At 39.5% G+C, this 124162-nt stretch overlaps 2 protein-coding genes across 26 annotated transcripts; both read right to left on the bottom strand.

The window, feature by feature from the left end:
• Positions 1-7031: 7031 nt before the first annotated feature.
• Positions 7032-115029, bottom strand: nfasc (neurofascin). 25 transcript variants are annotated; one of them, XM_023325338.1, is made up of 37 exons: positions 114737-115029; positions 80521-80665; positions 71332-71468; positions 60817-60865; positions 59705-59865; positions 56684-56701; positions 53465-53573; positions 50444-50640; positions 48833-48955; positions 47429-47599; positions 46481-46528; positions 44642-44753; positions 43424-43608; positions 43209-43340; positions 42099-42251; positions 41295-41406; positions 40896-41062; positions 40025-40172; positions 38653-38777; positions 38055-38099; positions 36612-36713; positions 35327-35524; positions 34880-34950; positions 33920-34142; positions 33680-33795; positions 33363-33573; positions 32316-32438; positions 31831-32004; positions 29115-29141; positions 26721-26945; positions 25316-25435; positions 21389-21535; positions 16716-16844; positions 15996-16031; positions 14419-14488; positions 12816-12857; positions 7032-9978 (listed from the first exon to the last, which is right to left on the bottom strand). In XM_023325338.1, the coding sequence occupies exons 5-37, from the start codon at positions 59817-59819 to the stop codon at positions 9750-9752; spliced, it is 4203 nt and encodes a 1400-aa protein (XP_023181106.1). In that variant the 5' UTR covers positions 59820-59865; positions 60817-60865; positions 71332-71468; positions 80521-80665; positions 114737-115029; the 3' UTR covers positions 7032-9749. The 25 variants fall into 25 exon arrangements, 21 of the variants coding, with proteins under 21 accessions (XP_023181106.1, XP_023181118.1, XP_023181107.1 ...); XM_023325350.1 differs by lacking the exon at positions 114737-115029 and having other exon boundaries at positions 16716-16740; positions 16831-16844; positions 80521-80879; XR_002751877.1 differs by lacking the exon at positions 114737-115029 and adding an exon at positions 13190-13498 and having other exon boundaries at positions 9908-9978; positions 12816-12833; positions 80521-80879.
• Positions 115030-117478: 2449 nt separating this feature from the next.
• LOC111605804 (zinc finger protein 234-like) lies at positions 117479-121945 on the bottom strand. Its single transcript, XM_023324587.1, has 2 exons — positions 121570-121945; positions 117479-118610 (listed from the first exon to the last, which is right to left on the bottom strand). The coding sequence occupies exons 1-2, from the start codon at positions 121775-121777 to the stop codon at positions 117832-117834; spliced, it is 987 nt and encodes a 328-aa protein (XP_023180355.1). The 5' UTR covers positions 121778-121945; the 3' UTR covers positions 117479-117831.
• Between the last annotated feature and the right edge of the window lie 2217 nt (positions 121946-124162).

Raw genomic sequence — 124162 nt, 5'->3', positions numbered from 1 at the left:
TCAAACTCTAATCCATTGATCAGTGTGCCGCTGTTCAACAGTAGATTTGTGTTTTTTGTAGAACAGCCATCAATATCCCGGCTTTGAGACTGTGAACATAGTCGTTGCTTGTGGGAGTAACAGTTTCCTAGATGTAAAGCTTGCACTTTGCATCGGTCATCACCAACTAGAAAGACTCACACTTCCCATGTACAGGCTATCATATTTCCGAGTTGTTAAGGACAGCAAGGCAGGTCCAGCTGTGTCCTGAGACTGAATCCATCTGTTGGCCACAGCAGCACAATCAATACTGCTGATATTAATGATGGTTAAAAGCCTACGGAGAAACCGGAGAGATGTTCTTTAGCCTAAAGCATGGGGTGTTACCCCAGGGGATGCTGAATGCCCTGCTTGTCCAATAGTCAGGTCCAGCTAACTTCCCTAAGGTTATGAGTAGATTTTTGATGGGAAATACATTATATGTCTGCCTTCATTTGAATGTTGTAATAAATTGTAAATGTAGCCTGCACATGTGATTTCTTGATGACTTCACACAATCAAAAAACGTCTCAGCTTAACAATAATAATCTATAAATGTACAGGCTGCTCCAGGTTGTTCTACAACTAAATATTTAATATGCTGCAAAAATATGATTCCCCATTGTAATTGTAATATCAATGTGTGCATTACAGTGGATCCCGTGGTATTGGTTGGGATTAGGCACCACAGCCATCCCCAAACAGCTAAAATCTGCAAACCCTTGAGACGGCTTTTAAAAATGCTTAACGCTGCCTATTTTAAATGTTCAAACATTAAACATACTTTAATATGCGTTAATATTTTCAATGGAAACAACATAAGCTAACATCTACGGTTTTTCATACTTACACTCTTAGGGGTGCAGCCAATCAGAGCCCAGAAGAATGAATGGTGCTCCCAGATTGACTGCTTTGCAGACGCCAACCAATGGGATTTCAAGTAGCATTATTTCTTGGTATTCTAGCTTCCTAATTGGCTGTACCCACAAGAGCAGAGATAAAGAAGACTGCTTACTTCTGCAGTAGTGCCAAGACAATTTCCACTGTACATGTTATTGCATATTAAGGTGTTTGAACTATTAAAATAGGTAGCTATATGTGTTTTAAGAGGGAGTCTCAAGTAACCCCGTTCCACGGTAACTCCATGGATTAGATCTGATGTGATTGTATTTGAATGAGGAAGTGTGTCTTTTTATGCACAAACTTTTCACAGTCAGTCAATCAAGCTTGTTTGTGTCGCACATTTCACTAACAAGGCAGATCAAAGTGCTTCACATCATAAAAACACAAAAACACAAAGTCACAGAACACGCAGTCAACAACTGAAACATTACATTTTGCCGAGTCAAAAATCATTACACATCAAAATGTTGGTCAGTGTTTCATTTATTATGATTTAAAGGGAACAAAGTAGGTGGGTGTTTAGTCTAGATTTAAAGGAACTCAGTGTTTCAGCTGTTTTGCGGCTTTCTGGAAGTTTGTTCCAGATTTGTGGTGCATAGAAGCTGAAAGCTGCTTCATTAAGTTCTATAGACTTCCTTGTACGGCTGGCTGTAAGCTTCAGGGAGAACTCCTGACGGAAGGATCCTCCTGTTTCACCACCAAACTCTTCCATCTCCTGCTACATGAAGCGCAGCTAATGTGTGCCGTCATCACAGTGTGACACATTAACGCCCACCACCTTCCTCTGCCCTCCATCTGTCTCTCTCTTGGGGCTTGCAGAGTGACTACGTAATGAGGTGACCCGAGCACAGCCAGATAATAGCAGGCGACCATTAGATCTATTACACCCGGGGAAACACCATCCACAGCAACAAATAGCACTCCTATTGTTTTCCTGCCCCGCCTCTTCCACTTTGCCTAATCAGAACATTTTTGGGACTCGAGCCATAAACAGGTGGATCAATAATAAAAATGTAACAGCACTATTTTCATGTCTATGAGTGAAAAGGCCGCGTCAGCTTCACCTCTGATGTCAACGGAAGCTCTTCCTGTTGCTAGCAGACTACACCGAATGAAGGAAAGCACACTCCTACTTTAATTGGTCAGATTGTGTTGCTATAGTAACAAACACTGAAGTTTAATCCGACTACTGGAAAGTGGACCGCTACCTGCTGCAAGGATTTTCCTGTAGTACGTAACTACAAAAATTTTTTAAAAATCTACTTTATCTGTAAAATAGATTTTTTTTTTTAATCTAATTGATGGATTTTTTTTGTTAAATATTTTAAATGAAGTACTGCTTAGAATACTGAGATACCCAATATTTAAACCTAGGCTAAATGCTGCCTGATTCACCATCAGCTGGATTCGCAAAGCAGCCAATCCTGGAGCTGCATTCATTTTCCTTGGCTCTGATTGGCTGAACCCTGATGAACAGAGAAACTGTAGACCTTAGCTGTTGCGGTAGTGTTAAGGTGTTTCGTCTGTGTGTATTGATGCATATTGAGGAATATTAGGTATTTAAGATATTTGTAAAAGGACCTTTTAAGCACTTTGCTTAAAAATAGTGGTCCCTATTCTCAGCGAATGGGGGTCCACTGTACACACTGTAATCCTTCATAGTGTTTACACACTGCAGGAAATAAGCTGCTCCCTCAACCCTCCCTCTAAAAACCCAGACTTATTTATTTTTTTCTGCTGCCATATAAAAGGTTTAACAGTTGTCTGACATGTCAGCTAGTGTAAACAATGTTTCCTCTGACTTCTTGTTGCCCTTCTGTTGATCAAAGTTGACAGTGTTATGATTTACTGCTTCTGATTCAATTTCATCTAACTGAAAGAGACGAGTTATAGAAAGGATAAATGATGGGCCTAGTAGTCCAGGCTTGACGGAACAAATACATGAACTAGTTTTTCTCTCTGAATGATATTTTTAATTATGGGAATATTGCAGAGGTGAAACAAGTAAGTCATTTTAATGCTGCTATGCCACTATTCCCTTGATCCCGGCAACGTATTACTTTTCAATATAAAGCCACGCAGGCTGAGATAGCTTCAGAAATTATATCACTATTTTACATCTGCATTCTGCTAATACTCTGTTACCTTTTATATCAAACAAAGCTATAAAAATGTGTCCAAATCCAAATTTGACCTGCAATAGGTTTTGATTGTAAAGTCTAAATGAGCCAAACGGTTCTAATTATCGTAATTCTGTTATCTTGCAGCAAATCTCAGCACTGTGAAAAGCACCTTTTTAGCTCAATCATAACCAAATATAAAAGCATGCTAATAACCATAAACTCTTACATGTTTGCATAAGCTTTTAAAGCAGCAAAGTGTGAGAACATGTGGGTGTTTATACATGAACATTTGTTAACTTGCGATGCCCTCGTTCTTCTCTGACACCCAAACCCTCAGTGGCACCTTAGATAATAAATCACTGAATTTAAATGATTCATAAAGATTGCTTTGTGTCTCCACTAAATAATTTATGATGCACTTGTTTTGACCTCGGCTCTCCCCGCCCAGCCCATTCACCTTCACCCATCCACCATGCTTGTCTAGACATCCTGTGCAGTAATTCCCAATTGGGGCTGGATGTGTGGGTAAGTTGTCTGCTTAGTGAAGCACTGCTAGCCATGCGGCACCACCCGCCCCGATGGAGGAGTGGAAGACACGGACGGAGCTCGCATGGGAGGAGGGGAAGTGAGAGACAGAAGTTTATGCAAGGCCTTCTCGCTACATGCTCTCCGTTTGACGTGATCTCTGTCTCAGGGTCTGCAGTCTCTGTGGGCTGGTCTGAGCGATGTTTTCGGGTGGAATGTCTTTTGACTCTTTATAAGATTGATTGATTTGACCCTTCCACCAGTAACCAGTCTCTGACGTTGCTATGTTATGCTAGTCGTCAGTGGAAGAGTTCCCATTTGTCTTGTAGTGGTTGCGTTGTGTCGGGTGAATCACTTATTTCGGTCTAAAGCTGTCACTAGCATCTTTAGCGGAGGTCGACGGGTTCCTTTTTCATTTAGGTCCATCATTGTAAGCCAGAAAACAAACAGAAAGCTTAGCTGATTCTGTCAGACGTTCCTTTACGCTCATCATTTGTGTATCTGACAGGATACATAACTCTGCGCTTGTGGATTTGTTCTTCCAAATCTGGATTTTTAATTTTGTTGACCTTCTTGGGAGTGAATTGGAAAGACATACAGCATTTTTTAAGTAACCCCAAACACTTCGTTTAAACTTAGGGTTTAGAGTTGCCTAGGCTGCTCACGTACCGGATTGGCTTCTTCCTCTGCTGCTCATTAGCACAACCAGACTGTCGCTAGCCTCGAATAAGCTAACAACCAGCAAGCTAAAACTTTCTCAAGAAATATGGTTGGGATACAATATCTGTAAGCTGTAATGGCTAATGACATTAGCATGCTCTAGCTTAAAAACAATACTCAAATTCCTCAAACATGGACTATATAACATACTATTTAAAACCTGGTTAGTGATTTGTGAAACCTTTAGCTGATGAAAGTTGAATGAAGGGCCATAGTTGTGCATTCATTATTGCACCAACTCATTTTAATTAGTTTAGGGCTAATTAAACCTAATTTCCAAAACTATTCAATTCAAACCACTTTCACATTTATCCAGTTATGTTAAGGTGAACCATAATCTTGACTCATTCTCATGTAAGCAGAAACAGTTGTGCTGCTATTTGCTTGGTTTATTAAACCATAAGTTTGATTAGCGCAAAGGGACAAAACAAGTTCTACAAATTACATGACAGAAATCACGGATTGGTCTGAAGCACTCCTCCAGTAAAACTCTGCCACTCCCACCATCCCCACAAAGGAGGAGAGTCAATAAAACAACAAAATCCCAGAGGACCAAAGAAATCAGAAGACAGACATAGAGAAAAGGAGATAGCTTTACTATAAAGAAGTTGTTGCTAGCAGAAGTTGCAACATCTCATACACGCATATATGGTGAGTATACTTTTTTTTCTTGAGTACTTTACAAACGCTTTACTTTGCATGTTGAAGCAAGACTTTAACAAGCTGCTGTGATGCACATGGTAGGTAAAAAAAAGAGAGATGCAAATATGACAGTTCATAAAAAGCCATACATCATGTGTTCAGTCATGTACAAAACCCAGAATCAAAGGTGTATTCTAAAGTTTGTAGCATTTGGAAAGGAAGGGGGAAAAAAAGAAATTGACATTTTCTTTTAGAATGTGTGACAAATCGGGGGATGGAGGGTGGAGGGAGAGAACCAAACTAAGAATCGAGGAGTGTGCAGATTGTTGCTCGGTTTTGAAGCCGGTTTACTTTTTTGCCCCTGGGGTCGACTCAGGAAGGAACATGTAAGCAGACGCAGCAAGATGAGCGTTTCCAGACTACATCTTGAAGAGGAGGGGAAAAAAAGGACGAAAGTTCCAAGCTGGATCCTTCACTGCTTTCCCTTTCCTTGCTTTCTGCTGCCGCTCCAGTTTCAAGCTTGTCAACATGTCAGTTTAAAGCAACACTACACTACAGAACAATGGCATCCAAGACTTCATCCAACTCATCAAAATTTCACAAAGACAGAGGGGGGAAAAAATGGATTTCAGAATGGAATAATGTGGATTTTATTTTGTTTTGAAGTGAGGGTGAATGAGGAAGGCAGCCTGTTAGAGCAATGTGTTTTAGTCTAACGATCACCTCCTCACAGTTCTGCACATGCACGGATCGTTTTTACAGGAAACCTTCTCAAAGGTTTCTGGAAGAACTTCCTGATTGTGTGATTGGCTAGAGAACACAAACAGTGAAATTATGTGCAAAAATTCTCATTGGTGGCTGTTACGCAATTTGCCAGCAGGCCCTGTTCTATTCTTGGTCTTATTAACAACTCTGAACAAGCATTGGAGCCGGAACATGTTCTGTTGTAGCAATTCAGATCATGAGATATGCTGATGGATCGGGTAGGTAACCAACTAAATAACACTGATTAGCATAACAGTGAAAAAAAAGACATTTAATTTTAGAACCTTTAGTATGTAGTTGAAGGAAAGATTTGCAAACAGTGGCCGTTTTTCCATCAACGATTTTTATACACATTTTGAAGCATCGCATTAGAAAATTTGAAAAAATAAATTCCTCAATTTTGCAAACATTTTTTAGCTGTTGGCTTTTCTGGGGAGGGGGAATAAAAGGCCAATGCGCTAAAGTAGAGATGCTGAATGTGCATGAAGACATTTGCTGAATAAGTTCTGACGTAGCGAACCTTTCCTCCTGGGATGGAGGGTCTGTGCCTTAAAGAGGCACAAAACCTGGAAAAATGTCTAAGTCCAACATTACCTTTGCATAATCTGGTTGCTTCGTTCCACACTTGTAGAAGGAGATGTGCCTCATTCGCATTTTCTTTTTAATTTCTTTTTTGCAAATTTAAAAGTTTGTTCAAAATTCTCGTGACAATTGGATGGAAACGAAATAAATTGTCCGAAAAGGTACCAACTGACCCGCACGAACGGTAAGAATGTGCGCTACCAACATTTATAGAGTAAAGAGACGACAACATGGCTGCGCATACAAACATTGATCCTGGAAGAAAATGAAGGGCTTTCCCCAAGTAAAACCAGTCTGAGGTCATTCAGGACTGCTGATGAACGCAAATCTTTGTGCTAATTCCAAATAGATATTTGATTGAATCAAAGGCCAGGGAGATGCCTTGCTGCTTTGCCTGACAGTGCCGGATGGCCCTGTAAAGGCAGCGACGCAGAGAGAAAGTTCGCATCAGGTGCCTCACAGATCTCAAACACAACAGAGTCGAAGTAATCTGTCACAGGCTAGAGATGCTTTGGGGATACCAACATGTGACTTTGTCTTTCTAGATAAGAACATATAAGGGGAAGAAACAATAATTATTTACAAAATGGTCGGAGATCTTCTTCCAGGACCTGCATGTACAGAATAACTGCCAAACAGTAAATAAGAATAGAGATTTTCTGTACAGTGGGTGGAGTTATATTACATAAACACACAGCAAAAAAAAACATGATGGTGACAACAGGAGCAGAACAACAGACAGAAATGTGGCTGTTTTGATTTATTAAAAACGACATTTTGTTTATTTATTGTTTTGTGTGTGTGTGTGTGTGTGTGTGTGTGTATGTCTGTTTCTGAAAGGCCAAAATGTTTCTAAAGTTGTTTTTAAGTTTTGGTGTGATTCTATTTCTGACAATGAAATGCAGCCACCATAAAAGGTAAAAATGTGTGTTTTATTTTTAAATTAAATATGAATATAATGTAGAATTAATATTAATACTATTTCTGTAATAGACATATAAATTAAATTAAATATTTACATGGAGTTCCAAGCTAACTAAAAAAAGAAAAAATCTGTTATTCATTGAAGAGCTAGACTATGTTCACACAGCAGGTCTAGATACTCAAATCCATTTATTTATTCTGTTTTAATTCATATTACTAACTCAATCTGACCACAATCGACTTCTACTTGAACGGTTTACAATCCCAACGCGACTCACAGGAGAAGAAGAACGCAGACGTCACAGAGCAGCGCTCTGTTTACGGCAGTAACAATGGACGGAGCGGTCTGTGGATCAATCTGAACGTTTATCCAGCAGTGGGAGCCGACAGCATCGTCACAAGATCAAGACAAGACGAGAACTTTCAGGATTACAATGCCCAGACATTGTTTACATCCAGAGCTGCTGCTTCTTTTGGTGCAGCGTTACGACGCACGTCTCGAATCAATGACGTAAAAGTCAGAGAAAATGCGACGGTTCACACCGCCGATGCTTCTTGAAAACTTTTGGATACGTACGTGATTCAGTACCACATATGGAAGTGGAACAGATCAGATTTTTTCGGGGTCGGTCTGAAAATGTTGGATATGGGTCATATATAGAAAAAGGGAGAAAGTCGAATTTGAGTCGCCTTTGCCTGCTGTGTGAACGTAACCTCAGATAATGCCGTTGAGTGGAAGGAGCAACACTCTTGAGGGCTAAAATAAAGTAATGCACTGAATAAATAATTTGGTAAGTAATCAATATAGGAACCAAAACTATTCCTACTGGGGATTTTTTTGTTTTTTTTTCTTACTGTACACTGAATCGACCAATCAGCTTGGAAAAATGTAAAATACTGAGCCTTCCTCTTCAAAAACATCATATTAGCATATGTCATTTTAAAGCGATTCAGTTAATTATGACCGTACTGTAAAACTTCTACTTTAATAATAGCATGAGAACAAATGACTTATCATAAAGGCTCTGCAAAGAGGCGCAAATGGCAGAAAAACGCAAAGGTGTAGATTTGTTCATCAGAATATGAACAATTTTACAGGTCATGTGAAGGCAAATAAATGCACAATTTTTATCTGCTTTTAAATGTCGTGGTGATGTGACGATATCTCATTCATTGACGTTTGCTTGGTTTATAGTGGAGACAAACATCTGACTGTTGGCTGTAAGGCGAAACCAAAGGATGTAAGCAGCATAAACCCACTTTAAATCTGGACACACCTTGGTTTTTCGTCCACAGGGAGAATTTAAAGTCTGCTTTCACCATCTAAAATGTCCAATGTGAGTGTGTGTGGGTGTGTGTGGGTGTGTGTGATGCAGATTTTTATTCCCTTTTCTGTCATGAACCCAAATGTTGTTGCTACAGATTTTGATGTTTTATTAATAGTGTGCAACAACTTTGAACTCAAAATAAATAAATAAAAAAGTGAGGCGCCATGGCAACAAAGAAACAGAGCGGTGGTGGCTTGCTTGCTTATGAGGGAATTAAGTGGGTTTGATATTTTGGTGTTTCTTGCTAAAACTACCATTTCTGTTTAGTGCACATGTCTTACTATCATGCTCCAAAATATTAGTTTTTTTCTCATTATTATTCAAAAGATGGACTTTTTTTACAGTAGAATGCAAGAGGGGCTGAAGCCTGTGCAGGTGCTGGATTCTCTCTCTCTCTTTTTTTTATAACAAGACATTAAAAGATTGGATTGAACATTGGAGATGAACATGTCAATAAAAACACGTGGTTTCAGATTTAAGATGGCTAACAGAAACCTAATGTTATGTTTTCATATACCAGATTAAACTCAAAATGTTATGGAGGTTGTGCATAGTTTCAAGGGGCACTAAAATGTGTGCCAGGACTGTGTACAGCATTTATTAGGATTCAATACATCATCTACCAGCTGTGGAAAACAAAAAAAAAGAAGAAAAGAAAATCGTTCACTGCGCAGTAAGTATCAATATGATAAACATATCTGCCAGCATCTTGTTCAGATTAACGGTGAGAGGCTGATATGTCACAGGATGGGGTCGGAGTGGACTCGGGGATTCAGATTCAGAGGAGCATCTCGGGCAGAGCAGCGGCAAAATGACAGGGTGGGAGGGGGCGACAGAAAACCCAACAAAAGAAACCAAGACTGCTTGCTGATGCATCCAAAGCCGCCACTGAAGGCACACTTCAAAGTTTTGCATGGGTGAAGAGCAGACGAGCAGGCGCTCCGGAGACGACTTCTCCTCTCCGTCCAACTATCGCCTCCGACAGATCATGTAATCAGAGCCAAGAAACGGAAAATTAAAGGCTTGTGATCTAAGCTTACCCACCCTCCCACCCCCGTGTTCGTCTTTATTTCTACGGAGGACAGCCTGTTTAGTCTCCAGACAGAGCCTCCTGCGTTTCTGCGTGTACCGTGTTTAGATACTCGTATAATCAAGTGTGTGTCTTGTGTACGGTGAGGTGTGGAAGGGCGTTGGGGAGTCCTGCAGCGGCTCCGCTCCACTACGCCAGCGAGTAGATGGCGTTGACAGGAGAGGTGGCCTCGGAGCTCTCGTTTCCCTCCGTCTCGTCCTTGTCCTTCTTCACCGTGTACTGGCCGATGAAGGAGCCGTCCTCGTTGAACTGGCCGTCGCCGCCTTCGCCGTAGTCCACGAGGCTGTCGTCGCTCTCCTTCACGTTGCCGTCCAGCGAAGTCTGGCTGCCCTGCAGAGGCTTGTTGTCCTCGTCGCTGCTGCAATGACCAGCAGAAAGGTTAGAGCTTCAGAGACCAGTGTGTCCTCTTGACATGCCAGTGGGACATAGAGAACTTGTCACCAGTTAGAGCTCCAGTATGCAGTTTTCATAAAACCATGTTTTTTACATATTTGTTAAAGCTGTCGCCGTGTCGTGCCGTCTGAAGAAACACACTGCTCCCAACCAAAAGGAACCAATCATAGGCAGGAGGAGGGGCTTAGCGCTGTCAATCAACCTCATGTATTCATTGCTAAATGTGCTGATGCCAGAGAAACAACATATGGTTGATATCGGTGGCCATGCTAATTAGTTTAGTGTAGCAAAGAGCAAAAAAGGGAAGGGGGCGGGGGGTGAGCTGTACACACATGGGGATGATTGACAGCACTAAGACCCTCCTCCAGGCTCTGATTGGTTGTTTTTAGTTAGCCCTGGGAACTCTGGGAGAAAGCAGAGGAGTTACATTTTTTTTCACAGATTATTTGTTACTATCACAACATAGTGACCGTTTAAACAAATATGTAAAAAAAATTACTATTTTTATACAAGTTAAACACTGAGGCTTCAAAGGCATACGATGTAATGATTGCTGGAGAAGAAGAATTTTTCTGGTTCACTTTGTCCCACATTTTTTTGAAAACTGGTTCTGGATAATCCACGCGACCCAAATGCTTCTCTAATTGTCACCACTGCCTCAACAGATTAATTATGTACTGAATACATCTTTGTGTGCTGCTGTTCTCCAACTCCTTCACAATTTAATTCACGCACAAATTTTCTTTCAACTACCATGATTTAATAAGATATTCTAAACAATTGCTCCTCCCTCTGGTCTATTTACAAATCAATTTTCATTTCAATAAACCATAAAACAAAGATGGAGCAGAGCAAGCAAGGTTGTGTTGCAGCACAATAAATGTGAAGTTTATGAAAGTGCAGCTCTGTTATAAGAAAATATTTCACAATTAAAAAAAAGACAATCAACCTCTTTGTATTTTTATATTTTTAATCAACTGTTCAGTCATTGGAAATATTTCACAGGTTTGTGTTTTTATTGCTATTTTCCTGTGACAATCACAAGGTTTTTTTCTGAGAGTTAAATGAGGGCAAAGTGTCGACATGCTGCCACCTGCTGAACCAGAAACAAAAGAACTGTCCTGAAAATATGCAAATAGCATCTCCATCCATCCATCCATTTTTCTAACACCCTTGTCCCTAGTGGGGTCAGGAGGGGTGCTGCTGCTTATCTCCAGCTAACGTTCCGGGCGAGAGGCGGGGTCACCCTGGACAGGTCGCCAGTCTGTCGCAGGGCACAAATAGCATCTTTCTAGGAACAAATTTAAATGAGAAATTATGTTTCTGTTTGCCCATATTTATTTATACTTTTAGGCAAACTACAGCCAGAGAAAATTGCTTGGCTTTCTCATTGTTTGCAAATTGTGCAGAAAAAAATACCATCTGCTGAAACCTAGACTTTTGGTGCATGGGTAAAAAAAAAAAAAAAAAAGAAAAGGGGGAAACAGTGACCTCTAGTGTTGATTGGTTACAAATAAAATGTGTCCCAGAAGTTCATCCTCTCTTCCTCTGAAGTCTAGCAGATACCATTTTCCTCATCTCTTCTCAAAACAAATAAGTTGTCGCAATTATTTAAAAATCATGTTTTCCCTTTTTAAATACAAAAATTCAAACCTGACGAGCGTGGGACATTCCAAGAGATGCGTCGCATGCAGAGATCGATGAGCATAACAGAATGAAACCGAAGCAAATCCACTGTTACTGGGAAAGCAGTGGGATGGAGGGCTCAGCAGCGCGCCGCCATCGAGACTTAATAGCGCACAAGAGCTTTTATTATTCCCGTGACATTACAAGTTAGAAAAGAAATATAAATATAGAAGACATGACAATTTGTGATACGTTCAATAGTTTTTCCTCTCCAAACAAACTAGTTGCAGGGACGTTTTATTCTGCTGTCATTTACCGTCCGCAGCATCTGTTGTTCATATAAAATTGACTTTCTGATGTGATTCCTATAATCAGATGTTTTGAAAAAGGACAAGTAATCTCTCTGTGGCGACTTCGACTCCAGACCTCGGTTCCTTTGTCACAAGTCTTTGTACCCTTCCTGTCTGATTATTGTTAAATAAGAAAACCCAGATTTTTTTTATTTTTTAAAAAAGCTAAAGTTTCAAGCTTGTATTGAAGCTTTTACTTTGGGATTTTTGTTTTACTGCCAAATTGTAACAAACAATTCAAACAGAAAACTAATATTGGTGGTCATACTAAAAGTAACTTAAGTAATATCAAATGTCTGAACTGAATAAGAAAAAAAAAGGTAAAAACTTGCATCAACCTTTTGGAGTCCTTTTTAAGCGCAACAGATTTAAAAAGACTATTAATGCAAATTAAGCTGGAATAGAATTAAGAGCGTGTTTAAGTATTTAGAAATATGGTAATTTTTTTTTTACCTTAGGACAAAGAAAATATGAATTTTTAAAAACGGAAGCAAAATCCATGCAAACTGTCACCTCTTTAATTTCACCTGAGCTAAAGAGAGAACTTACCTTCTCCGTCCGTCTACAAACAGCTACGTTGTTCACCAACATTTTCGTATCGTTATGCTAAATACTACATAGCAAAGAATCCATCTAAAGTCATCCAGCTGACATAAACACAGATTCCTCTTTGCAATCTGACTGAAGATCCAACATTGCAAGCTCTTTGGTCTTCCAGATCAAGCTCCGGCTGATCAAGCTTTCATCCCCATCCCCTGAATGCAACCACCCAAAAAAAAAGCGTCCAGCCCCACAACATGCACAAGTCGTGCCGGCACCAATGTACCTGTTTTCATTTTCGTTCCTGTCGCGGACAGATGAACCATTTCCGCATTTGGAAGAGAAAGGGATGAAGTATGAGGAATCGTGGGAGGGGGAACAGTGAGGGCAGAAGAGGTGCAGAGAAAAAGATAGAAATGACAAAAACACGAGCTCCGCTCTGTGCATGCGCGGGAAACCTTCCACACACACCGACACACACACACACACCGGGTTAAATGGAGGGACTTCAACCAAAATTAACGTCTGGGATCAAAAGAAGCAAAAATCTTAGCAGTAATGGTGTGTAACGTACAGAGTTGATTAATAAACTAAACTTGATTAATCGGAACAGATTAATTGTGTTAACACAAAAGAGCAAATCCTCAGATCATTTATTACCTTTAGATTTACTTCGGTCTCCCTTGGAAACAGATTTTCTGAGGTTTTTACAACATGAATTATTCCACAAAACCAAAGCTACTTAATAATAACAATAATAATAATAAAAACAATATGAGAGGCAAAACCAGGAAGGTTTGTGGAAGCTCCAATGCACACAGTTAAGGGTAAATGTTATGGTGCCACTCTTCAAAACGAGCTGGAGTTTATTAACCACAGATTACGCACGTTTAATAAAAGCCATATTAGGTTAAAGAAGATGCTAGATGATACAAAACAAAAGGACAAGACCACAGAGATCAGTGGAACCTGAAAGAACCAAAAGACACATCACTTACAAAAACGGCTACAACACACAGTTCACACAGCAGGCCTGATGTGTGCCAGCTACTGTTTCCTCATCTACTGCTGTAAAGGTTTTCTGAACAGCGATAGTTTATTGCTGCTTGGATCATGACGGAGGAGACAGCAGGAACTGCTCTGTATGAACGCGGTCTGCTGTCATTGTAGGACTCTAGTTTTATTCTAAAGCCGCATATTATTGAATTTTTTAGAACGGTGTTCAGTTGTAACTCAGAACTAGTGAGAGATCATCACTGACTGGCTGGCTGGTTTCCATGGTCTAGGCACCATGAAGGACAATATGTAGCAATTTCATACGCAAAGCAGACATGATTTATCGACGTTTTGGAGCATTTTCAGATGTTTTCAGATTTTCATGATTCTTCCTAATAAAGTTCTGATAGCCACTTGTAATTATTTGGTCATTTCTAATATATTCTGATAGTTAATTATGTTCTTTTTGTTGTTAGTTTTTTATTTAGCTGAGCAATTTTGAGAGCCAATTTAAGGAAGATGTGGAGCCTGCAGCTGTAGCGCTCACAACTGCTGTTGCTATGGTTACGGCTTCTGAAGAAGGAGTTTGTTTGATTTCAGAAAATGTTGAGATTATTTCCATTTGCTTCCCAACTTTAAAATAGAGGAGCCGTTGCTTCACTGATCACTGATCAGGTGCCTTGGCATGTATACATAAAGTAATGTAAATAGTCATATGGTATTTATCAGATATAGTCAGTAAAATGACTGTCAGATTTCCTTTTCCCACAAAGTGAAACAGTGTTTCTGCTTGTTTAATGTGATCCATGATGCTACTTTGAAAAGACTTTTATACAAATGACTAACTTTATGTGATACACAGTGAAAGCAATGAGCTCGTTGTTTATACTTACTGGTAATCAAAGGATCCATCCTGATCTTTCTGATCCACTGGATCCAGGGGAAGATCCTTTTTGTCACGAACTGATAAAAAAAAAATAAAAGAAAGAAAGGTTTACTCAAAGTTCCACAGTTGGTAAAGTTCATGTATTGGTAGCGTTTTGGGGTCAGTATAAAAACCCAAATGTTTTTTTTTTTTCTTTTCTGTTTTTTGGTCACACTTAAATGACTTACATCGTCAAATAAACCTTAATATCAGACAATAAGTGGAGTTTATACAAAAAAAGCCATTTTCAGTTAATGGATTGTTATTAAGGGAAAACCAATGAGAGAAAGGACTAGTTTTTCTTATTGGTTAGATTAGCCCTTTGTGAGTTAGCGTTAGCCTCAACGCTTTGAGTCACAGAAAGAAGGTGAAAATGTCTGAGTGCGACTCAAACTTTAGCCTGACAAAAAATTTCACCGAGAAAGAAAAAAAAACAATACATAGAATACAAAAGATTAAATAATCCTGTCAATACAAATTTAAGACCTGCGATTAAGGTATTTAAAGCCAACTTACAGTTTTTAATTCATTCAAGACATTTTAAGGCCATAATTTTAGATAGACTAATTTAATACTTTCTAAGGATGCATGCCAGGCAGCGTCTCCAGGTTTAGGGGACAATTATTTTCCCACATAGGATAGCCTTTTTTATTTTTATGAATATTATCATCATGTGAAGAATATATTTGATATTTACCGAGGTTACATTTGCCTGAAATTGAACATTGTTTGATGATCTGAAAAAACAAATACGAGAAAAATCAGTTTGGGGCCGAATACCTTCTGAAATTCCTGACCAAGCACTATTTCACATCAGGTAATCTGATGAAGTTAACAAATGAAGAGAACACCTGGTAACACTTTATTTGACAGGTTGTGCATTAGACTGACATAACACTGTCATAAACATGAAGGAGTCTTTATGAATGTCTATGACTGTTGTCATGAAGTGTTGTTCGGTAAATAATGACACTTTTAATGCAAAGTTGTTCTAAAAGTTGCATTAAAAGTCAGTTAAAAGTGTCAACTTTGAATTATTTTGTAAATATTGACACTTTAATGCAAAGTTGGGACTTTTAATGGACTTTAAATGCAACTTTTAAGGCAACTTTGCATCAAAGATGTCATTATTTACCGAACGACACTTCATGGCAACAGTCATAGACATTCATAAAGACTCCTTCATGTTCATGACAGTGTCATGTCGGTCTCATGCACACCCCGTCAAATAAAATGTTAACGAACACTTTACTGTGATTCTCTTTCAGTGTAAATCATAAAAGTGTAGATTAAAGATGGGTTATTTAGTTACTGCTGATTAAAAAGAGAAAATATGCGTTGTTAATTTGCAATTGCTCCCTGTCAGACTGACCACATCAGTAACTCGGGGGGCAGCTGGAGTTTGTATTAGAGGCACGGCGTTTTGTAAGATCATCTGTCATTAATTCTTCACTCACAAAAAAGAAGAAGACCTGGTGTTACTCTGTCTGCATCATGTTAAGCCCCTTTCTGTTAGTTTCATGTCTGATCCGTCACGGCACCTACCGAGGTATTTTGTGAAACCAGTCAAGAAGCCGGGACCTAGACATTACAGAAACTGCAAAACATTATTACAACTCTGCATTCTCTTCTTCCAAGGGTTCAGGCCATCACACGCCCATTTCCTGATCTATGTGTTTGTGATTGTGTCAACAAAGAGATATTCTTTTAGTTTGATCTAAAAAGGAAAGTACTGTATTTCAAAATCAATTTGACAACATCTGCCAATCTAGAATAGAGTAGGATAGTTTTGGAGTCCAAGCTGGAGACCTAAATGTTTCACCATCATACTGTATATAGACAGACGTCTATTAATTACTTTAATAGAATTCCAGTTAGATGTAAAATACATATAAAACACAGAGAAATGCAATTGCATGACTGTTGACCAGCATGAGTCTAGAAAAAAGAAAACAACCACAAAAAAACAATGTAAGGCAAAATAATACAGTCTGAACCAAAAATAATTACACCTATGAATGAAATTACTTTTATTACCTCAGATTTAATGTAATGTTACCCGTTACGTGATCCAGTAAGTCTGGCTTTTGTGTACATAATCAAACATGTTTATTAGTCAGAAAACCGTTCAGTATTTCTTGTTTGAGATAAACAGCAAAAGGATTTTTCTCTACAAATCAAATATTCAGAGGTCTCCAGAGATTATCCAACAAAAACATATGAATGATTGAAAACACTTTGAATAGAGTGAATTTATAGCCTTACTTGGGTATTTGCCTCCACGACTCCTCTTGATGAAGCAGACAATGAGGAGGATCAGTATAATGAGGGCAATGGCACACATCAAGCCAATGAACCAGCCCTGAGTGGCTATGTCTACCTGGTCTATGTGAGCTGGACACACACGCCCACACACCCACACACACACGCACACGCACACACACACACACACACACAGAGAGAGAGAGAGAGAGAGTTTTCAGCATCAGTTGTAGTTTTCTCATATCTTGTCACATTGCTCAATTACTTAAGAATTACATTCATCCACAGCAGCAGAAATCTTCTTTCTCTACAAGATTTAACGTACACTCAAACAATTTTATGAATTTTGTCATTTAAATTACCCATAAGCCTCCCTAATGCTCCCTTAGACATAACAAAATTATAAAGCCTGTTTTTATTTTTATTTTTTTTTACTGAAGTACTATATGAGCGGTCTTTGCAACATGAAGCTGCAGCAGAGCTCAGGTTGGGATGATTTATCATCGGTTGTTTGCTTATAAATATCAAATATATTTCATCATTTATAACAGCTGCGTTTCCATGACAAACATGTGCAAAACTGTCAGTACCCTGCTAATGTCAGAAAAGCACAATTTCACAATTGTCTCCATTAAATAAAAAACGTAATTAAAAACCCATGCTAATGATCTTGCTCACGCTCATTAAAAAAACACGCTGCTCCAGGATCCCACACCTACTTCCTGTCTTCTTCTTGTTGATTTCCGACAGAGGCAACATCTGCGACATGTTGATCATGTGAGGGGAAAAAAGTGTTTCCGTTGCAGTTTTGCGAGATAAACCACTTCTGATACCCCCCCCCCCCCCAAAAAAAAACACTAAATAATTTTTTTTGAAATTGCAGTGTTTCCGTGAAACAACTTTATTTTCAAAATGTCAAATTGTGCGACTATGTGGTCAATGGAAGCGCAGCTGGTGATCTCTCAACCTACATGACCAGAAGCAGTGCAAAACTGAACCTTGATAACTCCAAACAGTAGGTGTAGGTGGTGATTAAACCAAGTCAGAGGTTGCATTATGTACTGATACCGTTACAGTTGGTTAATCACCGCTCGATAAATCTGGGTTGTGTTTCAAGAGGGCAGCCATTGTTGAAAGAAGAAAACTGGCATCTGCCAGGAGACACAGCAAAGCTGGAACAAGGTGCTCTGGTCCGATCAGTGTTGTTTCTTTGTTTACCGAAATGTAAAAACTAATTTTAACTAACACTGAACATCACCCAGAACACACCATGCCCACCGAGAAACATGGTGGTGGCAGACCACTAAACCATTGACTCAATAGAAGTGAATACAATGGCGTCCTTCAGTTGATTTTTATTTGCCGTTTTATTTTTTAACAATTTTCCTTTCATTTCATAACTACACACTACTTTTTGTTGGGTTACCTCATAAAATGCAGCTTATCAATAGTTTGATCCATATTCTGTTGAGTTTGGAAGGCAGAGAGTTAAACAGCACAAATCACATTGCTTATGCCCGAGTCCAAACAGATACTGTAATATCACTATGTTCATTTTTTCATGTTGTTTCAATGAACTGTTCTTCTTATATGAATGATAACGATTAGCAACAGATGTTGCCGTCAGTGTGGCGGCTGATCAAATATACTTCCATCATCAGCGCAAGTCTTTAAAAACTCTGTTTTAGGTCAGTTTTGTTCATTCTCATTTTCACATACAAACACACACACACACGCATCCACACACACCCAACAAACAAAAGTCATTTACTCGTAAACAATAAAGCAGTTAGGCAGTAGTTATGTTTGTTACATCTTAACCAACAGATATGCATGCCTAGCTAATTCAAACTACAGTTGAAGTTCAACTAGATATCTGTCCTGGTCCCAAGTAGGCAGCCATTGTTGAAGCTGAAAGAGAGTCTCTTTCAGCTTCAGGTAGCACTGGGCCTTTTTCCAGCTGACCTTTTATACCACGACAGAAAAAGGCAGAACATACAGTGGAGCCCCCGCTATGCGGTTCAGTATTCATGGGTTTTTCTGTGGAATGTAACTTCAAATTATTTTTCCTGTAGAGGATTTCTAAAATATCTGAACAAAAATGCAACTTGGGAAGATGAACTACCTCAGTGCGATGCTGCTTGACGCTGCTATTTGCTGGTGTTTGGTAGGAAACGCCTTTCATTATTCTTGGCACTCACTTCCCAACAACCAAGATAAGTAAGACCGTAACTATAAGGTGGTTCCCACTGTGTGTAACAATGCATGTTTGAACTGTTCAAATGGGCAGTTTTAAGTGATTTTAGAAAGGGTCTGAGTTATATTCCTTAGCATTTAGCTAAAATCCTCAAATGCTGAGGTCCTATTCCAAACACTAGGCTGTGCAGCCATGTTATTACAAGATGTGTTTGAAGCAATAATGTATGCATATAAATGCTCTACATAATTGAATTTATCAATAGTTTTAAAACATTTACATTGTCAATGCATCACAGTTGTAAAATTAATTATATATAAACAGTTTTTTTTTTCTTTTGAAATCTTGTCGGACAAAATCAGAGTCTATGGAGACAAATTCCTCGTAGGCACAGTAGGAAAAGAATGACCTCAAACAGCTATTTTTACTGTGATGCAGAAATCTTACTTTGCAACCTGATATTAATAAACAATATTGCAAACTATCAATAATAGTAAATCCTCTCTCCCTTGCACTGTCGATGGTGTTTCTTAGGTGAATATGATTTTTGGCAACACCACTACAGCAAGTTATTTACCTGTGTACAGAGTGAACAAGGTTAGTACTGTGGAAACTATCAAAACACACGAGGTCTATCAAGCAATTAAAGAACTGTCTGTAAATAAATCTATAGGAATGGATATTATTTCAGCTGAACATCTCCAATTTGCAAGTTGAAGGGTTGTCCCTCTTCTTGCCTTTCACTGGTTTTAGTATGCATGGTTTTATTCCTGAAACCTTGATGAATGTTCTTCTACTTCCTGTGAATAAAAACAAAGCTGGTAAAATTGGCAGCTCTGATAACTATAGACCTATAGCCCTAGCTAGTACACTGTCTAAAGTCTTTGATCTAATTCTTTTGCCAAACTTTGCAAAGATAGTTTTATCTACAGACAATCAATTTGGGTTCAAGTCCAAACATGGCACTGATATGTGTATATATGGCCTAAAAGAATTACTGAATAATTATAACAGCAAAAATTCTACAGGGTTTTTCTGTTTTTTAGATGCCACTAAGGCTTTTGATCGTGTAAATCATAGAAAACTATTTTTAAAATTGTTCCAAGCTGGTGTGCCCAAATATATAGTGAGATGTCTGTCCTACTGGTATGCTAATCAAACTATGCAGGTCAAATGGGACAACTGTGTGTCTGCATCCTTTTGTGTCGGTAATGGAGTCAGACAAGGAAACATTTTATCTCCTATATTGTTTAACTTTTATATGAATGACCTCTCTAAGCAGCTAAACCTGTGTAGAACTGGCAGTATGGTTGGTGATACTATTATTAATCATTTAATGTATGCTGATGACCGAGTGGTGTTTAGTCCAAGTTCAGCTGGTCTTCAGAAGCTGCTTAATGTTCAGCATATGGTGAATTACTTGATGTTAAATTCAATCCATCAAAAAGTATCATCTTGATTTGTCGCACTAAGGAGGACAAAAATAGAGTATTTCCAAATTTCAAACTGTCTGGGACTTTATTGAATGTCTCAAATGAAGTACAATATCTTGGCCATGTGTTGACAGACCGTCTGTCAGATGATGAGGACATTTACCGTCAGGTTCGAATGTTATACACTCAAGCAAATATCCTTGCCCCTAAGTTTGGATTCTGTTGATGAAGTGAAACTGAACTTGTTTAGCTCATATTGTACATCACTGTGTACTGCACATTTGTGGTGCAACTTTGAAAAAGCCAGTCTTCAAAGATTGAAGGTGACCTATAATGATGCATTAAGACTTTTGTTAAATAAACCCAGATGGACCAGTGCCAGTGAACTGTTTGTTCACGTCAGCACATTGATGGCTGTTTTAACAAAGCTTATGTATAAATTTATTTGTCGTTCAAACGAGTCTAATAATAGAATTATGCTACTGTTGACTAATGTTAAATATAGTGCAGTAAAATACTCATCTGTACTCTGGAGACATTGGTATGATTGCCTTCTGACTGGTTAGGAGTCGTTTTTTATTGTACTTTTTATTCTTTTATAGTTTTTGTTTTCTTTTTTATGTAATTTGGACTTTGAGTCTGTAATAAAATCTATCTGTTTGTCTGTCTATCTATCTAACATGTCCATTTTAAGTTTTTACAAGCTGAACAGGCTGTTTGTGCGTTTGTCGATGTCCACCCCTATGCTGGATTGGGCTGTTTTAAGTTTCCTTAAATTTCATTAGGCCAAAATCATCTGCAGACGTTTGTTGTCGACAATCAGCTGGTTACGCTTTCAGCTGGGTAAAAGTGTCACAAAACCAAACAACGTAAAATCAGTCGGCATTGTCAGGCTGCTTAAACCTTCTTCTCCCAGAGAGAAATTTACCATGTGAGAAAGACAAGCCATGCTAACTCACCCAGCTTCCACTGAGCTACCTTTGACACTACAGAGACAGAAAGGCATCTGGATCAGCCCACCGGTCTGAAAGCAGCTCTTCTCTCACCTGCTTTAGTTTTAAAGGTGACAGATTTGCTGCTGACACTGTTGAGCTCTTGGGAGTAAACCCTCAGATGGTACTTCTCACCAGCGATCAGAGCCTTCAGATTAACGGGCGGCTGTTTCACCTCTTCAACTGTCACTGTCTTGTTGCCTTGGAGACACAAGAAAGGTGCCAGTCACACTCCGGAGGTGTCACTATGACTGAACAGCGATGGCTGTCATGTGCAGCTGAGATCACGGCGTCACAAAGTGCTTCAACAGAGAGACCAGGTTTGCAAAGCGCAGTGTGAGTAAACGGTTGGCTGATGAGAACAATGCATTGCCATCACAGATAATAAAAAAAGATGCATTCATGTACCTTTGGCATGTTTACTTTAGCGAAAATAAATTACACTACTTGTAAAAAGTAAATCGTTTCCAAAGGGCCCAATTCTCAAGAAAGATTCTAATAAAAACGGGGAATAATACAGAAGCACAAGGCTACTTCAAAGAAACAGCCTTGTGTCAAATTAAACTGCAGCTATGGGTCTGGTTTTCGTCCAGCTTTATTAGACAAAAGTGAAGGTTTTGGGTGGCAACGCATTGTTGATGTGAAGTTATTCTCACAGTCACACTTTAATATTCTGAAAGTCCAATCAGAACAGAGCAGCACCATCATTTGCATCTTTGTGGCAGAACGGCATGCCAGTCATGACTGGGGACGAGCGACATGTCATGACTCGGAAGTGGCAGCAAACAGAAGGGAGTATTAGCTGATGACATCAGGCGCCACGTGGTCAACCATTTCAAAGGCGTGATGTCATCTGACAACATCAGCTCAAAGCCATTCTACGCGGGAGACATGCAGTTCACATGCACAGACACACAATACTGAAATGCATCGGTGCGCCTCTATCGAGGTTGTGGAAAAATAAACTCAGATTCTAAATTGACCTTGTGGAAGTGAAGGACACCACAGGAAGTTTCTGGTTATCCACAATCTCTCAGCTGATCTCATCTCCAAGACCTGAACTCAGTCCGCATTCCCATCCAGAAAATACTCAGGGGAGCATAAATGGATGATGATGATGATAATTATGATGGGATGAAGGACGTTGCCAGCTAGGCTTTCTAAGAGTCAAAGCTTTTAGACTTGACCCTGGAAAGCACATGGGATTAAAGGAGCAGCAAATCAATCCCATCATTCCCCTTTTGTTCATTTCTTCCTTCCCGATCTGTTTAGGGGCCGGGGTGCATTCAGGGCTCAAACTGGCCAAGAAACAGAAAACCTTCATTCTCCTATTCATACAGTCATAGTCTGAGGAGTAGACTCATTGCAGTGTGATGAAAGAAAGCGTACAAAATTTTTTAAGAATAATACTTCAGTCCCTTTGTAGTTAGAACTTGGAAATTTCAACTTCCCAGTCGTAAAAATCCACCGGAACGTTCCCCGAAGTCGGACTCAGACTACCTCCAGTTAGGAATTTTAAGGCCTACTTCACATTTCAATATGGCCGCTCCTAAATCCGTTCATTTTACAAAATGCATTTTGAAAAATGCTACATGCGCCTGCATCTATAAACTGAACAACTTAAAGTGGTGTTTGCTTATGGAAAGAAATATTCCATTACCACCAGCCCTGTTTAAGAGACAGGGTCATTTAGACCACACAAGTTTTTTTATTCTGTGCACACTCTCACTGACCCTGTATGCACTTTTACAGGGTCTTTTTTTTGTGTGGTTTTGGAAACTGACGGTCTGACGGGACAAATTCTCCCGCTCCCCTGACATTTTCCACGCTCAGCGTGAAAGGCTTAATCCAACTCCAGCTCCGTTTGCCTAGAAAGTCAGGTTCGTTTGGAAAGGGGTTAATCCGTAATCGAACACTGGATGCAGACCAAAAAAAAGCAAACTGTAGTCCACCTAAAAACTTAGGTCTTGATTGTAGTGAAGTCGGGGCAGTGAAAGTTCCTCTAAGTGCCCAAAAGTATTATTGCAGCGCAATAATCTACCAGCTACCAGTAACCTAGCTGAACCTACTAACTAGGTTACTGGTATACTCTTCAGCTCTAGAATATGGCAGGTTTTGCTCCGGGTTATTTAGTTCCTTCATCAAGTTGATTTCAGAAATTATCGCTTTGTCCTGGACAATCATACTCAATAAAACAAATTATGTGTTTCAATGAGATTAAAAATACAAGGAAGGTATGAAACATACTTTTTATTAATTCTACATTTCTGTCTTAAAGTTTTTTGTGACGTCTGGCTTATGTTATCGCATAACTTGACTTTCTGATTTTGTACTGTGCGGAGCTGACAGATCATTACAGGAAATGTATTTCAACACCTTCAAATATCAATTTTGTTTAGCCATAAACATAGCGAAAATGCTTTCTGCCTGCCACGCAAAAATATTCACCAAAATAAAATCATGCAATGGGTCTCAATAAGGTCTCTGTAAATCCAAAACAATTCAACCTTAACCAGTTCTAGACCTTAAAAACAAAGGGGATGGATGTGCTTCAGAAAGGAAAGATTCTAGAGCATCTAACACCGGTTCCACAAAGAAAACAGATTACTATGACAACATGGGCGGTCAGAGCAGTGGCATACTCAAATAAAAATCCATGTAAAGCAGTCAGAGTGGCCCATGTAAAGTGAAAGTCCAACTGGAGGCATTCCAAGCCAGGCAGCAGCATGAAGAGAGATGGCACAGAGAGCTAGAGACGACATGGTGAGGGACTTTTTATAAGAAACCCAAACAGTCCCCTCACATCTACACAATATTAGAAATTAAATTATCAAGTTATTTCTTTGTGTTCAGGACTTATTTAGTTCAAATAAATGCCATAGACATGTACCATATGATTTATAAATGTGTACAAGAAGTTGCAGGAAACCTCATTTCATACAAATATGTAATCAGAAAACATTTTTAAAAAATCCCAAATGCACACATTACAAACTGATGTGGATTTAATAGTTTGTATGTTAAATAGAGTAGTGATTGGAACATTTTTCAAGTCTGGTGTATTTGCTTCCTGATCATCTGCGCAAACAGGTTTTATATTTTCCGGTTTCTTAATGAATGTTTTTAGATTCAACAAAATCTAAAAACATTTTAGATTTTGCAATTGTACTTGGAAGCGAATGCCTAATCTTGAGATGTGTGCTCATGAAATTAGAACCGACCAGTATGGTCATAATGTCCATTGTTACTGTGGCGGCCACATCGTGTTTGGATGGTTTTCTGCAGAATGAACTGGAGCACTTCATAAAATATTAATAATAATGACATCAGCCAGGAAGTTAAAGCTCAGGGGCAAATGGGTTTTCCAAATGGACAATGGCCCCAAGAGCCTTCTTGACTCTTGAGCCAAAATGATAAAGTGGCTTAAGGACAACAAAGTCAATGTAGCTGAGTGGTCATCATAAAGCCCTGATCTTAGTCCCATAGGAAATGACTGGGAGACTAGAACTGGTACATGTGAGCAAAGCAGCTTATGAACCTCAAATCCCCACAAAAATATTGTGAGAAGCTTGTTGGAAGATAAAGTTTAAAAGGGAATTCAAATACTGAGGAAACACGTTCAAAATGTTGAACTTCACAAAGGTTTTCAAAAATAATTTACATCTTCTCTTAGTTATTCTGGCATTTAGCAAACAGGCAACTCTAATTGACCTCAACAAGGAAAGTTTAGTCTGATTTATTGTCAGTCAGAAAATAGGTACCTCTGATTTCCTACAGTTCAGCAAACATTTAGTACACATTTGTAAATTATGTTTAGCACAATCACAGCAACACTAAGATCATGTTCTGGTAACAAAGGCGTCCGAATTTTACTCTTCAAACTTTGTGTGCCATCCCTGTGAGGGATTCACTCTCAGACGAGCAAACATATGTTTGATGTTTTGATGTTTTCGGAAGTTCGGCACAGGCTTTGTGTCTTACTGTCCAGAGTGACCTCTAGAACAAACTTGCTGTCAGCTGGGAAGTTGTGACTCCAGTTGACGTTAGCGTAGTAACTGTTGGGGACCACCGTCAGATTCCAGATCTCCCGCCGAGGGATTACTACACAGATGGGTGGTTGGGGGATAGGATCAGAGGCAAAGGGTTAAAGGTCGGAAGAAAAATGTAACACTTTATTTGACGGTGTGTGCAAAAGACTGACATGGCACTGTCATGCATAATGACACTTTATTGCAAAATTGCGTTAAAAGTCTATTAAAATGGTCAACTTTGCATTAAAAGTGTCCTAACCCTACCCTAATGACCGGCTGGTTTTGATTGTGTAAAATGACTCTAGTCAGCCCCTTTCAGAACAATGAAACTTCCCTTTCATGTCGTACCTCTCATTCTCCGGACAGATAACGGTTTGTGTGTGCTTTCAGAGCACGCAGCTAGGAGAAAGAATCAAATAGGTGTGGCCTACAACTTTAAGAATTGAGCTGGGCAGTATGCTAAGTGTTCAGGGTTCTAACTTGCTAACTTGTGTATCTTACCTCTCATTTAAGTAAATAACGTATATAGATCTTTTCACAAATAGGATCTTAAGTTGTTTTGCAAAAAAAAAAAATCATGAAATTAAAAAAATTTAAACATGAAAAAGATTTATAGATTAAAGTAAATCTGTCGTTTTCAATACTGAATCAAGACAATGAACGTGTACTCCACAGGTCAGGAGGTAACGCTTGACCGGATGGATCGCCGCAGGTTTCAGAACACATCTAAGGAGCCAATCGTGTTCTCAAGGTAGGGTCTGAGTCTGAAGGTCTACAACAGCTCAGAGATGTCTGTACGCTTCAGGTTGCAAAGCCATAAAAGTTAACAGCAGGAGTGGAAACGTAACCAGAGAGGAGACATTGGGACAAGATCCAGGTGTGAAAACAATCAAGCACCTGTCTCCTGTTTGTCCAAAAGAACTTAACTGTAAGAAAGTTCAAGAAACATTAATGTGCGCCATAGCATAGCATATTCTTATTTGCACAAATTTGCTCATCAATTTACTTTATGTCATCTTAGGAGGACACTGGGCAGCTCTCTGATCTTTATGGACCTGTGGACTTGCTGGAGTCTTTGCTTTGCATCGTATCGTTACATCACACCCTTAAGAGCTGACTCTTGCAGCTCAAGTCTCTGACTACCTACCAAGTAGATTAGAGATGTAATATTGTTACGTTGACTTTACATTATCCTCCCATATTCCATGTCTGTTTTTAGTGCAACAGGTACAGCACAGCCTATCAGGATGCATTCCTGACATACCTTCCTGTTTTTTGTCAGGTGGGAGAAGGCAACCACATTCCTTAAAACTACAAAGTGAGATTCAGTGAAAAGCAGTAAGAAATACATGTACCCAAGACATTCTGGTCAACTCGTTTGGTTGTGACCAGCACAGGAACTGTGGAGGGTGTAGTTGCCTCAGTGGTAGTAGTAGTGGTAGTAGTAGGAGGGGTTGTTGGAGGAGGGGTAGGAGTTGTGATACTAATTGTTGTGGGAGGAATGGTAGTAGGAGGAAGGGGAGGAAGAGGAGTGGGAGTAGGAGAGAAAACAGAAGACAGGGTGCCGTCCGTAAGCTCAACTACAGGGAAGGAAGAAGGAGAGAGCAGAGGGTTAAACACAAGGCAAAAGGAGCATCATAAAACTGTGACACACTGACACTCTGGACAATGGAGCATAGAACTGAACGCCATCATGTTCCCATCATTGGAGCAATCACAAAATCACCCACAAACCACAGATGTTTTCATTTCGTCACTGTTGTCATTCAGTCAGATGCTAGAACAGAAGACAGCCAGGACAACCTTTCGTTTTCCACTTCCCTTCTCTTGCGTGTGTTTGCGTGCGTGTGTGTGGTGTCTTTTATTTTCTGGTCCTCAGAACCTGCAGTCCTTTAGATGTTTTCCTCCTTGAAAACTCCACATTCAAATGACCTTTCCTGAATGTCCTCAAGGGCAGCACAGACACGTTCATGTGTGCCGAAGCTGAGAAACACCTGAAGCATGCAGGGCTGAGAAAGCCAAAACACTAACACAGCTCAGCAATGCTGCCACCAGGTGGTGAAATATTGGTAATACAAGTGGCTCTTCTTGGCAATTAACACAGCAGCTATGTTTAAAATACCATAGTCATTAATTTTTCTAATTTCACTATAAGACGACAAATTACTTCAACTATGAAGTCAAAAACAAAACTAAAACTTATGGGTTCAGTCTGGATCCAATAACTTAAATGCTTGACATTAGAACAAATCTAACCAATCTGAATGAAGCTCTCTGCACAGATTTTCATAAATGACATTGAGTAATAACAATATGTGTATGACCTTTAGTGTGTCTTCTGATACTCAGGTAGTTTCCAGAAGAACATGCATTAATGTGGAACCTTTTCAAGAAAACAGTTTGAGTTGCATTAGTTCTTTTAACCTGAACACAATGATGTAGCGGCCAGACTCATGTGAGGAACACCCCAAACAACAACACCCCAAACCTCAAACAGCATGCTATTGTCATGCATTTCGTGCATACCCTTAACCAGCGCGTCACTAAATAACCAGCGTTTCTAAGCCATGACAGTTCAGTGGCATCATTGGTCACTTCAGGGAATGGCTTCGTGCTACGTTACTTGTCACAGTGGGAAGTTGCCAATGATCCACTGAACAGTGGTGATCCATAAAGACGACATCATGACAGATGTGCAGAAGCTCAAAACCAAAAAAAAAAAAAAATGAAGCCACTGGATGACTAAGCAATCCAAGTGTTGTGTACCTCAGCATTCCCCACAACTTGCACACTTAAATAAATAAATAAATAAAACATCATGTTGAGAGGCAGCAGCATTAATTTCCTTTTGTAGCAACAAAAGCAGTGCCAAAAATAAAAAAAATAAAGACCTTTAGCTGCTACACAAAGTTCCCTTGCATCGCACAGCAAAACTGTGATGCAGTCAGGCTGCATTACACAGACGCACCAGCAGGTGCCAGTGTTTCAGGAACGGAAGTTTATAGTAAGCAGAGGCATAAATAGATTTAAAAGCAGTTATGGAGTAGAAGTAATGATAAAAGAGAACATTATCAAATGCAGCCAAACTGGTAAAACGCACACCATGCCTGTTGGACCCCTGGGAACACACAGCAGCAGCAGCGGCCCAACAGCGGCTTCAAACAAAGTGGAAGGATGATCAGACGGCGACAGGAAGCCACATTATTCCTCATCCAATATATCGCAAGTGTGTTTCAAACTCCTTATTAGTGTGCTTTCAATGAGTTTACATAAGTATGATGTGCAGATGGACCCCTAGATTGTATTGCTCTTATTCTTGGCAGAGTTAGCCTGCTTAGATTTTTATCAATATTATTATATTGTTATTATTATTATTTCTTTCTTTATTCTTTATCTTGTCTAAATTTGATTTAGACATACATACAAGCTCCAAACCTTCAGTGTATGCATGTTAATGTCTTGTACACCAATTTTCTTGTGTTTTCTTTCTTTTTCTTGTATAGAAAAAAAACCTGCCAGCCTGACATAAAGCTTCCTCCTTCCATAACAGAGCCAATTCGTTCACATGCTGCTGTGAGCAGCACTGAAAATCCTGTCTGCATGAAGCCACAGTGGGGTAGCAACAGAAACGTCGCTAAGGGCTGTAACAGTGACTGCACTGCTGCTGTTGTTAGATGGACAGATAAAAACAAAATGTCAGTGTTGGACAGCAATGGTCAATGAGACTGTGCTTTTTGTTCCCCCATTACCTACATCTGTAGCATCAGTAAAGTTTTCTGCCGGTGGAAAGAGCAGAGACACAGAAGACAGGAGAAGAGTGGGTGAGACAGGAAGGAACAAGAAAATAGAGTCACTGAGTCACTGGTATAAACTAGAGAGGCACAGAGAAATGGGCTGGTGGACATCTTACCAGCCTAAACACTCGTTGAGCGAGAGTGAGAACAAGACTCTCAGCAGGTAACAGGAAGGCTGACAAGAGTCATTCTGTTTCGTTAACTGGAGCTTTCGACTTCTCTCAAGCTGTGTTTCTATTACAAATGTACGCAAAACTTTGTTGATATCCTGCTATTGTCAAAAGAACATAATTTCACAATTGAATGAATAAATCTGTTTACGCGTTACAAACCACGGAGGCAACAGATGTAATCTCTGGTATGAGATATATTCATATTTCAGCCATGGCATTATGGCACATTGTCAGCCATCAGAGGAGGCGTCTGCGTCCTATTCAGGCATTGGAGTGAGAAGTTCTTTATACGTGTGAGCGGCTACGTACGTGGCGTCTTTGGGAAATTTTAATCTGTGATTTCACAGAAGAGTTATGGATTCAACACTTTAAAATGACAAACTCAACTTTTGACAAACTGTTTGATGCTATGAGAGCTCTGGTGGAGCCAGCTGCCAACAAAAAAATTATGTTCGTGCTGTATAGAAACAGTCATGACTCGTGATGAGAAAGCGCATTTATTTTGCTAATTCAAATTTGCACAATTTCATCATCCGTCGAAACTCAGCTGTTGCTAAGGAATGTGTTTGAGTTTGACAAATTGGTATCATTTTTAAACTCTTTAAGTTAAAGGACAACATTCTTTAGGAAGCACACACAGAGACTGTTGTTTCAGCAATGCTCCCGTTGCTAACAACCCTAACCCATATTATAAGTTACTGATGCCAGTTTAAAGCTTTAACTGAATGGACATTTTTTCTTTGTTTTAAAATATTAGTAAAGCAACTGGTCTCTCTCGCACAAGGCGCACCATTGTCTCTGTTCGCAATGTAGTTAATGACAGAAAAAGGTATTGCCAACATTGTTCTTATATATTCCTATGCAATAGTTTTTAAACACCAGGTCAAAGTTCACAAAACATACAATATAAACAGATGGAAATTTAGATGAGTGAATCACTACTATCTAGACTTTCCAGATTTAACACATTCCCAATAAGGTCAGTCATATAGCATCTGTCCAACAGTACAAAAAATTACAACTCTATTTTACTCCTAAGCTTCTATGCATCAGGACTTTTAAAAAATAATCTCATCAGTAACCGGCTCTTGAAATAAAGACTTTTAACATGTTGCAGCAAGTCATTATTTATTAATAACAGCAATAGCTGCACTTAAAAGCAAGCAATATGTAAAAATAGTGACAGTTCAAGAATCTACAGCTTGCAGAACGAGGTTTGGAGCCCAGAACATTAAGTGTTCAGGTGCTGTATGACCTTTTCTGTCTTTGACGTTGTTGTGCCAGTGTTTTATCTAAAGGTGCACCAGGTCATTGTAGCTTGCAGACATCTTTTATGCGCAGCTTCCTTCAGCTTGCTACGGGTTGAGGACTGGGCCAACATCTTCAGTCATTCTGCTGTAAGTTAGCTGTTGTACTGAGGATCATTACAACTCGGATCAACCTGCATTTGTCACTTTGATGTCCACATTATGAACTCAATGATATTTGGGTCTATAGAAGACTTATAAACAACAAATATTAGCTTAGTGGTTGTAAAACAAACCCAAATCACTGGTTAGATGGGTTTGTGCAGATACAGACTGAATACTTTGCACCCATAATGTCACTGTGTACAAGAGCAAAACATGCACTGTACACTTTTAACTTTCCGCTGCACTTTTGACTGCAGACAACTGGAGCTATGAAACAAAGTTCTTTTGGCGACAGTAAGCTTTCTCCTGGTTATCAATGCAAAAAGAAAAACAGAAGCTTTCAAATCATTCCCTTTTTACCATCTATCCTCTCATATCATTTAATTTTCCTTTAAATTTAGCTGCGCTTTCTTTGTACAAAGACAAAAAAGGAAATCTGACTCTGACTCTGTCTTGAACTCTCCTGTTAAATGATTAATGAGAATTCAAAACTCCAGTATTTATTAGCTGAATTCAGTTATTTAACCGTCCCGCAGCTTCCTGTGTGTCCAGGTGAGTGGAACATCCGGACCCAGTAGCATGAGTTTAAGTAGTGATATTCTTTGGGTCAACACTGCCGTTTTTTCAGTCACAGTTCTGTTGGTTCTGTATTCATGATACATCCAGTTAAGAACAAAGATTTTCACACCTATTGACAGTTAAAGATTAGGGTGATGGCAAGGAGAGTTTCCAAACTGATAGACTTGGATCTCCTGACCATAGGTAATTTGTCAGAATATTAGAGAAAACATGCAGAAAGCTGCTCAGTTATTATAAGAAAGACTTAGTGGCTGTGACACCAATGAAGATTTTTATATTGATTATTAAGAAGATTATCCTGCTTTTAATTAAATATAAAGAGACATTGAAGTCATTTTGGCTTTATCTGTTATTATGAATATACTTTATAAATGGAGCTTAAATTATATTCTCAGACTGATGAACAGCTGATCTGAACTCTTTCACCTTTCCTTTTGGCAAAACTTCATCTTTCTTAAAAATTAATTTTTTTTTTTTTTTTTGAATGACAGAGTCAGCAATGCTCACCTTCATTGGTAAAGTGCGGCGACTCCTCGGCATAGACCTCTCCCGTTCCCACCTGGGTGAGCGCTGACAGGTTGAACTTGTAGCGAGCGGACCGGTCCGGCAGGCGCAGGATGAAGTGTGTCACGTTGGGACGGAACGTCTCAATATGCTGGGGACCCAGTCTGGACCCGTTCACTGCACACAAACACAGAGCATGGTCGTGATTTACTGTGGCATCAGAACTTCTCAATGTTAGTGGGCTATAATGGCTCCACAGAGATGATGATTGGATTTCATGAATTCTTTTACTATCCCACAACCAGTCTTAGTTTTGTTTTTGTTTTTTTTCTTTGTAGTGAAAATTGTGGGTAAAACAGGAAACGTCACACCACCAGTTTGTAGGTAATTCAGATATTTAAAACAAAGAACTGAACCTAATCAATAATATGTTTTTCAGCCATATTGTCCAGCCCTAGTTGGAAGAGTCACAAAGTAGATGAAGTCACCTCTCTGGTATACGAGTTGGTATCCAATTAGAATGCCGTTGGGTTCTAATGGTTTGTCCCATTCCAAGTAGAGTGTGTCCAGACTTCTGCGGTTAATCCTGAAGAACCTGGGAGCATCCGGAACTGCAAATATTTCAAGTCACAAGAGAAAAACATGAAAAGAACATGACAAAAGAAACAAAGAAACACGGTTAGACCAAATACTGGACATAAAATTCTGCAACTAATTACTAATGACTTGTCACTACAACAAATCTCTCAACTTTATACCAGTGCTGTCCAGTCAAAGCCTTTAGGGGGCACTGTGGTTAGTCTGACTCACAGGATGGTTTGTTTAAAGGAAATAATTATGTGAGCAGTTCTGCAAATATTAAACATATCCATCGTATACACACCATATCAATTTTAATTAGATATTTGAATGAGCAAAACATATGAAACATACAGGACAGCGTATGCTTTAAATGTCTTTTTCCAGTTTTACCAAAATTCATCTAAAACTAAAGACTGTCATGGTTTTTAAAGTAACTCCGTTCAAAAATGTGTTCAAGTTCATATTGAGGATGTTTTATTTTCTGAAAGTAATGTTGTTGTTTTTTTTATAAAACACAAATATACAATAAAATCATCAAGTCCAAATGTTGTTGACAGGTTAGCCTGATTGAGAGTCCACAGGTGGTGACATCTTCTCCCATCACCTTGAGCAAAGGCATAAACCACAGGGGTGTACGCTGAGTCGCAATTACTAGTTTGACGAAGACGAAGAAGACAACAGGAAGTGGTAGCAGGATGATGGTTTGTTTTTGGGGGGCCTTTTTTTAGACAATGTGCAGCTGGCGCCACCAGAGCTCTCGCAGGATCACACAATTCATAAAAAGTTGCGTGTCAATCCAACATGTTGAATCCATAGCTCTAATGTAAAATCTCAAACACAACTAGTGTGAATGACAGAGACACTTATATAACCTGAACATACCAATTAAAGGGTTGCATAACTCTCATACGACATGGATGTTTATGATAAAGTGTGGTTCGTTGGGTCCTCACCGCCCTCCGCAGTGGTGAATTCCACATTGTTGCTGGGTAAACTCTCAAAGCGACTATTGGCCACAACCATGAACATCTTATATTTAGAGTAGGGCACCAAGTCTTTGAGAATCCCAGACGGCTCTGGCACAGTCGTGTAGAACCCAGTGGTCTTCTTCTCCTTGCTCACCACCAGCCCTGGGACCAGACTGGACTCGCGCCAGTAGTACAACTGGGAATTACGAAAGAGAGGACGCATGGGTAGGATGAAAAGTCAGAAAGTAGGGGAGGGTCTACAGTGGAGTCAGTTCTCAATTCAAAATGTTCCTCGTTCTCACTCTGTACTCTTTGAACTCCCCCTGGACAGAACTCAGATCTACAGGCGTCCAGTGGATGTTTGCTCTGGTGCTGCCAACCTTCAACACCCGCAGCTCAGAGGGTGAATCAGCGGGCTCTGAAAACAGAACCATCAGCCCGATATGTTTATTCAGGAGTTTGTTTTTGGAAACACGAAAGGTTTTCACAAAAATTATTATAATTTTTTTAATATATTTGTTGCATTTCTTATTTATACTCACTGTCCTCTCCAGAATATCCAATGACAATGTTAGACTCGGGTCCTGATCCCAACTCATTCCTGGCCTGGATTTTTATCTCGTAAGGCACATATGTTTCAGTGTAACGAACAACGTATTTGGTCTCAGACGTGGTCACGTTGGTCCAGTCGTCCCCGGAGTCTTTCCGTCTCCACCACACGTTGTACTGCAGGTTTGGGCCGTTTTTCTCCAGATCACGCAGCGGCTAGAGAAACAAATCAAGCTTCAAGTTCAAGCTGCCGGTTTGACGATTTGAAACGTTTTAATGTGACGTAAAACAGAAAATAAAGAAAAATCAGAAGGAATCTGTAAGGAGCTCAATAATAATAACAAGGCGAAGAGTTTAAAAGGTTGTGCCAAAAGATTAAGAATTTAGATATTAATAAAATTAACATAAAATATAAAACTAGACTTACAATCAGACTTTAACTACTGTGTAAAGTTATTTCGAACTGCAAGTGGAGATCGTAATGTTTATGTTTTGGTGCTTCATTAGTCTTGAATCATGTAATGGTTTAGAATTTACTCTGTATTATTGTAGATTTATTTTGATAACCAGTGCTTCCGATGCCGACACCTAAATGTTACCATAAGGATTTTCAGGCAAGCATGTAGTTCTCATAGGTCAACAGCAGGGGGTCACTGGAGCAATCTAACTTCAGGAATGCGTTGAATTTTTTAATGTATTTTTCGGCTCTGGTGGACTGTATTTCACACTAGACTGACAGGGAAGACGGGTTATGAGAGAGTGGAGAAGACATGCAGCAAAGGTCAACAGGCCGGGACTCGAACCCGTGGAGGTCTACCACCCGTGCCACCGACAAGGCTGATTTCCGTTTTTAAAACTAGTTATGATCTTCTTCTTCAAATATTTTTTACTACCAGTCACTCTGAATGATGAGCGATTTGCTTCCCTGATTCTGTTATTGCGTGGCGCCTTACCTCCCAGGTGATCTCCATGTTGTCCTTATCGGATCCCCAACCACGTAAATCTCTGGGAATGGCATCTGGGGCTGAATTTCAAAAAGATGAATAGATTTATATCAAATATGAGCAAGTAGATGTTTTCTTGCAATAATTTTTCTAACCTATGTTAATAAACACGATGGAGTGTGCTCTTGTGTTTCCCATGTTACGGACTGGCTAAGATAAAATGGGGCCGCTGAGTTTCATCCCAGGCAAACACGATGTGCCTTATTACTAGGTAACTTTGATCAAATTACCAGTTTTTACAAATTTTCACCAGGGGTGCCACATGGTACTGTTTGTTGAGATCTTTGCTAAATAAAGAGCTGTTCCTGTACAGCAAATGAAACATTTGACCAAATTATCGTCTGGCTCAAGCCAGAGGCACACACAGAATGTGATTTTAGATTTGATGCTACTTACGTGCTGCGGTGGTTTTGTACCGAGGTGAGGGCTGACTAGGTTGACTCCGACCCACTGAGTTAATGGCAATGACCCTGAACTGATAATTGACATTGGGGGCAAGCTGCAGGATGACAGAGTTGAGGTCTCCGGGGAAAGAGGACAGGTCCTGCCATCTGCCCGGCTCCCAGCGGTTCTCCTCGAACTGGACCAAGAACTCTGCAGAAAGCACAACGGACTTCAGAATGAAACTATGTAAGGATGACACAGTAATAATCCGGAGTCCTTTGAGGATGTTACACTTCCTGTCTGACAGTAAGCCAACTACAGCTTGTCCTGAAAATATGGCTTTCATCCTTGCCAGAGTTCAAGCGGGCCAGCCTCTTACCTCCAGTGGTCATTGTACGAGAGACAGGGGTAACAAGTGCTAGTTCACCATGGTAACATAAGCTGCATTTACATTAAGCATACAATTGAGCAACATGAAACTACAACATTAAATTTGCTTAATGGAAACAGAAATTTAAAAAAAGTTGGCTTTTTCAATAAAGTGTTTAGGAGCTAGGGATGAGTTAGCTTTTCAGCCGTATCGAGATAGATGCATTTTGCAAAACTGCACTGTAAGCACTTTTTTCGCACCACACTAGTCACGTGATCAACAGCCGGATGTTGCCACTGCCAGAAACAACAAACAAGACGACAGGAAGTAGTAGGAGAATGATGGCTTGGTTTTGTTTTTATCTGACAATGTGCAACTGGCAGATCTCTCAGCTTCACATAGTTCATATAAAAGTTGTGTGTCATTCCAAGGTTTTGAATCCATAGCTCTTCTTTAAAATCATAGACTATAGTTTCCCCAAAACACTGCATACTTAGCCGATCCAGAGTAGGCAGAGCTTGCCACTCCAATGACTAAATAAAACTCTGACATCTTCTCTGATGTCTGATAGATGACGAGCGCTAACGCCATGACTGAGTTATGAATATGTCTCGTGTTTACATTTGTCGCCAAGATTCTAATCACTTATCACGAGAACAACCATGTGATTTTCATTTCCTTTCTTATTTAATGGAAACACCTCGATTGCAAAGTTGTGTTTTTTCGACATTAGCAAAATATAGACCAAGATCTGCACCAGTTTGTAATGGAAATGCTGTTATTGAGACACAAAAACGAACACATTCGGACTTTCCGCCACAGGCAACTTTTCTACGAAAAGGCAGTTGACCTAATGTGAAAGCTTTTTAGCTGAGAGAGGAAGAATACGCCTCAAAGAAAGCACAGGTTCCAGCGGCCAGAACGTACCTGTGACAGGGCTTCTGCGGTCGTTCCCAGGAATCCAAGTGAGGCGAACACTACGGGCTGATGGGTCTGACAGATCCAGATCTATTGGTGGGTCTGGACGGTCTGCAGAGGAACACAGAATAATACCGCTCAGAAGCAGACACACAACAACCGTCATTCATGGCATACTGTACACTAGGACTGCCTATATTTGGTTAGACAATCAAAACCTTTAGAAAATAAATAAAACGGAACAAAAACAAAAACCATAAAAGTAATAAAAGATCATAAAATTTGTCTTGTACTCTTTTCAACCAAAGGGGAAAAAAAACTAACTTTCACTGATATTTAATTAATTCTGTTATTCCAACAATTGAACATTTTATTTTGTTCATCACAACTACAAACATCTGCACATGTTATTGGGATTTTATGTGATAGGCCAAAACAAACCAAAGTGCATACTTGTGAAGAAAATTTGTTAGAGGCACCAAAGGACACATAGCCTTAGCAGAAATGGAATTAACTTTTTTTTTTGCCAGGAAGTCTCTTGAGGCAACATCTCTTTTTCAAGGAAGACCTGGAAATTGTGCATATCAAAGCACAAATTCATCTGTAGCAAGACTCATTTCCACAGACAATCTTAATCCATTCTGACTGAGTGGAGACTTTTGTAAAGACGAATGAGCAACAAGGTGAGTCCCAAAACACATCGTTAGCTTGTAGCTTTTCCCACTAAAATCTGATTTTTAGCTGGCACACAGGCTCCGACTCGACTGTCCATCTGTCAACGCACCACCAGACTATGAACCAGAAATCCTGCCAGAGTAAACACAAACCGGTCCGCCAGTAAACCCAAGAGCTGCTTGAACAAGATCACACTTTCGCTCTTTCATTTTTTCTGTACTTTTGAGCTCCCATTGTGGATAAGTAGTACAGTACTATTTTCTTTTTTTTTTACAAGTAAAAGATTTGAGTTAGTATTTTTTTTCCCCCAAAACAGATGCATTTTATTTTGCCAACGGATCTCACGTCCTGTCTGACTCGTGACAGTCTCAGGGAATTGCTGGCAGCCTGCCAGGGTCCGTTGACTTTAAGGCGTTGTAACTGCTGCCAACATCATCCGACCTTATTTTCCGTCGGATCGCATGCCAAAACAGATCCGTTTTTTGGGCCTAAGTCTTTAGATGTAGAGATACGTATGTTACATTCTTTTCGTATTTGTACAATGCCGTGCCTCATTTGACTTCTGCGTCACAATTCTGTTCTGCTGTGGACAGACACATAAAAATCCCAATAAGAAAATAAATAAAAAATTGTGATTGTAATGTGACAAAACATAAAAAAGGAGGGAAATTTCAAATGCTGCAGATATAGAGACAGAAGCAAGAACATAAAGTAGACAATAAGGCATCAGGACATGAAAAAAATAACAGAAGAGCTTCCAGCTGAGCCACATGTTACCTGGAGGCAAGGCACTAAAGACTGAGGGGTTGAGGAAGGCGTCCTCTGTGGGTCAGGAGGTGGGGATAAAGGTTAGATTAGTTAGGTTAGTCTACAAGCCAAGAAACAGCAAAGGAGAACAACAGTTAAAATATAACTTGAGTATCATTACAATTGAATTGTATGTACAGTAGCTTCTGATAAAGACATTCATTTCATGTAGAGCTTAGAAGATGATTAAATAGATTACCTTCTTTAATTTACTACATCTCAATACATGTGCTGTTTTCTTGAAGCAAATTGCTATCTGGCTAAATGGAAGATTTAGTGTTTTCTACAAGTTATTCAAACTAGCTGGCTTCACTACAAACGACACGTTATTATTCTATCATTGACTTCTTCTTGTATGAAATACACACTGTTGTACTGTACGGTTATGCGGATTTTCTTCAGACAATACATTCCATCACTATGCACAGTGATCTATTCTACATCTATGAGTCTATCTGAAGACACCGAGTTAGCTATATTTTACTTAATGAACATCACTGGTACAGGGAGTTGTGTTTCTGTCAGATCACATCAATGCTTTGCAGCACCATTCTATACACTAGTGTACCTAAGACAGTGAGGCGGGCTGAGGCTGAGTCCTGGTCTATCTCAGATTTAACAGTGCAGGTGTAAATTCCCTCATCGTTCTCACTGACAGACGGGATGGTCAGGGACTCTTCATCCTTCTTCAGCCTGGAGGACAGAAAATGGATCAGTTGTTAAGTAACATCCAGCAGCGTGTTTACTGAAAATTACGGTAGAGTGGCGCAAGACTAAATTGTAGGCCCTCTGTTTTTTTTCCTGCATATGATAGGATTGATTAGTGACAATCTGGGTTACAGTTGCCACTTGGATCAATCGTAGCCCAGCAGTGAACATTTACGTGCTGCTCCGTGTACAAAATACAGACCCTGGGGTAATCAAGCTTTTTCTGTAGCCACACCTCAACTGTGGAACCAGCTTCCACTAGATCTCCAATCTGTAACTGAACGGGATCTTTTTAAATCAACGCTAACAATGTTTTTCTATTCAGACCTTTACAAAATTAAAAATGTGACGCCACTTCTGGTTGTTTGTACTTGGGATTTCTACTTTCTGCCTTGTTTTTATTTCTTTTTCTTGTATATGTTGATTTTGTCAAGCATGTTGCCATCAATATTGTGGATGCTTAAAGGATTATATAAATGCCTGATTGATGGATCAATCGATTGCTTGGTTGGTTGGTTGGTAGAATTTGATGCAATCTCCACAATCTGGCAGTTGGAAGGACGGAAAGCCTGCCTACATTAATGACCTTGACCCCACTGAACACTAGAAAGGTAAACTTTGGTCTGCTGTTTGTTGGTCGCAGTGACCAACACAACCACACTGCTAGTGTTAACTTGCTACAAATGCTGGTTGAGGATTGAGATGTCATCCCACAGGAGTGTGTGACCAAGCTGGTGGCCAGGATGAGGAGGTGTTTCAGGTTGTTGTGGTTTTGCATATGACTGAGCAACATCCCTATTTGTTAAATAACTAAGTTGTTACATTGCCAAAGTATCTTGCTTCGTCAGACTTTAATCATCCAATTCAGTAAACGACACCCAACGGCAGGATGAGCTGTTTAGCCGAGAGGGTTTGCCAAGTTTTTTATGGTCGCAATCCATATACTGAACTCTACTTTTCTTTACTAATGATTGACCATTTAAAGAGAAATAAACAATCTTTCAGATTTATTGACAAACTGGAGACATTATATTACAACAAGCTCAAAATTAACCAAACACTTATTGGGCTGAGCATGTGATGACTACATTCAAAAAGTGAAAGTAGGAAAAGTGGACTGACATGCAGCAAAAATCCCATCCAGAAAACAAATTTAAATCCAAAATGTTCTGACTCAGATATCAACTTTAAAAAAGAAGGCTTAATTGGTAAAAAACAATCAGGTGTCATACCTCCATCCCAGATCCAGGCGCTCTCCGTCCTTGGTCCACGTCACCTTGGTGGGCAGGCTGGGGTCCGACACCACCTTACAGTGGAAGCTAGCTTTAGAGCCCCTCAAAACTGACTGGTGCGTGGGAGCTTGAATTATACGAGTAGGCTCTAAATCAGAGTTAAAATGACAGAACAAACAGTAGAAATAGGCACGCTGACAGTCACATAGTATGACATCTAAACAACATCTTTGAGCGACTTCATCACCACATCTCTATATCGAATTCTGTTTTACTAAAGGCCTTTCTCCCACTCGCCCTCCTCTGGCTCTTTCTCGTTCAGGGATCACAGACTAGTTAAAGTGGTTCACTCCCCTTAACACCTTCACCTCCAACAGAAAAGGAATAACACATCTGAAGAGGAGAGGCATGATCAACAAAGTTCTGAGGAAATAAAATAAAACAATTAATTACAGACATTCCTTCTTATGGCCAACTATTCCTGGATCAGTAATTACCATGTACAGAACTCAGATATTGTAAATGTACTTCCATAAAACATATTCACTCAGTCAGTTTTAATCACTGTAGATGATTTTCGCTGATGAGTTTAAACTACCAGTTCGTCCAAAACTCTTTTCCGTATCTGTTTTTCATTTGAGTTTTGAAAGGTGAAGCCATTTTTGGCTGATGGTGTCAAGCTTTTCTTCTATTTAACAAAAAAAAATCTTTCCTGATGTCTTCTAATTGAATTAAACTTGGAATGCAAATGGACACACAAGGTACGTCAAGAAAAGGCATCAAAGAGCTTGACTTGCAGGCTATTTGGCACAGGGAAGGAAAATGTTCAAACGATCATGACAGTTAGTGTTTAAGCAATGCAATGTCTGACCTTTGACCTCCAGCTGGACCTGGTTCTCAGCATTGCCCAACATGTTGTTAGCCACACAGGTGTAGATGCCCTCATCCTCCTTTCGAGCGCGTTTTATCTCCAGGGTGCCGTTGACGTAGACCCGGTACTGACCCCCATCCAGCCCACTGCCCTGGCCATTCTTAAACCTTCAGAGTAAAGGTGAAGGTTAGCTTTGGTTAACAAAAAAATTCCCTAAAACACATTAATACTAACCAATCCGATATAGCTTTAAATTTAAAATAAGAAACACTGACAATAAAAAGCATTGCAAAGACACAGGACTTACATACAGCTAAATTGTGCGACCTGTCAGTGACTTGGTAAGTCATTCTACATCGCAGGAGCTGTGTTGGTTTGAAAATACTATGAGATGCTCACCAGCGAAGCTCGGGTAAAGGAGAGCCAAAGAAAGGGCAGTTGAGGAAGGTTCGGTTGTTCATGATGACTTTGATTAACTGATTTTTGGGTCCCAGCATCCGTGGAGCCATGTCTGTAACATGGAAGCTAAAGGTAACAATACTGAAGCAATGGCAGAGAGCTGCAAAGTCATTGGGACACTTTTTAACGTTTCTAAGAAATGATATCTCGGTGTGCTTAGGAGGTTGAACAAACAAGCTGGTCCTGATATAAAGCTTTATCGATTTACAGTTTTGTCCCCGATCCTGGCAGTTTGTGGACATTATGCAGGGGCAGCTGCAGCTTTTGGTCATGTCCACTCAATTCATAGAATAAAAGAACAATGTTCATTTTGCTCAAACATATACTTAAAATCAGAGAAACTGATCATTTTAATTATATATACACACACGCCAACACGTCCACACACACACACACACACCCACACACCCACACACATATACTGTATATATGGTATATACAGTATATGTATATATGGTATATACAGTATATGTCAGTTCACATTCAGTTCACTGAATGTGAACTGTTTGAAAACAATATAAAAATGTAGGTCAAAAACAGAATATGTTAAAGGAATTAGTTTAGTAGTTTGTAAAGCCATATATATATATATATATATATATATGTATATATATATATATATATATATATATATATATATATATATATATATATATATATATATATATATATATACAGTATATACTGTATATATGCCATGTTTAGGGCAGACTAAACATGGCTGCCCTCATTCCCACATCTCACCCAGAACACTGACGAAGGCGTTGGCCAGCAGGTAGCCGTGCTGGTTGGAGGCGTTGCACTGGTAAACTGCACTGCTTCCAATCTGCACCCCACGGAACAGAATGGTGTCACCGAGAACTTCTCTGTTTGCGCTTGTTGGAGTTTCTGTGATCTCTGGAAAAAGAGAAACATAAGGAGAAAATGAAGAGAACAAAGTATAAAGATAGCTAAAAGGCCAAAGAAAGGGGAGCATTTTTACAGCTTAAGACTTTCTCTAGAGCAGATTTTATTCATCCGTTCATCCATTTTCTGACCTCAGTTAATCTCTGAGTTGGAACTCATTTTGACTTTCCAATCATGTTGAACAAGAAAGGAGAGCGTTCCAGGTGTGGCCACCTGTGTATTGCTTACACAGGTGGGCAAGTAATGCTAAAATGGCAGTCGACCTATCAGAAGCATCTGAAGCCATGACATCATCAAGTAGGAAATGATGTCATCTCCTACGTCATCCACTGTCCATTGCTTAGACAGATAGCTATCATTATGTATGTGAACTCCTGATTTCGAAGACATTAACAAATAAATAAATAAATATCTTTCTCTCATTATTGTGGAATTTTACAAATAAAAATAATTTTGATCATTCTAAGTGATTTAAAATGCGGGACGTTTGGTCTGATTTAACTTCAGAGGATGAGGACCAAAAAAGTCTTTTCATTGGTTGTATATCGATTTTTGCTTATGTAGCACAAACCTTACTTCAAGAGCTACAACTTCTCAGTAAGAAATCTTTTTTGTTATATTTTTAAGATGAGAGGTCACTGAGAACCACGTTATAACTGCAACATTGCAACATGTCTGCCAGACGTTAAATTTCCCCTGTTGATTGGGATACAGAAGCCAAAGAGCTAACAACATGGGACGCTTTGCTGTATCTCTTTAAACGTCTAAAATAGTGATCAGATTTGTCATGGCACTTGGAGACATCACATAAAAATGATCCCGTATAGTTAAATGTGGCTCTTCTCAAGACGGATTAAACTAATCGCTGAAAGTGCATTTGCCCCAAATTTAACAAAAACAACAAAGAGCTAAGGGTAAAAAAAAAACGAGTCAAAAAAGAAGCCGTACTGTTTATTGGCTCGCCGTTCATAAGCCACTGGATGTTGGGCTTAGGGTTGCCGTTGGCTCGACACACCAGGCGGCCATTTTCCTCTGGGGCCAGCACCAGGTTTGTGGGTTTGTCTAACCAGTAAGGAGCAGCTGTGGGGGCACAAAAGGAGCCAGTTTAGCCTAATAACACAGGTTCCTTCATTTTGTTACAACAAGCACTGTCTCATCCTCACCTTTAACTTGGACATCAATGGAATGGCGTATACTGCCCAGACGGTTGTCTGCCATGCAGACATACTCCCCAGCATCCTCCTCTGACACACTGAGAATTTTCAGGGTCTTATTGAAGTTCTCAAACTTCACCTTTTGTGCTGGCAGGTCTCCCCCTCTCTTAAACCACTTTATGGAGGGAGTCGGACTGAGAGGAAAACGGGCGGAGAGAGACACGTGTAAAACTTTTACGTAATAACTCTGTTTGCTGGATTACATCTAATATAGCAAGAAGAAACAAAGTATCTCTAATCCTAATCCTAACAGACGGGTTTAAACTCTGTTTAGCTCTATTTCCCAAATAATCTCTATACTTCAAACATTGTCTGGACTTTGTTTATGCATTAAATCTTCAGTATGTAAATTTTCTATATTTTACAATTGACACTATGTCGTGACATTTTTTATCACAGTTTTGCTATGATAATTCGTAAAAAAAATGGAGCTCCTCTGCTTTCTCCCAGTGATAACTAGAAACGACCAATCAGAGCCAGGAGGAGGAGGTCTTAGTGCTGTCAATCACCACTCTGTGTGGTGCTGCTCGTCTCCTCCTTCCCCTCCATGCTCTCTGCTATGCTGCAGCTAGCATACCCTTCAACAAATGCTGAGGCCAGTTATCATGGCCACCTTATGACAGCGGATAAATGGTTTTCCTGTAACGGTAAGTAGTTTCACCACCATTGAGCAGCGAGTACGTGAGGTTAATTTACAGCGCCAAGACCCACCTCCTGGCTCTGATTGGCTGTTTTTGGTTAGGTGAATTTCTTCAGACAGAAATAGTAGTGGAGGGAGGAGATAGCTCTTTTCACATGGCGAAGGTTTTACAGTAGTAAAAAAAGCATCTTTTTTAAAAGAAAGTTACATATTGCAGCTTTAATAGCATTGGGATTGTAGAAGTTTTTTCTTTTTTTTTGTTACAAAAAGCAATAATTATCAAATGTATGTATGGGGGCGTGGGTGTGTGTGTGTTGGCGTGGGGTGTTGAGGTGTGTGTGTGTGTGTGTGTATGTATGTATGTATGTATGTATGTATGTATGTATGTATGTATGTATGTATGTATGTATGTATGTATGTATGTATGTATGTATGTATGTATGTATGTATGTATGTATGTATATTTTTTAATTTCCTCTCACTTGTACTGTATTTATATGCATATGTATGCGTGTGTTTGTGCTCACAGTCCAGCAGCGATACACTCCAGCAGCAATCGCTCATCTCGTAGCACCATTTTGGAGCTCCCACTCCCTTCAGGAGACAGGAAGGACGGCGGCGTTTCTGCTACTTTGCGGCCTGAAAATGAGAGACGATGGCAGGTTGATATGGGGACAAACACATTGATTGTCCCTGCAGAGTGAGTCGCGTCCGACCAGCAGCTGGCCATCCTCCCTCTCACGTCATCTAACAATATTATTCCGATCATTTCCTCGTGGCTGAGTTTTGCCTGAGGAAGAAGCTAACATCCTCGATCTTGTCTGACAGGAAGACATTAGAAAAGACAGATACAGCACAGGGCTCATTCATCCTCACTCTCATTGGGTTAGAAAAGCAGCACATCAAATTAGCCAAGCATTTGGAAACATATTTAAGTTAATTACTAATTGGCCATTAGTGCACTGATGAAAAATGATAGTAATAATTTCCAAAAGAAAAAAGAAAAAACAACCTTGATGTTTTTGTGTTCTTTTGAATTCTAAAGTTAAAAGAAGGCATTTCTTTTTTATTCTACTTTATGGTGATTGCTAAAGTCTGTTCTCCAGATGAAACCTGAGTTATTCTTGCTACTCTGTTCCCCCAACATCTGAAACAAACCTGGTTAATCCAGGTGACATCTGAGCATCTGATTTGGTAATAGAAATATGTCTCTATTACCTTAGGTCACAGGAAGTTTTCCTGTGTAAGACTTGAACTCGTAATGCCCAAGTTCAACACCACAACTACATCTAATTATTGTAAGGAATTTGCACTTAAGAAGCGAGGTGGGTAGGTTTGTAGAAAAACACATTATTCACCTGGAGGAGGAAACGTTTCTATTACAAAGAATAGAAAGTGGCCATTTACTTTACCACTCAAAGGCCATAAATTACACAGTCGATCAACAATAAAGACTGTTTTAACCTAACAGAAGCTGCATTTCCATTAACCATACAATTGCTCAATTTGAAATGAGGAAAATAAATTTGCTTAAAGGAAAGACAGACGCCAATTTTGAAAAAACCTCAGGTTTTTCTACAAAACGTTTTAGAGCTAGTATGTGGTGGTTTTTCAGTCATGTCAAAATATATACATTTCGCAAAACTGCAAAAGAAAAACACTTTTCTCACATCACACAAGTCACATGTTACTACTGGCGAAAACAACAAAGAAGATGACAGGAAGTAGTAGGAGGATGATCCGGAAAATATGCAGCTGGCTCCACCAGAGCTCTCACAGCATCACACAGTTCATAAAAAGTTGTGTGTCATTCCAACGTGTTGAATCCATAGCTCTTCTGTAAAATCTACAATCTGCTGGCCAACAAAATCTACATCTACAATTTCCCCAAAACGCCACATAACGCCACATACGTAGCCGCTCCCAAGTAGAGAGGGCTTGTTGCTCCAATACCTGAATGAGACACCAACATCTCCTCTAATGGTTGATATATGATGAGCGCTAGCGCCACGGTAACTGTTTACATCTGTCGCTACCATGATTTTTAACGACTAACAAGCTTATTGACATGGGATTTTAATTTCATTTCTTTTTAGAGGAAATGCCACAATTGCATAATTGTGGGGTGGGGGATGGGGTTCTACATCAGCAGAATGCAGACAGAGATTTGGGCACATTTGTAATGGAAACACAGACACAACAACCTATAGCAACAGAGCAATGGAAAGTTTAAAGAGCCTGTAGATTAAGCAGTTAGTTTAGGATAGATTCAGCTTCGCTAAGCATAGATTAGTGCGTAGACCATGTTATTGTGTAAACCGACTAGCGGGTTATTAGGAAGTAGACCACTATGACGTAAGACTCACCACCGAAGGGATCAGAGGCATTGTAAGATGTGTCATTATATGGCTCCGCTGGAAATAGCAGGCACAAACAAATGGCTGATCAGTGCAAAAACTAGTTGAACCAGGCAGTGGTACTGAAAAAACCTGGAAGATTTATTGAATTTGTTGAATGCCATACACATAGTACTTTGTCAGTTTAAATAAGTAATATTGGTTGGTTTTTTTGCAAACCAGTTGTCTTTTATTAAAATGGCATAAATATTACTCATATCTGGAGGAACACACAAACATATGTGTTCTTATTAGATTCATGGGAAGAACATTGAAAAACACAGATTTTTTTTTTCTTTTGGCAAGTAGATTTTATTTTTTTTTAAATCAACAGAAAAGCACTACCACAGTGGATTTAAACTTAGGGAGATTTTAGAAGATGATACAGGAGAATTATATCTCTTCAAAACACTTGTAGGAAATAAAATAAATAAACACAGCATTAAGCTGCTAGCTTAATGCTAGCAGCTTAATGCTGACACTATCAGATCACTTCCATAGTGTCAATTTTCAAACTTACTTTATAATGAATATATAAATTTCTTATCGTGTTAAGAATTTTGAGTTATTATTGTTATGATAATTTCCAACAAATGATGTTTAAAACCCGCTAAAACTGTCTATACTTTCAGGATTGACAACCTTTCTTTTTTCTCCACTGTTTTTTCATTAAGCAAAAAAAACAATAAATTTGAAAATACAGTTACCAAGTGAAGTATACTCGTTAGAAATAGGAATGTTTTTCAAGAGCAGTATTTGTGTTTGTGGGGCTGTAATTGCTGTGACACACAGTTGTACAGCTGCCTACAAAAGATGTCACAAATACTTCTTATTGTCACTTTTATCATTATCACAATAATGCCGCGAAACATCGTGATAAAACTTTACGTCCACTGGTGTTCGCATGACGTCACTTACTGGTCTGAACTTTGAGGTTGAAGGGGTTCTTCTGCTGGATGGTGTATGTGAAGTTGAAGCGAGCGTTGCAGCTGTAGTCATTTTGAGCGTCTTGGACCAAAACATTGGAGAAGTACAGGTCTCCATTCAGACCCATGGAAACCCTCCTATCCTGATGGATGGGGGTCATGTCTGTGTGACCAAAGAAAGGAAAACATTAGCACTATAGGAAAGTACAAACAAAATAACTCAGCCTTGCTTTCATTTCTATCTTATTCAGTTTTCATGATTCCATAGATGTGCTATATTAAATTGATGTGGGAGCTTTTAATTAAGATGTTTGTGTCATATCTTTCAATCAAACATTGGAAAGGTTATTGTATCCTAAAGATTTTCCTGAGTGGAAAATAAAATCAGTACAATAAATAGAAATAGATATAAATATAGATATAAACATGCACATGCCAGAGATCCACACAAAAAAATACGTTGGTTTTGAGTCAGGGGTAGATTATTGTAACCCCAATCGGGTGAGCAACTGATTGAAAGCTCAAAAACCTGATCCGATTAGAGAATGTACTTTCTACAAGAGCTGGCAAGTCACAACACTCTTCTGTACAGATGCTGTCACTGCAGAAAGAAGATTCAAAGTTAGCTAGTTTCAATGTCAGTGAGGTCTTTGAGAGTAAAATCTGAATCTGTTTGTTTTTTGGGGGCAGGGTAAAGATAAGGGTACAGAGACAACTGATTTTTTGTTAGTAATATGTTAATTATGCTGGTTTGATCTGTGGATTTAAATGGGGATAAACAGACTTTCCAGTGAGATGTTTTACTTAGTTTTCTTTTTGTCAAGAGACATTATTAGAAAGAAAAAATAATCTACCAAAACATATATATATATATATATATATATATATATATATATATATATATATATATATATATATATATATATATATATATATATATATATATATATATATATATATATATCTTTTCTATTTTGCTTCATTTCTTTGGTGGTGACTGGCCACTTAGTCATAATGAGGATGTTAAGTTTTAAATAACTGAATTCTCTCTTTTCACTGTTTGGCATAAGCAAATCTGTCTTTATTGTTCCACACATCCAGTATATGTTAAGAAATATCACAGCATCAGCTGCTTGGAAAAGTGAACAACAAAAACAAAGAAAGATAAAAAGTGTCAATAAAAATAAATCACTTTCAAGACTCTCAGCGTTTTCCTCTTGCTTTCCTGATCGGGCTAAAACAAGCCTAAATATGCTGATGCCTGCACACATTTCTCTTTGTGTGATGAGAGTGAAGAGGAAAAACAACAGATACTTCATTTCTTTAAAAAAAAACCAAACAAGTATGCTCTTCTTCTAATGAGGAAATAGCCAGTCTATGAGGAAGGTTTGCTCACTGCTGTCCATCCAGAATATCAATGGAGGAGGCAGGCCAGGTGGTGGGTTGCAGGGTAGGACCAGAGGGGAGCCTTCAGTCACCGGCACCGGGGCCAGCACTTCCTTAGGCCATAACGGGGCCTCTGAAAGACAAAGGGCGACAGACTCAGAATTCATTTTATTGTCATTGTGAACAAAAGAAAGCACAATGGAATTTAAAAAAGAACTCTCGAAGGTACGTCAAATAATTTAAAATAATAATGCATAAGTATGTCTCAATAACTACAAATATAGAGTAGAAACACACAGAAACAACTGGAATGTTAAAGAAAAATAAATAAATAGGAAATGTCCCCCTGTGTAGTCTCGCTCGCCCCTGTACCATTTTCTCTCTCTCTCTCCTCCGCAGCTAGCCTTCTGCTCTCTCCCCTCAAACCTGCAGCCTGTTTCTAATCATCCATCTGTCTCTGTGGTCCCTGGTTCCTGTAATTTTTTTTGTTCTCCTCTGGCTCCCTGTGCTCCTTTTGATTTTTGGAAGTTTGTTCCTGTCTTCTTTTTTTTTTTTCACTTCATGTCATTTTTCACTATGATCCCTGCTCCCAGCTCCAGTGTGCATTTTGGTCCAGCCATAAACTCACAAGTCATTACAGATATAGATTCATTTATTACGCAGAGTGGAATATTTTGAGCTTTTGCTTTTTTGTCATTTGGATGATTCTGGCATAGAGATCATGAAAACCGAGAGTCTCCAAAAATTCGAATATCACAAGGGATCAACAAAAAAGGACATTTTCAATAGAAATGTCATTTTTCCTGTTCATTTCTATGCCCTCAGTAATTGGTTGGGCTCCTTTTGCATGAATCACTGCATCAGTGTGCACCAGTTTGGTCGCTCTTCTTCCTCCTTACAATGCCCCACAGATTCTCTGTGGGGTTCGGGTCAGGACAGTTCGCTGGCCAGTCAATCACAGTGTCGCCACGGTTACTCAAGCAGCTATTTTAGGCCGCTACCGAGTCCTGCTGGAAAATGAAATCAGCATCTCCATAATTTCCATAAAACCTGTCAGCAGAAGAAGCTATGACGTGCTCGAAAAACATCCTAGCAAATGGCTGCATTGACCGACAGCACTCCAAATCTGGGTTCTTTCTTGTGGTGGCGTTGAAAAATGCACAGAATTATGTTAAAAATTATGAGCGTTTACATGTTTAAACTATACAAAAAACACTCAAAGTGTCACTAAATAATCTTGATGTGGACTGAAGAGAAGATGCTCTCTGGATGCCATCAGGGGCCAAATTCAAGGCTGTCAGTAGAAGAGAATCATACTTTCATGGCGCTAACAGGAAGTCCCCGAGGCAGATCACAATCAGAGATTCAAACGAAATTCAAAACAATTTTGTTATCGTAAATATGATATATGATGAAGGTCCTGGAATGACATATAGCAAGCAGTGTAATGACAAGATCTGGTCAGTTTGAAAAGCACAGGCATAGTCTACATCGACACTGACGTTGAAAAATAAAACAAACTTTAAATCGTTTAGATGTTGCTTAGATGTATTTTATAGGTTTTTTCAACAAAATGCTCTCTGTAAACACGTACTTAAAACAATAAAAAAAACTTTCTTACTGGAGACGCGGAGCAGTATTTTGTTGGACAGGGCCACACCGAGCTCATTTGTGGCGAAACACTGGTACTCTCCCTCGTAGTCCTCTGGTCGTCCTCCACTACGGAATCCTACCTCCAGGGTTCCTGAGCGTTTTCTCATAGTCACTCTGGGGTCTTTGCCAATGTTGAACAACCTCCCACTCCTCCTCCATGAGAACCTGAGGAACATTCGGGGAATTAAATGTTACATTTCCAACATTTAAACTGCATAAGAAGAAACAACGTATGCCGAGCAAACAACAGACAATGTCTTCTACACAGCAACAGAACGGAGCATCACACAACTTAAACCAAATTCTTAATCTAGGAATGATGAGTTCTAGTTGTACTCCAGTGTCATAGCTGTTAACTAAAACTGGAAATATTTGTAAAACTTGAAACGCTCTTTGCCTTTCCTCACAGTGTTTGACACAAGAACTGGAACAAGAAGTGATGGGAAGATAGAGGCTATAAAGGATTCTCCAGTCAGAAGTTAAATTATACTTTTATAAGACGTTAGGCCTGTTAAAATAATCAAAGACTTCTCTAATTTCCAAGGTAAAAAACAAAAAAAACAAAAAAAACTGTTAAAGTTATGGTGGTTAATGTAGTTTAGCTGCAGGGAATTACATGATGAGTGGCCATATATTCAAATGCAAAATCTTTCACCTGGATTTTGCATCCAGGTGTTCTGGAAGTTCCAAATTATTTTTATATTTCTAAAGAACAGTGGATTTTTTTATCAGAAATAACTTCAGTAATCAATCATTCAATCAATCAATCAGGTTTATTTGTATAGAATAGTTCAGCAACAAAGCAGTTGATAAAACCAGTAAATATTACATTTTGCCAAGTCGCTTCCTTTCACATCAAATGTTGGTCAGTGTTTCATTCATAATGGCTCAAAAGCAACTCTGAACAGGTGGGTTTTCAGTCTTGATGTAAAGGAACTCAGTGTTTCAGCTGTTTTGCAGTTTTCTGGAAGTTTGTTCCAGATTTGTGGTGCATTGAAGCTGAATGCTGCTTCTCCATGTTTGGTTCTGATTCTGCTGGATGCAGAGCAGAACCAGAACCAGAAGACCTGAGAGATCTGGAAGGTTGATACAGCAACAGCAGATCTTTAATGTATTGTGGTGCTGAGCCGTTCAGTGATTTATAAACTAACAACAGTATTTTAGAGTTTATTCTCTGAGCTACAGGGAACCAGTGGAAGGACTGTAGAACTGGTGTGATGTGCTCTAATTTTTGGTTTTAGTCAGAACAGCAGCAGCAGCATTCTAGATAATCTGCAGCTGGAAGATTGATGTTTTAAGCAGACCTGTGAAGACGCTGTTGCAGTAATCGATGTGACTAAAGATAAACATATGGATGAGTTTCTCTAGATCTGGGATATTAGACCTTTAATCCTGGAAATGTTCTTCAGGTGATAGAAGGTCGACTTTGTAACTGTCTTTATGTGGCTCTGGAGGTTCAGGTCAGAGTCCATCACCACACCCAGATTTCAGGTCTAATGATTGAAGCTGTGTGCTCACTCTAGATCCTTCCTCTTTAGGTCCAAAGATAATAACTTGAGTTTCGTAAAAACACAGGTTAAGATTAAATGGGCCATGAGAAAAGAGCCAACATCTAGATTAAAGACACCCCTTTAAACCAGTGGAACCAAGCTTTCTGTGCTGTGTGTTTTCAGTGACAGAGTGGTGACAACTGAGTGAGTCAGTAAGGTCTTTTGGTGACAATTTTATAAGCATGAATGGTCAACTGAGTGCATTATGGGAGTACAATGCTCTTCCTGTGAAAAGAAGAGCCAGTTTGTGAACAGAGCAGCGAACAGTGTCTGTGTGCGTGTGGGCATGTGTCAATGGAAAGTCCCCACAAAGACAGCCACGCAAACCATGTGGAATGTGTGTCTTACGTAAAGCTGAACTGTATCCAAACAAACAATGTCCCACTGTCCTGAGTGGTCCTTGCCATGATGATGTAACGGAGTGTGTGTCCAACGCTCTGACAGGCTGGACGTTTCAGTGTGTATGTTGAGTGGCACTAAGACTAGATATGGAAACTGGACTAACAACAACTAAAACTCTACATTGCTCTAATGGTTCCTCTGGCTCATGTTAATATAATTATTGCTAGATAATTGCTCCTGAGGTCCACTGATGGGGATCGCTTCATGAAAATGTATCTCAAAATATTATTTGCAGAAAATATATCTAAACACAACTATGGACTTTTTCAGAATGGACTATAGTTATTAAATTATCTGCATGCAAAAAAATTAAATAATAACAAAACCCGAACTGCAATAACTTCAGTCAGAGATGATTGTGTTGGTTGTGGATGATTTTTCATTTGAACTTTAACCATTTCTGGAAAAACATAAGAAGGAAAGAAACAAAGCAAACAAACAAACAAACTGCAGTTTTGCAGTTTGTGCTAGTGTGTGAGAGTTAGGGACCACAACCACGTGTTGCCAGCTAAAATCTGTGAATACCTGAGATCCCCCATAAATACCATTATTACTATCCGTTTTAATAACTCAAACACTGAATATCCCTGAAGATGGAGCAATAAACACAGTGTAAACTGTCTTAGCACGACCACAGGAGCTAGCATCCATCATCTCCGCTTTTAGGGGAACAGCCAATCAGTAACAAGAAAAAAGAAAGGTTCTCCTGGATTGGCTGCCTTGCAAATGCCAGCAAATAGAATATCAGGTTGCATTGTGCCCATTTATTTCAGCTTCCAAAGCTTAAATAAAGCTTAAGACAGAAAACTCTTTCAGCAGGTGAAGCCATTTCTATGCAGGCTAGCAAAATAAGCATAAATTATTCACTTCTATACCAACTGAACAAGTACCCTGCTGGACTCTCTGTGTCGTTTGGAAAGTGAAGTTTAATTTCCCTGTTTGATCTCCAATGAGGGAGCCGAATCAGAGTGTGTGTGAGCGTGTGTGTGCGTGTACGTGTGTGTATTGCGAGGGCTCTGTGAGTGTTCACTGCTTACGTTGGCACTGGGTTGCCCTTGGCTTCACACTCTATGATGATGGTGTTATCTCTGGGGTCGACGATGTAGTCCTTCACTGACTGTTTGATTATGGTGGGGGGCTGCTTCACTGTGGGACGTCCAGACACAAAGCAACAGCTTATACACACACCATACAGGTAGACACACTCAGGTACACACACCGCTCTAATATCTACATTAACCCCAAACCACAAACAGCATTAAATCCATTATTATTAAGTATTACAAAGTCATTAAATGAGCTATGCTGGAGAAGGAGGAGGAGATATTTTTCCCCACAATAGAAATAGATTTAGAAAACATAAAGATGGCATCATTTTGGACCAGTTTGTAGGCTTTTATACTCTGAAGCAGCAACCTTTACACCCCAGAGCCATTTTTTACCTTTAATCCATCTGCAAATAATCAGTTTAGATCCACAAAAGCTACATGAAACAAAGTAGATTATTTTAACTATATCTGCTACATGAAGTGTGCCTTGATTTTTAAATGAGAAGGGGAAAAAATATATATATTTTTTTGATTTTAAAGTAAAATAAAATAAAAAAAATCATCAACTTTTACATAAAGGTAATGAATTTCTTCAACAAAATGTAAAATTTATCAAAATTACATCAAAGTAGCAACCAAAAGACAAAAAAATTACATTATAGAAAATAATATTCCTTAGACCAATAAATATGCTCCATGAAGAAAATGCTAAAGCTAGCAATGTTTACTAGCGTCGTATTTTAAAACACTAATTCTTTAGCGTTTTTTGACCAAAGTTATTGAGACCAACACGAGGCTCCAGAGCCGCAGGTTGAGAAACCTCAACTTCAGAGCAAAAACAGGAAGAGAGGACAAAATAACTAAAAGGATAAGAGAATATCCTGAATCAGGTTACACCAGATGTTAAAGAGAATTTCACATCTGGCCCACCATATTTGCTTCCCAGCTGTACACCAGTCTTTTCTTTTTTTCTTCTTTCCGCATCTCCATTACGTTAGAAGCATTTGAAAGAAAATAGCATGCATGACTTCAGCCAGCATTTAAAATGTTTAAGCCTGAAACCCCCACAAAAGCCCTAAAACATTAAAGCTGATGAACATCTATAATTCACTGAAAACCTGCGATCCACTCCAACGGTATAGTCAAAGCCAGGCCTTCAAACATGGCGGTAAACATACTCTGATCGTGGGGACGAGGAGTCGACTTCAATTGTTTTCCAGCTCTTTTATTCTTCCTTGCCATTTTTCTACTGAAATGTAACGTCCACATGAATCAGTTCATAGTAGGGGTGCACTGAAACATGAGTGGTGTCGTTTTTTATAAAAGGAGCAGCAACTCCTTCAATCCTAAAAAGTCTGCAAATGTCGATAGTTCTGATATGATCCTTTGGATTTTATATTGTCTATTGATTAGACAGACATTATATGCTTCTTGGTTAATGTTACGACTGGAGACGTTAAATGTTATTATGTAAATGAGTGTGCAGGTACTTGTTTTTGATTGGTGCCTGGAGGACGACGGGGGACGTCCGATTGGTGGCTTCCCGGATGTGAGGAGTATAAAAGCGGCTGACGTGGACTTCCTGGAAGATCCCTCCTCTGCTCATCTCAACCGGCCACATTGTTTGTTTTGTTTGTTCAACATCTTGGTTTGGAGTTTGTAGGAGTGAGCTGCCATTTATGTTGCCTTAGTTCTTTCCTGTTTTTTTTAGTTAGGGAGGTAAGTTTTTGTCATTTGGTTTATTTATTTTCGGTTAGGTAAGTTGATTATTATTTAGATAGTTCCTTTTGTTTGTTGTTTTTGCACTAGCTCATTCTGAAGTTATATGCTCCATTTTTGTTATATTTAAATCAAACATATATTTTTTAATAAATATCATTGTAAAATGTTTAACTTTGTATGTGTTGGCTGTTTGGGATGGGACGAGGAGGGACCTTTCATGTTATGATCTGGCCACCCTTAGACGGGTCGTAACAGTTAAACAGATATTAACTTGTTTCACTGAAGTTAGCATCTGATTCAAAGCTTTCAGTTTTGCCAGAAAGTAAGAAAAATAGCTCTTTATTCCACTGGTGAATCTGAACGCCATCTTCAGTGCTCTAAAAACATGGTCTATTTGTACAATTCAAAGTTAAAGAACGGTAATAAAAAGTAACAGCAGACATTGGATAATGTCATCAGTGAATGAATGTAACACAGTGATCCGAGCTCTGACTTCAAAGACTAATGGAAACAACCATTGAAGTAAAGGCTGGTTCAGACTACAGGGGTGGGCAATCCTGGTCCTCGAGGGCCGGTCTCCTGCAACTTTTAGATGTATCTCTACTTCAACACACCTGAGTCAAATAATGAGGTCATTAGCAGGACTCTGGAGAACTTGACTGCACTTAGGAGGTGATTCAACTATTGGATTCAAGTGTGTTGGACCAGGGAGACATCTAAGAGTTGCAGGACACTGGCCCTCGAGGACCAGGATTGCCCACCCCTGGACTAGACCATCATGGAGCAGCTTGGGGGGAAAATATAAATCCTGGAACCAGATTCTGCCACACTTAGTCACAACAGATTAAATGTGATTGTATGAATGCCAGAACAATGGAGGATGTAAATAGTTTCCCCCTTTTTCTTTGTGGGGTTCCAACCTTAACTGGGAGAGTTATTCAAAGTGCTTCACATTTACAGACTGCCTGCTGTGGTTCATGCAGGAGCCCTAATCAGCTGAGCAGCAAAAGGTTACAGTTGGACCTCACTGGCTCGACAGTATAAGGCGCTCAGTAGCTATGGCTACATATGATTGCCATGCAAATTTAGAGCAAACTCTATAAATTTCGCAAAAACAGAAAAAAAGAAAAACGAATTAGGCATGTTTCCATCTACTGGTGTGGAGTGGATCAACCAGGCTACATAAAGCATCATTACGACCGATGTCGATGTTACGCACGGCTGTAATAAAGTTAAGTGCTCGCTACGTCAGAACTTATTCTGAAAATATGGCTCCACCTCCCCTTTAGCGCTTTAACGCATTAATGACTTAGCAGCTGAGTTGATCTGGAAAAATCCACTCAGCCGAGTCTACAACTTTTATTGTCATTTGTTAGTTTTGCAGTTTTCATCAACCTTTCCAGATGTGCCATCATGGCAGATGTGAGCTATGCTAACTGAAGGGGGAAGAGGTGCAGAAGGAACGACATGCTAAGAAACACTTACAGTCTTGCTGGATCTTTGCTGTTAGTCCGGTGTGAAACAGAAGCAGAAAGAGAGAAGAGAGAGAGATGGGGAGGTTAATATTAATAAAGACATTAATTGTGCCATGTTAAAACTGGAGGATACAGGTTTTGGAGAGCTCCCAGCTCATCCATGCTATCTGTTTCTGGCAGGTCGCAAGCTGCTTGTTAGACTGAGTTAATGTTATTCATTAATATGTTCAGTCAGGAGTTAAACTGAAAGTTATTAGTATACTAATAACTAGTAATAACTATACTATTTATATGCTTTAGCATAATGCAGGCAATAATCAATGACAATATCAAGCAATTCAAATATGTACGCTTCATCTCCTTCTGCTCATCTCTTTAAAAGTATCTACGTGAAATATGGCTGATATTCCGACTTAATCGGAGGAAGCGACACAAATCAAGAAAATGTGGCAAGTTGGAGCTGAGAGAGGATTCAACCACCTGAAAGCCACTATTATAACATATTAGGTTATATAGTATATGATCTATGTGACAGAAGAAATGTGACATTTGGACTGCAAAAGAAGCCGAGGACACTCACCTGGAAGAGGATTCCATACCAGTGGAGTTTCAAACCACAAGCAGTTTCAAACAGAGAAAACACACACACACACACACACACACACACACACACACACACACGCACTTTGTTAGAGCATTCAGAAAAAGAAATTTACTAACACAATGTCTCTGTCTGTTGAACTGAAAGAAAAGAATATGAAACTGAGGGAGAGAACAACAGATTTAAAAGATCCACATAAAAAGGCCTTTATGTATGCACAACCATAACTACACAATGTACAGTCTTAGCGCACTTCTACCTAAAGTAGGACAAAATGACAGAGCACCAAATAATGATTTAGTGATGTGTGATGATTTAGTGATATTGGTTTGGTGTTAATTCTTTGTTTTAATAACTTCTATTTTCATCAGTGTTTCTGTTTTACTCTGCAATAACGGCTGCTAATGATGACGCGACTGCTTATTGTTAGTCATCAGTGTGAGTAATGTGTCCCTGTTGATAGAGAGGTGTTTATCTCTGCTGTCGCCGCATGCTTGGTTAGATGCGGCTCGTTTCGTTATGCGGTGTGGTACAGGTCAGCGCGGTTTGGTCAGATGTTTTATGGTGACTTCAGGAGAGCGTTTCCTCCGTCAGTTGGAGGAAACCCAACCCTAACGTTCCATCATACGACGAATGTGATGCATTATCATTAGCACATTTCGTGCTTGCTAGCAGTTTTCCTGTCCTTCAATCAATGGACTGTGATGTGTGACTCCAGTATCTCCACCCTTACTGTACCCGTGTCATTGTCCTTCACAGATCGACAACTGAAGGGGTCCAGGAGCAGCGAGGTTCGAGTCTGACGCATGGGTCGCTTTTACATTAGAAAGAGACAAAATAGCGCACCAAAACACACCCACCTGGTCCTTACTGCTCTGTGGAAATGAGGTATTACAGGCATTGAGGGAAAGTCAGTGACTGTGCAGTTTGCTGTGTTTCCTTTATTTGATCATTTCTTAATTTAATCCGTCTTAATTTAATCAATGGAACTGGACTGGTCCACGTAACAATCTGGATTGAGTTGGACTGTACTTAACTCGTTTAGAATGCCACTCATCTAGTTTTCCTCTAAGGGGTGGACGTGCCAGTATGTCGACAGAACCTAATAGCCTAGGGTTCAAAGGTCAGGCACAAAAGAATATCAGAGTGAGATGAGAAGAGGGATGGAGCAGTTCACAGCTGACAGAGGTTAGAGGTCAATGCAAGTCTGCCCATGTGTGTCCATGTGTGTAAAGATGCATAAGCCAGGTGTGTTTAAGGCCCTGACAGAACCAGATACAGAAACAAAAAGAAGGCAGTCTTGTTTTTCCCCCTTGGCCTTTTTTATTTACTGCTCTGGGTTTCACAGAGGTAGACGGGTGTTGCAGCCAGTGTATCTGTAGTTTCAGGCAGTATGTTTAATTATGATAAAATGAATTATGAATGTTGGACTCATGTGAAGACTGATAATGTTTTAATTTAAAACAAAAGAGTCCTTACACTATTTTCCACAGATATGAGGTGATCTGTTCTGATCACAATCTGAATGAATGAGATTCTATCTACAGCGGGGGTCTCAAACTTCAGTCCTCAAGGCCCGCAGTCCTGCAACTTTTAGATGTGCCTCTGCTGAACCACACCTGAATAGAATAATTAGGTCATTAAGGCTCTGGAGAACTGATCTACACAAGGAGGAAGTCATTAAGCCATTTCATTCCAGCGTTTTGTACCTGTGGCACATCTAAAAACTGTAGGACAGCGGACCTTGAGGACTGGAGTTTGACACTTGTGGTCAACAACATCACAAGTTTTCCTGTCATATGGTATTTGTAATACCATATGACAGTATGGTTTTACAATATAGTAATACCATACTGTAATACTAATATAATATATTTACTTATTGGGTCATATCATGTATTTTATAATGACATATAGACGCATCATTATTGAAGGGGTTTTGCAGAAACCATGATGGGTTCAGGAACCCACAGTCTGGCTGCGTAAAGAGAAAACACTGCTTTCTGTTCTCTGCCTCTCTGTTCCGGCTCTAGTTGTCTCTTGTGAAATGTGATTCACTTCTAAAAACAAAAAAACATCTGGCTTGTTTTCGTGTCAGAGTTGATAAAAAAAATACGAATCGGGCGTGCCGTGGTGGCGTAGGGGTTAGCGCGACCCACATTTGGAGGCCTCAAGTCCTCGACGCGGCTGTCGCGGGTTCGACTCCCGGACCCGGCGACATTTACCGCATGTCTTCCCCCCTCTCCCTTCCCCTTTCCTGTCAGCCTACTTCATGAAAAGGGACACTAGAGCCCACAGAAAGACCCCCTGGAGGGGTTACAAAAAAAAAAAAAAAAGAAATAAAAAAAATACGAATCAGTATGTTTTCATGTAAATAATTTTTTTGTAATTGGGCTGTGTTTACGCTTTTCTGTCTGTTGAGTGACTTACGATCTAGAGGAACTTCGATGGCTGCCGCTTCTTGCCACAGCAGCAGTAATGACAGCAACGTCAGGGCTGCATGCCCAACCTTTCCCAACATTTCTCTCCCTCCAACTGGGCGCATGCAATCCTGCCTTCTGCTGATTGGTCAGACGGTTCCTCTGACAGCTCTGGAGTGGGGACACAAATGCAAATTTTTTAAGAAAGATTAAGATAGCACAGCAGAGCAAACTACAGTATTATATATAGGTCATGGAGAGGTGAGCGTGCAACTGTCTTTCAGGTCTGGCCTACATTCGCAGCTCAGTTGCTCTGTGGCTCTCCAGAGAAAAGTGCTTAGAAAACAGGAGAGGAGAGGATGAGCTGCTACGAACGGGATCAAGCCGCATTCCCAGGAAGAGACAAGGCAGGATGAACATGTTTATGTATCCAAATATATATCAGCAGGGCTGTCAAAGGTATTGTGGATTCTTAAAAAGTCATATTTGGCAACAATATAATTCCTCATAAGGTTGAGCAAGTATCATGTTTGCGTTTTAGTTTAGTATAACAGTAGTAGTAATTTTTCTCCATTTTTCTTAGATGTTGATTAGCAGTACTCATTCAGTCATGAGAATATTGTAGAAAACTCATTTCACCAAGTTAAACAAATATAGATTCATTTCACAAGTCTTTATTTCTGTTTTTTAGTGATTGTTATTAATTGTTAATTAAGTATTAATTGCAATATTACATCAGACAAACCACAATTTTATACAGCAATATGAAATGCTAAGTAAACAAATTGTGGTTTAAATCATTTCAGGGCACGCATATTTGTCTATTTATGTTTTATCTCAATTATTTTTGGATTTTCAATCAAATAAAAATAAAATAAAACCACATTTTTGACTTGGCGAATCTGGCTACGGTGGTAAAATGTTTGGACTCGGCTGTGTTTTAGTCCCTCCTGTTAAACTGACCATGAGCGACAGACGGATCCAGGAGCGTTCTGGTGTAAAGTGTTTCCTAGACTGCCCCTGTCAAACAAACACATCCTTCAGACAGCAGGTGTGTGTCCCAGGCTAATCATGACGGACTCTGTCTTTCTAAATGCTGTGCGCGCTGCTGCACTGACTCACGTTGGCTGCTGTTATATTTCCTTCCACTCTGGCAACTCTCCTCACAGACCTGTAGAGAAATAAAGAAAATATAAAGAAAATTCATATGAATTAACAATACATCCATTCTTTTGGATGTAAAAAACACAACCAGGAAATTGTTAGATTACATTAGATCATCCTTACAGAAGAAATCTGAACGCAAATTATATTTAAATCAAGAAGGGCACGGCATGGATTACACTAAATCGGACATTTAGTGACTTAAACAGGCTCAGCAAGAACTGAACTCTGTGGGAGAAACACGCATCAGAAACTGCTTAAGATGGTCAGTATGGAAAGAAGCAGAAAAATACAGTACGGCAAACAATGAAAGCAGCAGACACGCTAAAGCGTTCACGCCTCAGGACTTTTCTGCAGTAGAGGGGAAACTTCATCTGAACAGTGAGGCTGCACCATAAAGAGCCGGTCTGTGCAGCAGCAGCTGCTGCTCCCCCCAGGATCAGCCTCGCCTCTTTCTGGGTCCTTATTTACTCACTCCTCCGAAAATACACACAAAACACCCGACGCGAGGACTACCCGCGGGGAGACCCCTCTGTGGAAATGTAGGGAAAGAAGAAAAATTAAGGAGTTTCTTTCTCCATAAACTGAAGCAATTGAATGTATTTTTCTGGGAGGTTCCTTCATTGTTCGCTCCACATCTGCAGCAGCGGCAATGAATAGAAGACAAGCTGTGTGTCTGAGCACACGCAACCAACACACTCTACTCCATAAATGCCAAAAAATACTTTTAAAATACCTGTTTTTGTTTTGATTTTTTTCAGTAGAATAGAAAATACTGTATTGATCGACCCCCAAGTGAAAATTGCTTATTAGTTGACAAGCTACTCCATCTAAGGTAAAAATAATAAAAATACTATTTTATAAGCGCTAAAATTTATAGTCACTTATATATATATATATATATATATATATATATATATATATATGTAATAAGTAAGTAATAAGTTATATATATAAGTGACTCATTTGAGTCACTTATATTACTTATGTTTTTCTTATATTACAACTCAAGACAATATATATATATATATATGTATATATATATATATATATTTGTGTGTGTGTGTGTAGAAAATAACAAGCATACATGTGCAAATATGTTAATCCATAGATAATCTATAAATGAGTAAAGAGAAAATTTTGGTTTTAATTTACTTTAGGAAGTAAGCTTCCTAATGTAATTAGGCCTTAAATTATCTGCTCTAGTTTATTCTGACTCTAACCTCAGATATGGGTCATTTACGGCAAAGCTAAAAGATGAATCACAACTTATTTGCATTAATTGAAAACAGAGCAGAGAAGAGATAGCGATGCTGCGAGATACTATCAGGTCGTTTGAAGGAAAACAAATTGTGCAGCAGAAAGGAAGAGGTCGTCAGGGGCAACCCGAGACTGGCTTCTGGGGGGGGGGTTAGGACTGGAGGGACGCAAACTGTACTTTGGCCCAATTCTCATCTTCCAGGCTGCTGGTGCTCTGCCTGTCTGATCTCAACTCAGACATAATGTAAATGTACCTACTGGACTTTTAGAACTTAGTAATGATGGCAGCTGACTCATTAATAGGCATTATTGGGAGATGAAAATGACTTAGCAACATCATCTAAGAGAAGTTCACGAAGGTGAAATGATGTTGCCTTTGACTCCAGGAGGACATGTACGGAACATCTGGGGTAAAAAATGTTAAATGGGTTAAGTGTGTTGCCAGAGGCCACAGCAGCGGTCTGTCCTACTTGAGGAGAGCGGCTGCCATGGTCACAGGCTGCAGGCTGGCAGCTCACCCAGCAGCACTTCCATAGTGTTTGAACAGAACCCAACCTGAACCCAGCAGCGGAGTCACAGAAAAAAAAAATTGAAGAAGATCTGAATAACAATGTTTGGTTTCCTAAAAAAAGCCTGCGACATGGAAACTAGGGGTTGAACCAATTAGTCGACTAGTCGACTAGTCGACTCTAGGACGTCTCGCGAGTTTTTACATTTCATGTCGACTAGTCGCAGTCATGTGATTGCCGGTGGTGACAGCCTGTGCTGATCTGACAGCACAGTATACGTCACAAGACAGAAGAAAAATAAGTTAATACATTAGTTTAAATGATATGTAGATGGATGCATAATTGTGGTTTTACAGTGTTTTTAAAAGGAGATGGAGTTGCAGCTGCAGTCCACTACAAAACACGAGCCGTCTAAAACTCGCCCCCTTCCCGCTAAGGATGTCACTTAGCCGGCTCGCGAGTGTCTTTGTCACGACGATCTAACTAATACATTATGATGTTATGTTGCTGATTAAATAAAGATCTGTGGTAATGACAGCTGCTGATTAAATAAAAGCCTGTAGTTGGTAATGACAGTGTATACTTGTCTGACATATATTTAGCCGTGAGTTCGTGCTAAGAATGACACTTCGTGCTTAGAAGTGTCATCAGATCTGCTGTCAGAGTGTATGACACTCTGACAGCAGATCTGACAGAACACTGGCTACAAAATGGCGTCTTCAAAACAGATCGAGGACAAAACCCACATCTTGTCAAACAGGTAGAAATTACTGGGTCCTTGTATGACAATGTGCTCTTAGCGAACTCTTAGCGAAGAGAATATTGACAGCGAGTGAACTTTATTTACCCCCCCGCCCCCGTGCCACCTCTTTTTATTGTTTTTACATGCCATCTAAAAGATGTGCGTTTCCTTTTGAATGTTGGTTTCCCAGCAACTTATTATTTATCATAAACTATCCCGATGTTTTGTTGTTTCACTTGTTGTTGTTCTGTGTAAATGCCGTATTTTTCCGTGAAAACGGGTAATAAAGCCTCTACGTTACTCCAAAGCTTTGCGTCTTGCGTTGCTATGACGTCACAACGACTAGTCAACTCGACATCGACTCGACTTTTATCATGTTGACGTTGACTAGAAAATATCTTAAATCGTTCAATCTGCTGAGTCAGCAGAGCTTCCTGCCGCGCATCGGGCGGAGGAGAAGCAGGTGGTTTCGTTGAATTCAGCTGTAACCAAACGGGATCCGTTCATAACAAGTTTGGCTTGTGATGTTCCAAAAGCTCCATGTAGTCAGTGTGATAATTTGACTCCTATAGTAACTATCCAGAGATCATCAGCATCAGCCGGTGTTTAGAAAAAAAAAGTCAGACCCGACTTTGTGCAACAAACTTTTCCCCGCTGCTCACAAAGAATCTCCATAATAGACTTAGTAAAAGCAGGAGAAGGGGAGAGTGTGTGTGTGTGTGTGTGTGTGTGTGTGGTGGTGGGGGGGGGGGGGGGGGGGGTGTCAATATTTGCCGTGAAAATAGCTAATAAAGCCTCCAAGTAGTTGTGAAGGGTTTTTGCGCTTACGTCACTATGACGTCACCGCGACTAGTCGACATCGACTCGACTATTATCATGATGTAGTCGACCTTAAAAAATATGTAGTCGTTCAACCCCTAATGGAAACGCACATGGATTAACTCTCCATTTTCTGCAAAACCTCCATTTTCCTGTTTTTCAGAAACCTGAAACCTTAAAGCCAACAATTTGTTTCAGATATTTGTCAGTAAAACTAAGAATTTTGTCACATTTTACATTTTAATCTTGTACTTATCATCAGTATAAATAATCAGTTCGGTTCATCAATTTATTCATACGGGCCAAATGACGGCTTCAGTCTGGTCAAATTCACAGCAAAATGAGCATTTCCAAAGCAACATCAATTCAGTTCAATTTCAAAGATATATTAATGATCCATAAGGCAATTAAATGATGTCGTAACTCCTGTCTTTCAAGTGTCTACAAAGAGTCACAGGATCACTTCACACTGTAACTCCGACCTTACAAGGCCAGGAGTTCTACTATTGGACCTCGACCAACAGTTGCATCTAGTATTTAGACCTGCTAGATGCAATGAAGGGCACTGACATTTCTTTGTGCTCGTTCAAAAATTTAAAAAATCAAATTCTGGCACACTGTCTCAGGGTGGATCAAAAATCTGCTGTGCAATTCCTCATCCAGAGCAAGCAACCGTCAAAAGAAACAACTCAAGACAAAATCTCATTTAATGAGCCAGCAGAACCAGGCTCATTAAAAGAGAGACTGGGAGGCCGGACCCCGACACAAGAAAGAGTAGAATTCTACTGGGCCAATCAGCGAACAGACAGAGAAGTCGTAAAGGATGACGTCGATTTTCTGCGCTGTTTTAGAATTTCAGTCTCCCTGTAGTTTGAACAATGGCAGTGGAGGAAGTGAATGAAGTCGTCCAGTCCGTGTCGGCCACCTTTCCAAGCATTGATTTCACATTAACAGCCGCCTCGGCTCTTCTCTCTTTATAGAGGAGAGTGGTTGCTTCCAGCGCAGGCAATTTCCAGTAAGCTTCATAGCATCGATCTGGCGCATTATATATGTCACAAATAAATGTAAAAACAAACGTTGGGTAAAATTTAAAACATAAACACAGTTCATGCCTCCAGAAAGCAACCGTTTCTCAGTAGCCAAGAGTCCAGGCCCTATGGACGAAGCAAAGCGTAGAACAAGCAGCTGGTTCTTATCTAGGAACATATTTCCTTCAAAATTTACCTTCAAGGTGTGACATGTGTTTTTCTTTCCACCACACATCATAGTACTCCACACTAAAATGTAGAGTGTAAGGTAGACGTGTGTGTGTTTATTGTGTGAGCACATCATCCTTCAAAAGGTATTGAGATGATTTTAAAAAGAAAACCAGCAGACGAAGTAGAGCCGACGTCCAAACATCAGGACAAATGGCAGTGAAAATAGAAAGGAACAGGAGTAAATGTTACTGAGCAAACCATGAGGAACCGAAGAAAACAGTTTTATTTCAGAACAGCAGAAAAAAATAGAGGAACACAAAGAGACACAATTCTGGTCTGGGGATAGGTCAATGAAAAAGGCTCCTACTGGTGGAACAAAACCCTGACGTTTACAGTATGTGGCGTGATGAGATAAAGGACCAAATGTTTCATCACTCATTAATAACTGAATTCGTTTTCACTACATTTGAAAGTCTTTGCTTTTAAGTCAAACAAATTCTTGTGATTAATCTTATTCAAGTATGTGGATGAAGCCCTTCTACAGCAGCCACTTCAATATGTGGACAAAGTTGGCTTTGTAGAGTCACTATAATAAAGCACCTTTCCATCTTGAGATTCTACCTTAATAAGGTCTTATGACAGCATTTTAAATTCACTCTAAGTTATAGAAATCAGCATCTATGTAAATCATTGCATTCAAGACAAAGTCTTAATGCTACAAAATGTGGGTTAAACGTTTCAGGAAGTATTACTAATCCATTTTTGCGTTACATTATCGGACATACCTTAAATAATTAACCTCCCATGTGTGTCATTACCTCCACTTTCCCCTAAAAGATCCATGTCAACTCCCATGTCCACTACACAGGAGAGGAACAAAACAAAGTGGCGTCGTATTTCAGCCTAACCCTCGGCACCCCGCGCAACCTCCAGAGACAGTCAGATGGAGGACATGAAGAGAAGAAGAACCAGTGGGTGCGGGGTGAATGCACGGTTGCCAGGCGATAAATGTGTGTATCTGGATGTCATGCTTGGGAAGAGCCGTAGCTCACTGTTGCAGAATGACCTAGTTTTGATCAAAAGCAAGAGCAAGTGTGAGCAGAAAATTAGGGAACATGAGGGAAACATGGAGATGCAGCTGAGAGGCGAACCGTTTCAGTCGACGTATTCTCCAGAAACAGCAGGAAAGAAAGAGCAGGAAACACAAACAAACATAGAAAAAAATATCATCCTACAGATCATTTAAGGAACATGAAGGAGCCGTTCATCTGCCCCCCCACTTGTCAATCAACTTCAGATGATTACAAGGGCATATTTCCCCCTAAAAGTCTGATTTTTTGTAGAAAAACTGGGGGATATTTGTAGAAGAAATCAAAGACAGCTGACAGGCGCCACGCTTCAAACTCCACTCTGATTGCACTGCATGTACCAGAGGAAAACTGATGAACTCGGCTAGACATACAGTAACCAGGCTGGTAGGAGGGACGTTCTTTTACTGTCCTGGTTTTACAGGATGGCACTTTATTAAGGAGAGAGGATGATCTACATGAAATAGGATTCAGTCATCCTAATGTAATCACCTCTGTGTCATATTGGGTAGTTAAGGAAGACCAAAGTGCAGAAAGTATGACTTCATTTTTTTTAAAAAAGAACAAAAGGAAACTGACATTGAGAACATGGAGGTAAAACACAGGGAACAATAGAGACAAACAGATCGCAACAAAAACAGTCAGGGGAGAATGATGAAAACCAAAATACTGTATATGCACTGAGGAAGGAGCTAATCGGAAGAGGACAGGGGACAGCCGAGGAAAATTAGGAGATGGAAAACATCTGGGCCGGGAAGCAGGCTGACGGGCTGAGGAAGGGAGAAAGAAACCAAGCGGAAACACGGGGACACCATAGATAATAAGATAAGATAAGATAAGATAAGATAAGATAAGATAAGATAAGATAAGATAACTCATATCAGTAGTCATGTTTCCATCAATGTTTTTTTCCATGTACATTTTGAAGTATTTCATTGGAAAAGGTTGATGGAAATAGCCACATTCAAAATAACTTCCTCAATTTCACATAAACGTGTTCACGTTCGCATCAGGTGGCTTTCAGCATTTCCAAAAAATAAAAAAACAAAATTAATGTGCTAAAGTCTAAACCTCCCGTTCGCAGAAGGACTCTGAGATGTGTGGTCCATGCTAGTTTTTAACTTCTACTTCCTGTTTTTTACCCCCATGTGACATTATGCTTCATGTAGCCTGGCTGATTCGCTTTAAATCAGTAAAACACCTAACTCGCATTTTCCTTTCCTTTTTTTCTGACATTTTGAAAGTTTCCTTGGAAGTCTTAAGACAGTTGGATGGGAACATAGCGAGTGTGTGGCCACTTCACGTTCCAAATTAAGAAAAATAAAAACAACACCAATTGACAGAATAAACCTATTAAAAGATCTTGAGCTGGGATGCAATTGACTCAATTCAACTCTCTTTCATATGCCTATTCGGTCTACAGAGTGCGACATACTGAACCATCTACGTTTACAATTATCCAGGATCTTCTTTGCCTCTCCTAGGCACTGACTGCTCATATGAATACTGATATGTACACCAAACAACCTTCACTGCAGCGTATACCAAACATCTTAGCCTTGATCTTATAACTAATGTTTCACTGGCCTGATATTGCAGTGTCTGCTCCATTTTGCTGCCCGATCTCTCCACGGTGTGGGTGGGAGGCAATGACTGAGTTTGACTATTATGTCTGCAAACAATAGAAGAAGTCTATTGCTCCTTTACAACTCAAGGTTAATAGAGTCACAGTCAATGGACGATTTATAGAGATTGTTGTTCACCTCTCAGTTTTATTATTTTTCAATAGACACTTTTGTGATGGAGTACTGAGGAGGAGCAACTCCTTCAGTGTCAGTGGACATGATTTAGTTGAACAGCACCACTGTCTCCATGCACAAAACAAACAGCCCACAGTACGCTGAGGGTTTTGGGCAGGTGGGTTATGGGGATATAGGTGTCAGGTTGTCATGTTTTGTTGATTTACTTTTATGACCCAAATATGTGACTAGTGATCAATGCAGCGGCTGGGGAAAGGAGAATTAGAGGAGAATCTAATGGTGTTTAATGGCTTCAGATGGGCAAGTAAAGAGAGGTTTATTTTTCTTACTTTGTAGCAGAGAGGCAGCCAGCATGAAAGGGAGGCTGAGGATCTTGAGATGTCACAAAAGACACATGTCAAGACAAGTGGAATATGGGACAGAGCTGCATGACAGGAGGAAGCCTCAAACAGATGACTGGTTAGGTTGATGGAGACATGGGTCAGTAGGTCCATTGGACAACTCTGGTGGGGGTTAACTTGTATTCCGGTTGAGTGTTGAGAATGTTGTCTGACTAGGAACCAACTTGTGGGTCTGAGGAACGTTAAGGTGGGGGGTCGAGTTGGGTTGCAGGTTTTAGAATCAAAGGCACAAGAAGACAGGGTGTACTTTCCTAAGAAGATAACATTACGTGGGCCAGACTCCAGAATGTAGGAGAGTATCGGTGGTCTATTTGTTCTGTGGTGTTGATGAAAGTATGAACTGGAGGTCAGCAAGAGGTTGGAAATAGAGATGGAACTAGACACACGTGTTAACCACACGATTACCTCATGTAAAGCATCCTTAAAGACACGGGACAGAATGAGATTCCGATTCCAGGCCAGTTCATAAAAAAAGCTACAACCTGTTGTTTGCTAACTGGTCTTTCTCTATTCTCTGCTAGATTTATTTCACTGCTCCATCTTTTATGCAATTCATTTTATCCTCTTTGGTCCCGGCTTCCTTAACCTTGTTTTCTCTGCCACTCATTTTTTTCTCCTCTCACCCATCCACCCTGCAGGCCTCCATCATCCACTGTTGACAACGAAAGTGTACCACGAGCCCCGATAGCACATCTGGGTTTCACTTTGTGTTTCTCCTCCAACCATTCATCCTTATCACACCCCCCATCCACACCCCCGTATCTTCATCCCTCTTCTTTTTGCAGCTGTCTTTTTTCACCTCTCCCTCTTGCCCAGACAACCCTGTGGTTGCCAGGGCTCCTTAGCAACAGCCCCACGAGGCAAAGGATGGATGAAGAAGGTAGGCGAGGGAACAAAGGCGTAGGAAGGGAGGGGTAAGAAGGGGTGAAGATGAGGATGAGGAGAAGGTGGTAAGGGGGAGACCAAGCATAGCAGCAGAACGAGGCTAGAGATATGGATTAGCGATACAAAATTCATGGCATGTGAGATGTGATGTGTCTCACTCTTCAGTCAGGTCAAGAACTGCATAAAGTGTTTTTGATCATGCATGTGCTTACATTATGTACAGGATTTAGGAATTAATTCTATGGCGTACAACCTCCTCTCGTTTATTTGAAACGCGTGTTTCTATTTCGCATTCAGACTCCAGATTAAAAAAACGCCTGATTGTAAAGTCAAACACAGGGTATGAAATTCAATCAGAATGCCATGTAAGCTCCCAAGTGACTTATTTTAAAGGGTGAATGAATAAACATGAATCTTGCATCCAAAAGAGACTTGGTATAAAATTGGCCCTTTTGTGCTGAAACACCAGGGGGAAAAAAACATATTTTCAAGCTGTGCCCTTCATTCAGACTAGAGAAGTTTATGGTAAGAAAAGTAGAGACAAAGAAGTGAGGTCTATGAAAGAAAAGAAACCAGCGGTACCCAGCTCCTGTTCTTAAATTTGAGAAATTTCTTACAAAAGTTCAGTTCAAGCAAATTTCATCATGTGATCTCTAGTGCCAATATCACAAAATAAAAACACTGACAAGGGGTTTCTGCAGGCTTTTAAAACTCAGATTTAAGATATTTTCAGACCACTTTGGATGAAATTTAAGACCTGTTTCATGACAGGGATACAGAAAAATAAATCCAATGTTATGTATATATTTGTAAGCATGGAAAATTATTGAGGAAGAAATGCCATTACTTGTGAGATTCGTATTTACTTAGTTATTTATTTAACGTCCTTTTGCCAAAAACTCCAGATCTCACTTCTGTGTGGGCAAAAAAATAATTACATATTATCACATTCTTACTTTTGTATTAGATATTAGTCATAATTTTGATCTATTTTCCTATTCATCACAGCTGTTGTGGCTCTATTCTCTTTTGGTTCCATGTTCTACTCCTTTTCCTCTCTTCCTCCTCCTTTAGATGCATTTCCCTTCTTAGTAACAACTTTGTTGAAATAAAATTCATCAAAAAGTCAGACTGGTGCTTGATCACCATGTTTAGAATCCACTAAGCCTCTGCCGGTCGGAGTTTGTGTCTCACCAAATGCTGCTCCTAGGTCAGTTCTAGTAGACCTAGGAGCTAAAGCTAAAGCTGGGGAGCGTTAGCCACTCCAGCAGATTAAAGCTGTGACATTTCCGTGGCTACTGACAGCAGCTTTGGGCTGCATATGGCTCTCTACAACCTTAACCCCTACAATGCCAAGCTTCTTAGCACAGAATGAATGTAGAATCTCATGGAATGGCAATAGAAGTGAGCCAGTGGTTGAAGACGAGCGCCGGCCAGCCAACCGGCAATAAATCACTTAAACTAGCTTGAACTAGCAAGCCGGTGGTTAGTGGTAGCCTCAACCAGTCGTAGAATACAGTGAAGATATCTGCGCGTGATTCAAACTTTTGCCTGACAGCAATCTCCCACAAGAAAAAACTAAACTACATCAAATATAAGAGATTAAATAGTCCTGTCACATCAAAATTTAATGTATTTAAGGCAAACATAAGACACCTTAAAGAGTCAAACTCAAGATGACTGAGATAAAACCTGTCTTTGCTGGTATTGTTTAGGCTTATGTGGCAGGTGTTACGCCTTCAGGGTAATGTTGTAATGACTCAACCAAAGTGTCTCACAAAAGCGTAAGTTTGTGGAAGCACCCAGTTACCTTAGCTTTTCATTCCCAGGGCTTTAAATCCTGCTGTTGTGACTTGGAGGTGGGAACTCTTCAGAACTGTATCTTGAGCATTTGGAGAAGCTCTCTGCTATTCTTGTTGTTGCTTCTTGCACCTCGGTGGCATCTCACTGCAGAAAAATATCCAACACAAATACACAACAATGGGGTTATGAAATATGCTGTAGTAAGGTAGTACGAAAACTCTTGGGCCTGATTACATCCACTAATCCACTGGAATGAAGTAATTGCAAATATTCACTGTTTTTTATATTCAAGGAAATTCCAATCATAGTCATTATAGTAAAATCACAGGTTAAAAAGAAAAACCTTCTATAAGACGCAAATACACATTAACATACAATATGTTTGTTGCTGCTTTAAAATTATTAGGTGTGTCAGAAGATCGCCTAATGATTAGTCAAATACATGCCTGGGAAACAGAAGTAGCCATAAATTAGCTTAAAGCTGCCTGCAGGAGAAACAGCTCAACTGCGTCTAAAGAGCTACGAGGAAATCTATTGCCAGGGTACCACAAGATTTTTTTCCACAGATAGATTGTTCTTAATACTGCTGTTTGGAAACATATCAGCAGGTTATGTTTCCATAACATAACCTGTTATGGAAACAGGTGTGTGTGTACCGTATGAAGTTTAAGCTGACAGAGCAGCTAACAGGCAGCTATCCACTGGAGGCCCGGATTGGTATCTTCTTATTTGTTGTCATTCTGAATATTAATTTGGTTGATAAGATAAACTTTCAGCAGAAAAACTTGTGTTCTGTAAATCTTTCTGTTCGCAGACTTTATTATTATATGAACATTTTTTGTAACCAACACAGGCTTTCAAAACCAACAATGTTCCCCAGAGCGGAGGCAGTGTTTACAGCACGCTTCTGAACTCTGTCCTTTATGACGACAAATCTAACAGGGATCATCATCCTTGGTCGTTTATTATAATAGTGCTTATTGTAATAAGACTGACTGAAGTAACTGTAAACCGATTTGCAGGATAGCAGCAACTAGCCAGCCACTTTGCTCAACGTGGATTTATGGCACAAAACTGAAACCAGTTTCAACATAGAAAACAGACGGTCCTGTTTCAGCATCCTGAGGTGTGTCAGATATTGATCGGTACACTCACACTGTTCTCTTGTGCTCTCGTGACATTTGGCAGCACAATTTTTGAGGGATTTCCAGCAAAACAAAACATGCGAGCAAGCTGGAAAACATTTTTGTTTATGGCTAGTAATAAGAAAATTCACAATCTTTGTTCATTTTTATTTTGGGGAGGGCAAAAAATAGCTGGGACAAGACCTGTCAGGGTAGAGGTAGAGTTTAACTCAGAGCTGTGATATTTGTGATATTTATCAAAACTAACATTAGAAGAAAAGGGAGGAGCTTAAGTTCACTGACAAAAAAAAAAACCTCTGACTTTAATCTCAGGATTCCGGGTTTTTTTTCTGTGAATTTTTTCAGTGGCCCTAATCCTCTTTTTTAAAAGGGGGGCCCTATTTGCAAATGAGAGCAATATTACAGAAATGTCTTGTTTTAGCTTCTTTTTGTTTACTTGTGTGCGGTTCTAAAAGCATGTCAACTGGGCCTCAGTTGGCAGCTCTGGATCGTCTCCCTGGAGGCCAAAACAATAAAAGCCATTCTGTGATTTCCTGGGCTGTCCTAAAGAGACACACACACACACACACACACACACAAACACATGCTTGTCATTCCCAATTTGTCTGCCATAATTACACCATTACCAAATTTCATTTTCTACCTTCTTCTCTCAAAATAACATTATGTGCATTAACACATGTCTGCTCACCAATGGGGACACAGTTAATGGAAAACACTCTCTCTGTTCATTCATTATGAACAATGATACGACACATCTCTTATCTCATCTTCCCTTTACGCTCAAAATCTCAGACGGCCTCAAATCAATGTCAGATATTGAGTTTTTCATTCCCTCGAAAAGCAAGTTTCCTCTGAGGAAGACGGTGAACCTTTAAAAAGTTGCATTGTTCACTTTTTTCCCCAATGAACTTAGCTGTGGATAGAAACTGTGGCTCGGTGGGTAGAGAGGTTCTCTTGGAATCTGACGGTTATGAGTTTGATCACATATTTCTCTGTTGCCACATGAAGATATCTGGCTGGGAAAGGCATTGTGTGCATTTGTTAATAAAAACCAGTAAATAACTAGACAAGTAATAAACTTTCTTTAGAAAGGGACAATGTACAAATGTCACCATTTGATGCGCTGCAACAGATTATCTGCTGCAGCGCATCCTTGGCAGGTTACAAAGATGGATATACTGTAGAATACAATAATAAAATAAAACAGGAAATATAATGCTGCGTGTTGCTTTTTAATCACATTGCACAGACAAACACACGCCTACAGGTGCTGAAATTAGTGAAATTAGTGAAACAATGACTGACAATAACAGGAAGATTTTACTGGCAATCCACTGGTGTCATAATAAATATGGATGTGATCAAATTTTAAAGTTTAAAATTTAGATGCCGATTCCTAAATCTATTTAAAAAATGTAGATGAAGTCAGATAGATTAAAAAAAAAAATTCCTTTGAAAGAATTACATATTTTGGGTACATTATTAATAAATGATTTAACTTGGTTATCAATTTCTTGTTGACTTTACATGTAAATAAGCAGAGACCCAGCAGTCAGCAGCGTGGGGCAGGGCTGGTCAGTAGTTTAAGGAATCCTTTTACGAGTGAGTGACACAACAGCCAATGGCGAGCTGAGCCTGGAGCCGAAACAGTCACTCAGTGGAAGAAACTGCTGGAGCAAGTAACCGCTTAAATAGCTCATTTAGACTGGGGTCAGGGGGAAATTATGACACATACTGAGAAGAGCCACAAGCATGTGCTTGTAGAGCTGGTCTTTTATCATGTACAGTAGGATCTCAGCCCTTCTGTTAGGATCTTAGGTTTATGGTTTGATTTGATTCTAATGTTCATTGTTTTGTGTTAGTTTTTTATTTTGATCAGATCAGTTTTGTTGCTGTTTTTCTTTAGCTCAGTTCTTTCTTAGTGATTCTAGTTTATGATGTTTATCTCTTGTAGCTAGCTATTTTTACTTACTCTCTCTCTCTCCTCCCCTCTCTTTTTCTTTCTCTCTCTCTGTTCAGTCTACCTTCTGCTCTCTCCCCTCACACCTGCAACACATTAGCTAATCAGCCCAGGTCCATTGTTTCAGCATTCAACCTCCCAGTACTTAAGCACCTCTTTCTCGGTCACTCCTCGCTGGTTCCTCCTGTTACTTCCCCGCTTTAACCCATGTACCCTCTGTGTCTCCTCGATGGATTTTTTTGTTGTGGTTTACTTTTTGTTCTATTCTGGCTCCCCTGTGGTTTTTGAAAGTGAACGTTTGCATTTTCATCATTTTCATTAAATCTTCCTGACGCCTATGGATCCACTATAACCGCCACACATCATGACACCTACTTCTGCACAACAAACGCCACATATCAGAATGTTAAATTGTCCAACTTAATTTAGCTTCACTACTTGCAGCAAAATCAATATTATGACACTGCCAACATGCTTTGTTTTATTTTAAAAGAAAGTGTTAAAAAAAATAAGAATAAAAAGTGTTGTTTGATGCTTAAAATATTCACACCTCTGGCAGATTTAGTGTATAATCTTTTCATTTGACCAACATGTTTCTTCTAACTGAAGGTAACACAAATATTCTGGAGCGGTTCAATCCTGTCTTGACTTGAATGTGAGAGCAAATCTGTGGGTGTAGCTAACGATCATAGGGTTATGAAGACTTTATAAAGACATTTTCTTATTTCTTAAGTGAAAACTAGCAAAAAGTCACTCAGCAGTTAGGAAGTGAATACTGTGGCTACGCAAACATCTGTTATTCAGACATCCTTTAATTTAAATGTTGATATAAATGTATTGATTTTTTAAATAAAGCCAACTAAACCAGAGGATCAATTTTGGGGGCGGGGGAAATCAATGATCTTTTATTTCCACTGTGATTAAATGATGGCATTTCAGAAATTATTTACACCTTTCTCAATAATCAGTGGGATAATCTCCATATGGATCAAATTATTCAAAACCTTCACTGTTAATTATATCCCCAGAAGATCCTCATAACTGACGCTTGGTTCCTGCTGCATGCACGCTTTCTGTCGTTTAAATATTCTGCCGATGAGGCTAATCCTCTGCTGGTTGGACACACGCACACACACGCCTACACACACACGTCTATCTTTGCAGGGGCTTTCCATCAATCTGACCCTACCCATAACCATTACCAGTATGACTAACCCTAAATGAGGGTCGTACATACATTTCAATCGATCCTAGTTACCAAATGCAGCTTTCACTCCTCCTGGACGAACACGTGGGAACAATCACTTTTGTTGTGTCCCTCATCCCAAGCATATGCATGTAGTGACAGTGGAGAGGAAAAACTCCCCTTTAACAGGAGGAAACCTCCAGCAGAACCAGAACCAGAACTAGCAGCCATCTGCCACAACTGAATGGAGGTTTGAGAAAAGAAGCCTGTTCCTCACACAGATGATGTGAAAGCAGACCTGGTACATCAGGTGTTCCACTAGTGCTTGTTCTAACAGTGCCGGCGCATCAACAAAGCTGAGGTTTATGACTGTGATTAATGCTTTGTCACCATACCAGGGTTCCAATAAACTTTAGTTTGGGAATAAATGTAAAGATTTGTGATTATCAGAAGAGTCGGGAGGTTTTAGGCTAAGATAGGATCTCTCTTTCATGTTCAAAATCAAACCCATTAGACTGCTTCAGAGGATTTGAAACAGCTGCATGACAGAGGGGCTACTTATTGTCCTAAAATGCCACAGTACTACAACTTTGTATTTGTCGAAATTATTTACCCGAAGAAAGACTTCAACGTGTTTCCTGTCCTACCAATCAAAACGTGACAAACCTCAGAGGCATCGATTTGAGTGCAGTTCATTTGTGGGCTGATCACAGATGGATAATTTGTTCTGATCTTTTCCCTTTGGCCATGGAGAAAGGGGGTGGATGGAGGCAGAGGAAGGGGGATGGGACTCTCATGTCTGAGACCTCTCGCTATCAAATATTTGCTGTGAAAGCGTCGTCACTGTCCATTAGCGTTTCCCCCTCTCTCTCTTTCAGTTTTCTGGGTGCATTAACCTCCTCTCCACAATGCTCCCAAACAAAAGAAGGACTGTATTTTGCAATGAGAATGTTGGTGTGTGTGTGTATGTGTGTATTCAGTTTTCTGCCATTTCCACAGAATATCCACTGTGTTAAAACACTTAGCAAACACCTGTCTACATCACAACACTACCGCATACACCTGACCCAGTGACACAAAACACACCATGTGCATTCATGCCGTAATCCTCCCACAGACGGATGAAGCCTCTCAGAATACACACACTCACACACTTCCTAACGTGCCTTTTTAAGCACAGGGTTCCTAATAACTTCAGCTCTCATTTGAACACCAAACATTTCTGGCCTCAAATTGAACCACAGTGTAGAATCAGCTCTAGAAAAGACCTGAATGGTCCGATATGGATCATGACACAACTTCAGTGTCAGTGTTAAAAGAACAACATGCAGCCACTGATAGTGCTGCTGACTAAGCTATTATACCACACGCACTCAGACAGACTGCACTCTCTTGAACTGTTTAAGTGCTTCAGCTCATTTCTCACAGAAACGTCTTTGTACATTTAGGAAACTGGTCCTTGAAATCTTTTACCTTAAACTCCAAAGTACCAAAAAAAGTTCAATTTTAGGTCTCAAACATTTCAGGCAACCTCCACATGGTGACCAAAAGGAGAGAAAGTATTTAGTTTTCCAGCTATGCTGATGACGCACCTCTCTGTACTGCTGACAAAAGGCCACTAATGCACAAATTACCTGTATTTCAGGTAATTACATTTCCTGAAATACAGGACAAACTACAGAACTACAAAATACAGAACAAACTAAGGTTCTAGTTATTGGCACAAACCCCCAGAGAGAGAAACGCATCTTCAAACATTGGTGAGGAATCAAAAACAGAAAAGACTTTATTTAGTCTTCAAGAGAACATTGCAAGAGGTTGGCCTGTTCTCTCTCAGTCGAGTGACATTAGCTTATGCTGTTACAATCTCGGAAATAATTACTTTAATGCTGCATGCCCTTCGGTCTTCCTGAGAAGAACACGTCTTTAAAATGTAGCTGCAAGGATTCTGACGCAGACCAGGAAGCGAGCTGACATCACAGCGGAGCGTGAGTCTTTGCAGGGCCGGCTGTGGCTTTTCGAATGGTTTTTTTGGAACGCTTATTGGTTTTTAAAACTGTTAAAGCTATTAGTTCACCCTATTCATCGGATTTGCTTCTCTCCTGCAGGCCACCTGACCCCTCGGGCCTTCTGGTAGTCATTTTCATTTTCTCATTACGCCTTCCTGACGGCCGGCTGCTGACCGAGGTGATCGTTTGAAAAACTTCTCGGTTCAGTCTGGGTTTTAGTTGGATTTCAATACATAGTCTTTTTTATTCATTTAGGTTTATTATTTCCATTTAATTTCATATTTGAATTATTACTATCACTATCCATTTGATTAGATTACACTTTATTATTGTAGATGTTATCTTAGAGGGATTATTTTTCATTTGTTTTTATGCTATTTATAAAAAAGTTTTTAGAATTATTTGTTTTATTTAGCGTTTTCATGTCATACAATTCAATGTCTTTAATTAAACTGTTCTGTCTTTTATTCTTAATTTCATCATTGCTTGTGTGAAAATAAACTTTCTGTTGCCATTTGTATGAAAAGCAAATAACATTTAACTGAACACTAATACATATATGTTTTTTTTCATTCTTTACATGTTCTGTCAGGCACTGTAAAGAGAGAGAGCTAATAAGAGCTGATAAATGTGTCCAGCTGTCCAGGGGGAAATGTCACACACACGCACACACACACACAAATGCCCAACTGACCCCTCAAACACACACGGAGTTACATAAATTGTTTGAGATATATTAATATTCTGTCTGATCAGGAAAGAGTCACACAGGATGTCTCTTAATGACCTCAAATCGGTCAAAGGTCAAAGTAAAGCACTCAAGGTTTCCCTGCTGGAGCCCAGTGGGGGGAACAGATGTAGTTCTCAGAGTGATAAACAGCTGATCACTGAAAAGCAGTCAGGCCTGAACGCTGAGAGGCCGGTGATAAACATAGGAAGTGAAAAGAGAAAAGACGTCTACCACCACCAACAACAACAACAGCACACGATCATAGAGAGAAATGAGACTTTTGATTCCTGTTTTAAACACACGCTGAAAGATCTGAATGAATCTTTACACCTGGGCTCAGACATGATTCAGTTTTATCAGAACATGAACAGAGCAGAGCATCACATTAGCTAATGAGCTGAGCTGTGTCCTATGGGGTGCTGTTTGCAAAAGTTAACAGCAATAATTTGGGTATTTTAGCCTCACATAAGAGGAAAAGATATGGGAGTTAATTTTTCAAAGTCATGTATATATATATATTTTTTATAAATGTCACAGTTTCAAACTAAGTATTCAGCAAGCAAGCTAAATGTAGAGCTTACAAACTAAATGTTCACCTCTAAACTAAATACTCAATAACTAAATATTTAGTTAGAAAGATAAATATTTAGTCTACAAAGAAAATATTTATCGCGTTCAGAGCTAACTTAATATTAAGCTAGCTAAAGCTAACCTAACTAAACATTTAGATTGGAGTCAAATATTTTGTTAAAAAACTGGATATTTAGCTTACTAATTAGCTATTTGGATTGAAACTGTGGCATTCATCAATAAATCAATAACATGAAGAAAATATGCCTTCAAACATGAACCTCCATTTTTGTTTCCCCTTATAAATATAAATTATTGCTGTTAAGTTCTGACTGTTGTAGTTTTACAAAAAGCACCCAGTGGTGTTGACATGATGCTCAACCCTCGAAACTACAAAGGCCTGTTTGAAACACGGCAACTTTGTGTTGTTTGAACCAACTGGCCAACAAACAGGCTTAGCGCAGCAGCTAGTTATCACACCTTAGCAGCGCTGCACATCCGGCATCTCCGCTGAGAGGATGGGGAGAGGATGGGGAGTATCAAAATATGCAGGCGAAGCAGATCTGAACTGGATGCATCCGTTTGACGACCGGGCATTCAATGACATGCAGCATAGTAACTTCAAGAGCCACCAAGCTAACCACAGTAAGTAACACACCAAGTTACAACCAATAGTTAGGCAGTAAACAGACAACCGTGTTATCCTCAGTGTAAACTTGAGTATTGAAATTGTTGAATACTGTTTTTTTATTTATCTGTTTGTTTATTTTTTGTGGTTCATGTCTCCAGGTAAGAACATCCGCCAAGCTCGTTTCATCCACTGTTTACATCTGACTGTCTGATGTGCAGAACTGTGTGTCTTTCACACAGTGACGTAAAGTCAATATGACAGCTCAGAGTCAAACAAGCATCAGATATAATCTGACTCAGGAGCACGTGTTTAAAAAGTCTGATACTAAAAATGATGATTTCCTGCAATATGTGGGTTAAAAATAAGATAAGCTAATAAGGTTTTTTTTTAAACTGGAACTGGGGAACAAAGCCAGAAAAAGCATAAATTGTCAGGCAGAATCAAAAGCAATCATAACTGATGACCTGTGTGTGTCGGGCACAGCGTGGGCAGGAGTTCTTTTCTTTATGTTTTGCTTCCTCTCTATTCCGCATCCTGAGTTAGAACTGCAATCCAAGTAAGGACATAATATAACAAAGACAAACATTAGATAAAGCAGGAATTATTGTTTATAATAAGGTAGCACAAAACAAAGCCTCCAAAAGTAAGACACACAGTACAGCAACACCATCCAGGAAAGAGTCTGCTTGATGCAACAGAGATTTCCCATGTCACCTCACCAGCTTCAGGCAGGTAAACAGTGATGAGATGGAAGCCGTGGTGGAAAAGGAGGACAAAGGTTGTGAGAAATGGAAACTGAGGGAATAGAGTGCAGTCTGTGTTTGATTCCAGTCGGACTGTGGTTTTTACAAACAGCAGAGCGAAGAACAAAGAACTGCATATCAGCATTTTATAATGTAAACTGAGCTGAGTTAATTATGATTATTTTGTGATTTTTGTTTTTCCAGAGAAAACTCAATTACCTTACAGAGTGAAGTGGTATAATCCTTGCATGGGCTTTGCTGAACCACACACAGTCTGCACGTGTTTCAGAGCCTCTGTCAGTGCAGCTTTCACGTAGAGGTGCTTGGTCACCGCTTTGTAGGTCCTGGTGTGTCAATCCTTCAGCTTAAGGGAGGAAAAAAAGGAGCAAACACAAAGACTTGAGGTGCTGTCAGCTGAATTCAGAGCTGGGAGACAGAGCAGCAGCAGACGCTCCAAAAATAAAGGAAGGAAAAAGTCTTCTTTTATAGCATTTAATCTGTTTTCCTTTGCCCCCCACAACTCACTCTATCCCTTTTCCTTTCTCTGAGCTCTCACTGTCTGTCAGAACGTTACTCTCTCTCCGACACACACTCACACACTGATTCTCCATCTGTCACCGCCTCCTCTTCGTCACCACTCCCCCTCATACATTATTAACGCATCTCAGACTCACGCTCCACTGCTATCACACATGCACACACACACACCCCCGCACACGCACACACACACACACACGCATGCATTTACATTACAAAATATAGACAAATGCACTACATGTTCATGAAAGTAAGATGTGACGGCAAATGGTTCCAGCCAAAATGTATACAAAGGTAAAACTAAAACTTTATGATGCAATCATAAAAAATAAAAATAAAAATTGTTTAAATCAGCATGTCCTATGGTATATTTAGGGGTCTTTTCCAGAATACACACACATGCAAATAACAGTTGGCACATTGGGGACAATGTGGGCATTACACCACCAACCCCAGCCCTCTAGTAAATCTCCACCAGTCAGAGAGGTGAGTTTTTATGGAAACTGTTCAAAAGATGCCAGCAGGCTCATTAGTTAGGATTGTAAAATGGTTGTGTAGCTGGTTGGGTAATTATCCTATTGGTTGTTGTCATTAGGGGGGCTAAAAAATGTGATTAAAATAACGTTTTCACTTGATAATGACAAACTCTGATGAAACACTGAGAACTGAATGAGAGTGAGATTGTCACATTTGTTGTTCCATACAAAAAATGTAAATAATGATGAATGACATCATTATTTACATCCAGTGGAGCCGTCCTGGAGGTAGAACGGCTCCACTGGATGTAACTGGTATATGGAAGAAGTGTGTGTGCGTGTGCCGGCGTGCGCGGGGGTGGGCGTGTGTGTGTGTGTGATAAGTTGTATTTAGAACAGAAGTTGTGTTTGTTGGGCTCCATCCGTATGCGGTGAAAGATTTGTTAGTTGAAGTAAAGGCATGAACTTCTAAAAAACATGTTTAATAGTTACTTTTATCATTGACGCACAAAGTAACACGAAATGCTGTGATGAAATTTTAAGTCCACACTGTCCGTCCCTGCTCCAGAGTAGACCCCAGCTGATTGGTCGGTGGTTGGCTTCTCTAGTAACTAGAAAAGCTTGGCTCCTCCCGCTGGGTTTGGGGTCAGACCTCAAGTAGAAGATGGATCTGGAGGCTGGGGAGGGACCACAGCCATTTATGAAGAACTGAAATACTTGAGATCCCCTCTAAAATGCGTATAACTGCCTGTTTTAATAGTTAAAACACCAAATATATCTTAATATGCATTAATACAAACAGTAGAAATTGTCTTGGTAGCACCACAGATGGAGCCTGGTTATTGCCTTCCGATGCAATTCCCACAATTCTCATCTCCCTAGGATTTCTCCCATTGAGCTTGATTTCTCTGGTTGAATTTCAACTGCGCCAATCAGTGAACAGAATCCATTCAGTCCACGTCGGCCACCCTTCCAAATATTGAGCCATTTAAAGTCAAACGTTAGACACCGATTGCAGTTTTTCGACCGATCTTTAAATATAGCAAGAAAGTTGCTATATTGCTGTTGTTAGCAGCAAACGTGCAGACATGACCTGGTGGGCGGGGCTAACAGTCAAACCTCTCAGCAGAAGAGGACAGCGGTTGATTTTTAGGCCTTTGCTGAGGTAGATAAGATCGGAAGATAAGATCGGTTTCACATGCAAGTATCGCCCAATCTCCAATCTCCCCAAATTAAGGAAATCTGTGCCGATAATCTGACTTGCCAATAAATTGGTGCACCCTTACTTCTTAATAGCCGAGGATCCAGACTGTCTGTTCAAAAGAAAGCGTGGCACAAGTGGCTGGTTTTTACCAGGCTAACACAGAAGCTAACAACCACAGCCTTCCTTCTTTCCACTCTTGTAGATGCAGCCAATCAGCATAGAGAAAAATGAATGGCAGCACTACCCATGGTGTGTCAAGCTGCCTGTTTTTCAGTTTCAGAAGCTGCATTTCCTTTCAAATATTTAAGAAATGATTTAAGAGATTTACGGAAAAAAATTAATCTGTGTGTAGATAAAAGTATTTTAGAGTTACGTTCCACAGAAAAATCTGTGCGTAAATTTCTACGTAAATACTACACCAGGAATGAGTGGGAGTCCATTCACGACATACTTTAATGAAGCAACTTTTTGATCAAACTAAACTATGTGTAAAAAAATTCACATTCTGTTCTCACACATATGTTTTTATACATCAGCACATCATTTTTTACTAAAAGGTTTCTTTAAACATGCACATCATTCATGCATAAACAGAATTTTTCTTATGCGAGAAGACCGATTATGCATTAATGCCAATGTAACACATGCACATACACTGAAATCACACACACACATGCACTGACCCACACACACACACATACACAGAGTTATCCACGCATTCAGTGAAGGAAAGGAAGCGTCCCTCAGCTGGAGTAAATCTGAGTTTTCTCATGGATGTGGCATCGCTGGGAGAAAACTAACCAGAGGACAACGAGCTTGGCTGGAATTTTAAAAATTATACATTCAAGATCCATGGGGAAAACAGTTATATAAGACCAAACACAGTCCAATAAACTCTTTTAAACCATCTGCTTACTTTTTGGTCTAAGTGGATGAATCTAAATTAATTTGGATCTGTAATTATGACCAGATTGTAAAGGATTAATTTGATAACATGCTTCTACAAACAAATTAAATGTCTTTGTTTTATGAAGTGCCTTGAGATGACGTTTATTGTAAGTTGGCTCTATAGAAATAACTTGAATTAAATAAAACTGTGAGCAATCTAAGTCCTTGATGTTTTTTTTTTTTTTTTGGTTTTTTTTCATCAATCCAGTCATTAAAAGTTAATCTTTATTTATGGCAGCCGATAGAAGTCTCAGTTTCATGCTGTTTGGTCATCACACCAGAGGAATCCACTACATTAAATCATTAGAAGATGATTGCTCACTGCTTTCTCCTTCCAAAATCCATCTCAAGTCAGACATTCAAGTTAGAATGTTACATTCAGAACTGATGTGCTGTATGTTTCGTTACATCTAGTTATTCACTGATTATTATTCAAAGCCATCTTTTTTTTTAGTTTTATTGAACATTTCTTTCTTTTGTTATAGAAGCTCTTCTTCATTGTCATGTGGTATACCACAGGGTTCGATCCTTAAGCCTCTGCTGTTTGTATTTCCTGCCTGTGAACCTAGAGGCAGCTACATGTAGATTAGCATCGGCTACCTCTGACAGGAGCCACCCAAGGTGATTTACACGTCACTACACTTCTATTGTTGTAATAATCCATATTTAGATATAATATTCACCAAAAACAAAAGTATTCAATAATGCTTTTATGTGCCAAAATCAATATGAACTGACCCAGTTTTATTTTTCTGAGTTTGGGTATATTCCACACAGTAGCGTTGCTAAAACGCGGACACTCGGCCCCTCCGATCCCTGACACGGCTCACCTGAACAATCAATCCTGAGGATAAAACCCTGAGCTGCTGCTGGGAGTTTGTGTGGCGTATGTCTGGAGAACAGACTAGATGACTTAAAAAGATCAGCAGGGATGCCTCTTTGTCAAAATGTATGCGTGCGCTTCTGTGAGCGAGACTGTATCGATGTGACTCTGGTGCAAAAGTCACTTATAAATGAAATGCTTTCGCAAGGCTTTTAACTTGAAAGGGTAGAAGCAAAACACTGCAGTTTAATCTTCACTGCACTCACAGCTTATCTGGTCTAGATATCATTTTAAATGTTATTTTCACAGCTTTAAACAATCTTACTTCTATCTCCATTAGAACCGTTTTAAAACCTGTTCTTAATTATCCAGTTAAGGATATAAATTTTGTTATATATAAATATACTGCTCTATTTTTCAATGCTTTGGTCATTTTTTAGTTTTTTTTATGTTGCACAGCAGTGCAGTTGGTAGCACTGTTGCAGCAAGAAGGTCCTGGGTTCGATTCCCAGCCCGGGGTCTTTCTGCATGGAGTTTGCATGTTCTCTCTGTGCATGGTGGGTTCTGTCCGGGTTCTCCGGCTTCCTCCCACAGTCCAAAAACATGACAGTTAGGTTAATTGGTCTCTCTAAATTGTCCTTAGGTGTGAGTGTGTGTGAATGGTTGTTTGTCCTGTCTGTCTCTGTGTTGCCTTGCGACAGACTGGCGACCTGTCCAGGGTGAACCCAGCCTGAAACGTTCCCTTGAGAGAGGCGCCAGCACCCCTCCCAACCCCGTTAGGGACGAGGGTGAACAGAAAATGGATGGATGGATGGATTTATGTTGCGCACCTTCATTGGTGCTTGTTGTTTTTAATGTATTATGTAGTTAAAAATGGCCTGGCTTGGCTTTTTTAATGTGTTAGGGTGACTGATCAAAACTCGAATCTGAGAGAGAAAGCCTGAAGAAAAGAGAAGATTAGGGTGATGGTAAAGAGGTCTTCCACCCCCAAAGACCATCGTTAAAGATAAATCATCAAAATACCAGTGGAAGAAATTAAAAACCTGCTCAGCAGTTTAATGCAAAAAAAATAAAAATTTAATCATTGATCCTTTTCATAATCTCATTTTTATATAAAATGCAAAAAATAAAAATAAAAAAAGCGTTATGTCTTTCAAAACTGATATTTCTTCTATTATTTTATTATTTTTTGAGAGATGATATTTTAGTTTCCAATCTGAAAAAAACTTAGCATAAACAATTAAAAAAAATTAACATTTTGATCTACCAGGCCTATGAATCATTTTGGACTTAAACGTAGAATTTTAGCTATTATACAGTATACGGTTTCTAGGCAGATTTTACATCTCCAACAAGACAAAATAAACTACGTAGCAAAAATGTCTGAAAAAAAAAACATCTCCAGAGGAAGGCTAGAGGAAGGACTGCAGGCCTTCAGGGCCTCAGACTCCTCAACACAGACACGTACACACACACACACACACACACACACACTTGTTTTCATCAAACTATCTTTAGAATTGGCAAGAACCGAAACACTTCAAAAGTAGTAGGGATGTGTTTGTGAAGCTGTTGGCGTGTGTGTGTGTGTGTGTGTGTGTGTGTGTGTGTGTGTGTGTGTGTGTGTGTGTGTGTGTGTGTGTGTGTGTGTGTGTGTGTGTGTGTGTGTGTGTGTGTGTGTGTAAAACCCTGAGGGTGGATGGGTGTGTATCTAGGCTTGACCTACTGACCTCAACCAACATTTTCAGCTCCCTTCTGTCTACAACCAAACTCCAGAATCAATACCTCTCCACCGTCACTGCTGCCAGGCATGATATGCAAATACGTAGCGCATCTCATTAGAAATGATGCGCTGACAACAATGGGAAGGCCTAAGCCCCTTGCTGTTTCCTTAAGACGTCTTCAAGACGTTCAAGAACACACGGTGCACGCAATCAAACACACACGCATACACAGAAAAGCTGTCGGCATCAACTCTTGGCTGGATGGACTCCAGTTTTTGGAAATCTTCAACTGACAAGAAAACAGAAAAGTGTAATAAGCAATAAATCAATTAATCGTATGAAAAATGAAAACAAACTCAATCGTTTCTTTTAATTTTTAATTAATGATTTAGCGTTTTTCTCTTTTATGTCTTTCTACCAAAAACTGAATGATAAAAGTCTTCAGTTTGGTGTTTTGGTCTCAACTGGCACTTTCTTTGAAGGACAATCTTGTTTCCAGAGACTTCATGAATCATTTCATTTGTTGTTTCTGTTCCTTCATTTATTTTTTATATTTAAAACGTCTTCCGGTTCCAGTTGTCAAATGCTCATTAGAATTTAAAGCTTATTGATCTCTGAGAATGTGCTCCATCTGTACCGCTACAATACATGACAACGGTCTCAAAGCAACATTATTATCGTTTACCACGATAACATCTGGGACAATTTATCGTTCAGCAAAATTTGTTATAGTGGCAGGGCTACTTGGGTAGTAAAACGTACTGGGAAACCCACCAATACAAAATCCTTGTGTCTGTTACTGTATAAGGTCTAGTCGACATGCAGCCAGACACATATTTATTTCAGCCAAACAATCACTATAAATGATTTTTTTTTTTTTTTTTTAATCTGACCAAAGTGGAGATTTGAGAAAACTCCATACTTGCGCGTTTACATGAAAAAAACCTAGAGGTTAGATTCTCACGACTGAGCAAATTAGAGATGGAGAAAACAGATGAGAAAGACGTGAGGACGGTTTGAAAGCCAGACAATAACCGGACCTGATGTACTGTACGCAGGAGGGGGACGGTGGGGGCGACCGCCACACGCCCAGACTCACCCGCATGCAGACCACGTCCGGCAGTTACTGAGCCATATGTGGGGTACGCATCACCCCAGGGCACTGAGACATGGTATTCTAATTAAACAGCAACAAAATTAAGCTCACGCACTCATAAACACACGCACACACACACACACACACACACACACACTTAGTGGCTGACTGCAGAATGTAAACCCTGATGTATGAGTCAGTAAAAACCAGCAGGCAGAGGGTCACTTCAGTCACTCATTTCATAACGTCTTATGTTTTTGTACACTGCAAAAAGAAAAAAATATTATCAAGTATTTTTGTTCTGGTTTCTAATGGAAATATCTTAGTATAATTGAAATAAGAAAAAAAATAACTTGCAAGTAACTTTTCAGCAAGATATAAGAGCTTGTTATAAGTAAGTAACTCCTTAATATTGATGAGAAAGTTCTTGTTCCACTAGCTAATCATATCACTTATAACATAGGAAAAATATCTTGTTATAAGTGAAATAATCTCCTAATGAAGCTAGTACCATTTTTATCAATATTAAGGAATTACTGGCTTACAACAAGCCTCTATATATTGCTGAAAATGCATTTTCTTTTCCTATCTCAAGTGTACTAAGATATTTGGGTAACATTTTATTTGACAGGTTGTGCATAAGACTGACATGACACTGTCATGAACATGAAGTGGTAAATAATGACACTTTTAATGCAAAGTTGCTTTAAAAGTTGGATTAAAAGTCCATTAAAAGGGCCAACTTTGCATTATTTTGTAAATATTGACACTTTAATGCAAAGCTGGCACTTTTAATGAGCTTTCAAACCAACTTTTAAAGCAACTTTGCATTAAAAGTGTCCTTATTTACCGAACGACACTTCATGGCAACAGTCATAGACATTCATAAAGACTCCTTCATGTTCATGACAGTGTCATGTCAGTCTTATGTACACAGGCATCAATTAAAGTGTTAACGATATTTGTACTAAAAACCACACCAAAACTACTTGGTAAGATTTTGTGTTTTTGCAGTGTATGAACATGATTTACCGAGATGTCAACTTTTTACACAAACGTGTTAAATGATCCTTCAGGCCTGCCGTGGATTCCGATGTGCGTCAAGATGCATGTTCATGTTTGTCGAGGGGAGGAAATATATGCTAAACTGATACAGTGTGCGGGAGGGCAACTATGAATGAGGCTCTGTTTCTGTCAACGCAAGATTAAAAAGACAGCAGCAATTGTGCAAGCGGTGTCCACCTCTGCGCCGGGTCACACCGCTGCCCTTTCTGCGCTGCACACAAGGACGCGCTTACAGCAGCGACAGAGAAAATCTTACACAACCAGAGTGAACCGGACGAGGCGGAAAAACCCCGTCTGGTTAAAGGTTTTGGGGGTTTTCTGTCTCGTCCGGCTCACTCTTGTTGTGCAAGAAGTTACATTCCACAGAAACAACTACAAGATTTACAACATAAACTAGGTCACTCACATAACTCTACATTTATTTTCTGTCAATAACAAATAACGGGTCTCATCTGGATTAAAGATCCGTTCCGATTCACCTATTCGTCGACTTTTCTGTGGAATGTCACTTCTTACACAACAAGAATGAGCCGGACGAGACAGAAAAAAAAACAAAAAAAAACTTTCAACCACACACTAAGCCGGCCAGCTGACTTTGACTAGCTGTGTCACAGCAACGTGGCGCCTCTTTGTGCCAATCTGAAGAACTTAAACTCAAATTTCAATTCATTTTTTTGTTTATCAACTACATGACTTACAACATAAACTAGGTCACTCATATAATTATACATCTATTTTCTGTCTATAGCAAATAACGAGTCTCATCTGGATTAAACAGCTGTTAAGATGTGAGTAAATCTCACATTTTGTAGAGCGTGTCTACAATATTCAAAAGAAAATGCATCTTGAGAAGCTGCTGCAGACACGCTACTGGCTGCCGTTTTCAGAGCAGCCAATCCAGGAGCGCCTGGATTTTCCCTACTGCTGATTGGCTGAACCACCAGGAGAAGAAATAAGGAAGATTGTAAATGTTATTTCTGTGGTATCGCTCAGACAACTTCCACTGTGCGTATTGATGCAGATTGAGGTATATCTGGAGTTCTGTCTTTTAAATTGAGCAACTCTAAATGTTCTCGGAGGAGGTCGCAAGTATTCGCTAGTTTCAGCTCCTCACCCTGAGAGCTACGCAGCTGTAGATCACCAGGAGCTTCTTTCACTTAGACTAGGACATCTCATGTTTACTCAACTAAACACTCGTTCAGATGACATATTGGTTTCCATGCAGCCATTAAGCACCTAAATATTTTCCCTGTAATTAATTAATCAAAATTAATTTAATATTAATGAAAGTCCCAGCCCTAACGTAAATACAATCTTTCAGTAGTTTCTGTAGATTGTGTGATTAAAATTAGTCATTGTTAAGGACAGTTATTAGTTATCTTATTTTAGACATTTTTAATCATTATTATGTTTGCAATTTAGTTTAAACCCTTTTGAATGTATTTAAGGTGATTCTGTTTTTCCTGTGAATTGGATACCAGCATCTTCCAAACCCAGTTAGTAATCAAAACTCATGATAGATGTGCAGGAAAACTCCAGCGTTGGCCAAACTGGGTCATCAACAAGTCAGTGAGCAACACAGAACCGAATCTACAACAAAGTGGCTATAAAAAAAAAAGAAAGAAAGAAAACTTAATCTAAGCCCTGCAGTGGTCTATTCAAAGTCCAGACCTGGTGTACATTTGGTGGCAGGGCTAAGCTTCTGCCAGAATTCCTCCACAATGATGTCATCAATCAGCAGCGTCAGCCATTGCTGTTAAATGTGGTTCTGCCAATAATTAAAACAGGGAATAATTATTTTTTATAATCTTCGTACAGTATGAGGATTGATCTCTTACAAACAAACAAACAAACAAACAAACAAACAAACAAACAAATACCAACCTTTGATTTTACAGCAACGAATACCAAATCCCACAGGAGGTCAAATTACTTATTTCACTCATTGACATGAAAATCAATCTCAATCTCACGTACAACACCACAGGCCAACTGCATCAAGTCAGTGAGTTTGTAGTAATCCCCTGTACTGACCAGTCACGGTGCGGAAGGATGTGAGAGGTGAGACAGCAGACAGAAGAAACTAAAGCTCCAGTCCAGAGAGGAAAGCGCAACAGACTGCAGACATCATGGCAGCACCGGCCTCCATTAGTAACTTTATACAGGAGAAAACACTCAGCCACTGGCCCAGCAGTACTTAATGGGGAGGATAATTTAATGAGTTTAACAAGTTTGACAGAAAGTGCCGACCAGTAGTGTGTGTCTCTCTGGTGAAGAAGGTTTGGACAAAGTTTTATACATCAAAAGAAAATGGAGGAAGACTGAGAGGCAGCGAGCAGCGAGGGAACGGGAAGCTGAACCAGGCTGTCTGGAGGTAACCATGACAGCAGTAATTTAATTACCGTTTCCATGGTGACTCTGATGCTGATCTCCGCCTTTCCACAGTCCAGAAACCAAACAGAGCAACCGTCTAATCCAGAGCCGGCTCATCTGTGCTGCTAGTTCTTCCCTTGATTCTGCCTTAGAAGGGAACATAACAAACATGTTTCCCTTCAGTACATTAAATAAGCTTTTCACAATAAGTAAGTAAAAATGGTGAGTAAAAAGAAAAGTTGACATATAAACAAGTAAACTGCAACAGGCAAGGCAGACAATCCACATACTGAATAAAGGTCATGTCAGGTCATAAACCTGGCCATGCACCCCCCCCCTCAAAACCCAATCACCTCCTATGAACCATCGAACGCTTCAGATCCACACGTCTGTCTCCAGAGAATGAAGGAGGCCCCATTTTAGGACTACAAGGGTCAAATGGAGGAACGGTCAGAGATTTTTTTTTTCCTCATGAAAATCTCTGTGCCCTATCATGACATGTCACAGGAAAGAGTTTCAATCTTCGGAAAAGCTACTTCATTATTAAGCCTGTCACGATAAATCTTGATGGCCGATAAAAAAGAAATTATTGAGATAAACGACAATATTGTAATTTTGAGACCATATTCAACTACTAGAATAATAACAATGGTTTAATCATGCAAGTATACCCACTCAAGATCAAGATCAATAAACTTTAATTTCTAAACAATATAAAGCAAAATTGAATTTCAACTAACTGCATCGTACTGGGAGTCAAATGTTCGCAGCGATTCTCAAATGGAGAACTTTCCAACAATATTAAATGGGAGCATCTCTTTAATATCTGTCTAAATGAAAATTATTATCATTTTAATTTATCATGCGAATAATAGATTTATTTATTTTTTGCTATCTGAGACACGCTTATTCAGCATAGAACTATGCAGACTCTGATTATTAAGCAATCACAGGACATAACTCCTGCTCCAGAAAAAAAAACAAAAAAAACCAGAATGAAAAGCTTCCAGTGAAATGTTTGAGACGTTGTTGTGGAACTCCAACATTTTATGTTGCGGTTCTTTTTGCATTATCTGTGAGTGAAACTGGTTACAGCCGGATAACCACAAAGTGCGTTGACGTGAGTGTGGCTGTTTATCTGATAGCTGGCTCTCTAAGCCTCACAGAGCATTTCCCTTTTGTTAAAAACAGAAGAGTTTTTCCTGGACATCTAAAGATAATGGCATCAGAGTGGAACAAGAAGCAAATAGAAGAACTCCAATCAAAGCACTTACTACCGCTTAATCAATCTTGCGTTACAATCTTGTCTAACACACCAGTCTCATCAGTGAGTAAACAACATATTTTATTGGACTGTATTTTGGCCTTGACACGTACACCCTTGCATAACTACACAAATACACCTTTTTTTTTTGTTTTTGATTTGCTTCACAAATCTCAAACGTTGCTTTAGAAGTTTTTAGTCCACTTGTTGCATTTTCATTTTGTTTCATTCTAAGTGAGATCTAATTAGCGGTGCACCGACTGCAGTTTTCTGGCCGATCGCCAAATACCGATCCTTAAAAAGCCTGACCTGCCGATTCCGATTTTGGTCGATAACATTTTTTTTTTTGACTGAAATGTTGCTAAATATACCGAGAAAGTTGATGAATTAGCAAGAGTAGGCTGACTATTATTAACTAACAGTCAAACCTCTTTCATGGGAGAGCAGAAAAGGAAATTTTAGAAATTTGCTGAGGTAGAAAAATGGCGGATAAAATCAGCTTCACATGTAAGCATCAGTCAATCACCAATCTCCCAAAATTAAGGAAATCGGCGCAGATTCTTCTCCCAATATTGGACTTAAATTTGTTTTCTGAACAGATTGAGGTTTGATCAATTGAAATGCTGTGGATTTAAAAGTAGAGGTGGAAAACTGCAGTGCGGAGTCATTTAATAACTGTAAGCAGCCCTTCAGCTTAACGCCGCTATGAAGGTCCGGAGCAGATCCAGTACCAGAAGTTGCGAAACCCCAGAAACTTACTCTGGGTTTGTTTGTTTTTTTTATCTTGCATAGATGTGTTTTGGTGTAAGAAGAGTGATTAGAACAGGTCATACCTGAGCGCAGACATTTTTTATGTTTGATAGGAATTTTTTTTTCTATGAAAACAACAAAACGTCTGCTCTGTTTACAAGAATTAAATATGCACTGAAACTGGGGAAGCTGGAGTAAAAAGCTAAACGTTCCTGTTTAACCATTTTCTCTCTTTTATATGTCCCCACACACACAACACCATGCAGTCATTACGTCTGGTGACACAATAGCTTCTGGCAGCAGCTGGTCAGCAGTAGACAATTGAATCACACAAACACTCTGTGTGTACGCGTGTTTTAGGCAACACACACATACACACGCGCTCAGAATGAGCAGGAACAAGCCCCTGCATGTCTAATGATGCGTCACGACGACAAAAAACACAAGGAGGGACAACCTGACTGGCCATCTGTAGAGCTTGGACCATGTGGAGCATCTGTACCTGATCAATAACTCACTCAGTCTTCAACATTTGCTCATGACAACGTGGACATAAACATACCTGAGCCGGCTCATACAGCGAAGCACAGAATTACTCCTGTGATATTATCTGTGATGGTTGAAAGGCTTCCTTTATCTCCCGCCACAGATTCTCTATCTGGGCTGGACCGGTGCAAAATGTTCACATTCATTTTAGTCAGAGAATTTAAAGATTACTTCAGTTTCAATCTGTTAGGAGTTTGAATAATTTTGGCCGTAGCTGTGTGTTCATTTCTGCTCCTGTCGTGATGGGCGGGTTTGCGTCAGGACCAAAATGCAGCCTGGAGAACAGAATTTTAACTGAGTTCAGGTTTATCGAAAAGATGGCATAAAAATAAAAAAAAAAAGCTTTCAATTACGGCGACAATTTAAAGCAACGGGAGGAGCCAGTAGAGAATAATGAGACCGAAGAGGAAGTGGAAATGACAAAAAGAAGTCAATCTAATTGCAGGGAAATGAATGCAGCTGGGAAAGGAAGCAGGAAGGACGAAGGAGGAGACGACTAACAGCTGGGAAGGAGAGAAAATGGACGGCTGAGTGTGAGAACGGAAACGAGAAAAGAATCGGGGAAAGACAGCCTAAACAGTAACAGAAATAAATACTAAATCTAACAGAACAAGTCCAAAAATTACAAACAATAAGAGAAAGTGAACTAACACAAGGAATAAACTAGAATGGAAAACAAACAACTAAAACAAATCCAAGGAGTAAATAACTACACTCCATAGCAGGGGCGCCGTTTAGGGGAGAAAGTTATGACAATTCCAAGGGACCCTGACTGACAGGGGGCCCTCCGCAATTTGTTTTTTTTGTTTGTTTTTTTTTTGCATAGAAATAAAAAAATAAAAAAATTGGGGCCCTGTCAATTACAAAATTAATCATATTGTGTTTTCTAAAACAGTTTTTAGCAGTAAAAATCAAATGTTCCCCCTCCCAGACCAAAAAACACACATCCATATTCGCACTGAACCCCCCTGCATGAAATGGTTCGTTCCTGCTTGTAGCTTGACGGTGACGTTTTCAGCAGCAGTCAGTGGAAGACAAGAACGACTGTGGCTGTGACTATGCGGCCAAGAAAAATAATAAAGTCAGGTTTTCATGATGACAGCTTGAACAAATATGGAGAAAACATATTTTTTTATTAAAGTTATATACTGCAGCTTGAATAAAATGCGACTACATAACATTTTTTGAGAAGTCTGGATTGGTCCATCTGTATTTTGCTTTTGACTGTTGCTTGTGGGGAGAGACATTTCAGTCATCTAAAACTAATAGAAAACATTTAAGCAACTACTTGCATACTGGATGGGAGCAGTAAATATTGTGCTAGTTATCAGTATTGGACCAAAGAAAGCAAGGCAGTTTAAAATTGTGACGCTTTTGATGGGTCAGAGAGACTCAAGAAATTGTAACAGCAGCTGCGGAGGGTTGGAGGGTTGGAGGGGGGTCATGGGGCCCAAGATTCCTGGTGGCGCCCCTGCTCCCAGTTTAGACCGAATAAAGACCAAATTGTGACCATTGCTGAAGATGTGAAAATAAACATTAAAATAAATGGATGTTATTCCGACTCCCCACTTTTTACAGCAGCTTAGCAACTGTAAAGGTTCGATTTACAGCTCCGACTTCGGATAAGTCAGCGTTTTTATGGTCTTATTGGAACTAATTCCTGCATCAAAAAAATCAACACATTTTATTTGAATTGTTTTAAATAAAAAACAAGTTCTATATATATTTTTAAAAAGTTATATTGTAAAAGTAATATTCTTTTTTGTGAATAAAAAAAAGAATATTATATTTCACATGACATGCTGTCATGTGAAATCGTGACAGCAATTCCTTTTAATTTTGTCAAATCCACAGCATTTATCTTGGTTTCCTAAATGTGTTTTTTTTTTTTATTTCCATGAGATTTGATTTTTTTTTTAATTATGAAAATGTTGCATGATCATGGACAAAAAAACATGGGGTGGATGATGATAATGATGAGGAGGGGGGAACAGTTTGCAGCCTGATGCACAACATGTGTCATGTCGTTTTGTCAATGAAGTCAGAAGACGTGGCAGAATCACTTACTGATTGCCAATTATACAGAGAGAGAGAGAGAGTTGCTCACTTCAGGGAAACACCTGCAGCCATGTTTGTACTTAACGGACTGATGGGCATGTTCCCACTGCTGACACTCACAGACGCGCACATAAACAAACACGCACACCGCACGGTTTCATAGAGACTTCCTGTCTGTTCCGTCCAATTATCACCTCAAGTCCCTGATGTATTTCTGAAGATGTCGGTGGCAGGCTGGGGGGCGGACTTCTCTGTGCGCCGCCCTGTCCTGACCTCAGGGTTGAAGTTCCACGGCTTAGGAAGATTTCACCGGAGGCCAGGAATCACACTGTGACAACTGACGCCCTACGCATATTACCAACCATTTTCATCGGTACATTATATTTGTTTGGATTAACACTATCTTTTCTATCATTTACAATAAATTCATATTCAGTAAACCAGTTAAAAGAACAATGTTATATATATATATATATATATATACATCATTTATAGAATTTATAGGATGTACATTGGCAAGGAGATGGCAATTATTCTGATGCTGTATTTCCACTTGTTATTTACAATTATCATTATTGCTATTCTTATTTTTATTATGGGTCTGTATATTATTTTTGTCTTGCTATGAGAGTCAGCTTGTACACTTCAAAAACACAAAATCTTACCAAGTCATTTTGGTCTAATTTCTAGTGCAAATATTTTACTACCCTTGAAAAAAGACAAAATAACTTAAAAGTAACTTTGGCTTGTTTTAAGCAAATAATTGCTTATTGATGAAAAAGCACTAGTTCCGTTGGCAGATAAATTAACATATACCATGGGAAAAATGTCTTGTTATAAGTGAAATTATCGGCCAATAGGACAAGCACATATTTGTCAATAATAAGGAATTATTGACTTAAAACAAGCTTCTATATCTTGCTGAAAAATGAGTTTAGTCAGTTAGTTTTGTCTTATTTCAAATGCACTAGGATATTTGCTCTAGAAATTAGACCAAAATTACTTGGTAAGATTTTGTGTTTTTGCAATGCAATCATTTTGTTTATGTACCGGTAATATAATTTATTTGTTCGTTGTTTAGCACAGTATATGAACAGGTATGTGAATACCAAAACACGGTATCCATATACCATGTTTTAAAATGATCATTATTGAGTCGGTAGGTGATATATTTTATTAAATTTAGATAAGGGGTAGGATTACATCATACTCCTTTTCAAACAGAAAAGTTGTGGTAAGATAATTAGTTTTGATATGGGTTATATTCACACAAAATTAAGATATATATTTCTTAAAAATCAGTTATATTCGAAAAGTAATTTTGACTATAACTATTTTTCAAATTTATTCTGACATGTAGTACAGGACTTTTCAGCAGACATCCAAAGCTACAGACCATGCTAACGGTAACAAAAAGACAAAATTCTTCATCAGAGGTCAGTGAGATTGGAAATTGTTGGCTGAGTGCTACTGCTTTAAAAGAGGGAAATGAAAAATACAGACATGAACAGGTCTGTCAGCTGTGCTGAAGAGTGTGTGAATGTTTGGAGGTAGTTGGGTGACCTACATCTACCAAAGGACCCTTGGGCTTCAATTATACTTGGTCATGGCACCCATGAACTCAACCAGTAAGGACATATCCATACAAACACACAGAGACAGAAACGGTGTTATGAACATTCTACAAATTGTAAATGAAAATATCTGAGGCTGCTGGAGGTTTGTTCCTGTTAAAACACGGCAGTTTCTTTCCACTGGTCTTATGTTGTTTTTTTTGGGGGGGGGGGTGAGCACATTTTGAAGTATTGCATTACAAAAATGTTAATGGAAATGGCAAAATTCAAAATAATTTCCTCCATTTTGCACAAAAGCTTTTACGCTTGCTCGAGGTGGTTTCTGGCTTTTCCAAAAAAGAGTTAATGCCCTAAGCTTAGGATGGAAACACAGATGCCGAAAAATGTCCAACATAGGCCATTGTCTCCATCCATTGGAGGGTCTGTGCCTTACCAGAGGCACAAAGTCCAAGCTTCCGGTTCAGAAGCTGATTTCTTCTGATGTCCATGCTAGCTTGCAACCTCTACTTCCTGTTTATTACAGCCATACGTAGCATCAACATTTGACGATGTTACGCTTTGCATAACCTGGTTGGTTCACTCCAACCAGTAGATGGAAGCTCACCTAATTCTCTTTTTCTTTTTTTCTTTTTTTTTCCGACATTTTAAAAGTTTGTTGAAACTTTGCATGACAATTGCATGGAAACATTGTTAGTGTCACTACAAGCTCGCTTAAAACGAGTTGAGGAATGATGCAGTTGACTAGATTTCTTTTTACCAATAAGAATCATGAGATCATCTGAATTTGAATTTCGTCATAACTTTTCTGAATTGAATTGTATGCAGTTTGATCCAAATTGGAATGAACCGAATTGATTTCAGCTGATTTTAGTTTAAATTCCTGTTATATGGAATATAAATTCTGTATAACTGGATATGAAGTTGAAGTGTTTGCCATGCAAGATACCCTAAGATGATATCTAGTACAAAACTAGATATCAACTCCAGCTGAAGTTAACATGCATTCTTACTGTGCATATCAGTAATAGATCTAGTCACCTAATGGTTCTTCATTCCCACATCTGATGTATGATTGTTTTACTGGTTGAGATAATAAGGATTCCATATGAGTAATAGGACATTATGTAAAAGTAAAAAATAAAAAATTGAGAGCCAGAAAATGGTGGGTCGATTAGGTCGTACATATTTTCAGCAACAGCATCACAACAAAACATTTCCTGACACGGTCCAGGTTCCTCGCCTGCGTACAGCAGCACTCCCTGTGCGTTTTTGCCGTTATGGTTAATGAGACGTACAGTGCGACATGAAGGCGTTTCACTACACATGTTCTGTTTTTGCACGCATGAACAAACCGTGACACTAGGAAGAATACGAATGATTGCTTTGCATCACAGGCTTATAGGTCACGGCAAGTCTGCATGGCGATAGGTGAAAGATCGGTCTTTTATGGGAGATCTTCATCCTTCACAGCTTGTTGAGCAGGAGTGTGTCTGTCTGTGATGAAGTGGAATTGAAGTGACTGTGTGGTTTAATGTCCTTCACTCCACGCTGCCACGCTCCACTGACTTTACACCACTCTGTACTAGCTGCCCAGCACACACACACACGCACACACACACGCAGAGGTTCACACATACTCATATAAAACTCAGTTATCTTGTCGGTGTACTCAGCCAAACATGTGGCTTAAATAGCTTAAGCTAGGCTCTCCTGCTGCTGAATTTGGGCCCTCAGGGTATTCAGAGAAAGCCTTAAGAGGTCCCAGAAACAAACATAATCACAATAAATAAATACACATTCATAAAATATAAACACACTATTTCTTTAAAATTGATTCAAATAATTAGAGCAAAGCTTCTCTGTGATTTAAGGTGTAAAATAAGCTTAATTTGCAAGTTTCTGTGAGATATTTACACCTTACCGTGATTTTATATTACAAATAAATAAGCCAAGGGTGACATTTGAGAAAATGATCAGTCCATCTTTATCTAGAAGTTGATATCCTGGGGAAGCTTAACTGAAACGCAAATGGGGATACGACGGTTCATGGGAGAATTATTGAGTTAATAAATTCCAAATACTGGACTGCTGGTCTAGTGGATAGGTCATAACTATATATCACTAAAACCAGGAAGACAGAGCACATCAGCCCCATTCTAAAGTCCTTCCACTGGCTCCCTGGAGACCAGAGAATAGACTTTAAAATGTTGTTGTTAGTTTATAAATCACTGAATGGCTTAGCATCAATACATTAAATATCTGCTTCAGTTGTATCAACCTTCCAGACCTCTCAGGTCTTCTGGTTCTGCTCTTCATCCCTCTCACCACTAACCAGGCTATTTAGTAAGAAGGAAGAGCCGGCCACCTGGATTTGCCTTGAAACTGTTTTTTTTTTAATACAGTAAAAAACTTTGACCTGTTTTATTCATTTTGTAAAGTAGAAACATAGTGACCTAAAGAGTTATGCTGAAATAAATTAAATTGAAGCGAATGTCACTATTACAGGGCTTTCTCTGGCCCTCTTTTATTACAATCTGAAGAATAGTTTCTGCTAACCCCAGAGAAATTAGCACTTTGGTCTCATTTAAATCCCCTTTTCTAGAAAATGGTGACATTTTTAGTGAACAGCTGCAAGGCTGGCTGAACAATAAGACAAACCCCTCTGACATTTTCTACACCTGCTTGGTAGCATTCAGGGTCACAGCAGGGGTGAAGAACTTCCCAGCAGTCACCAGGAACGGAGAGCCTGGACAGGTTCATCACAGGGCCGGGAGGGAGACAACAGTTGTGTTTCCATTGCAGAAATGTGTGTAAATCTTTGTCTGTTTTCTGTTTTAAAAATTTGCCACAATTTTGCAATTGTGGCTTTTCCATTAAATAAGAAATTAAATTAAAATCACACATGAATAAGCCACTTGGAAGTTGCTACATATGTGCCGTTTTGAGAAAATGGTAGCCGGTAACTTTACAGAAGAGCTATGGATTCATGGCGTTTGAATGACACACAACTTTGTATGAACTGTGTGACGCTGTGAGAGCTCTGGTGGAGCCAGCTGCACATTGTCTGAAGAAAACAAAAACAAATCATCGTCCTCCTACCACATCCTGTGGCCATTTTTGTCATTTTCACCAGTAGTAACATCCTGTTGTTGATCACGTGACTCGTGTGATGTGAAAAAGTGTTTTGCAAAATACATCTATTTTGAAATTTTGAAAAATCACCACATGCAAAGAGTTTGTTTTTTTTTAAACTGGCGTATTTCCATTAAGTGAATTTATTTTTGTAATTTCAATATGCGGAATTTTATGGTTAATGGAAACGCAGCTAGTGGCAACCCAAACAACACTCCAATTAAGACAGTCTTCAGGTATAAAATAAATACATACGACAAAGGGTTTCTCTTTGTTTTGGCTAACTGATGTGTAGAAGAAATTGATTAATGACAGAGTGAAAACATGAGGATAGAAAAACTCTGCATGTACTAAACGTGATTTTATCAGCTGAGAATAGAAATTCTCTCTTCAGTTGTTTTCCATAAGCAGGCAATGTGCAATAAACTATGAACAGTGGCAATCAAGCCTAAAACAAACATACAACCGTAGCAGAGAAATACTTATTACATAAAATTACACAGAAAGTAAAAATAAAAGGTCAGATCTCATATTTTTTTCATGCAGGACTGTTGTCTGTCACAAAGGTTTTCTCCACATCAGGAAGGTTCTCCAAAAGATTCCTTCTTTTTAACATTTGTAGAATGTTCCTCATAAACACTACAGTGTCCAGCAACATCTTCACCCACACTAACATGTTTTGAGAGAGTTTTATTTTCTGAAGAATAATGTCTTCGGTCATCATCACATTTACGTTCATGTCAGGAACAGAAGACCAACAATTAATTTTTTTCCCGCCACAGTCCAAACAGAAAAACTCAGGACATACCAAGTATGTCTAATGTAAAGTAATTGAACCCCTGTATGTGATTTTATCCCACCCCCGGCTTCATTTTCAACTCTCTCTTTACCCTCAGCCTCTCATTATCTGTCTTGTATTCATATAATCCGACACCCCTTCACACCGTCTTGGTTTGGTCATGTTCTATCCCTTCCAAGGATTTCTCCATGTCTCTTCGTCACTCCGCCCCCCCCTTTCTCTCCACTCCTTGTATCCCTTCTGTCAGCGGCTGCCGTCTTTCTTAACCCACTTTTAAAGCAAAACAATAGAAACAATACAAAGTGAGCGCCCAGGGTGATGGGAGGGGATGCAGATTGGTGAGGCCGCACGAGTATCAAAAGCCTGCTCCCCACAGAGAGGGAGACGCAGGGAGGGGCAGTGCTCTCCATCTGCTGAGGTGCAAACAGGAAACAAGGCAGTTATGGAGCGTAATGACAGACTGCCAATAGAGTAAGTGCGTGGGTAAGTACCCAATCTACTTCTCTTTCTGGGTAATTGAACCACCAGTGTTTCCTACAAGATGAGGCGCTCCAGTTTATCTGGATCTCAGGTACAGTTGATAAGTTCTTCTCTGTTGTTAGGATGTAAAAGAACCAGTCAGTTGCCAATTAGTTTATAATTTCTGAACGAAACATTAAGAAAGGCAGTAGATTCAGTCATCTTTCTCAAACAGGACTTACATTAGGCCAATTGTAGGACTTAAGGTCCGTAATAGGGGGTCTGGGAGTCCAGTGAATGCAGCATTCTACGCTAACAAAAAATAAAGTTTAACTCAAGTGAGAGTAGCACTACATCAACACATTTTTACTCGAGTAAAAGCAAAAAGTAGCCGTGCAAGAAATTACTCAAAAGTAAAAAAGTATTTTGCAAAAAGTCTACTCAAGTACTGAGTAACTGATCAAAATATCAATCATTTAATATTTAAAAATTGCATCGTCAGATGGACCAAAATATAAAGTTAAGTGGAAATTTTGGTACTTTAAAGACAAAAATGACAATAATTCATATAAGTAACAAAAAACACCAAATCAGGTCAAAGAACAATTTTTCAAATAAATTTCTCTCAATAAAAAACTTCTGAAACTAACAAAAACTGCAAGTGTGTGTGTTTAGTGAATTTTTGGTTAAAACATGTTTGTTCTTCATTCAGTGGGGAGAGAATCCAGAAATTTTACTTAAGCAAGAGCAGAGATACTTCATAATAAAACTACTCAAATAAAAGTAAAAAGTAAACATAGTAAAAAATATTACTACGTTGTATTTTCTTGAGTAACTTAAAAAGGTTACACAAGAGAATGTAATTGAGTAAATGTCTAACTCACTTATGTGAACTTTTAACAATCAAAATGCATCACAGAACCAAAGGTGTGTTGGACCAAGTTAAAGTTATAATTTTTGTGTTTTTAGTAGTTGATTTTGGCATTACAAGTCTGCCTTAACCTGTTGTTTCATAGAAGAAGAGAGTGGATAGATGTGTTACTTTATTGATCCTCAAAACAACAGTTTGAGGATCAATAAATTATTAGCACATTTTATATCATTCTTTCCATTTTAGGGGGTTTACATATGACAAATATGTGGCATTTTCCTAAAAAGACATTAAGCTAACATGCCATGAGGTGTATCTACCAGGTTTTATGGTACCTGCTTAGTGTAGACATGTGACAGAAGCTGATATGGAATTTCTCATTTATGTTTTTGTTTCTGTTTTTAGTTTCACACTTCTTCTGAATAAATCTGCCAAACTCAACAACTTCCTGTTCCTCTGAGATATGGATGGAAGAAGAGCTTCGTGTTGGGAATATTGAGTATAGGCTGGCTCACTGAGAGGATATTGAGGAATAAGAGTACAAAGGGCGTGTGGAGTGGACCTCAGCAGGGTCAGTATAGTGTATTATCACACACAGTAGGTAGTGTATTACTTTACCAGTTTTGCTTCATTTTCAAGAATCGCTTTTATTAGAAGTCGACTGATATTTGTGTCATTTTCCTTGTTTCAGCATCGACCTTAAATAAATTGGAATGGTTCTTCTCTAACCTGCGTCATCAACTTCACCTGGATGGCTCTCAGCTAAAGCAAATGGAAAAACTTCTGTCACCTGTTGTTGCCAAAATCAGTGTCACTAGATTTCTGCTCAGACCTAACAGTGTGTTAAAATCCAGCAATCTGGGTTTGATTAATCAGCAAATATCAGGAAGCAGTATGGGTGAGTGGATATGAAAAAGCCTCATATTTACAGCTACATTTTGGGGCCACACTGTGAGGGCTTGCGAAACACAGTCTGGTCACTAAGGCCATGCTATCTGGCTGCTAGACAGCAGACAGGAAACATACAGCTGGGATTTAAATCAGCCTTTTTTGTCTCCTTCAGCTCTGCATCAAAAAGGATCAATGAAAGGATTTTTGTGTACATGAGCATTGTTTTTGTTTTGTATGTGTACTGTGGTGTATCAGGGTGAAGAAATGTAGCGCAGGCCGTACTGAACATGGCATTAATATCTGCAACAATACCATCATTGAGCGGACTGACACTCAGCATGTACAGAAAAAAGAAAAACAACCAAACAAAAGCAACTACTGTTACTGTTCTATACTAAATGCTACGTCATGCTGCTACGACTACGGCACATTTTCCACTAATAAGAGTTTATCTCTGTTAGGTTGATTGATTGTGGTTTACAGCTAATAAAAACCCACAATTCTGTTATGTCCTCACTAGATAGAGCTGCATTACACAGCTAGGCTGTCAGTTAACAGAAGAGTTGCTAAGTTCTGTTTCCTTCCTCACTTATTATTTCTCATTTAGTCTGTAAAGCTGTGAACACACAGAAAAAAACATCAAATAACATAATTAAAGCTAATATGATAAACTGTTAGCCTTATAGCTAACACATAATAATATGTGTTAGCCTCATAGCTAACACATCACCAAGTTGATTATGTGTTAGCTATACAGCTAACAAGTTATGTTGGCCTTATAGCTAACACAAAATTAAGGTGGATATGTATTAGCAATAAGGCTAACACATAGCCTGGTTAATAAATTAATCATTATCACAACGTATTAACCAAAAATGAGAAAGAAAGATGTTCAGCCTTCCTTGATTTGATGATTCTATGTTTAAATTTTTAACTATAATAATTACTCTGTGAGTAATCAAGTCTATTAACTTTCCATTTAATTGTCAATCTTCTTATTCATATGTTTAATTACTCTCCTTTGTACAGTTCCTAACTTTATTTCTAATTTGAATTAGCTTTGTTTTTTGAGGAACAATATATATACAGTACAGACCAAAAGTTTGGACACACCGTTGTGTCCAAACTTTTGGTCTGTACTGTATATATATTTATATACTATATATATATATATATATATATATATATATATATATATATATATATATATATATATATATATATATATGTTTCAATTTTCTACCTGAGCTTCTTCTTGTAACACGATTCTTGGTGTTACCAGCGAAGGTCAGGAGGCATGCTCCAACAGTCTAATATTACATCTGAGCATCTAATATTAATACTTTAAACATCATGTTTAAAGTTTTGTATTGCCTGTGTGAAGAAACAGGAAGGAAGTATTTTATTGATTAGCTTAAGATACACAAACATGGTTCAACTCGTTGAAACTAGCTATAATAAAACCGGAAATTCAGAGTTCATCAACAGACTTAATGTTTGCAGAAGCTGCTTCCTGGAATATGACCAATACACATCAACTCACAAGCCAGTTAGCTGAGCAACTGACAAAAATGGCTCATCCTGATAAATAAAGCGGAGAGAATAGAAAGGGCCCTGCAGGCCTGCGCCAGAAGTAGGAAGGCTGTCCTTTGTTAACATGTTGGTGTGGCTCATCCTATGGATGTAAGCTTTTAGATCTGGACAATCCTCAGCTGTCAGTCACACGCAGCCAAACCGAGGCGCTGAGTGCAAGACAGAAACAGATGGGGTATTTGGTTGGTGATGCCCTTCAGGCATCCGGCTTTGGTCACTTTCAAACAGACTGGGATGGAGCTGGAGGATCAGATGAGAACACGCAAACCATAAACACAGTCTGTTCAGGCTCCACTCCACCCAGGTCCAAAGAGACCCGGTGTTAACAGCCATCCTGGCTCATCACATTCAACCACTATTCCCTCCAGGCATTAGTGTTCTGAGTGATCAGACACTTATCATGCAAAATAAAGCAAAACCTAGGCACAGAGTGAGCTGCTAGCTGAGCAAGAAACATCAGGTCAACTGATGTTTCTGTATTCAGTCACTTGAACTGCATAATTATGCAGACATCGACACGGCTGACATTTATCCGACTCCCACTATGTGCCATAAATGCCTCATGAGCTATTCTGTCTGTTTTGGGGATGGGGGGGAATATAAATAATGTAGGCCTTTCCAAAGCTGTGTCACAGGACACATAAAACAATCCCCCACTAAAACAACTGACAGCTGGATTGCACACATTTCAGTGAATAAATACTTTGAGACACTTTCTGGGTTACGAGTAGCCTGGCCATTGCCTTCCTACACAATTCTACCCAATTTTCATCTCCCTCCAGTTTCAGATTTCTCCTATTGACTTGGATTTCTCTGGTAGATTTTTCTACCGGGCCAATCAGCGAATAGAGAGAGGACTTGTGAACGATGACATCGATTTTCTGCCGTTTCTGTTTTCATTATGGACTAGCCCACATGGACCGTCCAGTTCAGGCCCTTTGACCTGCCTGCCTAATTAACCAGAATGAATGAAGCAAAATAAACCAATCATCCCAGCAACAGATCGCCAACCTTCATGTGGCTTTCAGATGAGTTCAAGCACAGTGCGTAGAGAACTGAATGGAATGGGTTTCCATGATCAAGCAGCATCATTCCAGCCTTACATGACCAACTGCAATGCAAAGGGTTGGCATGCAGCGGTGTAAAGCACTTCTTAAGAGACAAATCATGCCAGACTAGTTGAAGCTGTTAGGATAGGCTTCCACTCAAGTTCATGAGACACATATTTTTATATATTGTATTTCTGGCATGGCCCATGATTTAAAGTTTGATGCGACCTCTCTCCTGGTCACATCAAGGGACTGACATATTATCTCTGAAAAAGAAAAAAAAAAGACTTATTATGTCTTTTAGGCTTCTGAAGAAAATCTGGTTTGATTTACTGTTAGAGTGGTTTACAGTGTCATTAATGAGAAATATTAGATTGTAAAAATACTCCTTCTCTGAGTAATATCCTCCCTGCACTACTTCCTTTTTTCTTATCAGTTTAGTTTATTGGCATCTTAATTCATTTTTCTTTGTTTATTCTTCTTTTTTCCTTCTGTTTGAGTGTTTGTTATATTTATTCTTGGTATATTTGTTTAGATGGAGCTTAGAATTTTATTTTATTTTTTACAGATGTGTCACCTTTAATTCCAGTAGGCACCGGCTCCCCTCTCCCACCTGCTGTTTAAAATCATGACGCATATTTAATGACCTTGAGGAGGATTTTTAAGGAACAGTACTTTCAAATAATTTTATATGCTCATGATACATTAAGTAGATAGGTAGATAAATGTAAAATACCACATCAGTAATCAGTTTAATCAAGAGAGACAAAGAACAGAGGCCATTAAAGCTGACTCCAACTTTTATTTGCATAATAATGAGTGCCGAAAAATCTGAATCTACCAAATCAGACATGGTGTCTGGGAGGATCAGAACTGCAGAGTGTATTTCGGTCCTAACCCCAGAGCAGCTACATTTGGAAAAGACGCCTTTGGCGAATACATTACTAAAATATCATCAGTGTGCACAGACAAAGGAGAGTGTGACCTTTGTCTTCCTGCAGGCTTCGCTCTGTGTCTGCTCCAGCGTGAGCCAGCCCAATGCCACTGAGAATAATTGCAACCAATCCAGTCCGTCAGCTACGTCTGACATGATGCTACTCCACGGTTCGTACCGTGGGCCTGCTCATACTTCACTGCTGACGGTATAAAAACAGTCAAACTTAAAAGCCAGAATCGTGGCAGAAGAGTCTCCACAGAAATTCGTACTATTCACTATTAAATATCACCGTTCACCTAAAACCGAGATCTAGAAAGTCGGGATGCTGCAACGGCCTGATTAGATTTTTAATCCAGTTTGTAGTAGTGTTGTTATTGTTATTATTTCACAAGCATTGTGGCGTTATCGTCCTAAGTTCACCGTCACTTTTCGACGAGGATGTTCCAGTGCCACCAGCGCAGCATGTAAGGTATTAAGGTTTCCCTCCCAGTTACTGTCATTAGTTGATCAGGTCTGTTGATGAGCAGCAGACTGAGGCCTGGAGCATCGTCAGACCCTTCCTCCTTCCATCTGCTCTTCCCATCCTCTGTTTATCCTCTGCCCGTCGCAGCCTGCCAGACGGCTGTGAGGAAAATTCACCTCTAATTCACTTGGGTAAAAGAGAGAGAAATTAACAGACAGCAGACCAGTGGGCCACTTCTGTGTGAAATACCATACTACAAAGTATGATTACATGTGAATTATTAAAAGGATGAACCAATGACTAAGCAGATTTCTTCCAGTTTTTATACACAGTGCCAACAGGCTGTGTATAAAAAAATACACCATCAGAAATAATCTTAACCTAGTGCCTTCCCACACTATATGAGCCATGGGTCTCAACGTTTCTTCCTTTTGCTGGGATGTGTGGTCCAGATAATTGAGCAACTTCAAGAAAAAGAATCTCCAACTTATATTTCATTTATCATATGAAATACTAGCTTCTTTAAAGCAGAAAACAGTTACAGAAAATCTTCATGAGATAACACTTGAATTGACAGATATTGAATGAGCAGGTGCAGGTGCCACATTCAACCCAAAAATGGGCCATTCTTATGTGCAATGGTAATTCCTATGGAATTTTATCCAAAAATTTGTTAACTGTTTATTAACTGTAAATTTGTGTTTGGGTAAAAAAAAAAGACAGTTGCTCTGGGTTTTTCTGCCTGGAAAGAAAGGGTTCATTCAGTTCAATTCAGTCTGTTTACAACATGTCATCTCAATGCACTGTCCAAAAAAAAAAAAAAAAAAAAAGGATAGCACTTCAATCCATTCATGCAGGGTTCCTGAAAGGAGGCTGCATAAGTCTTTTGTTATGTTCCAAATTGAACCCCTAGCTACATTAATTTGACAAAGAATTAAGGGTAATATATATATATATATATATCAAACAGAGCACAAAATCTTTCTAGACAAATAATCCAGAACATAGAATGTCAGCAACCAGAAGCAATGAAATTAGCAGGACACTGACCAGTACAATTGACAAGCAAATTGTAATTCCACCAACCTAAATAAGGGTTCAAGGTATTCGAGAATTACTATAACCCCCGACATGACACAGCTATTCAAGGATAATTATGGTACATTGATGGGAAAAATAAAAGCTGATCTTACAATTTCCCTCATTGGGAAAATGAGGGAAATGTTCATTTGCATTGTTCATTTGAACAATGCAAATGAACATATTACCAAGACTCTTCCAATCTCTACATCTACAGACTGCCAGCTCATTTTTAAAGGAGACAGGGGGATTAAATCTGCCTGACTTGAAAGAAATAGCTCCATGCTGCTCAGCTAAGATCAGTGGTTGCGTGGTTGTGCCAAGATAACATCATATGGGTGAGGATGGAGCAGAGTGACTGCCCAAATAGCCAGTTGGACATAATCCCATTTATGAGAACAGACTCATGGAAAGCTGCCAAAATACATAATCAGAGGGTTAAAAAAAAACACTTAATGTGTGGTCAGCAGTGAGTAAGATGCTAAATTTTCCCCCTCAATACCTAGAGCAAAGAAAGTAACGTATAAAATTACATTTGTACCATCAATACCATATTGGCTTTAACAATAGGAACAGGATTTGATTATTATTAGGGGAACAGGAGACCTGATGTCCTTGCAACAACTCCAACAAGTTATAATCTCCCCTCAAATGATTTAATACTTACAGCTTCCACAATGCTGACAGAAAAATGATTGAACATTTCTTTGAGTCTTTCCAGAAAAGACCACTGACGAAAGGCAGATAAAATTACTTAGTGTTTGCTCCAAGTTATCCAAACCAACAAAACTCAGTCAGTTCCAGCTGAGAATATTATTCTTAATGGCTAAGAAGCCAACAACCACATCATAGTTAAAACCACACCCACCAGCAGTGGCCCAATGGAAAGAGAGGTTAAAAATGTATGCCATATAGAAACTATAACTGCATGGCCATAATTAAAAACACAAGAATGGATTTTGTAAGTTGGGATTTCATTATATATTATTGTTCTGGCTGGTATTTTGACTATTAATGTGCCCTTTCTCTTCTCTTTTGCTATAAAAAAAAACATTTTTAATGCCTCAAACGTGCATTTATATATGAGGAAGTAAAATTTATTAACTATTATTTACGAGAGTAATGCCTACAGCTTTATTTCCCTTTCAAATGCGCTGATTGCGATGCAACTTTGAAAATAAACTGCCTGTGTGCCGGCCTGTCTGATACTGACCTGAAGTTATAACTACATGCGATCGCACTGTTCGCCGCAGGAAGCTGACACCAGACGGAATCTAACACCAGAAGATACAGGTAAATATAGCACCTGATCACACCCAACATTGCAAGGTGACCATGGTGACCAGCAGGCTGCACTAATACCAAATTAATTTATCTTGAACTGAACATCAACCCAATCTGGCCACAGTCCACTTTGTCTTTGTGTTCCATCTGCACAGTCTGGAGATTAGTCCCAAACTGATGCTTCTTACTATATACTTTATAGTATTTTTCTCAGTAAAAAGTTAAAGGTACAAACATATATATATATATATATATATATATATATATATATATATATATATATATATACAGTACAAACCAAAAGTTTGGACACACAGTTGTGTCCAAACGTTTGGTCTGTACTGTATATATATACATATGTGTGTGTGTGTGTGTGTGTGTGTGTGTGTGTGTGTGTGTGTGTGTGTGTGTGTGTGTGTGTGTGTGTGTGTGTGTGTGTGTGTGTGTGTGTGTGTGTGTGTGTGTGTGCGTTTCCTCTTTGTATACAAAGCAGTGTGGAGTATCTTTAAAAAATTAAACATCTGATAAATGTTTTAAAGCTTCAACATCTACATTTTTCTACCATAGAGTTTGCAGTTGTCTTTTTGAGAATTAACCACCAGTAGGCCTGTCACAATGAGCAACAAATCAATTAACCACCTAATAAGTTAAAAGTGAGCACAATAATTTTAGCCGTTAAAGAGATGCTCGACTTTAATATTGTTGAAAAGCCGCCATTTTGAGCTCTTCTACTGCATTTTCAGCTTTTGAGCTTTCCCTCTTTTACAGCATCCAGACTGCTGATTAGATTGACACAGGGGTTTCAGTATTAAAATATTGAAATATCCTCTGCATATAACTATGCTTAAATTAAGTTAGCTGATCATTTTTTGTCAAACCAAAACAAAAAAGTGAAAAGGTTTTTGTTGAAGATTGTTGAAGCTAAGAAGATCATTGATCTCTGTTCAGTAACCTAACAGCAATATAGCGAAACAAACGGAATCTATGAGGGAAGTATTTTGTACTACAACACTGACATCTAGTGGTCAAATACCAGCACTACAGCCTGGTGTGATCGAAGCCTATCAAAAAGAGGCTTACAGTAAATTAATATAGGATTATGGCGATTTGTTTTTTTCCCCTACATGACCTCACTTCACCTCTTGGGTTTTAGCTTTGCTGCATCAAGCTTTGCCATGTAAACAGATGATAGATGAACATGCTTCCTTTTTAGAGCTGTTTCAATAAGAAGCATGTAGAAAATGTGGAGTTGTTCAGAGACAGTCCCACCCATTGGCTACACTGCAGCTGATGCTAAACTTTCAAAGAAGAAAGAAATAACTGGAGTAATGTAAATCTTCCGTGACTTTCACTTATATCAACCCCTGATAAAGGCACTGGTTGAACTTCACCTCCACATATTGAGCTGATCAACGTGCTGTTTTGTTATTCAAATCAAACATGTCTCCCAGAGTGCACTAGCATCCCTGTATGGAGACCCTTTAACCCACACCGTGGAGATGATCGACTGCTGTTGGAACCTCAGGTGGTCCGAGAGATGACTGCATCTGTGATTATCAGACCACAGTGTTCTCATGTCATTCATCAGAGGAAGTCAGCTAAACCTGTTGACACCTGACACCAGAGGGTCACGTTACATTCTGTCCTGTACATATCAGCCTACCTCTGCTCTGTGTGCTCCTCCTTCATGGCTCCTCATCTTTTTTTAGAGCTGAACAAACATATTCCTCTCCTGTTGCTGGGGTACAATCTACATCCGTGGAAGAAAGGGGAAGTCACGTGCTTGATGCCACAGAGAGTCAGGGACAGTCTGTCTGGGATGTTAGTTTGTTCCCTTCTAAGACCAAACAAGACGAGTTATTGTCTCCTGGTACGATGAAAATTGAGTCAGAAATCACAAATCTGTGCAACCGTGTTCTCACCACTAACATGCGTAACAGTACAATATCTCCTCAGCACAAATTTGCACAATCTTACTTTAAAAATACAGTCAGTCTAAAACTCCAAGTGAAATTTTATTTTAAAGAATCATTTGAAAAGCCATTCCTTGCATAATTCTTAAAATAAAAATAAAAAACACTTATTTGAGAATAACACATAATTTAAATGGTGCAAAAACCTTGTTTAGGCACATTTTGATTCAGCTTTAGTCTTGAGCCTTTCTGAATTCACACATACGAACCTGTATTCTGAATCTAAGTAAAGATGGAAAAAGTTCTACTGTCCTCATCCAATTTTCCTCACTGTCAAATGACAGTTACTCATTTGTATCCCTTAGGTAAAACCCTCAGGGTCCATGGCCATGAGACGTGGCCCCTGAGGGCAGAAATGCTTCAGCTCCTAAATGCCTGGTTCACTACAGGTAGTCTGAGTCGGTCCAACCAACAGATTTATAGAATGTCTGTCTTTATATCAGACATCCTGATATAACACACGGTACTGCGACCGTCACCGTGAGTCGAGTCGCAGCTCAAAGCCCCGGTACCACCTGGTACCACCTGGTACCACCTGGTACCACCTGGTACCACTTGGTACCACCTACTGACTGTTCGCTCTTCTTCTCCTTAACGTTTCTACCAGGCAGGTTTTTAATTTGATAGAGTTTCACTTCCCTTGGTACCTATAGTTGACATAGAATTGTGACCAAGATACTAAAGCTCATAGAGGGCAATAGTAATATTGTGATGAAAAAAAACAGACAGAGCCAAATGTTGAACATGAATGTAATGGCAGCAATAATTTCGACGAGAGCCATTCCAGGAAGGAGTCCCTTCTAAACAGAAATGTTTTTTTAAAGTTTTTATCAAGACATCAAGATTTACTTCTGACTCAGAGCGTATATGTTTAATTCTCTTTCTTTCTGAGGTGAAGCCACAAAATGAGCTACTGCTACCACTGCTCTATCCCCCAGTCAATCATGGAGCCCACTTCTTAGGTTTCCTCAAGTTAAAGAGGAGTTTTATTTTCTGCTGCCGATACATGCTTGCCTTGTATGAGGGACTGATGCAAACTTAATGTCTTGATGCAGTCAGTTGTTACTGTGGAGAGAAAATGTTTTGCCAACTCCCAAAAAAACCTGAACTTGACTGTATTATTTTACAACTAGGATTAAATGGAATATATATGTATGTAACTCAGTGTTAACAGCTACAGTCTGCCTATGTGATTGGATGGAACAGACTTATATTTCTGTACTGAAATTGGAACTGATTGGTTTGTGAAGTGGCTGGAAATCACATTCGCTGTGAAGCAATGCTACGTATGTACAAAAAGTTCTGATAAACCCCAGCAGACGTAGAAGGCTTTAAAATCCTTCGCAGGAGCTGCCAAGAACACAAGTAAAAAATGCTTTCTGCCTTCAACACAGTAATCAACCACTGTTGGTAATTCCTGTGAAATCTTACAGTAAGTCACATGTATTTGAAGTTATGTATGATTAGGGATTAAGGAGAGCTAAAGCAAAGGAGTGCACATTTCTAAACATGCGTTTGGATAACAATGCAGAATTCAAGCTAATATTGCAAGTGATCAGTTTTCTAAGACCAGGTGCTATGCATGGCATTCTGATAGATGCTCTCCATCCCTGTCTGGTTAGCTGGACGTCCATGTCTTGGTAGGTCTGCAGTTGATTCATCCTCTCTCAGATGTCGGTTTGAACAGAGTTCTGGAATATCATTCTTGACTTGTCTGCTGTGTTCCTTGGTCTTCAGTATGCTGTTGGTACTCTCTATGTTCTCTAGGAAACCTCTGAGGCCAGAAACAGAACATCTACTGATCCCGTAGATGCACAGGACCACAGAACTACCTGTAACTTTCTGATTAAGAGTTGCAGGTAGTTACTACTTAGTAATTTGGTGATTATCTGAGAAAAATGGGCTGATCTGGATTTTATTTAGGAGTCTCAGAGTAAAGCGGGTTCCTTGTTCCTTGCCCAAACGTACAAGACATTTTTAAGATTTTTATTTGAAACAACAACTTGAAACCACATATCCTTCTTCTTTGCACTTTACAATTATGCACTACTTTGTGTAGCCTTATCACATAAAATTATAAAAAGATTTGTAGAAGTTTGTGGTACTAATGTGGCTAAATGTAAAAGAAAAAAGGTTTAAGGGAGAAGATAACAGGCACTGCAGGAATCAAGACTATTTTTTTGTACCTCTACATTTCAACAAATCTCTTCAGCGATGACCTGACAGACCATTTCTCTATTGCTGTAAGACTGACTGGTTGAGGGCCCATATGCTGGTTACTGGAGAGGCAGAGATAAAAATCTACATTTAGCCTTTACAGATGCAGAAAGTCCAAAGACATAAAAAGTCAGACTGTACAAACCAAACGAAGAAAGAACAAAACACTACAGTTTAGCCAACGACAAACCTTTAAACTTTCTCTTCTATCTAATCGACACTGTTTTGAGCCACACATTGTGTCCTAGTCCAAGAACACAGTGACAGTAACCGGAGCACGCACCGCCACATCCTGTGGCAATAACATGTCTGCACATTGGACCCTGGCACAGGAGCAGACAACGCGGTGCCTTAAGCAACACAAAAACTCACATACTGTTGTCCGCTGAGATGAATAATGTCCAATGTGCAATGAGACGAGAAAAGGAAAGATGAGACAATTTTACAGCTGGCTGCTAATAGAACAGAATGTATAAAACAAATATGAATACAAATTTATGTGAAAGTAATATCTGAATTCTAATGAAGGCAGTGAAGCTGTTTAGATTTATCCCAGCCTCTATAACACCATAAAGATTACCTGCAGAGAGACTAATCCAGGAGAATAGCTATGTGATGTCTGTAGTCAGAGTTGATGTGTAATACTGCAGCACACACATGGAACAGGACAGCAGGACAAGACTTTGATTTGTGCTCTGACGGAGGCTGTGTCCTCCATGATGTAATCACTAAGCATGATGTCCATGCGTTCATATCCTTGGTCCACCTCGAGCCAAACCACGGTGTGAGGATCCCAGGCTAGAACCCGGAGGCCTAACCGAACAGCCCTTTAAATGTCCTCGTTGTCCTCTGCACCGACACCTCCGCTCACACGCCAGAGACAGCCACGGGCCTCTGCGGATGCAGCCAGGGAGGAACAGCCTGCTCGTTTGCGCGGACTTTGGTGCTTGTGTTTGAGATTTGCGCAGAGCAGCAAAGTTATCCCAAAACCGCAGCATCATCCAGAGGATGCGCAAAGAGGCGAGGCCCGTTGCCCACACCGGGCGCCCCGAGAACACTGCGGCGAGACGCGAAAACACTTCTCAGTTTCAGCAGAGTTTGCGGCACTCTGTCCTGCTGTCATTATCTGTTCCTTGACGCCGTCAACTCTACAGCTCCGGTTCCCCACAACCGGGACACCACCCGATGCGTCAGCGCGACGTTTAAGCCCCAACTACGGGAGCATCGTGGAAAGATTGTGTCCGCTTACCTGCGCTGGTCTGCTGCGTCGCTCCCGCTGCGGTACCCGGCGCTGTCAGCTCCGCAGCGGCATCGCAGGACCTTCTCCCTCCTCTGTGCGGTCGGTGTGAGCGGAACGATGACTCCGTGTTTCCTGTGAGAGCAGCAGCAGCAGCAGCAGCTTTCCCTGTCTCTGTCTGTACCTCTGCCCTCCTCAGCTGTTTTCCCTCTGGCTCGCGCAGCGCGCATCCCTTCTCTGCTGCCGCGTGCACACGCTTCGGAGTCAGGTGGCGGGAAGCCGTGCGGCCGGAGGAAACCGTCCCGCAGGGCAGAACATCATGGCGGAAATTAAGTCCGAAAGCTTCAATCATATTCAATGAATTCTAATGTTATTACAGTTTTATTATTTCACTAGCCTGCCCTAGTTGACTCGGTGAAAGACGCACGAATATTTATGCTAATGATTTTGTGGTTATATTTAAAGAAAAAACATTTAGGAATAAAATATTATGTCAGACCAATGAAAAAAGTGACAATACAGAAATGTGGACTAAATAGAAAACATTAATACCTACCGAAAGTTTATTTTCAAAATGTACTTTTAACCTGACAACGAGCAGGTTAAAAGCTATATATATATATATATATATATATATATATATATATATATATATATATATATCATCCCATTAAGCCATGTTTTACTGTGGCCTAATGGATTGTATTTATATAGCGCTTCTCTGGTACTGACCACTTAAAGTACTTTACATTAGAGCTACATTCAAGTCGCAAACAAAGGCATAAATCAGTAGATTTAATCCTAAACTGCCTTGCCCGTGGGTATAGATGTGACAGATGGAAGTTGGAATAGAACCCACAACCTTCCCATTGCTATTACTCTATACCACTGAGCCACAGCTGCAAGAGTAGTTGTCTTGCAGTCAGAACATTTTGCCAATCAGAAGTACTTGCAATACTCATTATGTTAAGACACTGGTGTTGCAAGGAGTGGCTTCCTGCCAATCAAGAAGCCCTTAACATTCACTTGATGACCTTATTGATCCTGAAGAGTCAATGTAGCATTCTTCTCTTCTACATCCAGCTTTAGAGGCTCCAAGGTTATCCCCCACATCAGGCTTTTTATCCCTCTGTTTACTGGAATCACCTTACAGTCTTGTGTTTAGACAGAAGCCACAGTACCAGAAGTGGTGTGTAAAACAGCTCCTTAACAAATGACTTTTTCTTTCGATCCATCCATCCATCCATCATGTCCATTTATCTCTGAGGTCATGCAGCATAAGGCTGCCATACATCAGCCTTATGCTGCATAAGGGGGGGTGGGGGAGCATACATCCACATTTTTCATTTGATGGAATCAATTCAGTGCTTAATATGGTACTTGATTCAAATTTAAGTTTCATAAACCACATTAAAAATGTACAAAAAAAACATGCATTTCCTCATTTGAAGAACATTGCTTGAGGACATCCGTTTTTCTCCAAGTCTACTGCAGAGACTTTAGTTTATGCTTTTAGAACTTGTAGAATAGATTATTAAAGTCTTTCGTTTCCAGGCTTCCTAAAGGAACTTTAGCTCCATATTGCAGCTACTTCAGGACTCAGCTACAAGAGCCTTCTGAGAAGGACCAGAAAGTGAGTTCACCTTACACCACATTTAAAGTCTTTGCACTGACTATGTGCACATTTCAGAATTGTTATTCATGATGCTCTGAATAGTTTTTCCCCACCCAATTTGTCATATTTAGAAAGGTTCTCCTGTAAGTACTAAAACTTAATCCTTATATAGTCATGTGCCTTAGCTAGAAAACAGCCTTTCTGTAGACCTGATTCCAGTTGAAGACTTGAACACATTTATACTTTTATTTGAAACTCATAGCTATTTTTGCTCCTCTTAAAGTTTAATAAATTCCTTTCTAGCAGTCCAAAAACATGACTTCTGGATCAACTGAATACCCTAAAAAGTCCTGTAGGTATCAGAATGTGCATCTCTGTGTTACCCCATCATTGACTGGCAACCCCAGCCAATGACCCCTACAACGTATGTCTGGATGGACAAGCAGACATAGACGGTAGATGGAATTCTATCTTTCTCCTTTTCCAGCAGACATACATGTCCAGTGTTTCCTTATTAATGTTTCCAGTGTGACCTTAGTAATCTGTCCTGACTGGATTGCCCAGGAATTACAGTGCCGTGGATGATTATGGTCTAAGTCTTACAACGCATATCCTTTAAGCAGTTACAGTATGCCTTTCTAACAAAGGCAGATCGACTCCTAAAATTTTCCTATCAAGCAAATAGTGCCTCTCTGCACAGATGTGATTTGCCTACATTTAAATTAGGGCTTATACATGTATTGTCCCAACAACCTGGTCATTCTGGTGGACATGTATGTAAATTGCAGTTTGCATCGCATATATAAACAAAGACATATAATCTGCTGAAAGCTGGTGAAAAAAACAGGTAGGGGTCTCTGAGGGTGGAGGTGTTGCTCTGAATGAAACGTGTGTGATATTTTTAATCATTACTCAGATCAAATATAAGAGTTTTTGTGTGTTTTTCTGCACCTTGTTTCGTTTGTTAGTTCTGTTTAGAGTGGTAGTTTCAGCTTTTCTTTTTAGAGACTTTAGTTCCCCATTTCAAATTTGCAGTCTAGTTTTTCTTGTGCACTGCTTTCTGTTTGGATGGAGTGATGGATCGTACATTTGCATATGATAAACTTACTTTAAAACCACAACTGTAATTTGATTTTTGTATCCATTTTATTTTGCACAAAAAGACACATACAATTCAACACTATTGCTGTAGATCGGTGTTTCTCGATTTCCGATCCTCAGGAACCAGTGACCTTTGTATTTCAGATGCGTCTCTGCTCCAGAACACCTGGTTCAAATGATTGCATAACCTCCTCTGCATGTCACCAGAAGCCTGTTAATCACCCACTTGTTCAAGTCAGGTTTGTGGCAGAAGAGAAACGCCACAACCGTTGCAGGACAGGGCTTGCCTTGGGACAGGAATTGAGAAACACCGTCGTAGAGGGTTTGAATGGGCACTCTGGCAAATGAAATCATTTTAAATCGTACAAGTGAGCCAGCGTCCGATGAGAGTTCACTTGCACAGTCCAGCTCGGCTCCAACTGGCCCTCTCCCTCGTGTGGAGCCTGTTGTGGGTGTTGAGGTGTGCTGACTGGTTGAAGCATTTCCCGCAGACGTGGCATCGGAAGGGCTTCTCGCCAGTGTGGATGCGGTGGTGCCGCTTAAGCATGCTGACCGTGGTGAAGCTCTTCCTGCACACCGCACAGCTGTACGGTTTTTCTTTGGTGTGCCAGCGCATGTGCACCTCCAGCTGGCAGGCGAAGCTGAAGGTCTTGCCGCACTCTTTGCAGCAGTGCCACCTCTGGTTGCTCTGGCTGGGGTGAAACGAGCGCGACAGAGGCTGCTTCAGCGATCTCATGTTCTTGATCGGCAGTATGTGCATGCTCTGTTTGCTGTTGGAATAAAGCGCCCCCTTCCCCTGGACGTCAATTCTTAAAGGTTTCTGACTCTTTGCGGTAGAGACGGCCGCTCTGCAGTCTACGTGGACCGTCGTGGGCAACGATAAGCCGCTGGTTGGCTGCTTTTTCTCATTCTCCTCCTCGGCATTTTCCGTCTTTGTTTGCACACATGTCGGTGGCAGTGGGGAGACACCGGGGGCCGGTAGAGGACATGACTCCTGAGGCTCAATATGACAGCAGTTTCCATCTAATTGCCCAGTTGCCTCATTTGTAAAACTACTTTGTATCTTTCTAACTGTTGATTCTTCTTTGACTTGAGGAACGAGCTCCAAGTTGCTTCTCCCATCGGGCTCACAAAGGTGACTTTCCTCTTGAAGATGGATGGTGAGAGGCTCTGAAAGATCAAAAGCATCACATCATGCCAAGGTTACGCAAAAAGAGATGGTCGAGTCCCTGTTCTGAGGGAAACCTACACCTGAAGTGGAGCTAAACCTTAACCTTGATACCCAGAGTCTTGAATCTTGTGTCAGAATGGATCCTACTTTAGATTGTGCTTCTAATGGTGAATCTGCTGTCCAACACACCTGTGGCAAATCAGACTAACTCCAAATCCAAGGTCTAGATAAAAGGCGCAAGAAACATTAGACAGGAGGAGATTTAGAAATAAATGCCAGGGGCACAAAATGGTTAGGAGAGAGGCAAAGAAAAATGAAGAATGTCTTTTTGATGAGTTCCTAAATAAATAACTGTATATAAAGTGCCATGCTCTTTCAGTGTACAATTTTGGACATTGTAAAAATGTTGATTAATCTTTGTTATGATAAATTCCAATTAATAACGTTTGGGAAAAAAAAATTACAATCTATTGTCGGGATTGTTTTACTGTTTTCTCATTGTCAGGGTTTGTTCAATGATTGTTTCAATCAGTGGCGCAAAAAGTGGGTATGCACTGTATGTAACACATAGGGGCGCTGCACTAGAGAGGGCGCCAAAACGGGACTTTTTTTTTTCTAGTGGGAATATTCTGTATTTAACAGTTGCTTTTGAATGTATGAAATGATCAATAACAGAGGAACAGCACTGATTAGGGGCCCTCCGCTCCTTCACCTCCCCTCCCACTACTGTATATATTTTAATCGTCTTATATAGTGCACTTGACAAGGTAAAGATGGAGGGGTAGGAAAAAAAAGCTATCAGTAGTACAATAAAACAGTAAATGGAGGCGGGAGGGGGATAAAGATGTTGGAGGGTCAAAGAAAAGCTTTTCAAAATGACAATGAAAGACACTGACATTACTTACCTATAGATTATGTATATGTTTACACACGCACATATATATTTATATGATTCAAAACCCCCACATTGGGGGAAAATGCCAATATAGTTGGCATTTTCTATATTTAACAGCATGAAATGATCAATAACAGAGTAACGGTACTGATTAGCCCCTCTGCTCCTTCGCCTTCACTACTGTCGCTCTCCCTTCCCACACAGGTGGCTTGGGCACACGCCCCTAAGAGACCGCACTCAGGCGCGTTTTTTCTTTTTTTTTTTAAATCTTAGACTACCACTCGTAGTGCACTTGACAACAAGATGGAGCTGTAGGGGAAAAAAGCTATCCAGGGTGCAAAACAGAAAAAGGAAAAGGGAGAAGGATAAAGATGTTGGCGGGATGAAAAAAGCCTTTCATTGTGGTTGAAAGGCAGTAGGTAAGTACCATCAGTGTATCGACAACAGGACAGGAGGGTTGTAAATATTCAGGTTAGCTAAAGCTAGCCTAATACGGAATCATCCCATATTTGGCTGTTAAATGTTGCCTCCCCTATTGAACCGATACGGCATGGACGTGCAGAGGTGGGGTGTAAAGGGGCTCGACTCCCTGCCCCTTTTATTCTTGATGCCCTTAATGTCCTTTTTGAGTTTGTTTGTTTTTTGTTTTTTTTTCAAAAACATTTTTTTCAGTTTTTTTTGTGCTTTTTTTTATCTGTATGTCATAAGGCCTGTTTGTGTCCCTCAGCAATAATATTTAGCTAAATATAATAATTTAGCAAAATAAGCTAGTCTGGCTGCCCTCAGTGTAATAATGACTCTCAGAGCCTCCATGTTGTTCAGACTCCTGGTCCATGGTGAGGAGGAGGAGGGCGGATCTGCCCTCTAACTATCAAATTATGGGCAAGAATATTTTTTCATACACTGGTTTGTGAATAAAAATGTAGGTCTGATGTTGACGTTAGAAAAACTGTTTCTATTTATATTTTCATAATCGTCCTTGCAATAGCGGGACAAAACCCGCCTCACCACTAAACACAGAAATGCTGCAGAGAAACTTCTGACTTTAACTTCATCATTCTGCTAAAGGCCCGGTTCACTACAGGCAGTTTGAGTCGGTCCACCGACTGATATAAAGAATATCTGTCTTTATATCAGACGTCCTGATATAAGACACGGTACTGCGACTATCACCACGAGTTGCGACGCACCTCAAAGCCCTGGTACCACCTGGTACCACCTGCTCTCTGTTCGCTCTGCTTCTCCTTAACGTTTCTACCAGGCAGGTTAAAGCCGCTGCTGACTGGATCTGGGCTGGAGGTTCACGGCTGTAAATAGAAGTTATTGCAGAACCTCAAATGTTAAAGGAAGATTCGGCCCATTTAGAGTCACAAAATAAACATCAGAGAAAATATTGTAGTAATAATTAGAACCGCAGCAAAAAGCCAAACATGCCACAATGAAATGAATCAAAATGTCCCCAAAGCATGTTTGATGCTTTGGGGACATGTTTGATGTTAGCACATCTGAGTTCTAGAATTATAAGACTGATATATCAAGGCAAAGAAAACTCAGTAGCTGCTTCCAGGGGCCCTCCAGACATTCAAGGGCCCCTAGAAATGGTTTAATTGTAACACAGACCTTAGATCTAAAGCTGTGGCATCATTTATAGAGAATGATAATGTTATTAAATTTTATTTAATGCATTCAGCTGAGAAAAAATAATACATTTAGGATTTAATTAGGAAGTTAACTTTGTAAAAGTTTAAAGAATCGTCTTGATAGTTTGATTGTTGTGTTACCATGGCTACAATATGGTGTAATTTTGTGTTTGCGTTGAGCCTAATATAACTCACGCCTTTGCCACAACCATTGGTGTGTATTACTGGCATTACTTTCTTTACGATCTTCTAAGCTCAATCATAATGAGGGTTTTCAAGCAAACTGAATTTAGCAGACCAACAGACGAGAGAGTGGTTGAATACAGAATCAGATTCCACTCTGCTGGCTCTTCCCAAACTGAATTAAAACCACCACCGCAGAGACAGAAAAGCTCTGCAGCAGGAATTTCCACCGCTATTCACCTGACTGCTGCAGCAGCAGCCGCTGGACGGCTGCGTTCAGGAGCCTCTGGAGACGGTCATTCTCCTCTCTGGAGCGCAGCAGCTCGCTCTGGTACTCGGCCACCGCGTCTTTAACGGCCCCGAGGATCTCCGCCGCGGCAGCGCTCAGCCTGTCGTTAAGGAACACGCTTAGCCGGTCCAGCTTATTCATATTTTCGACAGTGTCCATCTGTTACCGTCCAGCCTGCTTGTGCTTCCGGTACAAGCAGGCCGGCGGCTTCTGCTTGTAGTCAGTAAGCTGAAAAACTAGCGTAGTGGCGCCATCTTGCGGTGGGCTGTCGTCTTCTTTTTCTTTCTTTTTTTTTGTTTTTGTTGTTTGGCGGTTGGCAAACGGTTGGTGTGGGGTCCTTGCTAACGCTCTAAAAACACTTTTACTCATAGGCGTAAATCCCGGGAGGGTCCCAATCTTGGAAAAGTTTAGAATTGCCCCCCCCCCAAAAAAAAATCATTGAAGGAACGTTTTCATTTAAATAATATCAATATGAAAAGGCAAAAGAAACAAAGAACGAACTAAATCTGCCATTTATCTCAGAAAAAAAATAAGAATTATTTTTTACGTCTCCCCCTGCCATTGTTAGAACAATGGTTCAGTCCAACTTGAAGGAGGCGCAACAGCGGCGCTGAACGGCACAGGCTCCGTTAGAGCCGCTGAAGTGAGGAGTTAACTGATAGCTGTGGCTCTGCAGCACAAACAAAAAACCCTCCATTAAGTAAATACTTAAAACAAAAGATATGTAACACCTTTTATTTACATTCACTGCTCAGTAAGTAGACACACTTTAACAATAAAGATCAGACTGCAGTTTGTTATTTTCCTAGTTTGGCTGAATCTCAATAAGCTGCCTCATTAGCAAAACTGCTACATGGCTTTCATAGAGTTGAGCTTTTTTTGTCAAAAGCCGCAAACATCTCATTCACAATTAGGTCTTTAACTTTTAGTTAATTAGCAGAGTTTGAAACGGGAGTGAGGGGCTGAGGAGTGGCCGACCGCTCTGTGTATGGGAGCCGAGAACAGATAGAAAAACTAGAAAATTCCTGAAGAAATGTAACCGGCTCCTGCTAAACTGTGCCCGTCGGTTTGGACCCAGCGTTTCGATGCTAAAAATTAGCATCGATGCTAAAGAAAGCTGCAATGTAATCAATAGCACACGGAGAATCACAAAAATGTTAACTCACCTGGATGTGAACCATTCAGTATGTTAAAATGAGCCAATCAGCTAAAATTAGCCAAATTGCTAATGTTAGCGTGAATGCTGTCAGTAGCATGTGGGACAAAACTAGCATGTTGTCTGTAATTGACTTACTCCATTCAGTATACTAAACATGTCTAATAAGTAAGAAAAATAGCTAATAGCTTATTTAAGGTAAAAGGCTAATGCTGAGAATTAGTGTGGGAGTTCCAGCATTGCCCATAGCAATGCTTTCCCTCTGCATTGTTATGGGCAGGTCCCCAAAAAACAGAAATCCGCTTTTATTTCTCACTGTCTTCAATGTAGAGCCTTTAAAACCACAAAATAAAAACTGAATAACTTTCTATATAAACCCTGGTGCTTTAAGTGTTACATTTAAGTTATGATACTCCCCATATATTCATTTCTATCTACCTGCTGGTCCTCAGTCATCCGGGGCATGGCAAAACTAAATAGAAAAAGGCTTAAAAATCAAGCAACTCAAGTTATGATTTAAACAGCCCATAACTTGTATTGGGAGCATTACAATAAATCAATGTTTATGAGGAATTTTATTAAGAGCTGCTCTTTAAAGCTTTTCTATTTAGTACCTTAAATATTTGTAAACGTGTAGCAGAGATTAGATCAGTCAGACTGAACAAAACTCGTATCTAAACAACATTTGAATTTTACTTTTACTTCTCAACAGGCTGCTTACTTAGAAAAACATGTTTGATGTGCATTACTAGTCATTTTTGGTCCTGCAGCTTGAATGTAGTTTAAAAAATTTTTAAAACCACATTTTACGTTGCATTTCACTGTAACTACGCCCTTGATTTTACTCACATATTAAAACACAGTACACTACTTGTACTTTAGGTCTTTTTATTAGTAGCACATTTGTTGGAATTTTATTGTAGAAGTGGTATTTTATGGTCTTCAGATACTTCAAACAACTACATTTTTAAAATCATTGATATATCCTCTGGAGAATTTTTAAGACTTTGTTTCGGTATGTAAAAGATATTTCAGTAATGACATAAAAGTTATGTTTTTTTTAATGTAATAAAGTAAGAGTTTTTGGATTATTTTCTGTAACTGGTTGTTGCAAGTGATGCGATATTTGTTGTGATACTTCGATATAAAAAAGAAGAACTTTTCTATAATGCCAGTGTCTTTGGCAAAAAATTAAGAATTCTGATGGGTTCACGCAATTCCATGGTTTTTAGTGCCATTTTTGAGTCATATAAAAAAAATCTCTTAAGAGTTGTTGAGACAAAAAAGCACAAAAATATTCCATGTTTTCCCTATTCTAATGCAAATCCCCACTTTCCTAAAACAGAATTTTAACCAAAAACAAGGACAAATATAGCACTTCTCTTTCT

Source organism: Xiphophorus maculatus, chromosome 20 (genome assembly GCF_002775205.1).
Source record: "Xiphophorus maculatus strain JP 163 A chromosome 20, X_maculatus-5.0-male, whole genome shotgun sequence".
In the NCBI taxonomy this organism is placed as follows: Eukaryota; Metazoa; Chordata; class Actinopteri; order Cyprinodontiformes; family Poeciliidae; genus Xiphophorus; species Xiphophorus maculatus.
This window is presented reverse-complemented; position numbering and strand designations above follow the sequence as displayed.

Bases quoted from the DNA above. Each gene is read 5' to 3' on its own strand.
- nfasc (XM_023325338.1), bottom strand. From the start codon at position 59,819: ATGCGCCCAGTTGGAGGGAGAGAAATGTTGGGAAAGGTTGGGCATGCA. The intron at 40,173-40,895 runs GTCAGACATTGC...ACTCTGATTTAG, and splicing joins GGTCCAGCTGGAGGTCAAAG to AGCCTACTCGTATAATTCAA. The intron at 12,858-14,418 runs GTAAGTATAAAC...TTCCAAATGCGG, and splicing joins GATGGATCCTTTGATTACCA to AAATGGTTCATCTGTCCGCG.
- LOC111605804 (XM_023324587.1), bottom strand. From the start codon at position 121,777: ATGGACACTGTCGAAAATATGAATAAGCTGGACCGGCTAAGCGTGTTC. The intron at 118,611-121,569 runs GTGAATAGCGGT...TTGATCTTTCAG, and splicing joins GCTGCTGCTGCAGCAGTCAG to AGCCTCTCACCATCCATCTT.